A 144179-nucleotide genomic window follows, 5' to 3' on the forward strand; every position below is an offset into this window, starting at 1 on the left:
CAGTAAGTAAACTAAGTAGATACACGCTCGAAAGGGAAAACAAGAGTATTGAGGTACTTACGGTATACTCATGATTATAGACTGCACTACACGAGATATCTTGTTGTGATCGAAGTATTCAGCGATGCGAATTAGATATCGGACATGAAAGATTTTAAGTCCATAAGTGGATATGTATTCACTTTGGGAAGTACATTCATTTCATGGAAATCTTCTAAGTAAACCATAATAACCAGATCCACGATGGAGTTAGAGTTTGTAGCTCTTAACAAATGTGGAGAAGAGGCTGAATAGTTATAACAATTCTTAGAAGATGTTCCTAGATGACCGAAACCTATGTCGACAATTTACATATATTGGGATAGTTAATCGGTAATTGGTCGGACACAGAGCCATGTAAGCATTCTTGCTTTTAATAATCGCAGTGGAGTCATGACAAATTCTCTCGAGAGATCACTTTTGTGAGAAAGAAGCGGGGTTGCTTCAAAGAAAATTGGAGGTACAATTCTTAGCACTTCTCACATAGTCAGGCATGTTGCCAAGAATGAACACACTCATGAGACTTGAGCTATATCAAAGAGTGTTCTGGGTGAGATATGTCCATACTTACACAAACGACAGAATAGTTCAAAGATATCGTGTCTACTGATCAGCTAGTATCTTCGTATCATATACACGACTCAACTGTCGAATCACATACCTTATTTTCATTCATGTGGAGGATTTTTGGAAAAATGTGAATGGAAACACGACTTGTGGGTTATTAGTCCTACATTGGAAGTTGTAGCATTAAGGCCGGAATAAAATACAGGAGGGGGGGTGTGAATCCAAGGTCCGGATTGCACTAACCCAAAAGATTCTTGTGTGAACGCGATTGCACGCAGTGGACCGCGGTCGGGGCACAATGTGTCCGCATGAATCAATCAATGTTTGTCATAATTCTCTTTTGAATACTTTGCTTTGTTTTGCATGCACATGCTTTGCATGCCATGTGTATTTTGCTTCTACACATGCCTTGCATGCATGCATGCCAGTTATTGTGATGCATGTTTGAAAGTTGCTCGGTCATGGTTGAGAGCTTCTTATAAATAAGTTGGTACAAAACAAGCAATGGAGAATAAGAGAAAAAAAAGATAGAAAGAATTCTGTGAAGAATTCTAATCGAAGGAAAAATAAAAGAGAATTCCATCAGATTCCCTCATTTCTTCCTCGTTCGTTCTGTCATGCAATTCTTCGCTCAACAGACACCCATGATAGCATTTAGGTATATGCTCAGTTCGCCATGACAACCTGTGCTATGTTGTGTTCGTGGTCTCACCGTTTTATTTGGGAAACATATGTCCAAGCATGATATCATATCATCGTCGGAGTGGACGAATCTGTTTTAAGGAGACCGCCTCGCTGTAGGACTCGGTGTTTTTGTTGCTCGAGCGACGCTTCTCACCCAACTCGGACTTCGTCTATGGGTTTGTTCGACGTCCTTCTCGAGCCTTTGGCATCAGCTTCATCGACTTGGCACTCGAAGCACTCGTCGACTCGGCAACTTGGCGAATCGGCGAATTGATGACTCGATAAATTCTCGCAGCTCCAGACGAAGTCGCCGATTGGCCTACTCGGCCAGGCTGACAACTTGAGATAATCAGCTGAAGCCATCTTGACAGATAAGAAATCCCTATCCCTCCGGCAGATTGTGGATAAAGATCCAACACTATAAAAGCTTTGCCTTTCACAAGGCTTTGGTTAGCGTCTTGTGCCCTTGCATGGATTGCTTGGAGAGAGACTCAAGACGATGGTATCACAAATGAGGGGACGAGGGGAGAATGCTCAGGAACGGGTAATGTGTCTGAGAGAAAAAAGATTTAAATAATTTTAAGTGACCCAACAACTTCATTAATCCAACAAACATGACTGAATTGGTTTATCCGAGCATAAACTTGGTTTAGCCCTAAACTAATTAAAATATGTCCAAATCAAGCTTAGTTTATGCTCCCTTGACCCTAAACACTACACCTACCAATGCATTCAACTAAATCTAATTTGACATCAAACCGATCTCCAAAAGCTACATTATAGATTCAGTTTAGTTCAATTAGTTGCCAAACTCAAAATCTAATTATAATAAAAAAAATTAAATAGGATAGAAATTCCATATATACTGCACACAACTTATAGTTGTTTTCCCAAATCTAGCATATCTTACATCCTTTTCCTCAATTCTAACATAAACACCTACGATTTATGCTAGAATCTAGCATTGTTAACTTTTTATTTATCTGTTGTTAAAACATTGATGTGGTATTTGCATGACATCATGCCAACTCAATAAATGCTGACGTGGATGCCAGAATGTATTAATGATGACAGTTGGTGCAGTAAGAAAGATGATGATGTTGTTGCACGTTAGCAGCCGATCATCAACCAAAAAGATGATTGCTGCCATTAAATAATAGATTTATGCTAGCATGCACTTTAGCATTTTGCTGAGTTGGCACGATACCATGTTAGCATTTTAATAACAGATGGATGGAAAATTAATGGGTGCTAGTTCTTAATATGTCTTGTGGATGTTATGCTAGTTTTGAAAAAAAAATGAAAAAAATGTGTTAGATTTGAAAAAATTCTAAAAGCGGTGCTACATTAATGTTTAAAGTTACAATTTATGATACAATAATTTTTCCTTGATTACAGGGCAAGAGTCATAGGATCAATTGAACCACTTAATTGCTTTGGTATGGAGATTAAAATTTTGACCTTGTACCAGCCATGTTTAATAAAGTTTGTGCTTCCCCCAAAGTGGTTAATTCAAATGTTTTTTTGTTGTCTAGAAGACTTTGTTTAGTTTTTCCTTTATTTGCAATGTGCATCTTGCAAACAGTATCCCTTTTCTTGTTGACGTGCACAAATGGTTAACTCAACTTTGTTGTGAGTTAGTTGAAGATCTCTTTGGTTTCCCATTTGTCTAACCACCTGTCCATATCAACCACCAATTGTGTATCTAAATCAAAGTCTGAAAGAATATCTGCCAAATACCGATCAAATACTTCTTATCTGATATATGGTTTCCAAATAATAAGTGATTATGCTCTATATCTTTTCTATTTAATGCAAAAAGCTTTGATGGATATGGCTAACTGTGGTTTCTGTTCTTTCTAGTATGTCTTATCATCCTTGCTTGGATATTCGTTGTTGCTTCATTGATTCATATTCTTCTGCAGGCATCATGACACCGAGATGTAAAGTAATGTCACACATATTCATATGTGATTTATTGATCTTTATTTATTTAGGTATGGCCACTTTTGTTCATGATTTATAGACTCCTTAAGTTGCTTTTGCCATACAACATTGATATACTCTTATGTATTATCTATTTGTCAAGCAATAGATTAGTTTGACTAGCATATTCGTTCTGCTTTCTCCTCTTCATTGCTCTGTGTTTCATGAAGTTGAATGGACAGTAAATGTTTTTTTTTATTATTCTAGTTTTTGCAAATTATTCTGGATGTTGCTAGAAACCAAATGTGTACACTTGATCTATATTTGGATTGTTTGAATGAGTTCCATGTGCAAATTTAATCAGATTTATTTCTTTAATTTGGGAAGAACTTTTCCTTTTTAAAGGAGAGCATCTAGAGATATGGTTGTCCCATTCCTCTCTTCATAGTTATAACAACTGAACTGGAAATCAAAGCAGAGAAAATGTGGGTCATCTGTTCATTGGTAGATCTTGACTAGCTAATTGGTCAGATGCCCAATTACTTGGTCTAGTTTCATATTTATCACATCCATTTACGATAAAAATACATCAAAAACCTCAACAACAACAATCACTAAGTAGGGTCGGATATATGGATCCTCCTACGTTATTGGGTTCAATATCCTATTATATCCTCATCTATATTTAAATGAATTTTATCCAAAACCCAAAACCTACTTATGAAAAATTATAATTATACATAAACTAATGTAATAAAAATTAATTTACTAGCATAGAGGAATAAGTATTGATATAAAAAATAAAACAACCAATTTACAATCATATTTTAAAGAGGATGCTATGGTTTTTATAGGTGTACTTATCATTGAGGTCAGTTACTCTAGAATGGGCTTATTACGCACGTTGCAATTTTTTATTCATGGTTCAATTAATTTACTATGGACAGTAGCATACAAATTAACATATTTGATATTGCTTGCACAGATATTTTATTTTAAACCACAAGAATTTTAACTTTTTGTCCGATGACCTGTGGTGCGCCTCTGCGCTGACAAATGATTTGTAATACTCACTTGTGGCAGTATCGACCTTATTAACGGTGTCTTCTAGTGGCGATGATTATTTACACTGTGAAAGTATCATGAGAAACTGGGTCGATTCTTCCATGGAAACAGAAGTCCATACAGATGAGCTGATACTAAAGGATCTATTGTTTTTTCTGCATGTTCCAAGAACTGGGGGCCGAACATACTTCCATTGGTGAGTATTTTTGTTGTTGATGTGTATCAAGTCAGATCACATATATCTTTCTTCAGCTGAGTTGGTTTGCTGGTTATGAAATCAATTACTGGCAGCCTTTTGAGAAAGCTTTACACGAGTCCTCAGAAGTGTCCATTTTCCTATGACAAATTACGATTGGATCCAAGGTGATTTTTGGTTTTCATTGGCTATCATGTTTAGTTTTTATTCTATATTCGTGACTTGAAGTCTGCAGCAAAAATGTTATTATGATGCTTTTGCCACTGTATGCAACTTGCTGTCCTCTGTTTAATCAGTGAGCCTTATAGTTTGATTTAGAATTGGTACAAGTGTTGCTTCTGTGGCCAAAGGAGAAATGAAACTGCATAAAAACTAGGCAGAAAAATTAGTCCAGCTTGTGTAAAAGTTATCGTTCTTACACGTTTCTCCTGAATTATTTTATACTGAAATTTAATTCATTAATTTATATATTTGTTTTACTTTTTCAACATTCTCAAAGCAAAGGTAGCCGGCAATTGGATGGTAGGCCAAGCATGTATATATTGTGAGTTATTCATTGTGGTATTATCATGTGCAGTAGTGGTTAACACATTTACACTACAGAAGTTATGACAAACAAATGATAATTTTGGAAGAAGAGTTTGTCACCATGTTAGTGCTGCATTAACTGTTATATTGATTTTTATTAAATTTGATGCAATGAAAAAAACTGGAAAAACTGAGTAACAAGTGTAAGATAAATTCTTTATTTTACAATTAGATTTTCTGTTTATTTTGAAGTTTCTTTAGAGTTATTCAGTATTCTAGAAGTTATCGCCTAAGACAAGGGAAACCGTATCCTTGGTTCAAAATTTTGCTTAGACCCCTGTTGTCTCTTTATCTAATGCCTTTCCAAGTTCTCTTATGCTTTACCAAGTATTGATAGCATTAGAATAATAATATGGCTTAGATGCACGTTGTTGCTTTTGCTAATACATAAGTTTTCTTTGTGCACTGGGCTAGCACTCAACCTTTGTATAAATAAAAAAAAAAACAGATTTATATTATTACTCTTATGTGATACTTGACACTTATAAGTTGAATTTGGTGGTCTAGCAAACCAAATTGCAGATTGATGGTTTCCCATGATGACTATAGCTTGATATCTAAATTACCAAAGCATAAAACGTCAGTTGTAACAATTTTAAGGCATCCAATTGATCGTGTGTTCAGCACATATGAAACCTCTGTCGAAGTTGCAGCTGAATTTCTTGTGCATCCAAATTTAACTTCAACAACCCAAATGTTTAGACGGATTGGACTGGATATCTGGCCATGGAAGTATTTAGTTCCTTGGATGAGGCAGGACTTATTTGTAAGGGTATGCTTTTCTTCTCTGTGCTGCCTGCTGTATATTATTTGTTTGTTTATGATCTTCACTTTCTTGTGTTGCATTGATTCTCTTCTTTCTTCTTATTGTTTTTTATTTTCTTTTATATTGAAACGTGCTCTACTCTTATTTTCTTATTAAAACACACCTTGAACACTTCTTCGCGCTATATATTCTATTTTATAATTTCCATCCCAAATGTTTCAAGGGTTGGATTTCAAAATCAATTTATGCACTGTTTTAAAATATGGTTTCCACAATAATGTTACCATAAAAGTAACATAATTGATAAGTAAACACATAATGACAATAAAATACATCATATTTTATGTTGTAATGAAGAAAACTTAAAAGGTATAAAATATAACAAAATAAAAAATTCATTTCATATAAGCACATTGCAAAAATAACAATATATCATAATAAACAACGTCTCATGCTAAAATATCAAAACATAAATAATTAGTGTCATACAACAATTAAGAGTATAACATTCAAGTCTACTCCTCTAGTAGGAGAAAATTATAAAAGAAGAAATCCTAATCAAATTCCTCATCATCGCCACTCTCTACATAGTATCCCTTTAAATCAATGGTTTCTTCATCGATCTTGTTGAGGGACCAACTAGCCTAAAGCCCCCCTTTGTCTTAGAAAGCTCATTAGCTCATAATGCATTTGCAACTATATCTTTTGTGAAGCCTCAGAACTAATTGCTCTTTTAAATCTCCATTTATCTATTCTTAAAAACACTTTTTACTTAAGGGATTTCTTGCCCATTCATTTTTATGATTCTTTACTTGTGCATTAAGCTTCAAAATCTCGAGCTGTGGCGGAGTTTCAAGTTTCAATTTTTGATTGAAACGATGTTGTGTTGGTATCATACCAATGTTTTGACGTATGGTGCCAGATCAGAATTGGTGGGAGCAGGAATGAGGTGAAAAATAGAATGATAGACTTGGGGATGAGATTCATTGATCAATCTGAGACGTGGGCTCCTTCCACGCCACATTCCTAATCCCAAATCCCATGCTATGAGCTTATAATTCACACCTTCTCTCTCCTAGCCCAGAGTGGAGAATCAAACCCTTGCCTAGGCCTCTGCTTCCCTACCAGAGGAGCTTGGCCTAAAATGGACCTCTCGCTTCATTCACTTAAGATGTGCATGTGCCGACCAGCCTGCCATAGAAAAGTAAGTAGCCCATCGTAGACAAGTAAGCAGTCTGCCGAGCTAGAACACAACTATGTGCGTAGCTTTGGAATGCGTCCCATCTGAAATGGTACAGTATGACGCAATACAATTTATATTGAAGTGTTTTGTAGCATGCCAAGGGGCAATGAATGACAGTATAACATGATACTCATCGACATAACTAAGGCAACAATACAAAATGATTGACACGATGCATGATAGATTATTGAGTAGTATTGAGTTTTGGTAATTTATTGGAATGATATGTTTTGATCGTGTTGCTTGACACAATATGAGGTTTCAAACCATGATTTCCATTAAATTCGACATAGATTTATTCTTTATCTTCTTTACTAGTATATTCTTTTTCTTTGTACGAAGAAATATTCGTTTAATGATTGACAATTTATGTATAACAAAAAATATTCAAGATATAAACAATTTGCGTTTGTTAAGGTCATTGTTCAACTTACCCTTTCAAATGCACTCCAATTCCTCTCACACTAAGAGGAGTATGAGGGGAGCTATATGTTACGTTAAGAATCTTGATAACCATCATTTGCAAATGGTCAATACCCAATCCACACATTGAACTCCAATGCTCTATCACATTAAGGGGTCAACAATATTAGTAGAATCTAGAACTTATTCAGAATGATTGTGTTATTCGACAATACTTGCGCTGAAATCTTCATTTTTCTTATATTTTTTGATTCAAAACTAATTGCTTTCCAAAGAGTTGGATGCATCATTCTATGCCAACAATTCCACACTATCATATTATCTTTAAATGGTAGAATTGGGAAAGAAATGCCCCTATAGAAGTACAAGTGAGTATATTATTCATGATAGAAAATCATAAGGATTGCAATTTCTTTTTTTTCATTGCAAATTTTTATAAATGCCCAAGCAAATTTGAGGATCATGTTCTCTTCAGATAAGTGAATGCAATGCTCTGAAAGTTAATTAAAGGTAAGAGTGTGGACAAAATGACCTTTTCAAGAATGCAGAGTTTTTCTTACAGACATGTGAATCCCATTGTCAAATATACAAATGGGAAAATAGATAATGCTCTTAATATTATTGTTTATTAACTCAATCCCACATACTAATGTGGATTATATACTCATTTGAGTAGGGAGTTTCTTTCCTTATCCTTCCTTCTAAGCTAATGTGATGTGTGGAATTCAAGGCATATGAAGAGTCAACCAACCTTTTTGAAAGGCAATTAGCTATGAGTGAAAGTTCAAACAATAATGAAAATTTTAGCCCTTGTGTCAGTAAATTAATATTATTATTTTCAAATTCTACTAATATTGTCTATTACTTAAATTGATAGCACAAAGGGTGTTTATTGTTTTGATCATGTACTCTTCATTCCTAAAAAATGACAATTAGGATTCTTAACCTAACATGTAGCTCCTTTGGGTGTGACACAAATAGGAGTGCATTTAAAAAGATAAGTTGAACCTTGACAACCTCAAATTGTCTATATGGTAATATTTTTGTTGGATATAAATTAGTTACTAGTAGACGGTTATTTCCTATAGATTCATACAAAGAAAAGGAATAAACTTGTGACATCCCTAGTTTTTTTTCTTCTCTTTTTTTTTTCATTTAATTTATACATATATATAGTTGCGGATTTCACTTGCACATACTTCCATAATGGATTCTCAATTCAACTAAGATACATAGACAACTTTTAAAACATAAATTACTAGCGACCTGCAGTTCAAAATTTTTTCTTCAATGGATACACCTAACTAATGCGAAAACTAAACTGGAAGGTCTTTGAGTTATACTGTCATTGTCCCAAGCTGGCTCACTAGTTATTGCCTCCTGCCTCATTCGTCTCAATTCCTTAAAAAAGGCTATAATCTGTGACTCGAGAGACTCGGCATATTCAAAACCGTGTTATGCAATAGGTAGCGCCCATAATCTAGTGTATTAAGGGATATCCAGGCTAGGTAACTTAGGACCTACATACTGACATATTATGGAAGCATATGCGTCAACATACACATACGAGCATAAACATACGCATATGCATGTAAATAGACTAAATATGAAATAGACATAATTATGAGCATGTATATATAAGCATAGACATAAGCATACTTGCATGACATAAACGTACATACTAAGGATGAGCAGAAACATAAGTATAAGCATGTAAATAAACTAAGCATGTAAATAAACATAATCATGAGCATGTACATAAGCATGTACATAAGCATAGACATAAGCATACTTGCATAACATAAATGTACATGCTATGGATATCATACATAAGCATGTACATACTAAGGATGAGCAGAAACATAAGTATAAGCATGTAAATAAACTAAGCATAAAATAAACATAATCATGAGCATGTACATAAGCATGTACATAAGCATAGACATAAGCATACTTGCATAACATAAATGTACATGCTATGTACTTGCATAACATACATGTACATAAGTTTCCCGTAAACGGATTCCTCTGGGGTCTTTTCCCTCATTGTATTCTCATTAAGTAATTTTCATTATCAGAAGCATGATTACGGTTATAGCTTATCAACCTAAGAATCTGAAACTTACCTATGCTACATGGTTATCAAACATCATCACCGTTATAGTATGTTGAACCTAAAGAACTGAACTTTACATATACTTGCAAGGTTATCAAACATGATTATTTTCCTAGCATGTTAAGCCCTAAAGATCCAAAAACTAATCTATAGCATGTGATATCAAACAAACTAGCATATCAACACATCATTTCAATGGTCCTACTACACGAAACATAGAGATCCCCAAATATTTTTACAGTATTTAAATGACCCTAAATTCTAATAAAACATCTTAAAATGTTCGATATACCTTAACCACGAGTTCCCTAATTTTAGTGGTCATTGTATGCACAATAAAGTGAATAAACTACATGAAATATTAAAACCACGCACAATGATCCGATTTCATGAATTGACAAGAATCCTAAACGTTTTCACCAGTAATTAAATGGCATTAAATTCAGATTAACTCACCAAAAATGTTCTCCATACCTTCACCACAAATTCCCTAATTTTATGGGTCATTGTATGCATCAAAAGAATGAAGAAACTACATGAAATATTAAAACTACAACCAATGGTCCGATTTCATGAGGTATGAAGAATCCTAATGTTTTCACCGGTAATTAAATGACATTAAATTCAGATTAATTCACCAAAAATGTTCTCCATACCTTCACCATAAGTTCCCTAATTTTAAGGGTCATTGTATGCATCAAAAGAATGAAGAAACTATATGAAATGCTAAAACTGCAAACAGTGGTATGATTTCATGAGGTATGAAGAATCCTAACGTTTTCACCGGTAATTAAATGATAATTCACCAAAAATGTTCTCCATACCTTCACCACGAGTTCCTTAATTTTAAGGGCCATTGTATGCATCAAAAGAATGAAAAAACTGCATGAAATGTTAAAACTACAAACAATGGTCCGATTTCTTGAGGTATGAAGAATCCTAGCATTTTCTCCAGTAATTAAATGGCATTAAATTCAGATTAATTCACCAAAAATGTTCTCCATACCTTCACCACGAGTTCCCTAATTTTAAGGGTCATTGTATGCATTAAAAGAATGGAGAAACTACATGAAATGTTAAAACTACAAACAATGGTTTGATTTCATGAAGTATGATGTATCCTAATGTTTTCACCATTAGTTAAATGGTGTTAAATTCAGTTTAATTTACCTAAACGTTCTCTATACATGTCCCTTAATTTTACATATTATAAGAAAGATTTAAAGCACCTAGAAGACAAAGAACATGCACAACTTGTAAAGTAGAAGCATGATGGACAACCTTTAAAATTTAGTGAGGAAACTATCCCTTCAAGAAATCCGAAATCCTCAATTCATGCAAACCATTTGAAGCTTAGAACAGGAACATAAACTAGGGAATCATTCTTAAAACAAACAGCCATAAAAATCAATCTATAAACCCGAAGTTCACTAATTATAGCAACTAACTACAACATAATGCAAGTAGGGAGCATGCCTTCAATCTTTAGCTACTAACTCCCTCTTCTTGTTTCCCTTGGGGCTCTAGAACCGGTGGAGAACAATGGGGAGGAGAGGAGCTCCTTAGGGCCGGCGGCACATCAAGGGGATGGAGCTTTTGGAGGTAGGGGTTTTAAAGAGATGGAGCTTAGGACTTTGTCTAAATTTTATCCACTAAGTCATATAACTTTTATTATACTAAGTCATAAAAATTTATTTTCATATGTTATATAAATTTTTATCTACATACTAAGTCTTATAACTTTATATAAAAATTTATTCACCTGGGTTATATAAATTTTTATATATTTAATAAGTCATTTATATAAAAATTTATTCACATAGGTTATATAAATTTTTATACATTTACTAAGTCATATAAATTTTATATAAAAATTTATATACATAGGTTATATAAATAATAAGTCTTTATAAATTTTTATATATTTATCTCCTACTATTTTCTTAATATAATTGATTAATCCAAATCCCATAATTGTAGGCTAACTTAATTAATTTAAATCTATCTACATTAATAAATTTTTAATTAAATTGAATGAATCCTCTTAATTAACCATTGGTTTTCGGATACTACAAAACTACTTGTAAAGAAGATGAATGATCCTATTTGTCTAATTTAATGCAAATTTAAAGAATTACAAAATGAAAAGGAAAGACAGCCGCTGGAGTCAAAAGTCATAGAGAATGGATGAATGGAGATTTAAAAGAGGATTAAACTATTTGTGAATGAAGATGAATTAGTTCCTAGACCAGGCTTGACATGGGATCTAGTTGCAGAAGCCTTATAAGCTAATGAGATTTTTCATGGAAGGGGGAGCTCTAGGCTAGTAGTCCCTCAACAAGTGGAGAAATTAATGAAAAAACAGTTGATCCTGAGTAGAGCTGTCAGATGGGCTAACCCATGGTAAGACGGGTTGGCCCGTGGCAGGCCAATCATTTGGCGAGACAGGGCGGGCCGACCCATCAACTTGGCGGGTTGGCAAATTTCCAACCCAACTCAATCCAAGGCGGGTTACGGGTTTGGCTGGCCAGCCCGCGGGCCCATCAATTATTTTTTTAAAAAAATAAAAAAATATTTCATATCTTCAACGTTTTACTTCGAAAAGATTTCATCAATCAAATGTATCTATGCATTTTAAATATAAATGGACACAAATAAGTACTTATGTGGGATGAAAAGTACTATTTTTATTTTAAAATTATAACAAAGAAAGATAATAAATTGGCATAAAACTTAGTTTACATGTGTTTCTCAACCCGCGGGTCAACCTAAGCCCATCGCGGGCCGACCCTCGCGGGCCTAGGCGGGTCGGCCCACGGCGGGCTTGGGTTGATAAAATTTCAATCCAATCCGCTTAAATTGTTTGGCGGGGCAGGTCAACCCAACAGGTCAACCCAAATTGACGGCTCTAATCCTGAGGAAGAAAGTGTGAGTGATGATGATGAAAAAATTAATGACTTTTACAAGAGCGGACTTGACTTGACTTTGATGAACTTATTTGATTATACCATAACACTAGTTGTCCATATTTTAATATGCTAATTATGAACTTGGTTGTTATGACATATTGTTTTGCATTTTCTTTCAATGTGCCTATATGGATCTATGATTTTATGTTTTATTGTCTTTTATACATTTATGTTTTCTTCATTGCAATATGATATATGATGTGGTTTGGTGTTGTTAGGTGTTTTTTTATCAATTATGACTTGACTTGTTTACTCGATCGTAAATTTGTTTTGATTATTTAGTACACTTTGTTAGATATGTATGTTAGCAATTTTTATTGAGAATGTATATCTAATTTAATTTAATAGTTTTTTAATGTGACCACCTAGGCTCCCCCTATTGCCTGAGTGCTAGGTAGTGGTCTGTTCACCTACTGCTTAAGCTGTCTTTTTAAACCTTGCCTCTAATTGTTGGGTATGCCTTGATATCTAATTTGATATGATTATTCAGCCTTTAAAGTTATGGAGATAGCATCCAGTAAATTACCTTATCTCTCTTTCACATCTTTCTCCCACCTCTACATATTTATTGAATCCTTTGATCTTTTGACTCGCCCTACATTTTCACCATGTTGTCTTTATCAGTCATAATCCTATTAAATGCTATAACCTGAGACATCCTTATTGATATGGAAAATTAGTTAAAACAGTCAGCCAGTGGAGAAAATTCAAATTGACCACCAAAACCTAGATCTGATAGTTACATTATAGGTTGTTTCACCAATGACATTGAAAAATCATGAATCTGCCAGATAATAATTGAATTACTAATTAGCTTTATGGAAGTTTTGCTTTCTCATTCTTTTTTGTTTGATATATTTATCTCACCACTTTATTCTCAATGTTTTGTGCAGAGGCATGCTAGAGAACTTGGAAGACTTAGAAAGACTGAGGAGACGAATAATCCATATGACATGGAAGAGATGGTCATGCCCTTACAAGAGTTCATTAATGACCCAATAGCTCATGAGATTATTCACAACGGAGCAACTTTTCAGGTGCCATAGTACATTGTTGCTAGTAGCATTATGATATTTAGTTATGATTCTTTCGTTGTTTACTTGAGTTAATACTGAATGTCTAAAAGCCAACAATACCTGTCTGCTCTTGCAAAATTAATGTTCATGTGCTCTTTCTTTATTCTTAACAGATTACAAGTTTAAATATTAATTCACGCTATTAAATTGGCTTTGACATGAAGGTTCCTGTGCCAAGCCAAACAAACAAACAAAAAAAAGAGGATATGCTACTGGTGCATTTGATGTTTGGCTGAACTCTTTCATTGTTTCTTGTGTTAACAGTGAATGCTTCATGGCTAACACAACTAAAAAGGCCAACATGTGTATTTTTACTTGTGAAAAATGTGTCCTCATGTTCATTTTCTTCATACCATCTACTGACCCAAATAAGTTGGTCATAGGCTTGTAATGACAATCGAGGATGATGATCATTACCTTTATTTTTAAATGATATTTTTTACTCATTTAGTTTGTGTTTTTTAGTTGTCTTTGGACATCTTGTATTGGCATCAGTAACATTCAATGTAAATATCATTTGCGTTTCAACCCTCCTATGACCATGAAGGTGCTATGGTGATCTTATCCTACTTTTATCCTGTGATGTAGTTTCCACTTTTTGTTGCTTAAGTACTTCTTCATTCTGTGTTTATGTTTGCTTTCAATTCCCATTTTGTTAATCGATTGTGCTCCATATTTCTTTATAAGGTTACTTTTGTGGCCACTTCCAGTTCCAAGCAAATTACTTCCATGAGACTTATCACATGACTGTACAAGTTATATGGAGCATATCTGTTAATACTGCAATTCCTTATGACAGGTAGCAGGATTAACAAACAACTCATATTTAGAAGAATCGCATGATGTCCGCAATTGTCTTAGGAAGCACCCTGAATTTGGCCATTATGTTCTTGAGGTTGCTAAGGTGCATTTTGGAAAGGACTGATGCCATTGTCTTACAACTGCTTCATATCAATATTTGTTTTAAGTAGTAATTACAGCATTCTAATGGTACAGCATAGGTTGGATCATATGTTATATGTTGGTCTTACTGAAGAGCACAAGAAGTCTGCTAATATGTTCGCTGAATTGGTTGGAGCACAAGTTATTTCCCAGTCTGAAGCCTGGAGCTCTACTGAGCAGGAAACAACCAACAAAACTGGTACATTATAGAATTAATTCATGCTGTTACATTCAGAATCGAACAGTCATATTTACCTATGACAATTATTTAAATTTGTTGTATATTATAGATTACTGTTATCATTTCCCTCCCTTGCTTTTTGTCCTTTCCCTCGATATCACTAACAGAGCTGTTGTCATAGAGTGCCTTGTTCATCCCCAACCTTTTCAGCCTTAGGAAACAGATCCTAAAATCAACAAGCAAAATATTGCATGTAAATAGTTGGAAACTTGTAGCAACAATAAGGATCAATGGGCATTGAATAAACTCCAGTTCAACTCACCCCAGATTAAGTTTTGAGGCATGACAGAAATGAAAGCTTAGATTGTAGATCATGTTGACTAATGTCTTACTAGTATACCGCTGACTCAGTTGTAAGATCTTGCATATCATGCTAAAGTGGGCCTGAAAATTAATGAAAAATGTGGAGCATCTCTTATGTAGGTATCTTCTCTGCAGAACCTAGCTATTCTTCTTTCTATTCTGCTGCTGCACTAAACCAGGATGAGGTAGTTCAAAATAGAATTATTTTATGCATATTATTCTATCAATAATGTACTAAACTGCTCCACATTTATGATAGGGTATTGCTGGCTATCTAAATATAACCGAGCTCCTTTCACCACATGATGAACCAGGAAGAGAAAATGTATTACCTCTTAATATGTAATTTAACTAATTAGTTCTCGTCCTTTTATTGTTCATCTATGAATTTATAGCCTATTGTTATATTCTTCCAGTAAATAGTATCCTCTAATCCTTCTTAAAATGCATTCTATATTCTTCTAAATCAAGCATTTCTTCGCCATTTATAGATGACTGTTGGAAAGTTGATAGAGGCATATGAAAAATGCAATTCCAATTTATGGAAATTTCAAACAACCCGACGCAAAATGTCTCTGAAAAGGATTTCTTCTGTGAAATTTTCAAAGAAGGTATATGACGAGATAGTAGGAAGTCATGAAATAGAATAGTATGTTTCTTTAGCTTCTTTGTTAATCTTATTATTTGTTGCACGTTCTGGGTGAGTTAACAAATTGGATGAAAATTATTGGTTTGGTTAAATTTGTTTCACCTCATTTACCTCTTATTTACTTAATCTTGTGACATCTAGTTATTATGTCAGAAATGTGCTTGATGTAGCATTAGTGGGATGAAGGTAAATCTGTGTGCTACAGGCGATGAACCTAACAGGATAGTGGGCCTCGATTAACAGTCTCACAAGAGAAGGAATAGTTATTAGAAACTGGAATTGATGAAACCAGAAGAGTTGGAGTCTCTTTTATAGGCCTAACTGTAGCTCTGTCTTCTGTTACTAGGTGTAAAGTACACTAGAACATTATTCACTTTATTTTTTAAAACCAATTATTTAAATTAATCCATTATCATTTGCATCATGCTAGTTTTGCTGCCATCTCTTTGGTTGTGTTTTCCAAATGTACAAAGCAGTTGCATTGCCGTCTTTGTTCTGACCTTCCAAGTACAAGGTTTCTTCATTATATCTTTCTTGGTTGTCCTTTCTATGAGAGGAATTGTTATATCTTTTGTCTTTGCTATGGTCTCCAAGGAATCAAATTTCTTTGTCATCTTCTTCTTGAGGCATCCCTTCCACCTAATAGGAATCGTCCCATCATATATGCCGATTAATCAATCAAGGAATCCTGTTAATTTAATTTGTCATCAGATATAGGTAGTTTGTTTCCTAATTTAAGTCTAATTCCATGTTCGTGATTATTGTATTGGTTGAGTTAGATTAGAATGGATAAGATCCAATCAATTTAAAGCAAATTCTGGACACATCTTCGACACGATGACGAGTGGCTGCACTGCTGTTAGTAGAGATGCAAGCAGTGGTGATGGAAACATAAGTAGTTGGAGTTGCAAGTGGTTGCTGCTCTGCATGACATGATAACAAGTGCACTGGAGGGAGGGAGGGAGGTGAGTGGCGTGAAGGCAAGCAGTGTGGGAATTACGATCGAGAGAAAATGGGCATACAATAATAACAACAATCAAGTCTTATGCTACTAGGTGAGGTCGGCTATATGGGTATTTGTACATTATTAGGCTATATCCCCTACTATGTCATCATCTATATATAAATAAATTTTATCCTATTGTTGTAAAACCTATTAAAATATGGGCATAGGGATTAAAAAAAAACCTATTAATAGGTATTAGATAAAAAAAAGAAGCAACTAATATACATATCAGATTAATATTAGGGGAGATAAGATAAAATTTTATTTGAATGATTGGTTTATTTAATGGATTAAAATATAATTTGAGGATGTTATTTAAGGGTTGTAAGAAATAGTAATTAAATGTAGGAATTAATGGATCGAAAAGTTAAAACAAAAGTAATTACAATTTTGTAGGAATTATACTAACCAAGTCCATTGTTGATGGCGCCACAATGAATTTATTGGACTTAATTTATCAATTATTGTTTGAATCAGCTCTGTAAAGTAGAGCATGGTGATAGAATGGTGCCTAGAAACCTTGTTTCAGAATCTTCTTTTCCTAATTTAGCAAAGTTCTATTATGGGTATCCTAAGTTCAGTGTAGGTTTTGTTGATGCATTTTATCCATCTCCACACTGGAGTGATGAAGTCCAAGTGAAGTTCTCTTTTACTTTAATTGTCTCTTCTTAGTAGACTGTCTGAACATTTAACTATTTTTGAAATTCCAAGTTACTTTCATATCTCGAGATAATTTCACTATATCAGAGGGTGGTTGTCTCATAAAGTTATTCATCAGATTGTATACATGTTTGGTTTTCTTCTTGCTTTTGGCTAATTCTTCACTCCAGTTTAAGGATGGGATTAAAGTTCCACAGAGCTAAACATGCAAGGAAATTGTATTTTCAGGCACGCCGTTCTGTTCCTGCTTCGATTCTTGATCAAATACAATATCTGAACAGTCTTGATGTGGAACTTTACAAACATGCTCAAGATATATTCAGGCGGCAGGAGAAACATGTCATGCAAAATGATGACAAGGGAAACCTGAAGGCCCAAGAGGTTAGTCAGTCGCATTGAACCTGTAGGTCAACATCTGATGGTCAAAATCTATATTCGATATCTTATGTTTGCAGGAACTGCAGACATCAGGATGTGGCAGCTTATTTAGTTGCTTGCCATGGAAGATTTTATCGATCATTGCATTTCTTGCTGTTATTGTTCTTGCGATTCTAGTAACAAAACGCAGGAGAGCGGGTAAATTGAAGATGTGATTTGAAGAACGGAAAGTGGATTTTTTTTTTTTTTTTTGTATGATTGGAGAATGTTTTGACCAAAAAAAGGGCATGCCCTACCTGTGTTGTGTTGTTGTCTCTCCAACTGGTCTGGTCCACTTGGATCGACTTTGCCAATTGTACTGTCTCCCATGGCACATGCAACTAGAATTTCAGATTTTCTTAAACTACGTTTGGATGAGTGTAATGTAATCTAGCTTGTAATGTAATCAAATTTATAATGTAATGTAATCTTGATTACATTACTATGTTTATTAATGTAATGTATGTAATTTTTGATTACAAGATATTTACATTATTTTGTTTGGTATCCATTATTTTTTATAAGAAGTGTAATTCGTATTATTATAAAATGATAAAAATATCATGCTACCTCTACTGATGGCTGTTGTACCTCTACCAGAGCTTGCGGCAACCAACGGTCGCTACCGTTGGCCTCCTTCGCCGATTGTCGGTTGTCGGTTGCCGGCAGTCGGCGGTTGTCGGTGGCAGCGACGGCCGATGACCGACGACCGACGGTCGACGGCGGTGGACGGTAGCGACTGCGGTGGCCTATGTAATCTGGACTATGTTACAAAAGATAGTGAAGTTTTATAATCTGGATTAAGGATATATATAGCAAACATATAACAAATATTGACTGCAGGAGAACAGTTTACTACGAATGGTCCCGTGGGCAGTCAGGGTAAATGACTAGTCATTGTCTGCGAGAGAATACTCTACCACGGATGGTCCCATGGGATGACAGGATGAGGTAGCTATCTGGCTCCCCTATCACTGATTGCGGAAGAACACTCTACTAAGGATGGTCTCATGGGCAGTCAAGGTATATTAGTAGTCACTGTCTACGGAAGAACGCTCTACGATGGATGGTCCCATGGACATACAGGGTATATATCAATGGTCACTAATGACTCTCTCAACGATGCATGAGAGACAATGATCAACAAGATATACTTACGATCCTTGATAATTCTCTCAACCGCAAATGGGAGACAATGGTTGACAGGATATGCCAACGGTTGTTGACGATTCTCTCAACTATGGATGGGAGACAATGATCGACGGGATATAACAACTAAGGGTCTAATAGGATACTCGAGGTACTATACTATGGTATAATCTTACTAATATATAGGCATGAGCCTATATAACAAGTAAGGGTCTACTAGGATACTTGGTACCCTATACTACAATATAATCTTACTAATATAGAGACAGAAAACAAACAATTAGGTCCCCAAGTTACTAGTCACCTAGTATTAATATCTCAACCAATTCCATGGCATCATCACACATATAATTAACAACGGTGTTAGGATCAAGTAATCCTAGGGGTTGATCCGAAGGGAAAAATCTAGAGGAATATGCTATCCCTCTGATAGGGAGTAATCTCGATCAAGTATAGATCAACACTATCTCACTAATATATATGTCCTCACAATTATACAACTATACTACATGTAATATCAATATCCTATAGGCACGAGCATAAGTATATAACCATACTATAATAAAAATGCACGAACATAGGCCTATAACTAGACTATGGTCGGATAATATCATGCATATATATAAACCCAATCATGAATAATAACAAAATTGCATAGCTATCAATAATAATCAAAGTATAAGGACAAATAATAAGGTATCAAACTTAGGGGCAATATATAACAGATTTAAGATAAGCAAGTAATTGCGACCTAATCAAATATAGCAATGATCAATCATGCACTATAATTAAAACTATCAAAAAGATAAGCAGGAGCTACCCACCTCAGTTGTAGAATCATCGTAACCATCCTCAAATCAGAGAACAAGTCTCGTGCTCGAATCCTATAAGGTACATCATACAAAATAAAACTAAATGCCAATATAATTCTAATAACCATAAATAATAAAACCATTTATTCCCCCTTTAGCATTCGTCTATTTTTTTGTTTCACATTATAGTAAACTCTTTGGTCAATCAATATCAATCAATTATTGTACTATGATTTAATTAGTCAATAATTAACTCAGTAATTAAATCACTTAAATGAATTACTCATCTATATAAGACAACTCAATAATTAGCCCATTAATCAATTTCCTCAAATCCTAATTATCTTAATTAATCATGTGATAAATTCATACCTTAATTAATCACCCAATTAATTGGCCAACTAAACTCTAGTTAGTTAATAACCTGTTAATTAATCAAAACATGGAAACATTTAATCCCCAATAGATCCTATGTTAATAAAAGCATAATCTTAATTCAACTAGTATTTCTGTTACCATGGGTTCCGATGGTCGGCAGTGCCATTGGCGGCGGCGAGAGCAACACAGGCGCGGGAGAAACCCGCCCCGCAAGTCATCATGGCTTTAAACTCCTCGAACTAATGAGGCTGTCATCGTCGCAGTCGATCCTGCTGAGGCCCCTGAAGAGCTCTTCCGCAGAGATGATGTTGTTTCGGTCGAGATCGAAGATGGCGATGGCGAAGGCGAGGCGGAGGTCCCCGACGGGGCATTGATCTCCACGAAGTCCTCCACGAAGATGAGCCCGTCCCCGTTGGCCGTTGGAGTTAGCCTCGACCATCATTCGGTGGAGCTCCTCCTCGGAATGCGGGTGGCAGAGGCTCGCGAGCAATGCGGCGAACTCCTCAAACAAGATCTTGTCATCGCCATTGGAGTCGAACTTGTTGAAGACGCGCTCGAGGTCACCGGAAACGGATAGCGACGTCGGCCGTCCACGAGCAGCGGACGTCGTCGGGTCGGGAGCACGGCGGCGCCGCATTGCGAGCACGAGGAAGGGAACGCAAGCTTCGGTTTTTAATTAACAAACTTAGGTTTTGATAAACAAACCCTAAACTTATATATCTAATCAACTCCCAGGTATTTTTAAACAGATTTTTTCTTATCCATTTATGTCTCTTAACACCTAAAAAGATTGTTTTAAAATTAAAAAAAAATTCAATAAATTTCATAAACTCATACAAATCTATTTTCTGATAAATTATCTGATTAATATATTTATTTCTCTTAAAATAATTTAATTATGTCATATTTGAATTATATTTAATTCTTTATTATATATATATATATATATTTATATTAATTACAGGAGGAAAGGTGTTCGAGGATGCCGAAGAGGGGACAGCAATTCAGCTCAGCGGTGTTATTATTAATAATATTATTATTATTATTATTATTTATTTATTTATTTATTTACTTTGGCCAAAAATGAAAAAGACATCGAATTTAATCCTATTTTTTCAAAAAAAAAAAAATCAAAATAATACTTCATCAATAATTTTCAATTGAAAATACTTCCATGTACTCCTCATAATTATTTTAACCCTACTTTTAAACAGGATGTATAATTAAAAAAAATACTGGGCTCTCAATAATCCACATGAACAATTCATGATTTATCACGACGATTAATGAAAATTTTTTATAATATCAAATCAATCATCTAGGAAAAATTTTTATAGTATACAATCAATCATCCCAGATTCAATATTATCAGATTTATCAATTTTTTATAACTATTTTAATCTCACGGGACTTAATACAATAGTAAATGAACGTACTAACGAATTTCCCCGGGCATTCGATTTTCATGTAGCATAAATAAATGCATATAGCATTCGAATGACTAATGATGTTAGATAGTCATTATGGTCCATCTGTGTTTCTCGGAGTTAATATAATTTTAATTAAAGCTATTCCAAAATAACTCAACCTGGTACAAAGCAACTCTTAATTAGCGGTACTTAAGATTGTGCTACTTTATTTTTAAAAAAAAATTAATGAAAAGCACACCATTTAAAAGCAAAAAAAAAAGGAAAAAAACAAAATGAAAAGAAACAAAAAACACTCATCTTGCTGGCACAATGCACGCGATTAAACTTTCGCCGGAGCAAATTAATTACGGACGATCCAATCCGCCTCAAGCCAGTTCGTTGTTGGCACTGGTCGGTCCCGGGTCATGGTGTTGTAGTAGAATATTTGAAATGTCTTTCAGATATTCATAGTTCAAATCCCAAGTACGATGTATTTATAAGAATTTTTTCTCTAAATGAGGGGCATAATCAAAAGATGTTGGGCTTCTGTGCTGACCGTCACGTGCACTTTCTGATTTACCTTGGTGGCTAGTGGAAAACTTCCATAGGACTGGCCCGTTCACACAGGGATAGTCAATGAAATTAATTGAGATTATCATTTTTTTCTTATTGTTGGTGCTGGTCGCCGCAAGAATACTCCAACCCATGTATCAACTTATTGTAGGTCTATAGAATTTGATGAGGTGACAATCATGATAAAAATAAGAGTTTCGTGGAGATCGAATAAAAATAAATAAATCTAGTACTTATCCAATAAATCTATAAATATATATCTTTTTCCGAAGAATGAAGTAAGTTGAGTTTTTTTTATTTTATTCTCCTCCTCTTTCCTGTAGAGATTCTCCTCCTCTTCCATATTTTTTTCGTCCATAATTTCTTTTATTTTTCTCCAGTAATTCTTTTTCCAACAAAATGGTATTAGAGTCATATCTAATGGAGATATGGTTCTCTTCCAAATTCCGGTACTCAAGGCGAGTAATTATAATAATTGAAGTATCAAAATAAAGGCGCTTATTAGAGCTCATGATGTTTGGGAGATTATAGAAAAAGGATATGTTGAGACGCATGATGACTCGACACTATCTTCGACTGAAAAAGATAGTCTGAGAGATTTAAAAAAAAAAACAAGAAAACTCTTCCTCATTTATCAAGCTTTAGATGAAGATAATTTTGAGAAAATCTCAAGTGCTACTTCGGCCAAGCAAGTATGAGAAAAGCTCTAAGTCTCATATCGAGGAGAAAAAAAAAGTAAAAAATGTTCTACTTTAAACATTAAGAAGTCAATTTAATGCTCTTCATATAGAGGAAGGCGAATTGATATCCGATTACTTTTCTAGAGTCTTTATCATTTCCAATCAACTAAAGAGAAATGGTGAGAAACTAGAAGAAGTAACTATCAGTGAGAAAATTCTTTGATCACTAGATTCAAAATTTGATAGCATTACAACCATCATCGAAGAGACCAAAGATCTACAAGACATGACGATGGAGCAACTCCTGAGTTCATTACAATCCCATGAAGAAAAGAAGATAAATAAAAAAATTACTCAACAACTCCTAAAGACGACTCTTCAACCGATAAAGAAAGATGAAAGCTTCAATAACAAAAGAAGTCAACGTGGAATAGGTCGTGGATATGGATGAGGCTGTCCTAATGAGAAAGGATGAGTTTCCAACAACAAAATGAAAGAGGAGAACATTCAACAAGAGAATGTGGAAGAGGATATATAAACTCGAGGTATGATAAATCTCAAGTTAAATGCTACAATTGTGACAAATTTCGGCATTATGCTAAAGAATGTAAATTGCCCAAGAACAAAGTATATGAAAAAGTAAACTATATGAAAGAAAGGAAAGAAGAAGATGACACCCTACTGCTAGCATATAAAGATAATGAAAGATGCGAAAATACAATCTAGTATCTTGATATTAGTGCAAGCAACAATATGTGTGGGAAAAAGAGCAAGTTCATAGATCTTGATGAATCAGTTGGTGGTAACATATATTTCGGAGATAAATCAAAGACTGATCGAGGTGAAAGGCAAAGGTAACATTCTCATCTGTTTGAAGAATGGAAAACATGAATTTATCTCAAATGTTTTCTTTGTGCCAAATATGAAGAGTAACATTTTAAGCTTAGGACAACTCTTGGAAAAAGGATATGATATTCATCTAAAAGATAATATGCTTATCCTGAAAGATGATTGATCTCGTCTGAAAGCCGAGTCGGATGAAGGTGGTCGCGGTGTCGCCGGTGTTGACGGAAAGTTGTTGGGTCTCCTGGATGACCTGGCAACCTGCCGAAAGGCTCCCATGAGCGGATGACGGCAGGAGGGATGAAGCTGCTAATCCTGCACACACTCAGACGAGCCCCCCTCCACATTAGAAGCCAGAAACTAGGGAAAAAGTCCCCGGGTCAGGCCCTCTGACGCTCAAGTCAGGTACTTTTTCTCTAGAAGTACAGAGAAATGACGAAAAGTAAAGACGGGTAGGAAAAGTGACGAGTGAGCGTACCTGCGTAAGGGATAAAGCATCCATTTTTATACTGCAACGAATGCTTATGGAATCTGACAGGTGTCAGGGAATGTTGGGTGTCATGCTTTTTCTGGCGATGGATGACACGTGACCTCTTCTTATAGGTTTAGGAAGGAATGAGGGTGATGTGAGCACCCGACCATTGATATATTCTCTGATAGGCAATGATTATTCCTTGACAGGTGATTACGATTCCTTGGCATGCTTGTCGTGTAGCGGCCGACCTCCTTATTCCGTTGCTCCTGTATTGGCTCCTCATACTTTCTAATCCTGACCTGTGGACGCATACCCGTAGCTATCCTGTGTTTACTGCTTCACGCATCCGGACTTGTGTATGTTTGTCGTATATGTTTTTCCCGCTCTGTTAACCCTAGCCCGGGTCCTCATAGTTTAGGTCGCTAGTCCTGATCTGTAGAAGTCCACCTATTCTTCTCGACCTACCATACGCTCGAGGTCCCGACCTGTATCCGCCAGTCTGCTTCCGCGTATCCTGAATTCCGACCTGTACTCCTCGGTCTGCTTCTGCTTATCCTGGATTTCGACCTGCATGCATCAGTCTGCTTCCGCTTATCCTGGATCCTGACCTGTATGCCTCGGTCTGCATCTGTTTGTCCTGAGTCTCGACCTGTATGCCTTAGTCTGCATTTGCTTGTCCTGAGTCCCGACCTGTATACTTCAGTCCGCATCTGCTTGTCCTAAGTCCTGATCTGTATGCCTCGGTCCGCCTCTGCTTATCCCGAATCCTGACCTATACGCTTTTGATCCATGTATCTGGTGGCACAAGGTTATAAGTATCGACCTGTATCCTTGGTTGGCAAGATCCCGACCTATACGCTTTTCTATGTATCCAGTGTCGCACGGCTATATGTCCCGACCTGTATCCTTGGTTAGCAAAATCTTGACCTGTACACTTTTCCATGTATCCGGTGCCGCAAGGCTATAAGTCTCGACCTGTATCCTTGGTTGACACGTCACCTAAGGCCGGCGACATCAAGATTGGCTTCAACCATCTTGTGGTCGGCGGGTTGCAAGGAAGAAAGAAGAACAAGAGGTGGTATTCCTAGCTTTGATCCCTTGGTGGCCGAAAGTCTTAGAAGAAAGAAGGACTTGGGTGATTTTTGCGTCTTGGTAGATCGTCGCCCACACAACATCCAAGAGGAGGAGAGGAATACAGTAGAAGATCAAGAGGTCTTTAAGTTACAAAGAAAGGTATAACTAGTTAATTGTTTTCGTTGTGTACTAGTTTATTTTTCGTTTGTATGGATCCTGAAGTACCAACACAAGAGGCTAGCGATCTTGTGCTTTGATTGAGGCCTCTGTAGTTTAACCTAGGGTTTACTATAAGGAGTTTAAATATTCAATTTTTTTGAAAGGCTTTGACTAGGAAGTGGTGGATGATCCCATACCCAAGAAGGTCGAGTGCCTCGCCAACGACCTAGAAGCCAATCCTTAAAATAGATATTTAATCAACTTCTGTAATATGGTTTAACTTCTGATGGGCACATGGGTTGAACTTGGATTAATAATGTTATGTTTCGTTTGCAATCCAAGTTTAACTTCTGAAAAGCACATGGGTTGTTAGGAAAAGTTCTGTGCTTGTACAAATTTTTGTACAAGGGAAACAGAACAGAATTCTGAGTAATGCCAACAATTGGTCTCAGAGCTAGTTTTCTACCTGTGTGTTTGGTTTTCAGTTAAATTATGCACTTTTCATACATAAATTTAGGCAGGATAATAGTAGGATGTGCAAATAGATTAATTCTGTGGTTGCAAGCATCCTAGTTCCAACTATTATGGTCCTATTGTGTTTGTGTGTGATTTGGACCCTCGGGCATGTCGAGGGCATTTTATGTGTATGCATGATTATAATTATTAAATTCAGCAGGAGCTGTATTAGTTTTAGGATTTTACATTCTGTTCGATCTAGATTACATGTACATTCCCTTGTGGAATATAGGATCGATAAATGTAAAATTTTATTTTTGTCGCGGATCGTATCCTTGCGAGACATTGTGCTATTTGAGGACCAGAGGCGCAGTGGAAAAGGAAGTAAGATAGACACGATGACATGACCCATTGGCAGCGGCTAGGGTTGATGGCACACGGAGGACAACTATGGATGAGGTCATAGTAGCTGAAAAATTATTTTTCATATTTATTGCCTTTTATGTTGTTTATATGTGCTGTGTGTGTGCATGTTAAAATTCCTCGTTTTAAATAACTAAGTGGGAGAGAAATTATTTAAATTTCACGGTCTCCATTACTGGTTTGTAAGTGATGCATTCAAGATTGCGCATTGGCTTTGAGTGCCTTCCTCCACATCGGATGAGTTTGTTTGTAGATTACTAGATCAAACTCCCTTTTTGGATGATTATAGGAAATTATTTAGGTTTGTGTGATCTTCTTCATCTGAAGGGGCACAATCCTATTTAATGGGTCAAGTATCAAGTAATGGTATACACTTAGGCGCATTTAATAGTATCCTTCCCATCGGAGTTATTGCTATTATTTGTGTGATCGAAAAAAATCAACTATTAATTTTATTTATCATAAAATTAGGTTGACAAGATAATAAAATTAAAGGGTAATACCCCCTCTTACAAATGTTTGAATTTGTATACGTCCACACTATCATGACATACAAAATTCACGGTGTTTTGAAGTGTTGGTGAATTTAAATGATATTGTTTGAGAAATCAATATTATTTTAAATTCTAAAGTTTTGACCAAATATTTTGTGATTCTTAGGATTTCAAATGGCTTTCAATCCTCTTGCTGTTATATTGAAAGAAAACAAACTTACTGGTTTCAATTACATTGATTGGAAACAAAACTTGGACATTGTCTTAACTGCTGAAGGTTACAAGTTCATACTTTTTGAGATCTATCCAAGCCTGCCTAATAGCGATTCTTGTGGAGAGGAGATTGAGTATCATAAGAAATGGGTCAAGACAAATGAGATGACGTGGTGTTACATTTTAGCTTCTATGTCAAATGTGCTGCAACATCAACATCTGATCATGCCTACTACTTATGACTGTTGGACCCCGTGGTAGTTTTGATGTGATCAACCAAGTTGGTTAGGTCCTGCGTTGTATTTGATCCCTGTGTCTGAGTGTGCAGGAGCTTAGGAGTGCAGGAAGTCGAGCGGAAGACGCAGCTAGCGAGAAAGACGGCACGGGAAGGGAGCCGACGAGCTCGGTGCGTCCGAAGGACGAGAGAGCTGCGGAAGAGTACTCCGGTGGGCGTGAAGAGTGTGCGCGGCGTTCGAGGGACGTTAAGCCGGGACGGAAGGCTGTTCGAGGAAGGCCGGAAATTGGGTTCGGGTGAGCCCTATTTCGGTTGGTCACAATCACCCAAAAGCTCGGAGCATCGGAAGTCGCAACAAGCTGGAAACGAAGTCAAAGGAGCTGAGCTACCAGCTTGGAGGCGCCTCCAACCTGACTGGAGGTGCCTCCAGCTTGAAGGCGCCTTCAACCAGGTTGAAGGCGCCTTCAACCAGGTTGGAGGCGCCTTCAACCAGTCAAAGTGACCGTTCTACGCGCGGATAAAGTTTTATCCGCTGACTCCCATGGAGGCGCCTTGGACCCTCATTGGAGGCACCTTGGAGCCTCGGGATAGGATTTCCAGGACCTATATAAAGGCCCCTGGAGCTAGGAATTCAACAACAACTCAAGCATTCAATCTGTAGTGTTTCCTAGCAATAGTTCTGAGCTTTTGAAAGTGTAAAAGGCTTCTCCGCCTTCAGCAAAGAAGATTTTTTTACTGCGCTTTTTCTACTGCCCTGGATTAACAACCTCCTTGGTTGTAACCAGGTTAATTCTTCTGTGTCTTTCTTTTACTGTTTTATTTAACTATTGCACTAATTGAGTTGAAAGTACGAGGAGGGTATATTTATTTTTTTTAGGAGCAATTCACCCCTCTCTTGTCGGCCTCCGCTGCACCAACAAGTGGTATCAGAGCCTGATTGCCTCAGAAGGACTAACCGCCAACTGAAGCACTACGATCAAGACGATGGCCGGAGCGAACATCCATCCCCCGAAGTTCGACGGAGACTTCGCGATGTGGAAGCGTAAAATGGAGGTATTTTTTAAAACCGAATTTGACATTCTTTTAATAATGAAATATGACTATGCAGTTCCGAAAGATAAGGAGGAAAATACCTGGACGAAAAAGGAGCAAGCAGATTTCGTCGCCAACGGAAAGGCTGAGTTCCACCTACTCAGCGTTCTACCGCCGCAGGAAGTAAATCAGATCGGAATTTACAACTCCGCGAAAGATCTCTGGGAAAAATTCCTGGAGCTTCACGAAGGTACTTCCGAAGCGAAGCTGGCGAAGCGCGATATCCTCCAGAACCAGTTGACAAACCTCCGGATGAACCAAGGCGAGAAGGTAGCGCAACTCCAAGCGAGAATCAAGGAGCTGATAAAGCAACTAACGAACCTTGGAGAAGAGGTAACCAACCGGGACTCTATCCGGTACGCACTCAACGCCTTCCCTAGAACTCCAGAGTGGACTTCCTTAGTAGATGCATATTACATCTCTAAGGACCTCGAGGTAAGTACTTTAGAACAGTTATTTTCCACTTTCGAACTTCACGAATCTCGAGTTTCATAACCCAATGGAGTAAAGAAGACCAGTCAGACCATAGCTCTAAAGGCAAAAGTAAACTGTTCTGACTCCGAAGCCTCAGTCGACGAATCCGAAGCGGCACTACTGGTAAGATGCTTCAATAAGTTTTTCAGTTCTAATAAATTTAAATCGCAGAGGCATCATCGAAAGAAGAGGACGGTTCACTGCTACAATTGCAACGAAGAGGGGCACATCAAAGATGACTGCCCAAAACTAAAGAGAAAGAAGAAAGAAAGAGAAAAGTCAAAATACAAGAAGCTAGCTCGACCCAAACACAACCTAAAGGCCACGTGGGATGACTCATCGTCCTCCGAATCCAAAGTCGAAGAATTCTCGGGATTAGCACTGATGGTCGACCATCAGCTAGAAGAAACGTCTAGCTTAGAAATGAGCATAGATGAAGGGGGAGCAACCTCAGAAGAAGAAAGCACTAATGAAGGGAAAGCGTCACCAGATCAGGTAAGTAAAGTATGCAACCTAACCCCAAATCAATCCTTTAGATTTATTAAAGCTCTTTCTAGAGAATTAGATAACTTAGAAAAAGAAAATGAAAATTTGAAATCAGAAAATGAAAATTTAAAATTAGAAATTAAAAAATTGAAAAATGATGCATGCTTAAAGAAATTTCCAAAGTCAAAAATTAGAATTTATGGTAAATTAAATTGGTATATAAGGAAGCATCAAGGACAACTTAGGAAAATACCAAGAAACTATGTACCCCCTAGATTTTTGAATAATCCTGTAGGAAGGAACCTCTATTGGGTTCCAAAATATGTACTTAATTAATCTTTCAAAAATTAAAAGCTTACAGTGAGAAAATTAAACATTGAAATTCTTTATGGAAGCTTTGTCTAAGGAAGTGGTTATTGCTCCAATAACCAAGAAGACCTAGTGCCTCGTCACGACCTGGAAGTTAAAATATTGAAAGAAAATGTTTAATTAACTTTCTGAAAAAATATTAAACTAGAATTAAATAATGCTTTAAAAGTTTTTAAATCTTTTTAAAATTCTAAAAAGTCAGATTGTGAAAATTCAAAATTTTAAATTTGACTTAGAAATTTTTTTGGAAAAAAAATCATTTTGACTTAGAAATTTTTTGAAAAATTCATTTTGACTTAGAAATTTTTTGAAAAATTTATTTTGACTTAGAAATTTTTTGAAAAATTCATATTGACTTAGAAATTTTTTTATGAAAATTCAAAAATTTGACTTAGAAATTTTTTTTGAAAAAATTCGTTTTGACTTAATTTTGACTTAGAAGATTTTTTTTTAAAACTAAAAAAATTTAAATTTGACTTAGAATTTTTTTACTTAGAAAATTTTTTCTGAAAATTTTAAAATTTGACTTAGAAATTTTTTGGGAAAAATTCATTTTGACTTAGAAATTTTTTAGAAAATTCATATTGACGTAGAAATTTTTTTTTGAAAATTCAAAAATTTGACTTAGAATTTTTTTTGGAAAAATTCATTTTGACTTAGAATTTTTTTAAAATTCTATACATTTCACTTAACTTAAGTTATTTTTTTTCATATTTTCTTAACCCCATTTTTGCTGTGATCAAAGGGGGAGAGAAAGGTACAAGTTCAAGGGGGAGTTAAACAAGGGGGAGATAAAATTTTAAATGTTTACTTATTGCAAATTTTTTAAAAGGTGTTGCAATTTTATTTATTGCAAAATTGTACTTAACCTGTTATTCTAGTAATTTACCTTTAAAATTACTATTTATGTCTATGTTATCCCTAACTTGAACTTGGGATGATGCACATCAAAAAGGGGGAGATTGTTGGACCCCGTGGTAGTTTTGATGTGATCAACTAAGTTGGTTAGGTCCTGCATTGTATTTAATCCCTGTGTCTGAGTGTGCAGGAGATTAGGAGCGCAGGAAGTCGAGCGGAAGACACAGCTAGCGAGAAGGACGGCACGGGAAGGGAGCCGACGGGCTCGGTGCGTCCGAAGGACGAGAGAGCTGCGGAAGAGTACTCCGATGGGCGTGAAGAGCGTGCACGGCGTTCGAGGGACGTTAAGCCGGGACGGAAGGCTGCTCGAGGAAGGTCGGAAATTGAGTTCGGGTGAGCCCTATTTCGGTTGGCCACAATCACCCAAAAGATCGGAGCATCGGAAGTCGCAACAAGCTGGAAACGAAGTCAAAGGAGCTGAGCTGCCAGCTTGAAGGCCCCTTCAACCAGGTTGAAGGCCCCTTCAACCAGGTTGAAGGCGCCTTCAGCCAGGTTAGAGGCGCCTTCAGCCAGGTTGGAGGCGCCTTCAACCAGTCAAAGTGACTGTTCTGCGCGCGGATAAAGTTTTATCCGCTGACTCCCATGGAGGCGCCTTGGACCCTCGTTGGAGGCGCCTTGGAGCCTCGGGATAGGATTTCCAGGACCTATATAAAGGCCCCTGGAGCTAGGAATTCAACAACAACTCAAATATTCAATCTGTAGTGTTTCCTAGCAATAGTTCTGAGCTTTTGAAAGTGTAAAAGGCTTCTCCACCTTCAGCAAAGGAGATTTTTTTACTGCGCTTTTTCTACTGCCCTAGATTAACAACCTCCTTGGTTGTAACCAGGTTAATTCTTCTGTGTCTTTCTTTTACTATTTTATTTAACTATTGCACTAATTGAGTTGAAAGTACGAGGAGGGTATATTTATTTTTTTTAGGAGCAATTCACTCCCCTCTTGCCGGCCTCCGCTATGCCAACAATGACATGATGCGCAATCTTAAGGAACTCTTCGTACACCAGAATCGGGCTGTTAGGAAGGAGGCTATGAGAACCTTGATGATGACCACCATGACTGAGGGAACACCCGTAAGAGATCATATCCTCAAAATGATGGCTCTTTTGAATGAGATAGAAGTCCTTGGAGTAGAAATCGATGGGGAAACCTAGGTCGATATCATTCTCCAAACGCTGCTTAAAAGTTTTAAGTAGTTCCGCCTGAACTACAACATGAACAAAAGGCTTTATTCGTTGGCGGAACTTCTGACAGAACTTCAAGCAGCAGAGGGGCTATTTCGTCAAAGTTCTCAAATTCACATTGCTGAAAATATTTTTGCTTCTAAGCCGAAAGGTGGAAAGAAGAAAAAGAAACAAGTTGGTTCAGCAAAGAAAGTAAATCGATATCTAGGGACTGGGCCGCATGCAGGTGTGAAGAAGCCGAAGGGCAAGTGCTTCACATGCAAACAGTCTGGACATTGGAAAGTGGACTATCCTTGCAGAAAGGAGAACAATAAAGGTATATCTTATTCTCTAGTGGTTGAAACATGTTTAGTGGTGTTATCTACCGGTACCTGGTGTGTAGATACGGGAGCCACTGATCATATCTATAATTCATTGCAGGGGTTCCAGAAAACCCGACGACTATATGAAGGAGAAATCACCGTCTACATGGGCAATGCTACGAGAGTGACGGCTGTTGTAGTGGGAGATGCTTTATTATCTTTCAATAGGAATAACATTTTGATTTTGAGAAATTGTCTTTACGTACCATCTTTTAGGAAGAATTTGATTCAGTTTCTTAACTATTTATGGATGAATATTCTGTTTCTTTTGATGACAAAGTAGTTGTCAAGAAAAATAGAGTAGTTATCTGTTCTGGTACATTAGTTAGCAATTTATATATTCTAAATCCAATAACTTCCACGATATAACAAATGGAAATTAATAACACATCTTCTAATTCTAATAAGAGAAAGTAACCTTTGGAAATAAACCAAGCATATCTTTTGCATCTAAGACTTGGTCATATTAACTTGAGTAGGATTCAAAGGCTAATAGCCGATGGACCTTTGGGTTTATTAGTGGTGGAAAATTTTCCAACCTGCGAATCTTGCTTGGAAGGAAAAATGACCAAGAGACCTTTTAACGCCAAGAGATATAGAGCCAAAGATGTGTTGGAATTGGTTCATTCTGATTTGTGTGAACCTATGCTATCCAGGTAAGAGGTGGTTTCGAATATTTTGTCTCTTTTATAGATGACTATTTGAGATACGGGTACATTTACTTGATGCGTCGCAAGTCTGAGTGCTTTGATAAGTTCAAAGAATACAAGGCTGATGTGGAGAAACATCATGGTAAAGGTATCAAGACACTACGGTCTGATCGTAATGGCGAGTACCTCTTAGGTGAGTTTAGGAGTTACTTATCAGAGGTCGAGATTCAATCTCCAATGTCTGCACCTGATACACCCCAACAGAATGGTGTGGCAGAATGAAGGAATATGACTCTTATGGAAATGGTTAGATCAATGATGAGTTATTCAGAATTACCAAATTTGTTTTGGGGATATGCTTTGGAAATGACAGTGTACATTCTAAACTTGGTACCTTCTAAATCAGTAACCTCTACTCCCACAGAATTGTGGAATGAGCGTAAGCCTAGTCTGAAACATATTCAGATTTGGGGTAGTCCAGCATATGTGCTGAAGGGAGATGCTGATAAGTTGGAATCGTGTATAGAAGTTTGCTTATTTGTGGGTCATCCTAAAGGAACGAAAGGTGATTTATTTTATAGTCCTAAATATCAGAAGGTCATTGTTAGCACCAATGCCGATTTTTAGAAGAGGACTATACCACAAGCCCATGAGTAAAATTATTCTTGAGGAAATAAGAGAAGACACGCCTACTTTAGTACCAACGGTATAAGATGAGATACCACAAGAAACTGCAACACGTGTCACAAATGATGCATAATTACAAATAGTGTCTCGTCGTAGTGAGAGGGTTGTTAGACAACCTGATAGATTCATATTTTTGGGATAATCTTTAGACTTGATCCCTGGTGAACATGAACCTGATCCCTAGACATATGATGAAACGCTCCAAGATAAAGATGCAGCATCTTGGCAAAGTGCAATGAACTCTGAAATAGAATCTATGTACTTTAATTAGGTCTGAGAGCTTATAGAACCACCAAATGATGTAAAAGTCATTGGATGTACCTTTTCTGCATGGAGTACCTTTATCTAAAGAGATGTCTCCTAAAACATTAAAGGAAATAGAGGACATGAAGGTAGTTTCTTATGCTTCAGTTGTAGGAAGCCTAATGTATACGATGCTATGTACGAGACCGGATATCTATTTTACCGTAGGCATGGTTAGCAGATATCAAAGTAACCCAGGACAAGGACATTGGACTGCCGTAAAGTATATATTGAAGTACCTGAAAAGGACTAGAGATTATATGCTAGTTTACCAAACAAATGTTTTGCTCCCTGTGGGTTACACCGATTCGCACTTCCAATCAGATAGGGACAATAATAAGTCGACCTCAGGGTATGTGTTTACTTTGGGAGGTAGAGCCATAGCATAGAGGAGTGTTAAGTAGAAATACGTTTTGGACTCCACCATAGAAGTTGAGTATATGGCAGCCTCTGAGGTAGCCAAAGAAGCTGTATGGTTCAAAAATTTCTTGGTGGACTTAGATGTGATTCCTGATTTATCCAAAATTATCATAATTTATTGTGATAATAGTGGTGCAGTAGCAAACTCGAAGGAACCACGAGCCCATAAAGTAAGTAAACACATTGAGTGCAAGTACCACCTAATACGAGACATCTTAAAGCGAGGAGAAGTTGTTGTCGCTAAGATTATATCAGAAGATAACATGGCAGATCCTTTTACTAAGGCCCTTCCGGCGAGAGCTTTTGATGGGCATGCTGAGGGGATGGGGATAAGATGTATGACAGTATATATGGCAGCATAGTCTTTTAGTATAAGTGGGAGATTATTAGAATGTATACTAAAAGCCTAGCTTTTTGTATAAATATTTATTTTGAAATGAGAATCACATTGGTCAAATGTCTGCATTTAGTTAAATGTAGTTGTCTATTTAATTTATATTGTAGATAACATGGTGTGTGGTGTCACACAAAAGATTATGTTATCAGTTCCTTATAAATTATAAATAGAAGTTCACAACCAAGATGGATTGGGACAAACCATTGGAATGGTTGTAGTGTAATTTAGTACTAATTTATCTTGACTATAAAATTACACTAGTACACTATGTGTATAGAGCATGACCATTTGAGATTGTTCCTTTTATACTGACTACATAAAAGAACATAACCTCTGTTATTATGGATGTGTGTACTCTTAATCTCGATATAATAACAAGTACATGTACTTAGTATTTATTTGTTTAATTTACCAAAGGGTGAGATTTATTCGTTAAATTAATAGGCCTGATAAGTTGGAAATAATATTATTTATATGATGTGTTGTTGATTATAGAAGGAAATTGTGCCCTATTTATTAGGATGATGATGTCCCCTTGAGGAACTCATAAGGATTGTCATGTAAACCCTGTAGGTGGACTTAGTTCCGACATGACAATGAAGTTGAGTGGTACTACTCTTGGAGCTAGATGTTAATTAAGTGAGTTGTCAGTAACTCATTTAATTAATGGACATTCGATATCTTAAACACAGGGAGATTAACACACTCATGATAAGAATGAGCCCATAATGCAATATGGGATTTGTGCGGTAGTTTAATAATAACTCTTTAGTGGTATGAGTTTTTATTGATGAACTTGAGTTAGGTGTTCAGGTAGAACACAAGAAGCTCAAGATCATCAGGAGGCCAAAACCAATTCCTCCTCTAGATCCCTTGTAGCCTCTATGTATAAAGCCTCGCATCCACCCAAGTCATCCTTATGGCCGGCCACATCCTTGCTTGGTGCCCAAGCAAGGGGCCGGCCGCCCCTTGCTTGGTGCCCAAGCAAGGGGCCAACCAAGATGGGTTTAAAAGTGGATTTTTAATTTTTTTAAATATTTCTTTTTGTAGTCATCTACAATGTTTTAAAAGAGAGATTTTAAATTTTAAAAACTTTCCTTTTTTGAAGCCATCTACAATGGTTTAAAAGAGAGATTTTATTTTTGTTAAAACTTTCCTTTTTTGTAACCATGATTTAAAAGAGAGGTTTTAATTTTAAAAATCTTTCCTTTTTGTAGCTATCTATAATGTTTAAAAGAGGGATTTTTAATTTTTAAAACTTTTCTTTTGTATCCATCCACAATAAGAAATTTAAAAGAGAGATTTTAATTGTTGTTAAAATCTTTCCTTTTTAGTCATTACCAAGGATTATAAAAGAGGATAGATGGTGTCTTAGAGGAAATAATCATCTACTCAATTTCTATTCCTCTTCTATTCTCCTTGTGGTCGGCCCCCTCATATTCTTATTCTCTCCTTGCTTTCTCACCTAAGGTCGACGACATCAAGAGGCTTCAACCATCTTGTGGCCGGCGGGTTGTAAGGAAGAAAGAATAACAAGAGGTGGTGTTCCTAGCTTTGATCCCTTGGTGGCCAAAAGTCTTTGAAGAAAGAAGGACTTGGGTGGTTTTTACATCTTGGTATATCGTCACTCACACGACATCCAAGAGGAGGAGAGTAATACAGCAGAAGATCAAGAGGTCTTTAAGCTACAAAGAAAGGTATAACTAGTTAATTGTTTCCGCTGTATACTAGTTTATTTTTTGTTTGTATGGATCCTGAAGTACCAACACAAGAGGCTAGCGATCTTGTGCTTTGATTGAGGTCTCTGTAGTTTAACCTAGGGTTTACTATAAGAAGTTTAAATATTCAATTTCTTTGAAAGGCTTTAACTAGAAAGTGGTGGATGATCTCATACCCAAAAAGACCGAGTGTCTCGCCAACGACCTGGAAGTCAATCCTTGAAATAGATATTTAATTAACTTCTTTAATATGGTTTAACTTCTGATGAACACATGGATTAAACTTGGATTAATAATCTAAGTTTCGTTTGCAATCCAAGTTTAACTTCTGAAAAGCACATGGGTTGTTAGGAAAAGTTCTATGCTTGTACAAATTTTTGTTATGGGGAAATAGAATGGAATTCCGAGTAACGCCAATAGTTGCATGATGTTATTGAATTTCCCATAGATTTTGTTACGTTCCAATAGATATATCAAAACCCTACCTTTTTTTATATCCCTCTTATCTATAGAAGTCCTACATTTCCATTGGATTTCTCTTGCGACTTTCCTCTCTTCCCTTTTGGTCCTTTTCCAACTTGAAGTCAATTTGAAGAAGTGATAAGGGGGTGAAATTGTGATGCACAGTAACTATTTTTTGGTAAAAAATATTTTCTTTTGAACTTTTTAGAGAAAAGTTGTTTTATTTCATTACCTTAAAGATTAAACACAACAACTCGTTATTCTTTTTTCCAGTGTATTATTAAATTTGGTTTTTTTAATGAGAGTTTTTTTTATTAAATTAATGACTCAATCAACACATTGCGCTATTTTTACTAGAAGTGAGTCATTCGTTAATTATTATTAATTATTGCTTGATAAAGAAATCAAAGAATGCAAAGATTTAGTGGTAGGATTTTCTTTTAGAGAGAATGCAAGTTTACTCTAAAAGAATGAATAAGATAGTGATTTAGGAAAGAGAAGGGGAATAGTAATAATTATTATTATTATTTAAAAATAGATTTAACTTTGAAATATATTACGAGGTCTTTTATTATAGAATGATTGTATACTGATTAAATCATTGTTATTTTTTCTCTTGTTTATAAAAATGCGTCTAAAAGAATGTTAGAGTCAAATTTCAAAATATCATTATATTAGAATTGCAAGATATAAATCAAATTTTTAGGGCCTTCCGTGCCTCTATTTTGACCATGTCGATGTAGCATTTTCAGGCGGTCAGCTGCTCCCCTTTTACTATGCTAACTTGATTTTCTACTAGAAATTTTATTTTCTTGTGAAAGGTGGAAATAGTTGCGCAAAATTCGTAGAGGGTCGGCCTCCCTAATATGACATTGTAAGCGAAGGGTGCGTCTACTAAGATGAATGTGCATCTCCGAGTCCTAACCAAAGGTTCAGTCCCTAGAGATATTCCTAGTCCAGCAATAATCCTCGATCAGCCATGAGCTGATCGGATGTCTATCTGCGGGGCTTAGCTCCCCATTTCAGCAAGACTCTCACTACAACAACAATACTGATCGGCCCCGAGCCGATCGGACTCTCCTCCAAAAGCAACATTGTCAGAAAATTGTAACTACCTATGAGAAGCGCGACTACCATCTCAGAATATTCTCCCTGGTCTGACACCAATAGGCAATGGAACCTTCCTCCACCTATGGTAATCCGTCATATGTCCCCTGATGCCCGCATTCTCTAACAAAACTGTAATGCCTCATTAATGTGGAGATTATAAGAGACATTATAAAAGAGAGGTTCCTCTCCGTTGGTCAAGTACGCTCACGCTCATATTCATACTCATGCTCACTCCCGCGCATACACACGCTTACACAGCCACATTCTCACTGTTCTTCTTCTTCTTCCTTCCACAATTGTTCTGACTTGAGCGTCGGAGTGTTTGCTCCAGGGACTCCCCTCCTTAGTTCTCACTCTAATGTTTCATTTGCTCTCTATGTGTCTTGTGAAGAAGCCAGCCGTAGAGACCCTCGGTGCTCCCTTTCTTCAGCCGAAAGTCTTCGCACGGTCAACCTCAAAGCCACCTCTCCAATGCATCATCTTCCCCGATTTCGGATAGGATCAATGTAACGACCCGGCCCTCTTGGCCCATTTGGCAGCCCATTTGGCGACCCTCGGGTCGTCGACCGTCGACCCTTATGTTGTCGGCCCATTTGGCGACCTCTCATGTCATCGACCGACGACCCTTGGCTGTGCCGTTACTCACTAGGACTTTCCACCCCTGACAGTGGATTTTTGCCTCCCCCAGGATTCGAACTCTAAACCTCCAGGCTTAAGTTTGGCGACCCTCGGGTCGTCGACCGTCGACCCTTATGTCATCGGCCCATTTGACGACCTCTCATGTCGTCGACCGACGACTCTTTGGCCGTGCCGTTACTCACTAGGACTTTCCACCCCTAGCAGTGGATTTTTGCCTCCCCCAGGATTCATAAACTCTAATACTTAAGCCTGGAGGTTTAGAGTTCGAATCCTGAGGGAGGCAAAAATCCACTGTCAGGGGTGGAAAGTCCTAGTGAGTAACGGCACAGCCAAGGGTCGTCAGTCGACGACATGAGAGGTGGCCAAATGAGCCGACGACATAAGGATCGACGGTCGATGATCCAAGGGTCGTCAAATGGGCCGCCAAATGGGCCAAGAGGGCCGGGTCGTTACAATTAATAATAATTATTATTATTATTATTATTATTGTGTGAGTAGAAATTTTATAATTTATATTTTGTGATATAAAAATATAAATATTATTGTAATAAAAATGATAATTCTCATTTGGGATCTGAAACCTATATGATCTAGAAACAAAATAAATCACGAGTTTTACACACATTGATATATATATATATATATATATATAATTTTTTAAAATATATTTTTTAAATTATTAATTATGTAACATAAAATTTTATTTTTTTATTATAAGATCTTACGATTCTATCCAATTCGATCCGATTTTAATCACAAATTGATGTATGATTAGATCAATTTGAAGGCGTTTGAAATGTCAAAAGAGTGGAGGAGAATACCTACAGAAGATTCCCTCGTCGTTTGTGATCAATCATTTCAGCAAGAAGCAGTGAAATGTATCGCAGGCTCTCTCCAATCTCCATCTCTGGCAATGAAAGAAGCAAGTGAGAGAGCACATGTGGAGTAACAGTTGCCTACAGTTCATATCAGGCATGATGATGCATTCAGTAATTACAAAAGCTTGAGACATCTGTTTGGAATCCCAAAACGTATGTCATGCGATGCGATGGACATATGACATTTCTTACAGATATAATGATCAGAGTCCAATCTTAAGAATTAATGCGTCGTATTCATTCCATCATGCGTTTTTTACTTAGATATCTATATTTAACTTTCTCTATATTCATGGAACTGATTCTAAGAAAATTCATGGAACTGATTATAAGGAAGTTATTGATGTGACAGTTCCATATATTTTTGAGGCATCTGTTTGGATCTCTACCAAATTCCGTCCGTCTTCTATTTTTATTTCTTTTTTCTCTTAATGACATGAGACATCGCTAGTTTGTTGTCATAGCAAAGGTGGCAGGTATTTGTTGACAAAGTTTGTAGACTCTTGAGCAGTTCTTAATTAGTTAGCTAGGGTTTCGAAAAGCATGGAATGGATAGTTTCATGGAAGCATGAGGTTATTTTTCTTCGATGAAGGTGAAAGAATTGGGTGCCTTTAGGCCACCACATAGCAACGAGATAAATTAACAAATTGCATTCTTTATCTTGAGACTGCAATATTTATTATCATTTATATTTAAATAAATTTTATCATATCTTTTATTATATTATTTTTAAATTTATTCCTCAATTAATATCATAGTCTCTCACATCACCTAATTAGAAGCTTTATCGATTGCCTAAGTATATATCCGTATTGTCTTAAATATGTCTCTTAAAGTTTCCCTTCAAAATATATAACCACAACTTTCTTTTTAATATTCTTATTTAATATTCAATTCATTCTCATATATCAGTATATCCACCTTAATATCCTCATTTTTACAACTCTCATTCACTCATATGCTCTATTTATAACACAATATTCAATTTCATATACATAATAGGTCTAACTAGCATTTTATTATAATTTTCCTTTAAGATTTAGAGATAGCTTATGTTCACAAAGGTTACTAAACACTCTCCTTTATTTTAACCATCCTATTCATATCCCATGTAAATTTCTATGAACCTCTCTGTCTTCTTATAAAAATGAAGCTAGATATACTTAAAGCTTTCAATTACAAATAACTCGTCATGTCTTAATAGTTGTCTTGTTATATTTATTACTATTAAACTTAAATTTCATATATTTTAGCTTTATTCTATTAAGCCTAAATATTTTTTTTTCCAATTCTAGTATTTCTCTTCATATAGTAGTTACTTTTTCATGTCTCATCAACTAAAATAATATCACGTGCAACACTACAAATAACATGCATCATACTAATGTACCTTTTTTAATAGACGATCCCGTCCGAAAGTTGGGATGTTAAGTAGGCCGGTGACATGGCGAGAGGATGCATTGACTAGAAGAAGTAGAAGACCCCGAAGCTGGAAACGAGCTCCTGCGCACACCATAGAGATAGATGAGGGGAACGTTAAAGACAAAACCAGGGAGAGTGTCCCTAGTTTGGTCCTCTGACGTTCAAGTCAGAACTCCGAGGAAGAAGAAGAAGCAGAAAGGAAAGATTAGAGCGTGGTGTTGGACCCCGTGGTTGTTTTGATGTGATCAACCAAGTTAGGTTAGGTATTGTTTATTTTTTATCCCCGCGTCTAAGTGTGTAGGAGCTTAGGAGCACAGGAAGTCGAGCGGAAGACGCAGCTAGGGAGAAGGACAACACGGGAAAGGAGCAGACGGGTTCAGTGCATCTGAAGGATGAAAAAGCTGCGAAAGAGTACACCGGTGGATGAGAAGAACGTGCGTGACGTTCGAGGGATGAGAGGCCGGGGCAGAAGCCTGCTTGAGGAGAAGGCCAAAAATTAGATTCGGGTGAGCCATATTTCGGTTGGCCGCGATCACCCAAACAATCGAAACTTTGGAAGCTAAAGTGAAGACGAAGAAGTACTGGAAAAGCAGCTAGAGGCGCTCTCAACAGTCATTAAGGTGCCTCCGCGCGCCCTCATCAACTTGAGGTTGCCCTCAACAACATTGAGGGTGCCCTCAACAACATTGAGGGTGCCTTAAATAGCATTGAGGGCGCCCTCAATGTCCTTGGGAGCGCCCTCAACTGGGTCAACATTGTTGTTTGCGAGCAGATAAAGTTTTATTCGCTCATCCCCTTAGAGGCGCCCTCAACCTCTTTGGAGACGCCTTCAGGACTTAAGATAGGATTTCCAAGAGCTATATAAAGGCCCCTAGAGATAGGAATTATTCATTCAACTCTGTATTCAATTTTCTAACAACTCTTGAGCTCTTTAAGTATGTAAAAGATTTCTCTGCCTTCAGAGAAGGAGATTCATAGTGCGTTGTTCAATCGTCTTGGATTAACAACTATTTTGGTTGTAACCAACTTAAATTGTTGAGTTCATTTCTTTCTTTTATGTTATTTATTTTAATTTATTGTTGCTATTTTAGACTTGAAAGAACGAGGAAGATTTTTTTTATTTACATGTAATTCATCTTTCTCCTTTTATCGACCTCGTTGTACCAACGTTAATATTTTAAAATGAGTATAGAATTGAAAAGGAAAGGAAATCTTTTAGTATCCCTTATGATATATAAAATAATCCTCCTTTCCTTTCTTTAAGTGTTCGAACACAGTTCAAATTGTCCTTCTCTTTATTCACACTCCCCTTCCTTTATCAAACCTTATCACCTCTGGCCGCACTTCCTCCCTAACAGACACTTGCCTCCCCTTGCCGCACTTCCTCACAAACAGACCCTAATTCTTCGCTGATTGGCGGCGACGAAGCGGCGGCAGTGGCCAATTGCAGGTATCAGAACGTTTGTCTTTGTTTTTCTTTTATAAGTTTTTTTAGCTTTGACTCCTCCCATCAGACTGTGGCTGCTTGATTGTTATTGTTCTGATTCTTTATATTCATGCGTCCAAGAAAATCTTGCTGCTAACCTGCTATATGTTGGAAAAATGGGAATGAAAACACAGATTTGTGGGTTCTTAGTCCCGCATCGAAAATTGTGACTTTAAGACTGGTCTAAAATACAGAGGGGTGCGAATTTAGAACAACTGAATCAAAGGGTTTTTGTGTGAACGTGATTATACGTAGCGGATCCTGATTGAGGGTCAGGCCACGAGATAAGATCTTCTGGACCATTATTCAATGAATGTTTGTTCTAATACACGACTCTACGTGTCCCATGCATTTGCTTTGCTTTGCATGCCACGTGTATTTGCTTCTACATGTGCCTTGCTTGCATGTTTGAAAGTTGTTCTATCATGGATAGGAGCTTCTTATAAATAAACTTGTACAGACCAAGCAACGAAGACTAAGAGGGAAAAAACTAAAATAGAAGGTAAAGAAAAAGAGAATTTCACTAGATTCTCTCATTTCTTCCTCGTTCATTCTGTGGTGAAATTTTTCACTTGGTAGATATCCATTATAGCATTTAGATATATGTACAATTCGCCACGACAACATGTGTTAGGTTGTGTTCATGGTCTCGTTGTTTTATTTTGGAAAATAGATGTCCAATCGTAATTTCATAGCATCGCCATAGGGGGCGAATCTATTTTTAGGAGACTGTCTCGTTACAGGACGGGACGTCTTTATTCTCGGGTGATGCCCCTTACGCAACTCGGACTCAGGTTCCAGATTTGGTCGACGTTTGTCTCAAGCCTTCGGCATCAGCTTTATCGACTCAACACTCGAAGCACTCACCGACTTGGTAACTTGGCAAATCGACAACTCGACAAATTCCCACTCCCACTTGGACTGGGGCAGCTCAGGCGAAGTCGATGATCGACCAACTTAGTTAGGCCGACAACTTGAGATAATCAGTTCAAGTCATCTTGACTTATAAGAAATCCCTATCCCTTCGGCAGATTGTGGATAAAGATCCAACAATCTTAAAATAGATTCATTCTATTGAGATGGCGGCAGAAGATGTTGAGATGCAATAGACTCAACATGTGTCGCCCTCCTTCGCCCCGATTGGAAATGTTCCAATCAATTATAAGAAAAGCTAGAGAAGTTCACTAAGTTGAACTTCAATCGGTAGCAACAGAAGATGTTCTCGACTATGCTGAACCTAGCACGGATCTTGACCGAGGTGTTGGTCTGGGTCGGTCGATTGGAGAGGGTTGAGTTACCTGAAACACTAAAATAAACCTTTCTCGATCCTTGGACTCAGATTAGTGATGCAATTAAAAAACAAAAATAGCAACTTAAATAAAATCAGTAAAAGGCCAAGAATTACTTGGTTACAACGTAGATGGTTGTTAATCCAAGGCAGTAGAAAGATGATTAAGAATCTCCTTCACTGAAGACAGAGAAGCCTTTTACACACACTGAAAGCTCAGAAAAAACTAGGAAAGTTAATACACAAATTGTTATCTATTTCCTAGGTCCAGGGGTCTTTTTATAGCCCCTGAAAAATCTTATCCGTAGCTTGAGAGCGCCTCTAGCAAGGCGCAGCGGATAAGACTTTATCCACTGCGAATGACTATTTTGACTGGCCGAAGGTGCCTTCCATACTTATGGAGGGCGCCCTCCAGCATGGAAGGCGCCTTCCGCCTGAAGGTGGTGGAGGTGCGAGAGCACCTTGAAGGCGCCTTCAACCCTTGTTGAGGGCGCCTCCAGCAGTCTTTACAATCTCTCTCTGCTCTGCTACTGTTCCGATCACCTAGGTGATTGCGGCCAACCGAAATAGGGATCACCCAAACCTAATTTCTGACCTTCTCCTCGAGCAGGCTTCCGCTCCGACTTTTCATCCTTCGAACGTCGTGCATGTCCTTCTCGTCCATCGTTGTACTCTTCCGCAACATCTCATCTCTCGGACACACCGAGCCCGTCAACTCTCTCCTATAGCCGCGTCTTCTGCTCGACTTCCTGTGCTCCTAAGCTCCTGCACACTTAGACACAGGGATCAAAACATAACAAGACCTAACCTAACTTGGTCGATCACACCAAAAATAACCTTGGGGTTCCAATAATCTTCCCATTTTTTTGATGTGAGCAGTCCAAGTTAAGTTAGGGTAAACCAACCATCAAGTAGAGATAATAAAATTGCAATACCAAGTAAAGATAATAAAATTGTAAATATACATGAAAGTGTTAAAAGATTGTTGACTTTAAATTTAACTACTACCTCCCCTTAGACTTAACCTTCCCTTCTCCCCCGTTGATCACATAAAAAATTAGGGTAAACAAAAAATCTAAGGGCAAAGAAAAAAATATAAGGAAAGCTTAATTTCTAAGTAACTTGTAAGTAAAAAGAAATTTTTAAGTAAAATTTACAACATAAAAAAAATTCTAAGTGAAATTTGCAAGCCAAGAAGAAAAAATAAATGTTAAACCATTGACAACTAATGCTTTAATTAACTATTTCATGTTTATCAGTTTATCAATTAAATATTCAATTCAGTAAATGCCTTCCAGGCTGTGGTAAAATACTAAGCCTTCTTGGTTATTAGATTATCAATCACTTCTAGACAAAGTCGCTTAAAGAATTCAAATATTTAATCTTCTATCTGAAAGCTCTAAATCCAATTTTACTTTGAATTTATACAAGTTTTTAGAACCCAATATAGGTTGCTTCCTACAGGATTAATCAAGAATTTTGGAGGTACGTAACTTTTGGGTATTTTTTTATAATTTGACCCCTGTGAAATCTAAGGTACTAGCTTAATCTTTTAAAATTTTGAGTTTAAACAGTTGAACATGTATGATTTTTCAAGTTTTCAACTTATGTCCTCAATTTATCATTTTCAATTTTTAATTTTTCAAAATCTTCTAACAGACAAAATTTGGTTAAAATTATTTTTAATTCTTTGTTTTCTTTTTCAAGTTTGCAACAATCTTTAGTTAATAATTTCACAAATTTAAACAATTTATTAGGTGGAAGAGATCGTACCTGACTTACCTTGTCGACCTCGTTGTCCGTAGCTCCTTCTGAACTGCTGCTTTCTTCTGTTGATGCTCTCCCTTCATCGATGCTTTCGATGCTCATTTCGGATGAGCTATCTTCTTGATGACTTGCCATCAACGCAAGTCCGGAAAAGGCTTCAACCTCTGATTCGGACGACGTTTCGTCCCACGTCGCCTTTAGGGTCTTGTATTTGTTCTTTTGGACGGGCTTCTTGTTCTTGCCTTTGTCCTTTTCGTTGATCTTTAACTTAGGATAGTTGTCTTTAACGTACCCTTCTTCATTGCAGCGGTAGCATCTGATTATTCTTCTTTTTCAACCTTGCGGATGGTTAGATTTTCTAGATTTAAGTAATTTCTTAAACTGTTTTACAATCATTACCGTTTCGTTGTCGTCGAGAGACGATTCTGAATCTTGTTCGTCCATCTTTGCATTAAGGGCAATGTTGTGCTTCAGCTCCATCTTCGGATCTGCACATCTCGTTTTGTGGACTTCAAATGTTGAAAATAACTCTTCTAAGGTAACAGATTCTAGATCCTTAGAGATATAATACGCATCTACTAATGATGCTCATTCCTTATTTCTAGGGAATGTGTTAAGTGTGTACCTTAGCGAATCTTAGTTGCTTACCTTTTCTCCGAGATTCTAAAGTCTGGTGATGAGCTCCTTAATCCGCGAGTGAAGGTGTGCAACGATTTCGTCTTCTTCTAATCGAAGGTTGGTGATTTGGTTGTGAAGTAGGTCCCGTCTTACAAGTTTCGCCTCTGAGGTTCCTTCGTGTTGTCACACCCCAAGTAGTCTCTGCCAGAAAAAATTTCGGTAACATCACCCTGTACGGGTGACAATCTTAGACATGCATACATACAAAATATACATCAGTCACATACGGCTGAAATATATACACAACCATGCAATTTATACTCAGCCCACTTGGCTGGAACAAAATATTCACAACTACGCAGTTATATATATATTAAACAGCCCACTCGGATGTACATAAACAAAAAACATAGTAGAAACGATAGAAAACCATTACAAACCAAAAACGAGACTGCTAGCCGGCTAGGCTTACACCACACAACAAAACAACAAAACCACCAAATACACTAAATACCAAATACAAGTAAAGCGTAAAACGAAACTCGAAGTGGTCTTTGGATGTGACGTAGGACCTGCAGACAGGATATTTTAAGCGACTCCACATACCTCTAGCTGGTATCTGAAAAAAAATATATCAACGGGGTAAGTCCAAGAACCCAGTGGATACCAGATAGACATACATAATAAGATATAACTAACAGTAATAATCATGTGGTACAGTTTCCTGAACAAAGTAAGAAATGCAGGCTAAAAAGGGCTGAAAAAACTGTACTCACCAGAACCTCCTATCTGAATATATGGGTCACCAGACCAAATACAAAATGTCACCTGTATGTATGTCAATCATATGCAACCAAACAAATGCAGCATACAATATGCAACAAACACAAGCAATAAATGCAATCATGCAAAATGATGCAAAATGACATGTGTCACTCCTGACGCCAGTCAGCCATCTCACATGAGATGGTGAGACCGAGTGGGTAGGGCTATGACAATTGTGCACTCTGCCGTCACTGCTCCTGAGTGACCGAGTGGATAGGATATTGTCGGAGTACACCTATCCTCCTATTCCAAGCAGAGTGGGGGAGCGCAATGCTCTCATCTTCCTGAGACAGTCTAAAGGAGGGATCCTTGACGTGCTACCACGCTACGCCACGCTACCCATGAGTGAACCAACGGAGCACTGACAGAGCAAATTGCACACACTTGCCTGATGTACCACTAATCCATGAGTGGTTGTGTGTGAAGATCATGTAACTGGCGATGTGCTCAATAATAATAAAACCGACAATCGCACAACATGCAATCATGCAAGATGGTGCATGACACTAAGCATGTAAATCCTAACCATAATCACCTCCACATAATATGTACCAAACAGGAAAATAAATCATACTATGACCTAGGTATCATAGATCTAAGTACGCATGCCAGATAATAAAATCTAGAAAAAAAACTAGTCCTATACTTAGTGAAGCCTAGTGTGTCACTTCCTCTAGGAACTAAGGTACACATGACAATAATCAAGAGATATAAACATGGATACATAATAGATAAAATTATAGGCATACTACAAGAATCAAATAGTGACATACCAAAGCAGATGCAAGCATAATTATTGCTACTAGCTATATAACATTATGCATATCTAAAATGACTATATCAAAGAGATAAGTTAGAAGTACCTGCCTCAAAAGAAGATCGTGACCAGAAATCCTACGTTGAGGCCCTCGTCTCGAATCAATGTCCTGCATATCACATAATATATTTAGTTAACTACATATGAATTAATTAGCTAGATAAAATCCCTAATCTAATTAGGGAAAACCCTAATCGAAATAATTAACCTAATTCATTAATCCAATTAGGTTTAACTCAATCCATGATTTCCTTCACTTCAATCCTACTCATGAGTTAATCAATTTAATCATAGTTATCTTCTAAGATCAATACATATTCAATTCATCCACGACAAATCAATGATCCTAACATCAACCATGCATCCAACAAAATCTGATAAACATTTATATCCACCCAAGCAACAGATCATTAACTAAATAGAATTAGAACTCCTAACCATTCCATAACTAGAATTAAATCTAGTTCGTATTCGAAATTACCTCCACAACTTACTCAATTCCAAAGTGATCAGCTCATAATCGAAGGACTCATTGCCGGAACACGATGACCAGAGCCATGGATCGCCGGTGAAAAATGCTGGTCGAAGCTACAAACACTGGCAATTAACAAACATAACCCTCTAAACAAAAATAGAAACCAGCTTGCTACAAAGATCTCTACCAATCTGATACTTACCCCGAATCCAGATCTGTAGCCACATAGTGAAAGATTTCAGAACTACCGTGATGCTGATCCAGCAAAGAGGAGGGTGACAATGATGCCCATTCCTTATTTCTAGGGAATGCGTTAAGTGTGTACCTTAACGAATCTCAGTTGCTTACCTTTTCTTCGAGATTTGATAGTCCGATGATAAGCTCCTTAATTCGCGAGTGAAGTTGTGCAACGATTTCGTCTTCTTCTAATCGAAGGTTGGTGATTTGGTTGCGAAGTAGGTCTTATCTTGTAAGTTTCGCCTCCGAGGTTTCTTCGTGTAGTTCCAGGAATTTTTCCCAGAGCTCCTTGGCAAACTTGTAAGCACCATTCCAGTTGACTTCTTGTGACAGTAGAACACTAAGCAGATGAAACTCTGCATTGTCGTTTGCTACGAAGTCGGCTTGTTTCTTCTTCGTCCATTGATACTTTTCCTTGCCTTCGGGTGCTTTAAAACCAAATTGCATTATTAAAAATAATTCAAAGTTAATTTTAAAGAATACCTTCATTTTCTTTTTCCAGCTCGCGAATTCTCCCTTGAATTTTGGTGGTTAGATGCTTGGTCTGACTATCTCATTTGCTTCATTCGGCAATTAGTCCTCCTGAAGCTGTTAGGCTTTAATACTACTTGTTGGTCCGGGTCGGCTGACTGGAGAGGGTTGAGTTGTCTGAAACACTAAAATAAACCTTTCTCAATCATTGGACTCAGATTAGTAATGCAATTAAAAAACAGAAATAACAACTTAAATAAAATCAGTAAAAGGCCAAGAATTAGTTGGTTACAACCTACATGGCTGTTAATTCAAGGCAGTAGAAAGCTCACTAAGAATCTCCTTCATTGAAGGCAGAGAAGCCTTTTACACACACTGAAAGCTCAGAAAAGACTAGGAAAGTAAATATACAAATTGTTATCTATTTCTTAGGTCTAGGAGTCTTTTTATAGCCCCTGGAAAATCTTATCCGTAGCTTCAGGGTGCCTCCAGCAAAGCGCAATGGATAAGACTTTATCCACTGCGAACGACTATTTTGACTGACCGAAGGCGCCTTCCATACTCATGGAGGGCGCCTTCCATGCTTATGGAGGGCGCCTTCGGCCTGAAGGTGGTGGAGGTGCGGGTGCGCCTTAGAGGCGCCTTCAACCCTTGTTGAGGGCGCCTCCAGCAGTCTTTACAACCTCTCTTTGCTCCGCTGCTGCTCTGATCGCCTGGGTGATTGCGGCCAACCGAAATAGGGCTCACCCAAACTCAATTTCTGGTCTTCTCCTCGAGCAGGCTTATGCTCCGGTTTCTTGTCCCTCGAACGTCACGCATGTCTTTCTCGTCCACCAGTGTACTCTTTCGCTACATCTCGTCCCTCGGATGCACCTAGCCCGTTGGCTCTCTCCTGTGTCGTCCTTCTCGCTAGCTGTGTCTTCCGCTCGACTTTCTGTGCTCCTAAACTCTTGTACACTTAGACATAGGGATCATAACATAAAAGGACCTAACCTAACTTGGTTGATCACACCAAAAATAACCTTGGGGTTCCAACACGAGGAACTTCCCAAGTTTGCTGAGGGTGTAAGTGATATGAAAATCATCACTATAGTGGACAAATGGAACCAATTTGAATTCCTATGTCGAAACTATATCCTTAATTATCTTGCCGATTCATGGATAAGAAATATAAATTGGAGGATGCTAGGGCCAAAAAGCTCATTGTTGGACGCTTTCTAAACTACAATATGCTTGACTCTAAATCGGTGATCAGTTAAGTCCAGGAGCTTCAAGTGATCTTGCAGGAGACTCACTCAGAAGACATGATATTGAGTGAAACCTTCCACGTGACAACAATCATTGAGAAGTTGCTTTACGGTTAGAAAGACTTCAAAAATTACCTAAAGCATAAATGAAAGGAGATGAATGTGAAAGAACTCATTATTAGACTTCACATTGAGGAAGACAACAAGAGTTCAGAGAAAACGGTTCTCTTAGGCTACTGGGAAAGTCCACGTAGTTGAGCATGGTCAAATCTTGAAACGGAAGAACCCCAAATCTTCTAAGATGACACCTAGAGGAGCTAGTTTCAAGAAAAAATTCTCTAGGAAGTGCTAGTGATCAAGTTGTCACAAAGCTTAGGAATACAAAAAGCCAAAGAAGAAGCAGGAGGCCAACCTGAATAAGGAACCAAACATGGACCTCTGTGCTATTGTCTCTGAAGTGAACCTGATAGGTTTCAATCCGCGATAATGGTAGATCGATACTGATGCCACCAGACAGGTCTACTGCAGTAAGGAATTGCTCCACAAGTCTGAAGAAGTCAAAGATGGGGATAAGTTGTTCATGGGGAATTTAACAACTTCAGACATAATGGGCCAAGGGAAAGTGGTGTTGAAGATAATATCAGGCAAGGAGCTGACTCTGAACAAAGTGTTGTATGTTCTAGAGATTCGAAAGAATTTAGTATTTGGATTGCTTCTCAGCAAGTATGGGTTCCAGATTGTGTTTGAGTCAGACAGGGTTGTGTTGTCCAAACATAGAATGTTTATAGGAAGAGACTATGCAAATAATGAGTTGTTTAAGCTCAATGTAATGTCCATTCGGCCTAAGATAAAGTTGAAAACTCTTCTATGTATTTGCTCGAGTCCTTCAGTTTGTGGTATGGCAGACTAGGACATGTTAACTATGATGTATTGCGTATATTAGTTAACATGCAAAGCATACCTACATTTCACCTTAATCCGAAACACAAGTGTAAGATTTGTGTTGAAGCAAAAATGACAAGGTCATCCTTTCAATATGTTGAAAAAAGTACTAAACCACTCGGCCTAACTCACATTGACTTGTGCAACCTTAAAAGTACACTGATACGTGGTAGGAATAAGTACTTTATCACTTTTATAGATGATCACAAAAAATATGGTTGTGTATTTTCTCTAAAATAAAGATGAAGCTATAGAGAAATTTATCTATAAAAATGAAGTTGAAAATCAACTTAATAAGAAAATTAAAGTGGTTAGAAGTGACCAAGGTGGTGAATATATATCACTGTTCGCTGAGTTGTGTGCTAAACACGGGATCAGACACGAAACAACAGCTCCCTATTGTAGGACCGTTGGGCCGGCTAGAAGGGGGATTGAATAGCCCTGCAAAAAATCAAAACAAAACAACCCTTCTCGAACTCTTAAACTAACACTTGCATAAAATTAACTTAAACAAGAAAAAACAAGAAAAGGAAGAGGCACCGGATTTGACTTGGTTACAACCGGGGTGGTTGTTAATCCAAGAAAGATGATCGCACTATCAATCTCCTTCAGGCGGAGAAGTCTCTTACAACGTTGAAGCTCAGGAAACAGAAGCTAACTACAGAGAGCGTACAAGTGTTTGAAAGAAATGCTTGAGTTCTGAATTGATTATGAGCTTCTGGACCAAGGCTATATTTATAGCCTTGGTCGGGGCGCCTGGAAGGGTTCCGGGCGCCCTGGGGGGATAAAACTTATCCCCCAACGTTCAGATCGAGTCAAAACTCGATCTGGTCAATTTTGCTTCTCCGGGCGCCCCGGAGGGCTCCGGGCGGCCTGGACTGTTTCGAGCGCCCCGGACTGTTCCGGGCGCCCCGGAGGGCTCCGGGCGCCCCGGAGCCCAAAGTCGACAGTTGTTGACTTTTTCGTCCGGGACTTCTTCTCTGGTTCAGTCCTGCCTCGGTCCGGTTCTTTTCCTTCGGATCCGCTCGCTTGGGTGATCTCTGCCATCCGGAAAAGGGCTCACCCGAACCCAACTTCCGGTCTTCTCGAGCAGCCTTCCGCTCTGGCTTCTCGTCTCTCGGAATCGCTGCGTGTTTCCTTCTCGTCCACCAGCGTACTCATCCGCAGTCTTCGTCCCTCGGTCGCACCCCGTGCCGACCTTCTCGCTAGCCGCGTCTCTTGCTCCCCGAGCAATCTTCGGCTCCGGCTTTCGTCCCTCGGAACCACTGCACGCTTCCTTCTCGTCCACCGGGGTACTCTTCCGCAGCACCTCGTCCCTCGGACTGTTGTCCTTCTCGCTAGCTGCGTCTTCCGCTCGACTACCTGTGTTCCTAAGCTCCTGTACACTTAGACACAAGGTTAGAAACACACAGGACCTAACTTAACTTGTTGATCATACCAAAACAACTTTGGGGTTCCAACACCTATTCTCCTCAGCAAAATGGTATTGTTGAGCGAAAGAATCATACTCTAAAAGAGATGATGAATGCTCTTCTGTTGAGTTCTGGACTATTAGAGCAAATGTTGGGGGAAGCTGTGCTAACGGCTAATTACCTTTTAAATAAAGTGTCCCGAAAGAAAATAGAAAAAACCACCCTTATAAGTTGTGGACCGAAAGACAATCATCCTACAAATATTTGTGAGTGTGGGAGTGTCTTGCCAAAGTGTTAGTTCTTAATCCAAAGAGAATTAAGATAGGACTAAGCAGTGCCTACAGATTCCTTGTGTTTGAATCTCACCTTTTAAATTATATGCCTCCAAAAAAATAGAAAAAAGCCCTTATGAGCTGTGGACTAGCAGACAATCATTCTACAAATACTTGTGAGTGTGGGGGTGTACCTTGTCAAAGTGTTGATTCCTAATCCGAAACGGATTAAGATAGGATCAAAGACTATTGATTGCATAGTTCTTGGATATGCTCATAATAATAGTGTCTACAGGTTCCTTGTGTTTGAATCTCAAATATCGGATACCCAAGAACTCGATTATTGAATCGAGAAATACCTTTTCTTCGAACATGTATTTCCATATAAGACCCGAAAGGAAACGAGTTCTTCCAAACTGGCATTGAAACCATAAGAAAAAGAAGCTGATAAACCTGTTGAGGTTGAGCTCAAACGAAGCAAAAGATCTCGAGCGGAAAAATTCTTTAGAACGTATTTTATCACTTTCATTTGGAAAGTGATCCCTAAAGTTATTTAGAAGCAATCCTGAGGGACCTCAATAGAAAGAGTCAATTGTATATGAAATTGACTCTATCTTGCACAACCACACTTGGGAATTTGTGGCTCTTTCTCTTGGAAATAAACCACTTGGTTGCAAATGGATATTCAAGAAGAAAATTAAACAAGATGACATGATTGATAAGTACAAGACTAGATTGTAATTAAAGATTAATGACAAGATGATAAGTATAAGGCTTGACTAATCACCAATTTGGAGTCAACCATCTAGAACAAGAAGACCTTGATTACTTTGATACGTATTCTTCGGTATTGAGAATAACTTCCATCAGAGTATTATTTGTTGGATCGAGATGCGTTAGGGGGGTGAATAGCGCTCGTGGCTTTCACTTGTTTCAGATTAAAACGTATCGGAATAACGCAGCGGAAATAGTAAAGGAAAGCAACACACGAACACAAGTTATTTACTTAGTTCGGAGCCTTGGGTGACTCCTACTCCAAGGCCTACGATCGTTGATCGCTTTCGGTGGGCAGCAACTATAATGTCAGAATTTTGGTACAGTAAAGAATTACAATAAAGTGAACTGAAATAAACTATACCGACAACACTAAGTGAAAAACTGTAGCTTCAGGTCGTCGGGAACTTGTCGTAGCTTAGCTGGGTCGTTTCTTGAGCAGCACATGAAGGAAGAACACTTTGCAATTGATGATCAAAACCTGCTGCTCGAAACCTCCTTTTATACACTGCTTGAGGCGCCTCAAACACCATCCAAGGCGCCTCCAGCATGCCGAGTCAGCCGCGTGGATCAACGCTGAAAACTTCTCCTCTAATCTACTTGAAGGTGCCTCCATGCTAGTCCAAGGCGCCTCCAATCTGCGGTCCAAGGCGCCTCCAGCTCAGTCCGAGGCGCCTCCTGCTCTGCCGCGTACAGGCTCTATCCTTTGCATCCGAGGCGCCTCCAAGCTCTATGGAGGCGCCTCGGATACTGTTCATCTGAGGCTTAAGGTCGATCCTTCGTACCTGCAAGATACGTTAGTCCAAAAGACACCCTGCAACACAAAGTTAGCACATAATATCATAAATATAAAGTTTGACAGTCGTCGGACTGTCCGGGTCTGACTTCGGATTTCCGACCGGAAATCCTAGGTCGACCCGACGCCTACTATTCCCTCTTCCGGGGAATGCGTCCTCACCTACTCCCTTCAGAAGAGATTACCTGATGCCAGTCCGGTCCTCTAGACCGACTGGATTTTCTGCTTAGGGTTACCACTCTCTAGGACCTAGGGTTACTGCCCCTAGGGTTTTTCTCTACCTAGGGTTACCACTCCCTAAGACCTAAGGTTACCCCTCTTAGGATTTTCCTCCACCTAGGGTTGCCGCCCCCTAGGACCTAAGGTTACCCCCCTTAGGATTTTCCTCCACCTAGGTTTATCACCCCCTACGACCTAGGGTTACCACCCCCTAGGGTTTTCACCTTGCCTAACCGCAGCTAGGACTTTTACCTAAGAACACTTAGGACTTCCCTACACTCTCCATCAGACATGTTAAATCACAAATAAGCTTAACTTTGATTCTTTTGCCATTATCAAAACTTGGGTTCGATCGTCGGATGTTTCCCGCACCAACAATCTCCCCCTTTTTGATTATGACAACTTAAATTCAAAGTTAAGTAAAATAGATGCATAAACGATTTTCAAAGTTTAATTAAGAAATATAAACAAGCTTAAGTGAATAAATTCAAGTGCAAACATAACTTAAGCTAAAACATACTTAAACTTTTAACAATGTAAGACTCCCCCTTAATAAGAGTTCTTTTTAATTTAAATTTTGTATTTTGAATTTTTCCCTACTCTCTCTCTTTGCCATATATCAAAATAAGCAAGGGAATTACAAGGAATAGTGATCAATGACCTTAGCTTGTTTTTAACTTTTCAAAAAATATTTAGAAAGGATAAAGGCTTTAACAATTTAGCTTTTAGGAGTTAATATTATTGTAAAACTTTTTAGCTAAATGAAACTTTTAACTTTTAATATTCTTGATTAAGTTTGAAAAATGACTTTAGCCAAAAATTATTTTGTCTTTGAAAAGTAGCTCAGCTAAATTCAAAGAAATATTGAAAAGGTGGGTAAGCTTGTAAAATGCTTAATTTGAACGACTTTGTTAAAAAAATATTTTCTTAAATCTTAAAGCCTTAAAAGACATTGTCTTTATTTCGAAAAGCTTTTTGAACAAAAATTTAAAAACCTTTGAAATATACTTACTTAAAAGAGAAAGAAAAAGTATTTAGCTAAATTTTGAAAGAGGTTAAAAGATTACTTAGGAGGCGTTTGGTTAAATGATGGGAATGACTATGGGTATGAGTTTGATAATAGGGTGGAATAAGAATAGGAATGGAAATGAAACCCATAAGTTATATGGGTTTGGTTGATTCCCATAAATCTGGTAATCATTCCCAAAATGTGATTCCCAAACCCACAATCCAAACACTATCTTTTACTATCATTCCATTCCCTCATTCCCAAAACCATCAACCAAACACCCCCTTAGTGTAGAAAGCTTTTTGTAAAAAGAATTGAAGTTGGAAAATACTTAGCAAAGAAAACACTTCCAAACATTTAGTTAAATTTGGAAATCTTTTTTTTTTTTGAAAAAGCTAAAAAATACTTAGCTAAATTGCTAGATAAGGTTAATTTGAAAACAATATTTGGTAAAGTGATTTGAAACAGACTAAGTTTTAAAAGGCTGTTGAGAAAAAAATAAGCTTATAAAGTTGCAACTAAGGCCATTTTCACATAAGTTCAAGAAGTCCTAAAGTCCAAGCATGAGTAACTTAAAAATTAATCACGTAATCCTCTTGACCGCATGTCTAACCCTTTAGCTACTAGCTGATTACCTAGGGGGTAACAGCTTTCACTTGGTTAGTCAAGTTAAGTCAATTGATCCACTAGGTCTGGATAACTTAACTTGATTAATGTAATGTTGGTTTTAACACCCAGACTTACTGCGATGCACAAGCATTCTGAAGTCTAGGCTGTACCCTATGCATCTCACGTCATTCTAAGTTTCTTTCAAACACAAGCAAGTTAAGCCTAGAGTGTTTGTGAGATACTCTGGCTAAAACTAGAGGAACATGATTTCTAAGGTTAGTGCCTAGGCTAAGTCCAAATTTTGAAAGTCTAATAAAATTGAGATTTTGAAAATATTTTTTTTTCTAAAATTTTGAAGGATGCAAGAACCAAGCATAAGGTCTATTCTACTAAGCACATTCCTATTTGTCTTCTAAGTGCACTGAACTCAAGTTCAGGTAAGGGATTTGTGAATATGTCAGCTAGGTTTGATTTGGGCTCAACATAGTTAAGTACAATATCACCCATAGCTGCGTGATCTCTTACAAAATGGTATTTTACTTCTATATGTTTAGTTCTTGAGTGGTGAATTGAGTTTTTGGTTAGATTAATTGAACTTATGTTGTCAATTGAAATTTTAGTGTTTTGATATTTTAATTGGTAGTCTTTTAAGGTATGCATCATCCATAATAGTTGAGATGCACATTCTCTTAGGGTTATGTACTCAACTTCAATGGTTGAAAGGGCAACACAATGTTGCTTTCTGCTTGACCAACTTACTAGGCACTGACCTAGAAATTGACAGCTACCACTTGTGCTTTTTCTATCTAGCTTGCACTCGGCATAATCTGAGTCAGAATAGCTAGTTAGATCAAGAGTGCAAGTCCTAGGGTACCATAGTCCTACATTTAGGGTTCCCTTAATATATCTAAGTATTCTTTTAACATGAGTTAAGTGTGACTCTTTTGCGCAAGATTGATATCTTGCGCACATACCTACAGCAAAAAGAATGACTGGTTGACTTGCAGTTAGGTACAGTAGACTTTCTATCGCACTTCAATAGTATTTCAAGTCTACTGGTTTTCCTTCTAAGTGTGAATCAATTTTAATGTTGGTAGCCATTGGTGTATTAATAATTTTTGAGTTTTCCATTCCAAATTTTTTAATTAACTCCTTAGCATATTTTGTTTGAAAAATATAAATTCCATCTTTTGTTTGCTTAATTTGTAATCCTAAGAAGAAATTAAGTTCCCTACAAGACTCATTTCAAATTCATTTTCCATTAGTTTTGTAAATTCTTTTAGAAATTTTGAGTTGATTGACCCAAATATTATACCGTCTATATAAATTTGTGCAATAAAAATGTCATTTTCTAAGATTTTTACAAAAAGAGTTGGATCTATTTGACCCTGGTGAAACACTTTTGATATTAAATAGTTAGATAAACGCTCATACCAAGCCCTAGGTGCTTGTTTTAGTCCGTACAAGGCCCTTTTTTAGTCTAAGGACATGGGTTGGATGTTCTATGTCTTCAAATCCTGGGGGTTGACTAATATACACTTCTTCTTTAATAAATCCATTTAGGAAAGCGGACTTTGCATCCATTTGATAGAGCTTGAATCCTTTATGTGCTGCATACGCCAGCAACATCCTAATTGATTCAAATCTGGCTATAGGGGCGTAGGTTTCATCATAGTCTAACCCTTTTACTTGGTTGAACCCTTTGGGTACTAATCTTGCTTTATTTCTAACTATTTCACCCTGATAATTTAATTTGTTCCTGAAAACCCATTTTGTGTCAATTATTGTCTTGTTAATGGGTCTAGATACTAGTTCCCAGAGTTGGTTTCTTTCAAATTGGGTCAATTCTTCTTGCATTGCTAAGGTCCAGTTTGGGCTTGGTAGGGCTTCATCTACAGTTTTTGGTTCAATTTTAGAAATCAGGGCTATTTGGCTTAGGTTCCTGTAAGATTACCTACTTCTGACTCCTAGAGTTGGATCACCTAAAATTTGGTCAGATGGGTGATTGGTGATTGTTCTTGTTGGTCTTACATTTGGGTTAGGAATTAGTTCTTCAAATTCATTAGGTTCAGGTTGAATTCTGTCATCATCTTCTGTATTTCTTGCGTTAACATTTTCTGTATTTTCATTTCTTATATCGGGTAGTTTATTTTCTTCATCAAATATTACATTCATTGTTTCTTCAACTTTTAGGGTATTTTTGTTGTAAACTCTATATGCCCTACTGGTTGTTGAGTACCCTAAAAATATTCCTGGGGTTGTTTTTGATGAAAATTTCCCTAAGTAGTCTTTAGTGTTTAAGATGAATACTTTACACCCGAAGACTTTTAAATAGTTTAAATTAGGAATTTTATTATAGTATATTTCATAGGGTGTTTTATTCTGAAATTTGTTAATTAAAATCCTATTTTGTATATAACAGGCTGTGTTAATTGCTTTATCCCATAATTGGTTGGATAATTTGTATTCGTTTAACATGATTCTAGCGGCTTCTTGTAGGGTTCTATTTTTACGTTCTACTAGACCATTTTGTTGGGGGTTCTAGGACAAGAATATTCATGTTGATATCCATTAGTTTCACAAAATTCAATAAACTTATGATTTTCAAATTCTCCCCCATGGTCAGTTCTTATTTTTTTTATTTGTGTGTCTTTTTCATTTTCTTTTAATTTACAGAAAATTTTGAACACTTCAAAAGTTTCGTCTTTAATTTTTATGAATTTTACCCAAGTAAATCTTGAGTAGTCATTGATTATTACTAAGCAATATTGGTTTTGCTTAGTGACGTGGCTCCGTGTGAATCAAACAAGTCAAGGTGAAGGAGCTCAAGTATTGAAGTAGTTCTGTTTATATTGGTTAGCTTATGTTTGACTTGGTTTGTTTACCTTGTTGACAAGCATCACAAGTTGAATTTTCAATAAATTTTAATTTGGGCAGTCCTCTAACTAGACTATTTTGACTCATTTTTGAAATGAATCTAGTATGAGTGTGACCCAGTCTCTTGTGTCACAACTCAGTTTCCTCTTGTTGTGTTAGGAAACACTTTATTGAGGACGTTGGAAGGTTAATTATGTAAACATTATTTCTCCTAATGCCCTTAAATATGATTTCAGGGTTATTGACATTTTTAACTATACACCCAGACTTGGTAAAATTCACTGAGTAGCCACTATCACACAATTGACTGATGTTGAGTAAGTTAAAGTTACAATTTTCAACTAATAATACTTTTCGTATAATGAAATCGGAGCTGAGTTGTAACGACCACCCTTCTTACTACTACTATTACTCCCTAAGGTGACCGTTACTTAACTATTAACTCTACTTAACCGGTGTGATCGAAACCACGAGGAATCCCTACCGAAAAATTTCGACAGAGTCTCCCCTGTACCGGTGACCATAAACATCAATACATGCAAAATAAACCATCATCCACATGCGGCTGGTATATATACTTCACAACCACGGAGTAATAAGACACAACAACTTAAATAATAAACTATTCTAGCAATAGCAAATGAATAAAGCTCCAATAGTGGAAAACAACCAAACTAACAATGCGGAATAGACTCAATTAGTAGCATAAGGAAACAACTCTTTAAAAATCTCAACTTCTCTAATAACATTAAAGAAGGACTCTAAACAACTTCTTAACCAAATCCCGAGGCTTCCATAGTCCTTGCATCACACACCATCCGCGCCACCTTGTCGCCTTCCTTTGCTAAATCTTTTCCTTTCCTGTATCTGCAGTAAGAGGAAATGCAATCTATAAGCAAAATGCTTAGTAAGCGCTATCTAACTCACAAAATCTCAATATGCATGTACATATATTTATAACATGATCTAACTGATTACTTACTGAAGACTACTCATGCTCATTTACTAGTAAAAGAATCAAACAGGCTGAAATGCTAAACATGTAAAGCTACTCATGCTCAGAAAATAGCAAAGAACAGTAAGCTAATCTAAACAACATGCTAGCATAAAAGAAAACTCATCTTGCTGATTTTAAAACAAAGTGAAACTTATTTCATTTGTTCTAAACTTATTCTTTATTTCACTTGTTTAAAACTTATTCTTTAATACTTTATACTTAGGTAAAGCTTGTTTTACTTGTTCAAAAACTTATACTTATAATACTTCAAAATAGTAATCAACTTCTCTTGGGCCCAGGCTTAGTACCATCTTATGCGCGTTCCCTAATAGGTTGGAGTAGCGAGCCACCAATCCTAAAAGAGCAGACGTTGGTCTACCAGGGCCAAGACCTTGGAATTGGACACCTAGATTTGTTTAACGACAACCTTGCGAAGTCGGGTACTAGCCTCTTCTTAAAAGTAAAATACTTATAATTTTAATTACTTCTTCTTTAAATGCCTTGACATTTTAATAGACACCTTATGTGCCAAAATCCCTAAAGTCTTGACTTTGGGATCTACTTAAGGCCTTGGCCTTTTCTTTCTTTTCTTTATCTTTCTTATACTTGTTCAAGTAAAATACTTCTAATAAAAGAACGCTTCTTACAAAACTGAATCTGAATGCTTTAATAAATTTGCACAGAAATGCTTATTAACACTACACTGAAATGCTCAATAAAACTGCACTGAAGTGTTTAACAAAATTGCACTATAATCTTACACAATCTGCACTATAAGCTTACAAAAATCTGCACTATGAATGTAATTCTGCATATAAGCTTAATCGAAAATCTGTATTCAAGCTTAAATAGAAATCTGTATACATAACTAACAAAAATCTGCACTACTTTATGCTAATCAAAATTCTGCACTTGCTAATAGAAAAAGGCAAAACTAATTCTGCACTATAACTTTTAAAGCAAACCTATGTAATCTTATTCAAAGCTTACCCCTTCACAAAGATCTCTAAAACAACTAAAAGAAGAAGACCAATCTAATCAGGAAGCAAGGAAAAACAAGCTAAATCCCAGCTACTGGGATAAGATCTTGTTTTTATTGGTTCTAAGCTTATACTTTATTTTCTTCCTTTGTAATTCACAGCAACAAGTTTAAAGAAACAATCCTCAACTTCTCACAAAGGTGTGATCCAATTCAATCCATAAAGTATCGTATCAATCTTAACTTACTTAGACCTCTTTAATTGTCAAATATCCAACCACCCTTGACTTGATTGATAAGTATTTAATTAATCTTAACCTACTTGACAAACAATATCAACTTAACTTAAGCATATTGTTGGAATATTAAAGCTACTTAGTTGGCCTCGACTGCTTGGTATAGTTGCACCAAAAATCTCCATAACATCATTTGGTCAACCTCAACCACTTATGGCATGATTGCACTCAATTAAGTCAACTTGGGTAAAAACAGTTAGAGCTTAAGGTAAATCATGTTTAGGAATATGATGGACTTAAAGCTATGCATACCAGAAGCAATGAATTCATATTAAAATAAAACATATGTCATGCTTAAAGAATTCGAAAATCTGCACTTACTAGGTCTACACTTCTAAGCTGTTTCCAACAAGGCAAAGCATGAGGAAAGGATGCTGCTACTATCAGAAATTTCCACATAAAGATAGCAACATACTAGGACATACACTTAACAAACCTATACCTTTTAAATTACTTCTAGCAAAACAGAGCATAAGGAAGAGGTAATCACTGTTGCTATCAAAAGTTAACCCATGATATACTAAAGCATGCACTCCGTAGGGCTACAGATTATGATTCGTTTCCAGCAAAGCAAGGCATAAGGTAAGAATACTATCACTATAAAAGAAAGTGATTCATAAAGATGATGGAATGCTTGAACCTGCTGGAATTTAAAACTTGGGTAAAGCTTGCACTTTCGTAGAGTAGAAGAGGTCTTTAAGCATATTACTACGTGATCTAAACTGGATTACCACCATGAGCTCAAACCGAAAACTAGGGTTTGAAATCTAACTCCACCTCAATCCATGTGAAAACTCACTCCAATGAATCCAAAACTACACAAGATTAACTCGCGGTATAATAACAAAATAATTCCAACAATTAAATACTACTTCACTTTAGAAGTCCACAACTATCAAATGGTATAGAATATCAAGCATGCTGTCCGGACTTTTCTCTATCTATATTCATATATGGCATAGGGTACTTAGTGAATATGAAATCTGTTCGTGCATAATAGAGTGTAGGCTATATTTCTAATTGTTCCATATTTCCACATCTCCTAAGCAGAATACGCTTCACAAATCTATCTAACTGGTTACCAATCAAAAACCCAAAACTGGTACAATCTAAGCATCATGCTCGGAAACCAAAGAGGAGCAATCAAATCTCGGAACCACTCTAGGGTTTTCAACAAGCTCCGGAAAAACAAGAAACAAAATCCAAAACCTCAATTGTTCTGTTAAGCAGCGCATTGACAGATTTTCTGTTAAGCACGTGCTATTAAAAGGTGATTTCTATGTGCCACGGCAAGGAAACCAAAGAAGGAATTTCTACTGTAAACAATTTGCTACTGGAAACCTAAAATCCTAATTGTTCTTCATGCTCATTGCTTAGAACAACAAATTCCGAACTGCACAGCAACTCACGGCAGCAATATAAATTCCTTGCTCCCTACTTCATGCTTTGGAAAATAAACCATATGCCTAACTAAACATCCTGATCAAATCCGAAGCAAGCAACTCACGGCAAAAACTCTAAACCGACAATCATCACAGAAAAATTCGAAAACAAAGGGGATAGGAATCCGGAACTATCCTACTGCAGGTGAGCAGCGACTTAGCTCTTGTTCTTGGACTTACAGCCGAAGAGGAGGACTTTCTAGGGTTCGGAGGACTCGAGTTTTCCGGCTCCTCTTCGTGCTCACAGCTTCTCCTTGACAGGGAAGCCTCTATTCTGTGAAGAGCTCCCGAAACTTGCCCTTCGCCGGCCGCCGAAGACAAGCCCTAACTTGGCTTCGTTTTCGCCCGAGAGAATCGCCGTCACACGCCAAAGAGAGGAGAGGAGGGAAATTAGGGCTCGGGGAAAACTTTCCCCTCTTTTTGTAACTAGGGTTTTTATTATCAACTATTGCTTAAGAATATTTCACTCCTTCCTAAATTAGCAAAGCCCGCTGGCGCAGTTGCTTGGCTGCGTTTTGCTTAAGGCCCAACTCGCGAGTTCGAATCTAAACCATTTTTTATTTAAAAATTTTCGGAAACAAATTAGGAAGTTTTAATTTTGTATTTAAAACTTTCCTTGTTTGGAGGGGATTAAGGTGGCCGGTCATTAGAGGTTTAATAAGGAGATTTTAATTAAATTTTCCTTCTTAAACAATGGCAAGGAATATAAGGAAGTTTTTATTTATAAAACTTTCCTTATTTGCCAAGACCAAGGAATATAAAAGAGAGGGTAAAGGTGTCTCACCTAAGAACATATGATCTATTATTCCTCTATCTTTTCTTCCTTGGTGTGGCCGACCCTATTCCTCTTCTTCTTTCTTCTTCTTGTGGCCGAACCTCATCATCTCTTGGAGCTCTTGTGGTGGCCGGATTTTGCTTGGAGAAGGAGAGAAAGGAGGCTTTGTTTCTAGCATCCCTTGGAGCTTGGTGGTGGTGGCCGAACCTCATCCTTTCTTGGAGTTATTGTGGTGGCCGAATCTTGCTTGGAGAAGAAGGTAGCTTGTGTTGGTTAGTCCTAAGAAAACGTACCGGTTCCACTGTACAAAAATTTTTTGTACAAGTGTCGAACCTTTCCTTAAATAACCTATTGTGTTCTTTAGAAGTTAAATTAGAAATCGCAGACGGAACTTAACATCATTGATTCCAAGTTTAACTTATCTGTTCTTAATGGTTTAGATTTGAATCGCAAGCGGAACTTAACACTATTGATTCAAATCTACCTAAGTTATTAATTCTATAAATATTAATTTCCAAAATTGGCTTCCAGGACTACATGGCGAGGCACATGACCTTCTTGGATATGAGAGCAACCACCACCGCCTAGGCAAAGCCTTTTAAGGAAAGCTAATATTTATTTCCTTAAATAACTCTAGGTTAACCAAAAAGAACAATCGAATCACAAATTCGAAAAAGAAGAAAACACAAACTCAAAAAAAAAAACTATTTCGAAAACTCTAAAATCATATGCCTCTTGTGTTTGGTATTTCCATAAATAACTATACAAAGAAAACTAGTATGATGCGGAAAACAATTACTAGTTATACCTTTTTTTGTAAGCAAAAATAACCTCTTGATCTTCTACCGTATTCCTCTTCTAACCTCGGACGTTGTGTGGGCAACGATCTTCCGAGATGAGAACCACCAAGCACCTTCTTCTTCCTTGCAAGATTCGGCCACCACAAGACTTCAAGAGAGGATGAGGTTCGACCACTACCACCAAGCTCCAAGGGATGCTAGAGACTAGGCTTCCTTTCTCTCCTTCTTCTCCTTGCTTGATCCGACCACCAAAGCAACTCCACCAACAAGGAAGATTCGGCCACAATAAGGATTGGAGAGAAAAGAGGAGGGGTCGGCCACACCAAGGAAGAAAAGAGAGGAAGAAAAGAATAGAGTCGTTCACATGAAGACACCTCTACCTCTTCTTTTATAATTCTTGGTCTTGGGAAATAAGGAAATTTTAATAAAAACTTCCTTAATTCTTTTGCCATGAAAAGGAAAATTTATTTTAATTAAAAAATAATTTTCTTCTCATTAAAATAATGGCCGGCCACTAATCTCCAAAATAAGGAAAGTTTTAATTAACACAAGAATTAAAACTTCCTAATTTATCTCCGAAAATTTATAAAAATTTCTCCAATAAATTTTCCCTTCATGGTGGATTATAAAAAGGAAATTTTATAAATTAAAATATTTCTTTTAAACATGTGGATGATTTCCAAAAAGGAAAGTTATCTCTAAAAATTAAAATCTCCTTTCAATCTACAAATAAGGAAAGATATCAAATCTTTTCGTAATCTTTTGTAGAAACTTTATAAAAGAGAATATATAATTTTTAAACTCTCTTTTAAATCATGAACATGGTTAAAAAAGGAAAGTTTTCTCAAAATTAAAATCTACCTTTCAATCTACAAATAAGGAAAGATTTCAAATCTTTTCTTAATCTTTTATAGAAAACTATAAAAGGAAAGATTTAAATTTCAAACTCTCTTTTAAAACCATGATATCCACATAAGAAATAATTTTAATAAAAAACTCTTTTTAATATGATGTGGCCGGCCACCTAAGCTTGGGCTCCAAGCTATTGGCCGGCCACCTTAAGGCCAACTTTTAGGCTTGGCCGGCCCTAAGCTTGAGCTTCAAGCTTAGCTTGGCCAGCCCCTATTGGTTGGGTAAGAAGGTGGGTATGTGGTGGATATAAATCTCTATATACAAGAGGCTACGATAGGGACCGAGAGGAGGAATTGGTTTTGGTCTCCCGATGAAATTAAGCTTCCCGTGTTCGCCCCGAACACACAACTTAATTCCATCAATAATAATTCATTCCACTAAAGAACTATTATTGAACTACCGCACCAATGTAGGACCGTTGGGCCGGCTAGAAGGGGGGTTGAATAGCCCTGAAAAATCAAAACGCAAATACCCTTCTCGAACTCTTAAACTAACACTTGCATAAAAATTAACTTAAACAATAAAAAGCAAGAAAAAGAATAGGCACCGGATTTGACTTGGTTACAACCGGGATGGTTGTTAATCCAAGAAAGTTGATCGTACTATCAATATCCTTCAGGCGGAGAAGCCTCTTACAGCAGTGAAAGCACAAAAGACAGAAGCTAAACTAGAACAAAAGCGCACAAGTGTTTGGAATGTAAATTACTGAGTTGATGTTTAATGTGTGGATCAGTAATATATTTATAGTACTGGTCCGGGCGCCTAGAAGGGGTTCCGGGCGCCCCCAGGGGGGATAAAATTTTATCCCCAACGTTCATATTGCGAAAATCGCAATCCTGGTCAAAATCATGGTCCGAGCGCCCGGAAGCATTCCGGGCGCCTCGGACAGCTTCGGGCGCTCGGAAGCATTCCGGGCGCCCCGGACAGCTTCGGGCGCCTGGATTGGTTCCGGGCGCCTCGGAGCAAAAAGTCAACTGTGGTTGACTTTTTGTCCGGGACCATTTCTCTGTTAAGTCCCCGTCTCGGTCCGGGTCTTCTGCTACGGATCCGCTTGATTGGGTGATCTCTGCCATCCGGAATAGGGCTCACCCGAACCCATCTTTCGGTCTTCTCGAGCGTGCTTCCCTTCGGCTTCTCGTCCCTCGGAATTGCCGTGTGTCCCTTCTCGTCCACCAGCGTACTCATCCGTAGACATCGTCCCTCGATCGCACCTCGTGCCGACCTTCACGCTAGCTGCGTCTCTTGCTCCCCGAACAATCTTCCGCTCCGGCTTTCGTACCTCGGAACCATCGCGCGCGCTTCCTTCTCGTCCGCCAGTGTACTCTTCCGCAGCGCCTCGTCCCTCGGACGCACCGCGTGCCGTCCTTCTCGCTAGCTGCGTCTTCCGCTCGAGTACCTGTGCTCCTAAGCTCCTGCACACTTAGACACAAGGTTAAATACACACAGGACCTAACTTAACTTTGTTGATCACACCAAAACAACCTTGGGGTTCCAACAACCAATCCCAAATTACATTTTGGGCTCCTTCTTATTATGAGTGTGTTAGTCTCCCTGTGTTTAAGATGTCTAATGTCCACTAATTAAGTGAGTTACTGACAACTCATTTAATTAATATCTTAGTCCAAGAGTAGTACTACTCAACCTTATCGTCATGTCGGACTAAGTCCACCTGCAGGGTTTAACATGACAATCTTTGTGAGCTCCTCTTGGGGACATTATCAACCTAGATCACTAGGACGTTTCCTTCTATAATCAACAACACACACTATAAGTGATATCATTTCCCAACTTATCGGGCTTATTGATTTATCGAACTAAATCTCACCCATTGTTAAATTAAAGAAATAAATATCAAATATATGTGCTTGTTATTATATTAGGATTAAGAGCACACACTTCCATAATAACTGAGGTCTTTGTTCCTTTATAAAGTCAGTATAAAAGAAATGATCTCTAATGGTCCTACTCAATACACTCTAAGTGTACCAGTGTAATTATATAGTTAAGATAAACTAATACCTAATTACACTACGACCTTCTAATGGTTTGTTCCTTTCCATCTTGGTCGTGAGCTACTGTTTATAATTTATAAGGTACTGATAACATGATCCACTGTGTGTGACACCACACACCATGTTATCTATAATATAAATTAATTGAACATCTACATTTGGTATATACAAATGTAGACACTTGACCAATGTAATTCTTATAAATGTATATACAAAAGCTAGGCTTTTAGTATACACTCCAACAATCTCCCACTTATACTAAAAGACTATGCTGCCATAAATGCTGCCATACATCTGATTCTCAACCCTTCAACATGCTCATCGAAAGCTCTTGCCTTAAGGACCTTAGTGAAAGGGTCTATAGGTCATCACCTGATACAATCTAGGCAGTAACAACTTCTCCTCGTTTATACGATTTCTCTTATTGGGTGGTAGTTGCGCTATATTGTGTTTACTTGCATTATGGACTTATGGTTTCTTCGAGTTTGCTACTGCACCAAATTATTTTGGGCAAACCAGAAATCATATCTAAGTCTATCTTGAAGTATCTGAGCCATACAGCTTTTATGGCTATCTCAGAGGCTGCCATATACTCAGCTTCTATGGTAGAGTCCGAAAAAGCACCTTTGCTTATCACTCTTCCATAGTTATGACTTCACCTCCTAAAGTAAACACAAAACCCCGAGGTCAAATTACTATTGTCCCTATCCGATTCTAAGTCAAAATTCGTGCAACCCACAGGGACCAAATTAACTGCCTTATAAATTAGCATATAATCTCAAGTGCCTCTAAGGTACTTCAATATATGCTTTACTGCAGTCCAATGTCCTTGTCCAGGGTTACTTTGATATCTGCTTAACTATGCACTAGGTAAAACAGATATCCGATCTTGTGTATAGCATACATTAAGCTTTTCAACAGCCGAAGCATAAGGAACTTGCTTTTATGTCCTTTTTCTCCTTTGATATCTTCGGAGATATCTCTTTAGATAAAGTCGCTCTATGTCTAAAAGATAGAAAAACCTTTCTTGGAGTTTTGCATGCTAAAACGAGCTCATTGTATGAAGCTTGGGATAAACACAACATTCTTTTCCTTGCGATCCTTGATCCCAAGAATATGTGCTCACTCTCCTAAGTCCTTCATAGCAAATTGCTTGGACAACCATACCCTTACTTCCGATAACACCTTGATATTGTTTCCAACTATCAAAAATGTCATCTAGGTATAGTACAAGAAATACCACCACGTTTCCATCACACTTCTTATATACACAAGACTTATCCAGTAACTAAATCCATAAGACTGGATTACTTTATTATACGGAATGAACCAAGACTTTGAAGCTTTACTTCAGTCCATAGACCGATTGAGCTTAAATACAAGATGCTCTTTGCTCTTTGCAATGAACCCTTCTGGTTGTTTTATATGGATATTTTCTTCAAGACTTCCATTAAGAAAAGCTGTCTTGACATCCACTTACCAAATCTCATAGTCCATATAGATAAAAGAATTCGAATAGACTTAAGCATGACTACCAGCGAAAAAGTTTCCTTTTTCAACAAGCCTTGCTTTGAAAGTTTCCACCTTCCTATCTATCCTTCTTTTCCTATTGTAGACCTATTTACACCAAATGGATTTTACACCATTTGGTGGTTCTATAAGTTCCCAGATTTTATTAGAATACATATATTCTAATTCTGCATTCATTGCTCTTTACAAAGATGTTGTATCTTTATCTTGGAGTGCTTTGTCATATATCTGTGAATCAGGTTCATGTTCACAAGGGATCAGCTCCAAAGACTCTACCAAAACATGAATCTCTTAGGTTGCTTAACAACCCTCCCACTACGATGAGGCACTTTCTATAACTGTGTATCATTTGTGATACGTGTTGCAGTTTCTTGTGATATTTTATCTTGTACAGTTGGTACTAGATTAGACATGTCCTTTATTATTTCCTTAAGAACAAATTTACTTATGGGCTCATGGTTTATTACATAGTCCTTTTCTAAAAATCGGTCATTGATACTAATAATGACCTTATGATTTTTAAGACTATAAACCTACTTTCATTTCTCTAGGATAACCTACAAACAAGTGAATTCCTATCCAACTTATCATTGTCTCTCTTCAGCATATGTGTTGGACTACCCGATTGCTTTAAAATAAGCTTACGCCTATTCAGCAATTCTATATGAGTAGAGAGTTCTGACTTTGGAAGGTACTATGTTCACTTCCGTTTCAGAGTATATCCTTAAAATGAATTTGGTAATTTTCTGAATAACTCATCATCAATCTACTCATTTCCTTAAGAGTCTTATACCTTCTACTACACCATTCTGTTGGGGTGTACCAGGTGTAGTTAGTTGGGATTAAATCCCGACTTCTGATAAGTGACTCCTAAACTATCCTAAGAGGTACTTGTTACTACGATTTCACCACAGTATCTTGATACTTTTACTTTGACGTTACTCCACATCAGCCTAGTATTCTTTGAACTAATCAAAGTACTAAGACTTTTGGCGAGTCAAGTAAATGTATCCTTATCTCGAATAGTTGTCTATAAAAGAGACGAAATATTCGATACTACCTCTTGTCTGGATAGTCATAGGATCACACAAATCAGAATGAACCAATTCCAACATATTTTTGGCTCCATACCCCTTAGACTTAAAAGCTTCTTAGTTATTTTTCCTTCCATGTAAGTTGGAAAGATTTCCACTACCAATGAACCCAAGAGTTCATTGGTTATTATCCTTTGAATCCTACTCAAGTTAATATAACCTAGCCTTAGATGCCAAAGATATAATTGGTTTATTTCCGAAGGTTGCTTTCTCTTAAAGTTAGAAGATGTGTTATTTAATTTCCATTTATTGCATTATGGGAGTTATTGGATTTATAAATTGTCATCTAACGTTTCCAGAATAGATATCTTTCCTATTTTCTCGATAACAACTTTGTTATCAAAATAGACACAATATTTATTCTTTAAATAGTTTAGAAACTGAAATAAATTTCTTTCTAAACTTGGTACTTAAAAGTAATTTCTTAAAATCCATGTTTTATTCCTATCAAAGGATAAACATCTCCCACTGCAACAGTTGCTACTTTTACAGCAATGCCCATGTGGACGGTGATTTATATAGTTGTCGGATTTTCTGGAACCCCTACAATGAATTGCAGACATAATCAGTGGTTCCTGTATCTACACACCAGGTATCAGTAGATAACACCACTAAATATGTTTCAACAACTAACAAAATACACCGTTATTGTTCTCAGTTCTGAGAGGACAGTTTACCTTAATGTCCAAGTTTTCCAATCATTACAATTGGGACTACTAAGTCTATTCTATAGTATAACAACTAGGGGATTGACTAACATTTGAAATCCTAAGAATCACAAAAAATATTTGGTCAAGACCAACATCTCAAAAATCCCTGTGAATTTTATATGTCACGTTAGTGTGGACGTATACAAATTCTAAAAGGAGATTTTATCCATTAATTTTATTATCTTGTCAACCTATGACAAATAAAATTAATGGTTGGCCTGTCTTTGATCAAATATTTGGTCAAGACTCTAAATTTAAAATAATATTGATTCCTCAAACAATACTATTTAAATTTACTAACACCTCAAAATACCGTGAGTTTTGCATGTCACGTTAGTGTAGACGTATACAAAATCAACATTTGTAAGAGGAGGGTTTTACCCATTGACTATCTTGTCAATATAACTTTTTGACAAATAAAATTACCTCAAACACCATGAATCTTGTATGCCACGTTAGTGTGGACGTATACAAATTCAAACATTTGTAAGAGGGGTTTATTAATTTTATTTTCTTGCCAATTTAGTTTTATGACAAATCAATAGTTGGTTTCCCTTTGGTCACACAAGTGATAGTAGTGACTCCGTTGGGGAGGATACTATTAAATATGTCTAATTGTACACCATTACTTGATACTAAGTCCATTAAATAGAATTGTGCCCCTTCAGTTGGAGAAGATCATACACATCCTAAATAACTTCCTATAACCATCCATTAAGGAAGTTTGATCTAGTGATCCGCAAACAAACTCATCCGTTGTGGAGGGAGGCACTCAGAGCCAACACGCAAGCTTGTTGCATCACTTACAAACCAGTAATGGAGACCGTGGGATTAATATACTAATCCCTCTCCCACTTAGTTATTTAAGGTGAGGAATTTTAACCTATGCTAGCATATAACACATGCATACACACACATCACATTAAATAAAAGCAATAAACATGGAAATTAATTTTCCAACTATTATGACATTTTCATCACTGTCCTCCGTGTGCTCCAACCCTAGCTGCTGCCATCTTTAGCCACCGCCATCGGGTCGAGTTGTCGCATCTATCTTGCGTCTTATTCCGCTGCGCCTCTGGTCCTCCGATAGCACCACGCCTCGCAAGGATACGATCCGCGACAAATATAGAATTTACATATATCGATCCTATATTCCATAAATGGAATGTACATGTAATCTAGATCGAAAAATAAAATTCTAAAACCTAGGGCTAATACAGCTCCTGCTATATTAGTTACATATAATCATGCACACATAATTAAATGCCCTTGACATGTCCAAGGGTCCAATCACACACAATAAAAATATGCCATAATAGTTGGAGCCTGCAACCACAAAGTTAGCACATCCTACTATTATCCTACCTAAATTATGTATGACATGTGCATAACCTAATTTGAAAACCAAACACACAGAGGCAAACTCTAGCTCTGATATCAATTGTTGGTTAGTCCTAGGAAAACGTACCGGTTCGTACAAAAATTTTTTGTACAAGTGTCGAACCTTTCCTTAAATAACCTATTGTGTTCTTTAGAAGTTAAATTAGAAATCGCAGACGGAACTTAACATCATTGATTCCAAATTTAACTTATCTGTTCTTAATGGTTTAAATTTGAATCGCAAGCGGAACTTAACACTATTGATTCAAATCTACCTAAGTTATTAATTCTATAAATATTAATTTCCAAAATTGGCTTCCAGGACTGCATGGCGAGGCACATGACCTTCTTAGATATGGGAGCAACCACCACCGCCTAGGCAAAGCCTTTTAAGGAAAGCTAATATTTATTTCCTTAAATAACTCTAGGTTAACCAAAAAGAACAATCGAATCACAAATTCGAAAAAGAAGAAAACACAAACTCAAAAAAAAAACTATTTCGAAAACTCTAGAATCATATGCCTCTTGTGTTTGGTATTTCCATAAATAACTATACAAAGAAAACTAGTATGATGCGGAAAACAATTACTAGTTATACCTTTTTTTGTAAGCAAAAATAACCTCTTGATCTTCTACCGTATTCCTCTTCTAACCTCGGACGTTGTGTGGGCAACGATCTTCCGAGATGAGAACCACCAAGCACCTTCTTCTTCCTTGCAAGATTCGGCCATCACAAGACTTCAAGAGAGGATGAGGTTCGACCACTACCACCAAGCTCCAAGGGATGCTAGAGACTAGGCTTCCTTTCTCTCCTTCTTCTCCTTGCTTGATCCGACCACCAAAGCAACTCCACCAACAAAGAAGATTCGGCCACAATAAGGAGAGGAGAGAAAAGAGGAGGGGCCGGCCACACCAAGGAAGAAAAGAATAGAGTCGTTCACATGAAGGCACCTCTACCTCTTCTTTTATAATTCTTGGTCTTGGGAAATAAGGAAATTTTGCCATGAAAAGGAAAATTTATTTTAATTAAAAAATAATTTTCTTCTCATTAAAATAATGGCCGGCCACTAATCTCCAAAATAAGGAAAGTTTTAATTAACACAAAAATTAAAACTTCCTAATTTATCTCCGGAAATTTATAAAAATTTCTCCAATAAATTTTCCCTTCATGGTGGATTATAAAAAGGAAATTTTATAAATTAAAATATTTCTTTTAAACATGTGGATGATTTCCAAAAAGGAAAGTTATCTCTAAAAATTAAAATCTCCTTTCAATCTACAAATAAGGAAAGATATCAAATCTTTTCGTAATCTTTTGTAGAAACTTTATAAAAGAGAATATATAATTTTTAAACTCTCTTTTAAATCATGAACATGGTTAAAAAAGGAAAGTTTTCTCAAAATTAAAATCTACCTTTCAATCTACAAATAAGGAAAGATTTCAAATCTTTTCTTAATCTTTTGTAGAAAACTATAAAAGGAAAGATTTAAATTTCAAACTCTCTTTTAAAACGATGATATCCACATAAGAAATAATTTTAATAAAAAACCCTTTTTAATATGATGTGGCCGGCCACCTAAGCTTGGGCTCCAAGCTATTGGCCGGCCACCTTAAGGCCAACTTTTAGGCTTGGCCGACCCTAAGCTTGAGCTTCAAGCTTAGCTTGGCCGGCCCCTATTGGTTGGGTAAGAAGGTGGGTATGTGGTGGGTATAAATCTCTATATACAAGAGGCTACGATAGGGACCGAGAGGAGGAATTGGTTTTGGTCTCCCGATGAAATTAAGCTTCCCGTGTTCGCCCCTAACACACAACTTAATTCCATCAATAATAATTTATTCTACTAAAGAACTATTATTGAACTACCGCACTAATCCCAAATTACATTTTGGGCTCCTTCTTATTATGAGTGTGTTAGTCTCCCTGTGTTTAAGATGTCGAATGTCCACTAATTAAGTGAGTTACTGACAACTCATTTAATTAATATCTTAGTCCAAGAGTAGTACCACTCAACCTTATCGTCATGTCGGACTAAGTCCACCTGCAGGGTTTAACATGACAATCTTTGTGAGCTCCTCTTGGGGACATTATCAACCTAGATCACTAGGACACAGTTTCCTTCTATAATCAACAACACACACTATAAGTGATATCATTTCCCAACTTATCGGGCTTATTGATTTATCGAACTAAATCTCACCCATTGATAAATTAAAGAAATAAATATCAAATATATGTGCTTGTTATTATATTAGGATTAAGAGCACACACTTCCATAATAACTGAGGTCTTTGTTCCTTTATAAAGTCAGTATAAAAGAAATGATCTCTAATGGTCCTACTCAATACACTCTAAGTGTACCAGTGTAATTATATAGTTAAGATAAACTAATACCTAATTACACTACGACCTTCCAATGGTTTTTTCCTTTCCATCTTGGTCATGAGCTACTGTTTATAATTTATAAGGTACTGATAACATGATCCTCTGTGTGTGACACCACACACCATGTTATCTATAATATAAATTAATTGAACATCTACATTTGGTATATACAAATGTAGACACTTGACCAATGTGCTTCTTATAAATGTATATACAAAAGCTAGGCTTTTAGTATACACTCCAACAGCTTGGGTGGATTCTCGTCTCGGTAGATCGTCGCCCACATGACGTCCGAGATAAGAAGAGGAATACGATAGAAGATCGTGAGGTCTATAAGATATAAAAGGTATAACTAGTTATAAGTTTTCACATCATAACTAGTTCATATTTTTTGTTTAGATCTTGAAATACCAAACACAAGAGGCTAGTGATTCTAGGTTTCGAATTTGTATTTCGATTTGTGTTTCTTTGTTTTTCGATCTTGTGATTCGATTATTTTTTTTTTGTTAAACCTAGGGTTACTATAAGGAAATTAAATATTGAATTTGGTTGAGAGGTTTTGTCGAGGCAGTGGTGGATGTTCCCATACCCAAGAAGGCCAAGTGTCTCGTCATGTTTGACCTGAGAGCCGATCTCTGAAATAAATATTTAATTGAATTTGTAACATGGATAGATTTGGATCAATAATGTTAAACATCGATTGCGAACCAAGTCTAAACCTCTAAGAACAGATAAGTTAAATTTGGAATCAATAATATTAAGTTCTGTTTGCGATTCCGAATTTAATTTCTAAAAAGCACAATATGTTGTTATGAAAGGTTCAGGACTTGTACAAAATTTTTGTATAGGGGAACCGGTACGATATTCCGAGTAGCAACCAATAAGAATTACAATAAAGTGAACTGAAGATAAACTATACCGACAAACACTAAGTGAAAAACTGTAGCTTGGGGTCGTCAGGAACTTGTCGTAGCTTAACCGGGTCGTTTCTTGAGCAGCACAGGAAGGAAGAACACCTTGCAATTGATGATCAAAACCTGCTGCTCAAAACCTCCTTTTATACACTGCTTGAGGCGCCTCAAACTCCATCCAAGGCACCTCCAGCATGCCAAGTCAGCCGCGTGGATCAGCGCTGAAAACTTCTCCTCTGATCCACTTGAAGGTGCCTCCATGCCAGTCCAAGGCGCCTCCAATCTGCGGTCCAAGGCGCCTCCAGCTCAGTCTGAGGCGCCTCCTGCTCTGCCGTGTGTAGGCTCTATCCTTTGCACCCGAGGCGCCTCCAAGCTCCATGGAGGCACTTCGGACACTGTTTATCCGATGCTTAAGGTTGCTCCTTTGTACCTGCAAGATACGTTAGTCCAAAAGACACCCTGTAACACAAAGTTAGCACATAATATCATAAATATAAAGTTTGACAGTCGTCAGAATGTCCGGGTCTGACTTCGGATTTTCGACCGGAAACCCTAGGTCGACCTAACGCCTACTGTTCCCTCTTTCGGGGAACGCGTCCTCACCTACTCCCCTCAGGAGAGATTACCTGATGCCAGTCCGGTCCTCCAGACCGACTGGACTTTCTGCCTAGGGTTACCACCCCCTAAGACCTAGGGTTACCGCCCCCTAGGATTTTTCTCCACCTAGGGTTACCACTCCGTAGGACCTAAGGTTACCCCTCCTTAGGATTTTCCTCCACGTAGGGTTACCGCCCCCTAGGACCTAAGGTTACCCCCCTTAGGATTTTCCTCCACCTAGGGTTACCACCCCTTAGGACCTAGGGTTACCACCCCCTAGGGTTTTCACCTTGCCAAACCGCAACTAGGACTTTTGCCTAAGAACACTTAGGACTTCCCTGCAATCTCCATTAGACATGTTAGATCACAAATAAGTTAACTTTGATTCTTTTGTCATTATCAAAACTTGGGTTCGATCGTCGGATGCTTCCCACACCTACATTGTTGGCTATCACCGCAGGTTGGAAATACATTAAATGGATGTAAATACCACTTTTCTAAATGAGGATTTAGAAGAGGAAATCTACATGGAGCAACCTGAATGGTTTTCTGTGCCAGGGTAGAAAAATAAAGTTTGTATATTAGAAAAGTCGTTATACGGCTTGAAATAAGCTCTAAAATAATGACATAGAAAATTTGATACTGCTATGAAGGAAAGTGGATTTAAAATCAATGAATGTGATAAATGTATATACATGAAAGACATAGGAAATGACTATGTCATGATATGTCTTTATGTAGATGACATACTTATCATTGGGGGTAATGATAAGATAATTAAAGCTACAAAAACTATGTTGAACTTAAGATTTGGCATGAAAAACATGAGCTTAACTGATGTGGTTCTAAGAATTAAAATTCTTAAAATAACAGGACTTTCATTATTGGACAAAGTTCTTGAGAAATTCAACAACGGTAATACTGTGTTGGCATGAATTCCAATAGATATAAGTCAACATTTATCGAAAAATCAATATGAAAATATCTCTCAGATCGAGTACTCTAGGGTGATTAAAAGTTTGATGTAGTTAATGAGTTATACACGACTTGACTTAGCCTACGCAATAAGTATACTGAGTAGATACACACTGGAAAGGGAAAACAAGAATACTGAGGTCCTTACGGTATACTCTTGATTATGGACTGCGCTACACGAGATATCTTGCTGTAATCGAAGGATTCAGCTATGCGAATTGGATATCGGACATGAAAGATTTTAAGTCCATAAGTGGATATGTATTCACTTTGGGAAGTGCATCTATTTCGTGGAAATCTTCTAAGTAAACCGTAATAACCAGATCCACGATAGAGTTAAAGTTTGTAGCTCTTGACAAATGTAGAGAAGAAGCTGAATGGTTATGACAATTCTTAGAAGATGTCCTGGATGGCCAAAATCTATGCCGAAAATTTGCATACATTGCGATAGTCAATCGGTAATTAGCCTGACACAGAGCCATGTAAGCATTCTTGCTTTTAATAATTACAGTGGAGTAATGACAAATTCTCTCGAGAGATCACCTATGTGAGAAAGAAATGGGGCAGCTTTGAAGAGAATTGGAGGTACAATTCTTGGCGCTTCTCACATAACCAGATGTGTTGCCAAGAATAAACACACTTATGAGACTTAAGCTATATCAGAGAGTGTTCTGGGTGAGATTTGTCCATACTTACACAAATGGCAGAGCAGTTCAAAGATATTGCGTCTACTGATCAGCTAGTGAGCAAATAGATTTTTACAAGGGAAGGCTCAAAGGGTAACACCTTCATATCATATACATGACTCAACTGTCGAATACTATCACATACCTTGTTTTCATTCATTTGAGGGATTGTTGGAAAAATGTAAATGGAAACACAACTTGTGGGTTATGTTGGATCGAGACGCACTGGGGGGGGGGGATGACTAGTGCTCGTGGCTTTCACTTTTCGTATTCGAAAATCTTACGAGTAATTGCAGCGGAATAATAAATAGCACACACAGAAAGGACGTCAAGATTTACTTTGTTTGGAGCCTAGGGCAACTCCTACTCCAAGGCCCACGCTTGTTGAGTGTTTACTTTGGGCAACAACTATAATAGCGTAAATGTTTACAAATATGTAATACAAGTAAAGCAGTAATTAACTTATACCGATAACAAAAATGATAAATTTGAAGCTCTTGGTCATCGGGGTGTTGCTACAGCAGTTTTGGATCATCTCTTGAGCAGTGCATGGAAGAATGATCGCTTGGAATGTGTTGTATTGAGCTGCTGGCCGAGACCTCCTTATAAAGGCTATTGAGGGCGCCTTCAAGCCTCTTGAGGGCGCTTCCATCACCGCCGGATCCGCAGCGCAGATAAACTCCGAAGCAGTCTCCGCCTATCCACTTGAGGGCGCCTTCAACCTTCTTGAGGGCACCTTCAATGCCGTCCGAGGTGCCTCAAGCTTCCATGAGGGCGCCTCCAGCTCCGCTGCGCAGACTCCTCAGCCTTGCACTCGAGGCGCCTCCAAGCTCCATGAGGACGCCTCGGGTACTGTTCATCCGAGGCAAGGCTTGCTCCTTTGTCCATGCTAGATATGTTAGTCCCAAAAATACCCTACAAAATAAAGTTAGCGCATAATAATAATATGAATATGAAAGTCTGACAGTCACCGAACTGTCCGGTTCTAACTTCAGATTTCTGACCATAAACCCTTGGTTGAACTGACGCCTACTGTTCCCTCCGCGGGGAACGCGTCCTCACCTACTACACTCAGGAGAGGATACCTGTTGCCAGTCTGGTCTTCCAGACCGACTGGACTTTCTGCCTAGGGTTATCACCCCCTAGGACCTAGGGTTACCACCCCTTAAGGTTTTCCGCCACCTAGGGTTACCTCCCCCTAGGACCTAAGATTACCCCCCTCCCCCCGGGATTTTTCACCACCTAAGGTTACCACCCCCTAGGACCTAAGGTTACCGCCCCTTAGGGTTTTCCTCCACCTAAGGTTACCACCCCCTAGGTCAAAGGTTACCGCCCCTTAGAGTTTTTCACCGCCTAGGGTTACCACCCCCTAGGACATAGGGTTACCACCTCTTAGGACCTAGGGTTACCACCCCTAGGATTTTCCACCTGCCTAACCACAGTTAGGTCTTTCCTGCAAACTCATTCAACCACATTAGATAATAATTAACCTTAACTTTGAATCCTTTGCCATTATCAAAATTTGGGTTCGATCATCGGATGCTTCCTGCACCAACAATCTTCCCCTTTTTGATTATGATAACTAAAATTCAAAGTTAAGCAAAAAGACATAATAAATAAATGCTATAAAGACTTTTAAATAATAGCACAAGCATAAATTTGGTGCAAAGCTCCCCTTTAAAAGAAGCTTAAAAAATTCCCCCTTCTTTGAATTTTCTTTAGACTTTTAAAATTTTTGAATTTTCTTTGAATTTTCTTATACTCTCCCCCTATGAATTTTCTTATACTCTCTCCCTTTGTCATATATCAAAATAAATAAGAAAATAAAGGAAAGTTGAGAGGATGATCATAGGCCTTAGCTAAGAATTTTTCTAATAACTTGCTTTGAGAAATAATTTAGCTTTGAAAACTTAACTTTTCAGTAAGTTTTAAAACACCAAAATTTAGCTATATAAACAAAAACTTAGCTTTAGTAAGATTTTTGAAACCTGAAAGAGTAAAAACTTTTAAATAAGCGGTTGAATTATTTTGAAATACTTTGATAAACACTTAGCATTTTAGAATAAATTTTCTTGTAAAACGTTTAGCTAAGTGAAATCAAAAGTTAAGTATAGCTCTGAACTTAATATGATATTTTGAGAAAGTAAAAAGATTTTAAGAGAAAACCGTTTTCTTAAAAGATATTTTAGAAACTAAGTTTGGAAAGAAGTTTTTAGCTAAGGAAAAGTTTGAAGATATTTTGTGTTAGAAAAATTTAGTTTAAAAAGAGCGAACAAAAAGTATTTGATAAAACTTAGCTCATTTTGTTAGAAAAAAAATTAGTTTAAAAAGAGCGAACGAAAATAAAAGAAAAATTTTAGAGATTCAAAAATTAATTTTACTTAGTGAAATTTGAAAAATACTTAGCTTAAATAGTATCAACTTGTAAAAATTTAACTAAGGCCACTTTCATTTAGAAAAAAAAAATTGACTAAGTCCAAGCATGAATAATCAGTATTCTAAGTCAAATGTTTGACCGTTAGCTACTAACTATTTACCTAGAGGGTAACAACCTTCACTTGGTTAGTCAAGTTAAGTCAGTGATCCAGTTAGATTTGACTAAGTCAGGATAACTTAACTTGATTAATGTAAATCAGGTGTTTATTGCCCAGACTCATGTCGATACACAGACATAAGCATTCTTAAGTCCAGGCAGTACCCTATGCATCTCATACCTCTCTAAGTGTTTTCAAACACATGCAAGTTAATCCTAGTGTGCTTGTGAGATGCTCTGGCTGAAACCAGGGGTACATGATATATAGGGGGTCATTTCCTAGGCTAAACCAGATTTTTGAAAAACTAACAAAAGTTGGAATTTTGAAAAATAATTTTTCCTAGAATTTTAAAATCAATTTAAAAACAAACTGATTTTTTAAAAAAAAACATAGTTTAAAAAAAACAATAAACAGAAATATTTTTTTTATTTTTTTAAAAAGAAATAAGTTCTATTCTACCAAGCACATCCCTATTTGTCTTCTAAGTGCACTGAACTCAAGTTCAGGTAAGGACTTTGTGAATATGTCAGCCAGGTTTGATTTGGACTCAACATAGTTAAACACAACATCACCCTTAGCTACGTGATCCCTTACAAAATGGTGTTTTACTTCTATATGTTTAGTTCTTGAGTGGTGAATTGGGTTCTTGGTTAGATTAATTGAACTTATGTTATCAATTGAAATTTTTGTATTTTGATATTTTAGTTGATAGTTTTTTAGGGTATGCATCATCCATAATAATTGAGATGCACATGCACCTAGGGCTATATACTCAGCTTCAGTGGTAGATAAAACAACACAATGTTGTTTTCTGCTTGACCAACTTACTAGGCACTGACCTAGAAATTGACAGCTGTCACTTGTGCTCTTTCTATCTAATTTGCATCCGGTATAGTCTGAGTCAGAATAGCCAGTTAGATCAAAGGTGCAAGACCTCGGGTACCAGAGTCCTACGTTTAGGGTTCCCTTAATATACCTAAGTATTCTTTTGACGTATGTTAGATGTGACTCTTTTGTAAGATTGGTATCTTGCATACATACCTACTGCAAAAAGAATGTCTGGTCGACTTGCAGTTAGGTACAGTAGACTCCCTATCGCACTTCGATAGTATTTCAAGTGTACTAGTTTTCCTTCTAAGTCTGAGTCAATTTTAATGTTAGTAGCCATTAGTGTATTAATATTTTTTGAATTTTCCATTCCAAATTTCCTAAGTAACTCCTTAGCATATTTAGGTTGAAAGATATAAATTTCATCTTTGGTTTATTTAATTTATAAATCTAAGAAAAAGTTAAGTTCTCCTACTAGACTCATTTCAAATTCATTTTCCATTAATTTGGTAAATTCTTTTAAAAATTTTGTATTGGTTGAGTCAAAAATTATATCGTCTACGTAAATTTAAGCTACAAAAATATTTTTTTCTAAGGTTTTTACAAATAGGGTTGGATCTATTTGACCTTGGTTAAACCTTTTAGTTATTAGATAGTTTGATAGGCGTTCGTACCAAGCCCTAGGTGCTTATTTTAGTCCATATAGGGCCTTTTTTAACCTAAAAACATAGTTTGGATGTTCTAAGTCCTCAAATCCCAGAGGTTGACTTACATATACATCTTCTTTGATAAATCCGTTTAAAAAGACGGATTTTACATCCATTTGGTATAGTTTGAATCCTTTATGTGTTGCATAGGCCAGCAGCATCCTAATATATTCAAGTCTAGCTACAGGGGCATAGGTCTCATCATAGTCTAACCCTTCTACTTGGCTGAACCCTTTAGCTACTAATCTTGCTTTGTTTCTAATTATTTCGCCCTGATCATCTAATTTGTTCCCAAAAACTCATTTAGTATCAATTATGGTTTTGTTAATGGGTTTAGGTACTAGTTCCCAGATCCGGTTTCTTTCAAATTGGGCTAACTCCTCTTGCATTGCTAACGTCTAGTCTGGGTCTGGTAGGGCTTCATCTATAGTTTTGGATTCAATCTTGGAAATAAAGGCTATTTAACTTAGGTTCCTATAAGATGACCTAGTTCTGACTCCTAGAGTTGGGCCACCCAAAATTTGGTCGGATGGGTGATAGGTACTTGCTCTTGTTGGTCTTATATTTGGATCAGTAACTGATTCTTATAATTCACTAGGTTTAGGTTGAATTTCTTCATCATCTTCTATGTTTCTTGAGTTAACATTTTCTGTATTAATATTTTCATTTATTACATTGGGTAAGTTATTTTCTTCATCAAAGATTACATTTATTATTTCTTCAACTTTTAGGGTGTTTTTATTATAAACTCTATATGCCCTACTGGTTGTTGAGTATTCTAAAAATATTCCTGGGGTTGTTTTTTACGTAAATTTCTCTAAGTAGTCTTTGGTATTTAAAATGAACACTTTACACCCAAATACCTTTAAATAGTTTAAGTTAGGAATTTTATTATAATATATTTTATAAGGTGTTTTATTTTCAATTTTATTAGTTAAAATTCTATTTTATATATAGCAGGCAATATTAATTGCCTTGGCCCAGAATTTATTAGATAAATTATATTCATTCAACATGGTCCTAGCGGCTTCTTGTAGGGTTCTATTTTTTCGTTCGACTAGACCATTCTGTTGGGGGGTCCTAGGGCATGAATATTCATGTTTATACCCATTAATTTCACAAAACTCAATAAATTTGTGGTTTTCAAATTCTCCCTTATGGTCACTTCTAATTCTTTTTATCTGAGTGCTTTTTTCATTTTCTATTAATTTACAAAAAGTTTTAAATACCTCGAAGGTTTCATCTTTAGTTTTTAGGAATTTTACCCAAATAAATCTTGAGTAGTCATCGATTATTACTAAGCAATATTGGTTTTTGTTTAGTGACTTAGCCCCATGTGAATCAAACAAGTTTAGATGAAGGGGCTCAAGTATTGAAGTTGTTTTATACAGGTTGGTTAACTTATGGTTTGACTTGGTTTATTTTCCTTACAATTTGAATTTTCAATAAATTTTAATTTGGGAAAACCTCTAACTAAACCATTTTGACTCATTTTTTAGATGAGTCTAGTATGAGTGTGACCCAGTCTCCTGTGCCACAACTCAGTTTTCTCTTGTTGTGTCAATAGACACTTTAGTGAGGAGGTTGGTAGGTCTATCGTATAAATGTTCTTTTTCCTAATTCCCTTAAGTGTGGTTTTAGGATTCTTAATATTCTTAATTATGCACTCAATTTTTGAAAATGTGACTAAGTATCCTGAGTCACACAACTGGCTAATATTGAGTAGATTGAAATCGAATTGTTCAATCAATAAGACTTTTCGAATGTAAAAATCGGAATTTAATTGGATATTATCTATTCCGATTACCTTAAGGGTTCCGTCGTTGCCGAATGCAACAGACTCTAGATTCTTGAGTTTCAGCTTAGTGAATTTCAATCTATTTGCAATCATGTGCCTGGAGCATCCACTATCTAGCATCCATCGATCCAAATTTTTATGTTCCTACATAAAGTATTTGATTCGGGTCAATTTAATGGATTTATAAGATAATTTGACTGAAATCAACTTAATGTTCCATCTCACTCAGTCTAGATGATCAAACATGGTATTCCTATGGGTGATTGTGAGATGGTTTATTAAGTTATTAATTAAGTTAATTAATTTGGTAGTTAAATAATTTGTCAATTTTATTAAGTTAAATAATTTATTAATTTTATTAAGTTAAATATTAAGTCGATTAATTTATTAAGTTAATTATTAAGTTGATTAATTTATTAAGTTGATTAATTTGATTTAGTTAATTATTAAGTTGATTAATTAGATTTAATTAATTATTAAGTTGAATTAGTTTTGATTAAGTTACATTAAGTAGTTTATTAAGTTGATTAATTTATTAAGTTGATTAATTTATTAAGTTAATTATTAAGTTGATTAATTTATTAAGTTAATTATTAAGTTGATTCTTAAGTTTGATTAATTTATTAAGTAGTTTATTAAGTTGATTAATTTATTAAGTTAATTCATTAAGTTGATTAATTTTGATTAGGTTAAATTAAATTAATTAAATTGATTAAGTTAAATTAATTTGGTTAAGTTAGTTAATTTTGATAAAATTCATCCTACATCCATCTCATCCGATTCTAAGTTATCAATCAGGAAATCTTAAGTAGTTTTGTGAGATGGTTATCTTTAATTTAGATTATGTCTAAGGATTAATTTACATTTGAGTTAGACTTAGATTTTCCAATTAGTCAATTAAATACACATTTCAATGATTGGCTCTCAGGCTGTGGCAAGGCACTAGGCCTTCTTGGGTATGTGATTATCCACCACTTCTAGACAGAGCCTTTCAAAGAAATCATATATTTAATTTCCCTTTTGAAACTCCTAGGACTAACTAATCAAGTGTAAATTACGCCTAGGTCCTTAATCTATCCTAGTCTAAGCATGCATATCATAAAAAAAAGAAGAAAAAAAACAATCATCAAACAATTCTAATTGTTAATAAAGATAGTTTTTCTATTGGCTCCCCTAGATCATAGCCTCAATATTGTCTATCAAGATGATGGACTTGATCCTTGGGGACCCAATATTGACCAATTCCAACTTGATTGACCAAGTTGCACTTAGGTATCCATGCTTGGACTACCTTTCTATTTGGTTTGTTAACAAGTGATAGATAAGAACGATATTTTCTTTTAGTTCTAAATCATAGTCCGGATCGATTGTATACGGCCTTTATTTTCCAAGAATCAAGTCAAGATTCTTGGAACTTAGTGTAAACCGTTTCAATGCAATTTTCAAATCCTTGACTTGAATTTTCATGCTGGAATTCTCTTCCTCAAGCTTTTGGACTTGAGTTGAGGTTCTAGTCTGAACAGAGTCAGTCAAGGATTCGGAGTTAGTCACTTCTTTAAGGGTTGTTACCTCCTTTATAAGTGACTTGATTTGAACATTAGATTTAGCTAATTTATGCATCAGATAATTAATTAAATTGTACAACAGAGAAGTACTTACAGAGGGGTGGGGTCATTCGGAAACGGATACGAATCCGTGGCTTCTCTCGAACTCAGCTTCCAATTCGTCCTCACTTCCGGATTCGTTAACTTGGTCCCGGGCCGTCATTGCAAGAAAACTTGTCTGTTCGAGCTCTTCATTATCGGACTTTTCTAAAGAAGACTCGTCCCAAGTCGCCTTCAGAGTCTTTTTCCTTCTTTGTTTCTTCGCATCTTTCTGGTTCGTACAGTTGACTTTGATATGCCCCTTTTGGTTACAGTCATAGCATGTTACTTCAAACTTCACCTTTGAGTTTGGTCGGGCCTCCTTGGACTGGATCACCTTTTTGACGTCCTTCTTGTTGAAGCCCTTCTTTTTGTAGAGCTTTCTCACCAAGTTGACGAGTTCGGCCGTGAGCTCGTCGTTGTCATTGTCATCGTCTGAATCCGGTTTTTCTTCTGACTCCGGTTCGGTTCTGCATCTGGGTTTTGATTCGCGCGCTCTGCTTGTACCTGCAACAAAAGCTATACCCTTCTCAGCCTATCATGCATTAACTTGTTTATGCAATTCAAATTCTACAAATAGTTCGTCTAGTTTAATTAAGGATAGATCCTTAGAAACCTTGTAAGCATCTACCATGGATGCCCACAAGGTGTTCCTCGGAAAGGCATTTAGGGCATACCTTAGAATGTCGCGATTCTCCACTTTCTGTCAGATTGCGTGGAGTTTGTTGAGCAGATCTTGTATCCGGGCATGGAGCTGGCTGACCGTCTCACCTTCTTGCATTTTAATATTGTATAATTTATTTAGCAGTAAGTCACGCTTACTTACCTTCGTATCGGACGTGCCCTCGTGCAACTCGATCAGCTTTTGCCATAATTCTTTGGCGCTGGAGAACAGGCCGACGCGGTTCAGCTCCTCCTTGGTTAGGCAGCACTAAAGAGTGCAGGTTGCTTTGGCGTTTGCTTCTACCTTCTTTATTAGAGCTGCATCCCAGTTCTCACACGAGATTGGTTTCCCAATGTTGTCAGTTGAAAGTTCCAGACCGGTTTTGACGATCATCCAAACTTCAAAGTGAGTTTGAAGGTATGACTCCATTCGACCCTTCTAGTACCAAAGTCCTCTCCGGTGAAGAGCGGAGGTCAGGCTATACTGTAGCCTTCTTGGAAAGCCATAAAATCTTGCGCACAAAGAAAACAAAAAAACTTGTCCCAAGGCTTGATCCTGGATTAGTAGTGCGGTTTAAAAATAACACGCGATCTCGAGTGGTGTTGCACACTTCGAGAAAAGAATTCAATTACGAAAAACTGGATCAGAAGGCAGCAAGAATATCGATTCCGATCGACTCCGAAAAACTGAAAAACACAATGAAAAAAATGTGCTTGACTGGTGGTTGCACCAAATCGAAGCGGCCCCGCTCTGATACAAATTTTTGGATCGAGACGCGCTAGAGGGGGTGAATAGCGCTCGTGACTTTCACTTTTCGTATTCGGAAATCTTACGAGTAATTGCAGCGGAATAATAAATAACACACACAGAAAGGACGCCAAGATTTACTTGGTTCGGAGCCTAGGGCGACTCCTACTCTAAGGTCCACGCTCGTTGAGTATTTACTTTGGGCAACAACTATAATAGCGCAAATGTTTACAAATATGTAATACAAGTAAAGCAGTAATTAACTTATACCGACAACAGAAATGATAAATTTGAAGCTCCTGGTCGTCGGGGTGTTGCTACAACAGTTCTGGATCGTCTCTTGAGCAGTGCACGGAAGAATGATCGCTTGGAATGTGTTGTATTGAGTTGCTGGCCAAGACCTCCTTATAAAGGCTGTTGAGGGCGCCTTCAAGCCTCTTGAGGGTGCCTCCATCATTGCTGGATCCACAGCGCAGATAAGCTCCGAAGCAGTCTTCGCCTATCCACTTGAGGGTGCCTTCAATCTTCTTGAGGGCGCCTTCAATGCCGTCCGAGGCGCCTCAAGCTTCCATGAGGGCGCCTCTAGCTCCGCTGCGCAGACTCCTCAGCCTTACACCCGAGGCGCCTCCAAGCTCCATGAGAGCGCCTCGGGTACTGTTCATTCGAGGCAAAGCTTGCTCCTTTTTCCATGCAAGATATGTTAGTACCAAAAATATCCTACAAAACAAAGTTAACACATAATAATAATATGAATATGAAAGTCAGATAGTCACCGGACTGTCCAGTTCTGACTTCAAATTTCTGACCGGAAATCCTAGGTCGAACCGACACCTACTGTTCCCTCCGCGGGGAACGCATCCTCACCTACTCCACTCAGGAGAACATACCTGTTGCCAGTCCGATCCTCCAGACCGACTGGACTTTCTGCCTAGGGTTATCACCCCCTAGGACCTAGGGTTACCACCCCCTAGGATTTTCCGCCACCTAGGGTTACCTCCCCCTAGGACCTAAGGTTATCCCCTTAGGATTTTCCACCACCTAGGGTTACCATCCCCTAGGACCTAAGGTTGCCGCCCCTTAGAGTTTTCCTCCACCTAAGGTTACCACCCCCTAAGACCTAAGGTTACAACTCCTTAGGGTTTTTCACCACCTAGGATTACCACCCCTAGGACCTGTCCTAGGGTTATCACCCATAGGATTTTCCACCTGCCTAACCGCAGCTAGGACTTTCCTGCAAACTCATTCAACCACATTAGATAATAATTAACCTTAACTTTGAATCCTTTGCCATTATCAAAACTTGGGTTCGATCGTCGGATGCTTCCCGCACCAACAGGTTATTAGTCCTACATTGGAAGTTATGGCATTAAGGTTGGAATAAAATACAAGAGGGGGTGTAAATTCAGGGTCCGAATTATACTAACCCAAAGAATTCTTGTGTGAACGCGATTCCATACAGTGGACCGCGGTCGAGGCATAGTGTGTCCACATGAATCAATCAATGTTTGTCATAATTCTCTTTTGAATACTTTGCTTTGTTTTGCATGCACATGCTTTGCATGCCACATGTATTTGCTTCTACACATCCCTTGCTTGCATGTTTAAAAGTTGCTCGGAAAGTTGCTCGGTCATGGTTGGGAGCTTCTTATATATAAGTTGGCACAGAACAAGCAACGGAGAATAAGAGAAAAAAAGACAGAAATAATTCTGTAAAGAATTCTAATAAAAGGAAAAACAAAAGAGAATTCCATCAGATTCCCTCATTTCTTCCTCGTTCGTTTTGTCGTGTAATTCTTCGCTTAGTAGATACCCATGATAACATTTAGGTACATGTTCAGTTTGCAACGATAACCTGTGCTATGTTGTGTTCGTGGTCTCACCGTTTTATTTGGGAAACATACGTCCAAGCGTGACCTTATATCACTATCGGAGGGTACGAATCTGTTTTATTTGGTATTAGCCTTTTTGCATGTCACGAGGCGCTCCAAATTAATTAAAATTAAAACTCATTAAAATTAAGACAAGTGTCGTAGTAAGGAGTCTCAAGTCGTATTTTTCCAAGGGCAACTAGTATATAAATGTGTGTTGATTCTAGAATTCGATTCAAATCATGCTCTTACATCATCAAGGAGAATTCAATATCAATTTAACTGCAATTTAATTCAAATTCAATGCATCAGTGAAGCAAGGTAAACAAGCAACAAAATCTTCAATGAACAACTAGAATCCAACTTGACAATTAAACTCAAAAACTCAAACAAAACAAGCATTCAACATTCAATCACTTGGTTCTTCTACTAAATATTGTTTTTCATGAACAGATATAGCAATCAAATAAACTCAATTAAGCATTCAACCTTCAAGCACGATTTCAGCCACAACTCATCCAATGACTATATCAAAGGTTTACTAATTTCTTGAATTGAAACTAATACTAACTTACATGAACCAAAATAAAGATTTCAAAACAAACACTAGATTGCAAACTAATTAGTTAGCTACAATTAGTTAGTCACATAAGATTCAGATTACAAACTAAGTTAGTAGCTTAGTGTGGTTGATATTGCAGAAATCTTAAGAAAATCAGAATTGCAAGTCAGAAATCAGATCTGGGTTTTGCAGCAAAGGAATTCATAGAAGGAATTGTAGTAAACTAAAACAAGAAGAAATGATAAGGAAAATTAATCAGATCTGATGATCTGAGCTAGTTTGAGCACAATTCAGAGACAAAAACAAGAAAACTAAAACCCTAACATTCCACAATCCCAAACCCATAACCAAAACTTCTCCACTCTGCTGTAAAACAGATTTGTTCTCGGAAACCTCCCCTCAAACATCCAACGAACTACCAAGCTTCCAACTATCACCAGATGATGCTCATGGCTCTTGGAAACCTCCCCTCAAGCTCCCATCTAACTGATAATCCTATCGACCGAAGAAACAGAGTATGAATATGTGATTTGTCCAAGCTAGATCGACTGATCAGATCGATCCACTTGAGTTGCGGAATGAAGATCGGAAGAAGATCTAAGACTCAAAGAAACCTCCCTCTGAGCTCAGTTGGATAAGAAGATCGCTGATCGAGAAACCTCCCTCTCACAGGATCACGGCAGTGAAACAGATTCAAATTCGCGCCGAGAAACCTCCCTCTAGCACTCTCCGATCTTGGAAGATGGACACTGGCAGCTCAAGTTCGCCGTCGGAGAAGAAATTCTGCTCTCAGATCTGGAATATGGAACGGGAGCTGCGGTCGTCGGAGATGATGAACAGTAGCAATTGTCGCGGAAACGTTGAGCTCAACCTGCACTGTAGCTTCTCGCAGTATTTAAATCCTCCTCAAAACTGATCCAACGGTCCAGAACTCTTGGAGCTTGATCAACGGTGGAAAAGGGCCTAAAATTCGATCCAACAGTACTGATCTTCATCTACGGTCCAGATCTACTCCTCATTAAGTTAAATGAGCTGGATCTTCAACGGGTGGTCCAGATCTGCTTGATCTTCAATGGACGGTCCAAAATACTCCAAGACTTGATCGCTTTGATTAGCCCTTGATTTGAGCCCAAATGTGGTCTGATTTGATCGGGCCCATGACCTTTTTGATGCCTACAAAATAAAAATAAAATATTAGCATCAAATACCATGAAAATAGGCTAATTTGCAATTAGGTCCAAGATCACATACAATTTATGAAATGTAGCGTAAACATGAATTTAAGCTATGAATAGACCATCAAAACCATGCATTATGAATTAAAATAATATAGTAAAATCATGGTTATCACTTATATCACCATCGGAGGGTACGAATCTGTTTTAAGAAGACTGTCTCGCTGCAGGACTCGGTATTTTTATTCCTCGAGCGACTCTTCTCACCCAACTCGGACTCCGTCTATGGGTTTGTTCGACGTTTGTCTCGAGCCTTGGCATCAGCTTCATCGACTTGCATTCGGAGCACTCGCCGACTTGGCAACTTGGCCAATCGACGACTTGATAAATTCCTGCAACTCTAGACGAAGTTGGCGATTGGCCTACTTAGCTAGGCTGACAGCTGAAGCCATCTTGATAGATAAGAAATCCCTATCCCTCCGGTAGATTGTGGATAAAGATCCAACACTAAAAAAGCTTTGCCTTTCGCAAGGCTTTGGTTGGCGTCTTGTGCCCACGCATGGATTGCTTGGAGAGGGACTCAAGATGATGGTGTCGCAAATGAGGGGACGAGGGGAGAATGCTGAGGAATGGGTAATGTGTGTGAGCAAAAAAGATTTAAATAATTTTAAGTGACCCAAAAACTTCATTGACCCAACGAACATGACTGAATTGGTTTATCCCAGCATAAATTTGGTTTAGCCCTAAACTAATTAAAATATGTCCAAATCGAGCTTAGTTTATGCTCGCTTGACCCTAAACACTACACCTACCAATGCATTCAACTAAATCTAATTTGACATCAAATCGATCTCCAAAAGCTAAATTATAGACTCAGTTCAGTTCAATTAGTTGCCAAATTCAAAATCTAATTACAATAAAAAATAAATAAATAGGATAGAAATTCCATATATACCGCACACAACTTATAGTTGCTTTCCCAAATCTAGCATATTTTACATCCTTTTCTCAATTCTAACATAAATACCTACAATTTATGCTAGCATCTAGCATTTGTTAACTTTTTATTTATCTGTTGTTAAAACATTGATGTGGTATTTACATGGCATTATGCCAACTCAATAAATGCTGGCATGGATGCCAGAATGGATTAATGATGACAGTTGGTGCAGCAAGAAAGATGATGATGTTGTTGCGCGCTGGTAGCCGATCATCAACCAAAAGATGATTGCTGCCATTAAATAATAGATTTATGCTAGCACGCACTTTAGCATTTTGCTGAGTTGGCACGATACCATGTTAGCATTTTAATAACAGATGGATGGAAAATTAATGGGTGCTAGTTCTTAATATGTCTGTGGATGTTATGCTAGTTTTGAAAAAAAAAATGGAAAGAATGTGTTAGATTTGAAAAAATTCTAAAAGTTGTGCTACATTAATGTTTAAAGTTACAATTTATGATACAATAATTTTTCCTTGATTACAGGGCAAGAGTCACAGGATCAATTGAACCACTTAATTGCTTTGGTATGGAGATTAAAATTTTGAGCTTGTACCAGCCATATTTAATAAAGTTTGTGCTTCCCCCAAAGTGGTTAATTCAAATGTTTTTTTGTTGCCTAGAAGACTTTGTTTAGTTTTTCCTTTATTTGCACTGTGCATCTTGCAAACAATATCCCTTTTCTTCATGCCATCTAAATTTTCTCATTTCATGAGCTTTTGGATTTTAGAGAACTGCATGTGGCAATTTAAGTGTCATTAGTAACCAGTTGACGTGCACAAATGGTTAACTCAACTTTGCTGTGAGTTAGTTGAAGATCTCTTTGGTTTCCCATTTGTCTAACCACCTGTCCATATCAACCACCAATTGTGTATCTAAATCCAAGTCTGAAAGTGTATCTGCCAAATGCCGATCAAATACTTCTTATCTGATATATGGTTTCAAAATAATAAGTGATTATGCTCTATATCTTTTCTATTAAATGCAAAAAGCTTTGATGGATATGGCTAACTATGGTTTCTGTTCTTTCTAGTCTGTCTTATCATCCTTTCTTGGATATTCGTTGTTGCGTCATTGATTCATATTCTTCTGCAGGCATCATGACACCGAGATGTAAAGTAATGTCACACATATTCATATGTGGTTTATTGATCTTTATTTATTTAGGTATGGTCACTTTTGTTCATGATTTATAGACTCCTTAAGTTGCTTTTACCATACAACATTGATATACTCTTATGTATTATCTATTTGTCAAGCAATAGATTAGTTTGACTAGCATATTCGTTCTGCTATCTCCTCTTCATTGTTCTGTATTTCTTGAAGTTGAATGGACAGTCAATGCTTTTTTTATTATTCTAGTTTTTGCAAATTACTCTGGATGTTGCTGGAAACCAAATGTGTACACTTGATCTATATTTGGATTGTTTGAATGAGTTCCATGTGCAAATTTAATCAGATTTATTTCTTTAGTTTTGGAAGAACTTTTCCTTTTCAAAGGAGAGCACCTAGAGATATGGTTGTTCCATTCCTCTCTTCATAGTTATAACTGAATTGGAAATATCAAACCAGAGAAAATGTGGGTCATCTGTTCATTGGTAGATCTTGACTAACTAATTGGTCAGATGCCCAATTACTTTGTCTAGTTTCATATTTATTACATCCATTTACGATAAAAATATATCAAAAATCTCAACAACAACAACAACAATTAAGTCTTTATTCCATTAAGTAGGTCGGATATATAGATCCTCCTACGTTATTGGGCTCAATACCCTATTATATCCTCATCTATATTTAAATGACTTTTATCCAAAACCCAAAACCTACTTATGAAAAATTATAATTATATATAAACTAATGTAATAAAAATTAATTTACTAGCATACGAGGAATAAGCATTGATATAAAAAATAGAACAACCAATTTACAATCATATTTTAAAGAGGATGCTATGGTTTTTATGGGTGTACTTATCATTGGGGTCAGTTAAATTATGGAAAATAATTATGTTTCCACTACAAATTTAATTATGTGAAATCTCCGGTGAACATTTTTTTCTTTTCAAACCTTATGACAAAATTGACCCAGTTTTCCAAAACTGGTCTGGTCTTATGGTTTTGTGAAAACTAGTCGTTCAAATCATTTGTTTTTTCACATCTGAATTGTCGTGTAACCCAGGTCAAAGAGTTATCTGGTTCCAGTTTTGGTCTGGGTTTTATAACTAAGACTCTACCCCCTTTTCTTTTTAAGCGTCTTCTATATACTCTAGAATGGGCTTATCACGCACGTTGCAAATTTTTATCCATGGTTCAATTAATTTACTATGGACAGTAGCATACAAATTAACATATTTGATATTGCTTGCACAGATATTTTATTTTAAACCACAAGAATTTTAAATTTTTGTCTGATAACCTGTGATGTGCCTCTGCGCTGACAACTGATTTGTAATACTCACTTGTGGCAGTATCGACCTTATTAACGGTGTCTTCTAGTGGCGATGATTATTTACACTGTGAAAGTATCATGAGAAACTGGGTCGATTCTTCCATGGAAACAGAAGTCCATACAGATGAGCTGATACTAAAGGATCTATTGTTTTTTCTGCATGTTCCAAGAACTGGGGGCCGAACATACTTCCACTGGTGAGTATTTTTGTTGTTGATGTGCATCAAGTCAGATCACATATATCTTTCTTCAGCTGAGTTGGTTTGCTGGTTATGAAATCAATTACTGGCAGCCTTTTGAGAAAGCTTTACACGAGTCCTCAGAAGTGTCCACTTTCCTATGACAAATTACGACTCGATCCAAGGTGATTTTTGGTTTTCATTGGCTATCATGTTTAGTTTTTATTCTATATTCGTGACTTGAAGTCTGCAGTAAAAATGTTATTATGATGCTTTTGCCACTGTATGCAACTTGTTGTCCTCTGTTTAATCAGTGAGCCTTATAGTTTGATTTAGAATTGGTACGAGTGTTGCTTCTGTGGCCAAAGGAGAAATGAAACTGCATAAAAACTAGGCAGAAAAATTAGTCCAGCTTGTGTAAAAGTTATTGTTCTTACACGTTTCTCCTGAATTATTTTATACTGAAATTTAATTCATTAATTTATATATTTGTTTTACTTTTTCAACATTCTCAAAGCAAAGGTAGCCGGCAATTGGATGGTAGGCCAAGCATGTATATATTGTGAGTTATTCATTGTGGTATTATCATGTGCATTAGTGGTTATCACATTTACACTACAGAAGTTATGACAAACAAATGATAATTTTGGAAGAAGAGTTTGTCACCATGTTAGTGCTGCATTAACTGTCATATTGATTTTTATTAAATTTGATGCAATGAAAAAAACTGGAAAAACTGAGTAACAAGTGTAAGATAAATTCTTTATTTTACAATTAGATTTTGCTGTTTATTTTGAAGTTTCTTTAGAGTTATTCAGTATTCTAGAAGTTATCGCCTAAGACAAGGGAAACCGTATCCTTGGTTCAAAATCTTGCTTAGACCCCTGTTGTCTCTTTATTTAATGCCTTACCAAGTTCTCTTATGCTTTACCAAGTATTGATAGCATTAGAATAATAATACGGCTTAGATGCACGTTGTTTCTTTTGCTAATACATAAGTTTTCTTTGTGCACTGGGCTAGCACTCAACCTTTGTATAAATAAAAAAGAACAGATTTATATTATTACTCTTATGTGATACTTGACACTTATAAGTTGAATTTGGTGGTCTAGCAAACCAAATTGCAGATTGATGGTTTCCCATGATGACTATAGCTTGATATCTAAATTACCAAAGCACAAAACGTCAGTTGTAACAATTTTAAGGCATCCGATTGATCGTGTGTTCAGCACATATGAATCCTCTGTCGAACTTGCAGCTGAATTTCTTGTGCATCCAAATTTAACTTCAACAACCCAAATGTTTAGACGGATTGTACTGGATATCTGGCCATGGAAGTATTTAGTTCCTTGGATGAGGCAGGACTTATTTGTAAGGGTATGCTTGTCTTCTCTGTGCTGCCTGCTGTATATTATTTGTTTGTTTATGATCTTCACTTTCTTGTGTTACATTGATTCTCTTCTTTCTTGTTTTTACATGTTTTTTATTTTCTTTTATATTGAAACGTTCTCTACTCTTATTTTCTTATTAAAACACACCTTGAACACTTCTTCGCGCTATATATTCTATTTTATAATTTCCATCCCAAATTTTTCAAGGGTTTGATTTCAAAATCAATTTATGCACTTCTTTAAAATATGGTTTCCACAATAATGTTACCATAAAAGTAACATAATTGATAAGTAAACACATAATGACAATAAAATACATCATATTTTATGTTGTAATGAAGAAAACTTAAAAGGTATAAAATATAACAAAATAAAAAATTCATTTCATATAAGCACATTGCAAAAAAATAACAATATATCATAATAAACAACGTCTCATGCTAAAATATCAAAACATAAATAATTAGTGGCATACAACAATTAAGTAAGAGTATAACATTCAAGTCTACTCCTCTAGTAGGAGAAAATTATAAAAGAAGAAATCCTAATCAAATTCCTCATCATCGACACTCTCTACATAGTATCCCTTTAAATCAATGGTTTCTTCATCGATCTTGTTGAGGGACCAACTAGCCTAAAGCTCCCCTTTGTCTTAGAAAGCTCATTAGCTCATAATGCATTTGCAACTATATCTTTTGTGAAGCCTCAGGACTACTTGCTCTTTTAAATCTCCATTTATCTATTCTTAAAAACACTTTTCACTTAAGGGATTTTTTTCCCATTCATTTTTATGATTCTTTACTTGTGCATTAAGCTTCAAAATCTCGAGCTGTGGCGGAGTTTCAAGTTTCAATTTTTGATTGAAACGATGTTGTGTTGGTATCATACCAATGTTTTGACGTATGGTGCCAGATCAGAATTGGTGGGAGTAGGAATGAGGTGAAACATAGAACGATAGACCTGGGGATGAGATTCATTGCTCAATCTGAGACGTGGGCTCCTTCCACGCCGCATTCCCGATCCCAAATCCCATGCTATGAGCTTATAATTCACACCTTCTCTCTCCTAGCCCGGAGTGGAGAATCAAACCCTTGCCTAGGCCTGCTTCCCTGCCAGAGGAGCTTGGCCTAAAATGGACCTCCCGCTTCATTCACTTAAGATGTGCATGTGTCGACCAGCCTGCCATAGAAAAGTAAGTAAGTAGCCCATCGTAGACAAGTAAGCAGTCTGCCGAGCTAGAACACAACTATGTGCGTAGCTTCGGAATGTTTCCCATCTGAAATGGTACAGTATGACGCAAAACAATTTATATTGTAGTGTTTTGTAGCATGCCAAGGGGCGATGAATGACAATATAACATGATACTCATCGACATAACTAAGGCAACAACACAAAATGATTGACACAATGCATGGTAGATTATTGAGTAGTATTGAGTTTTGGTAATTTATTGGAATGATATGTTTTGACCGTGTTGCTTGACACAATATGAGGTTTCAAACCATGATTTCCATTAAATTGGACATAGATTTATTCTTTATCTTCTTTACTAGTCTATTCTTTTTCTTTGTACGAAGAAATATTCGTTTAATGTTGACAATTTATGTATAACAAAAAATATTCAAGATATAAACAATTTGCGTTTGTTAAGGTCATTGTTCAACTTACCCTTTCAAATGCACTCCAATTCCTCTCACACTAAGAGGAGTATGAGGGGAGCTATATGTTAGGTTAAGAATCGTGATAACCATCATTTGCAAGTGGTCAATACCAAATCCACACATTGAATGCCAATGCTCTATCACATTAAGGGGTCAACAATATTAGTAGAATCTAGAACTTATTCAGAATGACTGTGTTATTGGACAATACTTGTGCTGAAATCTTCATTTTTCTTATATTTTTTTATTGAAAAATAATTGCTTTCCAAAGAGTTGGATGCATCATTCTATGCCAACAATTCCACACTATCATATTATCTTTAAATGGTAGAATTGGGAAAGAAATGCCCCTATAGAAGTACAAGTGAGTATATTATTCATGATAGAAAATCATAAGGATTGCAATTTCTTTTTTTTCATTGCAAATTTTTATAAATGCGCAAGCAAATTTGAGGATCATGTTCTCTTCGGATAAGTGAATGCAATGCTCTAAAAGTTAATTAAAAGTAAGAGTGTAGACAAAATGACCTTTTCAAGAATGCAGAGTTTTTCTTACAAACATGTGAATCCCATTGTCAAATATACAAAGGGGAAATTAGATAATGCTCTTAATATTATTGTTTATTAACTCAATCCCTTTTCCTATTATAAAGACTATGGAGATACATACTAATGTGGATTATATACTCGTTTGTGTAGGGAATTTCTTTCCTTATCCTACCTTCTAAGCTAATGTGATGTGTGGAATTCAAGGCATATGAAGAGTCAACCAACCTTTTTGAAAGGCAATTAGCTATGAGTGAAAGTTCAAACAATAATGAAAATTTTAGCCCTTGTGTCAGTAAATTAGTATTATTATTTTCAAATTCTACTAATATTGTCTATTACTTAAATTAATAGCACAAAGGGTGTTTATTGTTTTGATCATGCACTCTTCATTCCTAAAAAATGACAATTAGGATTCTTAACCTAACATGTAGCTCCTTTGGGTGTGACATAAATAGGAGTGCATTTAAAAAGATAAGTTGAACCTTGACAACCTCAAATTGTCTATATGGTAATATTTTTGTTGGATATAAATTAGTTACTAGTAGACGGTTATTTCCTGTAGATTCATACAAAGAAAAGGAATAAACTTGTGACATCCCTAGTTTTTTTTCTTTTATTTTTTTTCATTTAATTTATACATATATATAGTTGCAGCTATCACTTGCACATACTTCCATAATGGATTCTCAATTCAACTAAGATGTAGGACCGTTGGGCCGGCTAGAAGGGGGGGTTGAATAGCCCTGAATAAAACACAACCCTTTCTCGAACAATTAAGCTAACACTTGAAAAATAGATTAAGCAGAAAATAAAGCATAAAAACGAGGCACCGGATTTAACTTGGTTACAACCGGGGAGGTTGTTAATCCAAGGAAGATGATTGCACTAAGAACTCCTTCAGGCGGAGAAGCCTCGTTTACAGCAGTGTAGGCACAAAAAGAAAGAAGCTAATCAAAGCAGTGGAAGCACAAGTGTTGTTACAATTTCTGAACTGATGAAAAGCTTCTGGACCAAGGCTATATTTATAGCCTTGGTCGGGGCGCCTGGAAGGGTTCTGGGCGCCCTGGGGGGATAAAATTTTATCCCCCAACGTTCAGATCGCGTAAATCGCGATCTTGGTCAAAATCAGGGTCCGGGCGCCCCGGAGCCCAAAGTCAACAGCCGTTGACTTTTTCGTCCGGGACCTCTTCTCTGGTTCAGTCCCGCCTCGGTCCGGTTCTTCTCCTCCGGATCCGCTCACTTGGGTGATCTCTGCCATCCGGAAAATGGCTCACCCGAACCCAACTTCCGGTCTTCTCTCGAGCGGGCTTCCTTCCCGGCTTCCCGTCCTTCAAACGTCGTGCACGTTCTTCTCGTCTACCGGTGTACTCTTCCGCGGTCACCTCGGCGTCTCTTACTCCCCGAGCAATCTTCTGCTCCGGCTTTCGTCCCTCGGAACCACCGCGCGCTTCCTTTTCGTCCGCCGGTGTACTCTTCCGCAGCACCTCGTCCCTCGAACTGCCGTCCTTCTCGCTAGCTGCGTCTTCCGCTCGACTACCTGTGTTCCTAAGCTCCTGCACACTTAGACACAAGGTTAGAAACAAACAGGACCTAACTTAACTTGTTGATCACACCAAAACAACCTTGGGGTTCCAACAATCTCCCCCTTTTTGGTGTGATCAACCCAAGTTAAGCTAGGATTAAAATAGACATTAAATAACATTAAGTAAATTAACTTAATTTTCAATTTAAGTGCAAAAAGATAGAAAAGATAAAATCAAATTAAATCTATCTACCTCTCCCTAGACTTATACTTTCCCTTCTCCCCCTTTGATCACAAAAAAAATGGGGTTCCAAGAAAAACAATCTAAGGGTTAAAGACTTAGAAAAGTATTTCTAAAAAAAATTCCTAAGTTTTTAAGAGATTTAGAAAATTTTTCTAAATAATTTAAGCTGAGATTTCTAGTTTCAAGAAAAAGTTCTTAACTTAGGAAAAAATAATTTTTGAGAATATTTCTAAGTATATAAAAAAAATCCAAAAATAATTTGAATTTTAAAAAAATCTTAACTTACATTTTTAAGTATTTTTTTTTAAAAATTGACTGAGGCAAAAAAAATTTCTAAGCAAGTAAATTTCTAATTTGAAATAAAATGTTTTGAATAACCTTTTTCAAGCACTAATTAATTCTTGTATTAATGCTTCATTAGTAAGTTAATTAAACATTTATTTTCAATATTTTGGCTTCCAGGTCATGGCGAGGCACTAGGCCTTCTTGGTTATTGGAACAACAACCACTTCCTTAGACAAAGCCTCATAAAGAAATTCTTTGTTTAATTTTCTCACTTAAAGCGCTAATTTTAATTTTAAAATTAATTTAAGCATGATTTAGGAACCCAATATAGGTTCCAACCTACTGGATTAACTAAAAAGTTTTTAGGAACATATTTTCTTGAAATGTTCCTAATTTGTCCAGGGTGATATTTAAAGTACTAATTTAAATTATTAAATCTTCTAACATTGGTTTTAGATGAACATGCATGGTTTTTCAAGTTATCTACTTGAATTTTCAAATCATCATTTTCAAGTTTCAATTTTTCATTTGCTAGTTTTAATTTATCTAATTCTTCTAAGGGACAAGACTTAGCTAGAATTACTTTTAAATTTTTATTTTTACTTTCTAATTTGCAGCAATCTTTTGTTAAAAGTTTAACAAACTTAAACATTTTATCGGGAGGAAGAGATCGTACCTGACTTACCTTGTCGATCTCGTTGTCCGTTTCTCCCCCTGAGCTGCTGCTTTCTTCCGACGTGTCTCCCCCTTCATCGATGCTCTCGATGCTCATTTCGAAAGAGCTTGAATCGTAGTCGTCGTCTTGATAACTCGCCATCAGTGCGAGTCCGGAGAATGCTTCGACTTTCGATTCAGAGGACGTATCATCCTACGTCGCCTTTAGGGCATTTTGCTTTTGGATAGGCTTCTTACCCTTCTCCTTATCCTTGTTTTTCAGCTTGGGGCAGTTGTCCTTGACGTGCCCTTCTTCGTCGCAGTGGTAGCAGCGGATCATTCTTTTGTTCTTTCCCTACGAATGGTTAGTAGATCTGGATTTACAAAGTTTCTTGAATCTTCTTACCATCATTACCATTTCCTCGTCGTTAAGAGAGGATTCCGACTCTGGTTCGTCTCTTGAATCTTTGAGGGCGACGTTGTTCTTGGGCTCCTTCATTCTTGCACATCTTGACTCATGCACTTCAAATGTTGAAAAGAATTCTTCTAATGAAATCTTTTCTAAATCTTTAGAAATGTAAAATGCATCTACTAATGATGCCCATTTGGTATTTCTAGGAAAGGAATTTAAAGCGTACCTGAGCGAATCTCGCTTGCTTACCTTTTCTCCGAGATTCGAAAGACCGATGATAATTTCTTTTATTCTCGAGTGTAGATGCGCGACTGACTTGTCTTCCCCAAGTCGCAGGCTGGTGAGCTGATTGCGAAGCATATCTCTTCTGGCGAGCTTAGCTTCGGACGTTCCTTCATGCAGCTCGAGGAACTTCTCCCAAAGTTCCTTTGCAGAGTTGTATTTACCGATCCTGTTGACTTCTTGAGGCGGAAGAACGCTTAGCAGATGGTACTCTGCTTTGCCGTTCGCTACGAAGTCGGCCTGCTCCTTTTTTGTCCATTTATCTATTTCCTTGTCCTCTGGAGCTTGAAAGCCAAGTTTCATTGTTAAAAATAATTCAATATCTGTTGTAAGAAATACCTGCATATGTTTTTTCCAAGTGGCGAAATCCCCTTCGAATTTCGGCGGGTGAATGCTTGGTCCGGCCATCTCGTTGCTTTGTTTGGCTCGGAAGGTGTAGGACCGTTGGGCCGGCTAGAAGGGGAGGGGGGGGGTTGAATAGCCCTGAATAAAACACAACCCTTTCTCGAACAATTAAGCTAACACTTGAAAAATAGATTAAGCAGAAAATAAAGCATAAAAACGAGGCACCGGATTTAACTTGGTTACAACCGGGGAGGTTGTTAATCCAAGGAAGATGATTGCACTAAGAACTCCTTCAGGGGGAGAAGCCTCGTTTACAGCAGTGTAGGCACAAAAAGAAAGAAGCTAATCAAAGCAGTGGAAGCACACAAGTGTTGTTACAATTTCTGAACTGATGAAAAGCTTCTGGACCAAGGCTATATTTATAGCCTTGGTCGGGGTGCCTGGAAGGGTTCCGGGCGCCCTGGGGGGATAAAATTTTATCTCCCAACGTTCAGATCGCGTAAATCGCGATCTTGGTCAAAATCAGGGTCCAGGCGCCCCGGAGGGCTCCGAGCGCCCCGGACTGTTCCGGGAGCCCCGGAGCCCAAAGTCAACAACCGTTGACTTTTTCGTCCGTGACCTCTTCTCTGGTTCAGTCCTGCCTCGGTTCGGTTCTTCTCCTCCGGATCCGCTCACTTGGGTGATCTCTGCCATCCGGAAAAGGGCTCACCCGAACCCAACTTCCGGTCTTCTCGAGCGGGCTTCCCTCCGGCTTCTCGTCTCTCGGAATTACCGCGTGTTTCCTTCTCGTCCGCCAGCGTACTCATCCGCAGTCTTAGTCCCTCGGTCGTCGACCTTTTCGCTAGCTGCGTCTCTTGCTCCCCGAGCAATCTTCCGCTCCGGCTTTCGTCCCTCGGAACCACCGCGCGCTTCCTTCTCGTCCGTCTCGTCCCTCGGACTGCCGTCCTTCTCGCTAGCTGCGTCTTCCGCTCGACTACCTGTGTTCCTAAGCTCCTGCATACTTAGACACAAGGTTAGAAACAAACAGGACCTAACTTAACTTGTTGATCACACCAAAACAACCTTGGGGTTCCAACATAAGATACATAGACAACTTTTAAAACATAAATTACTAGCGACCTGCAGTTCAAAATTTTTTCTTCAATGGAAACACCTAACTAATGCAGAAACTAAACTGGAAGGTTTTTGGGTTATACTGCCATTGTCCCAAGCTGGCTCACTAATTATTGCCTCCTGTCTCATTCGTCCCAATTCCTAAAAAAAAAAGGTTATAATCTATGACTCGAGAGACTTGGCATATTCAAAACCGTGTTATGCAATAGGTAGCGCCCATAATCTAGTGTATTAAGGGATATCCATGCTAGGTAACTTAGGACCTACATACTGGCATTAAATTCAGATTAACTCACCAAAAATGTTCTCCATACCTTCACCACAAATTCCCTAATTTTATGGGTCATTGTATGCATCACAAGAATGAAGAAACTACATGAAATATTAAAACTACAACCAATGGTCCGATTTCATGAGGTATGAAGAATCCTAATGTTTTCACCGGTAATTAAATGACATTAAATTCAGATTAATTCACCAAAAATGTTCTCCATACCTTCACCATAAGTTCCCTAATTTTAAGGGTCATTGTATGGATCAAAAGAATGAAGAAACTATATGAAATGCTAAAATTGCAAACAGTGGTATGATTTCATGAGGTATGAAGAATCCTAACGTTTTCACCGGTAATTAAATGACATTAAATTCAGATTAATTCACCAAAAATGTTCTCCATACCTTCACCACGAGTTCCTTAATTTTAAGGGCCATTGTATGCATCAAAAGAATGAAAAAACTGCATGAAATGTTAAAACTACAAACAATGGTCCGATTTCATGAGGTATGAAGAATCCTAACATTTTCACCAGTAATTATATGGCATTAAATTCAGATTTATTCATCAAAAATGTTCTCCATACCTTCACCACGATTTCCCTAATTTTAAGGGTCATTGTATGCATTAAAAGAATGGAGAAACTACATGAAATGTTAAAACTACAAACAATGGTTTGATTTCATGAAGTATGATGTATCCTAATGTTTTCACCATTAGTTAAATGGTGTTAAATTCAGATTAATTTACCTAAACGTTCTCTATACATGCCCCTTAATTTTACATATTATAAGAAAGATTTAAAGCACCTAGAAGACAAAGAACATGCACAACTTGTAAAGTAGAAGCATGATGGACAACCTTTAAAATTTAGTGAGGAAACTATCCCTTCAAGAAATCCGAAATCCTCAATTCATGCAAACCATTTGAAGCTTAGGAAAGGAACATAAACTAGGGAATCATTCTTAAAACAAACAGCCATAAAAATCAATCTATAAACCCGAAGTTCACTAATTATAGTAACTAACTACAACATAATGCAAGTAGGGAACATGCCTTCAATCTTTAGCTACTAACTTCCTCTTCTTGTTTCCCTTGGGGCTCTAGAACCGGTGGAGAACAATGGGGAGGAGAGGAGCTCCTTAGGGTCGGCGGCACATCAAGGGGATGGGGCTTTTGGAGGTAGGGGTTTTAAAGAGATGGAGCTTAGGACTTTGTCTAAATTTTATCCACTAAGTCATATAAATTTTATTATACTAAGTCATAAAAATTTATTTTCATATGTTATATAAATTTTTATCTACATACTAAGTCTTATAACTTTATATAAAAATTTATTCACCTGGGTTATATAAATTTTTATATATTTAATAAGTCATTTATATAAAAATTTATTTGCATAGGTTATATAAATTTTTATACATTTACTAAGTCATATAAATTTTATATAAAAATTTATATACATAGGTTATATAAATAATAAGTCTTTATAAATTTTTATATATTTATGTCCTACTATTTTCTTAATATAATTGATTAATCCAATTCCCATAATTGTAGGCTAACTTAATTAATTTAAATCTATCTACATTAATAAATTATTAATTAAATTGAATGAATCCTCTTAATTAACCATCGGTTTTCAGATACTACAAAACTACTTGTAAAGAAGATGAATGATCCTGTTTGTCTAATTTAATGCAAATTTAAAGAATTACAAAATGAGAAGGAAAGACCGCCGCTAGAGTCAAAAGTCATAGAGAATGGATGAATAGAGATTTAAAAGAGGATTAAACTATTTGCGAATGAAGATGAATTAGTTCCTAGACCAGGCTTGACATGGGATCTAGTTGCAGAAGCCTTATAAGCTAATGAGATTTTTCATGGAAGGGGGAGCTCTAGGCTAGTAGTCCCTCAACAAGTGGAGAAATTAATGAAAAACAGTTGATCCTGAGTAGAGCTGTTAGATTGGCTAACCCGTGATAAGGCGGGTTGGGCCGTGGCGGGCCGACCCATCAACTTGGCGGGTTGGCAAATTTCCAACCCAACCCAATCCAAGGCGGGTTGCGGGTTTGGCGGGCCAACCCACGGGCCCATCAATTATTTTAAAAAAAAATTTAAAAAAAATACTTCATATCTTCAACGTTTTACTTTGAAAAGATTTCATCAATCAAATGTATCCATGCATTTTAAATATAAATGGGCACAAACAAGTACTTATGTGGGATAAAAAATACTATTTTTATTTTAAAATTATAACAAAGAAAGATAATAAATTGGCATAAAACTTAGTTTACATGTGTTTCTCAACCTGCGGGTCAACCTAAGCCCGTCGCGGGCGGACCCTCGCGGGCCTAGGCGGGTCGGCCCACGACGGACTTGGGTTGATAAAATTTCAATCCAACCCGCTTAAATTGTTTGACGGGGCAGGCCAACCTGACAGGTCAACCCAAATTGACACCTCTAATCCTAAGGAAGAAAGTGTGAGTGATGATGATGAAAAAATTAATGACTTTTACAAGAGCGGACTAGACTTGACTTTGATGAACTTATTTGATTATACCATAACACTAGTTGTCCATATTATAAAATGCTAATTATGAACTTGGTTGTTATGACATATTGTTTTGCATTTTCTTTCAATGTGCCTATATGGATCAATGCTTTTAGGTTTTATTGTCTTTTATACATTTATGTTTTCTTCATTGCAATATGATATATGATGTGGTTTGGTGTTGTTACGTGTTTTTTTATCAATTATGACTTGACTTGTTTACTCGATCGTAAATTTGTTTTGATTATTTAGTACACTTTGTTAGATATGTATGTTAGCAATTTTTATTGAGAATGTATATCTAATTTAATTTAATAGTTTTTTAATGTGACCACCTAGGCTCCCCCTATCGCCTGAGTGCTAGGTAGTGGTCTGTTCACCTACTGCTTAAGCTGCCTTTTTAAACCTTGTCTCTAATTGTTGGGTATGCCTTGATATCTAATTTGATATGATTATTCAGCCTTTAAAGTTATGGAGATAGCATCCAGTAAATTACCTCATCTCTCTTTCACATCTTTCTCCCACCTCTACATATTTATTGAATCCTTTGATCTTTTGAATCGCCCTACATTTTCACCATGTTGTCTTTATCAGTCATAATCCTATTAAATGATATAACCTGAGACATCCTTATTGATATGGAAAATTAGTTAAAATAGTCAGCCAGTGGAGAAAATTCAAATTGACCACCAAGACCTAGACCTGATAGTTACATTATAGGTCGTTTCACCAATGACATTGAAAAATCATGAATCTGCCAGATAATAATTGAATTACTAATTAGCTTTATGGAAGTTTTGCTCTCTCATTCTTTTTTGTTTGATGTATTTATCTCACCACTTTATTCTCAATGTTTTGTGCAGAGGCATGCTAGAGAACTTGGAAGACTTAGAAAGATTGAAGAGACGAATAATCCATATGACATGGAAGAGATGGTCATGCCCTTACAAGAGTTCATTAATGACCCAATAGCTCATGAGATCATTCACAACGGAGCAACTTTTCAGGTGCCATAGTACATTGTTGCTAGTAGCATTATGATATTTAGTTATGATTCTTTCGTTGTTTACTTGAGTTAATACTGAATGTCTAAAAGCCAACAATATCTGTCTGCTCATGCAAAATTAATGTTCATGTGCTCTTTCTTTATTCTTAACAGATTACAAGTTTAAATATTAATTCACGCTATTAAATTGGCTTTGACATGAAGGTTCCTGTGCCCAGCCAAACAAACAAACAAAAAAAAGAGGATATGCTGGTGCATTTGATGTTTGGCTGAACTCTTTCATTGTTTCTTGTGTTAACAGTGAATGCTTCATGGCTAACACAACTAAAAAGGCCAACATGTGTATTTTTACTTGTGAAAAATGTGTCCTCATGTTCATTTTCTTCATACCATCTACTGACCCAAATAAGTTGGTCATAGGCTTGTAATGACAATCGAGGATTATGATCATTACCTTTATTTTTAAATGATATTTTTTACTCATTTAGTTTGTGTTTTTTAGTTGTCTTTGGACATCTTGTATTGGCATCAGTAACATTCAATGTAAATATCATTTGTGTTTCAACCCTCCTATGACCATGAAGGTGCTATGGTGATCTTATCCTACTTTTATCCTGTGATGTAGTTTCCACTTTTTGTTGCTTAAGTACTTCTTCATTCTGTGTTTATGTTTGCTTTCAATTCCCATTTTGTTAATCGATTGTGCTCCATATTTCTCTATAAGGTTACTTTTGTGGCCACTTCCATGAGACTTATCACATGACTGTACAAGTTATATGGAGCATATCTGTTGATACTGCAATTTCTTATGACAGGTAGCAGGATTAACAAACAACTCATATTTAGAAGAATTGCATGATGTCCGCAATTGTCTTAGGAAGCACCCTGAATTTGGCCATTATGTTCTTGAGGTTGCTAAGGTGCATTTTGGAAAGGACTGATGCCATTGTCTTACAACTGCTGCATATCAATATTTGTTTTAAGTAGTAATTACAGCATTCTAATGGTACAGCATAGGTTGGATCATATGTTATATGTTGGTCTTACTGAAGAGCACAAGAAGTCTGCTAATATGTTTGCTGAATTGGTTGGAGCACAAGTTATTTCCCAGTCTGAAGCCTGGAGCTCTACTGAGCAGGAAACAACCAACAAAACTGGTACATTATAGAATTAATTCGTGCTGTTACATTCAGAATCGAACAGTCATATTTACCTATGACAGTTATTTAAATTTGTTGTATATTATAGATTACTGTTATCATTTGTGAGAATAATTAACATGCAAGAGAATCTGAATTTTGAAATCCCAAAATAACTACTAATAGGGCAAATTATGTTCAAATCTCCCTTGCTTGTTGTCCTTTCCCTTGATATCACTAACAGAGTTGTTGTCATAGAGTGCCTTGTTCATCCCCAACCTTTAGAGCCTTAGGAAACAGATCCTAAAATCAACATGCAAAATATTGCATGTAAATAGTTGGAAACTTGTAGCAACAATAAGGATCGATGGGCATTGAATAAACTCCAGTTCAACTCACCCCAGATTAAGTTTTGAGGCATGACAGAAATGAAAGCTTAGATTGTAGATCATGTTGACTAATTTCTTACTAGTATACCGCTGACTCAGTCATTAGATCTTGCATATCATGCTAAAGTGGGCCTGAAAATTGATGAAAAATGTGGAGCATCTCTTATGTAGATTTTTTCTCTGCAGAACCTAGCTTTTCTTATTCATATCCTGCTGATGGACTAAAACAGGCTGAGGTAGTTCAAAATAGAATTATTTTATGCATATTATTCTATCAATAATGTACTAAACTGCTCCACATTTATGATAGGGTATTGCTGGCTATCTAAATATAACCGAGATCCTTTCACCACATGATGAACCAGGAAGAGAAAATGTATTACCTCTTAATATGTAATTTGACTAATTACTTCTCGTCCTTTTATTGTTCATCTATGAATTTATAGCCTATTGTTATATTCTTCCAGTAAATAGTATCCTCTAATCCTTCTTAAAATGCATTCTATATTCTTCTAAATCAAGCATTTCTTCGCCATTTATAGATGACTGTTGGAAAGTTGATAGAGGCATATGAAAAATGCAATTCCAATTTACGGAAATTTCAAACAACCCGACACACAATGTCTCTGAAAAGGATTTCTCCTGTGAAATTTTCAAAGAAGGTATATGACGAGATAGTAGGAAGTCATGAAATAGAATAGTATGTTTCTTTAGCTTCTTTGTTAATCTTATTATTTGTTGCACGTTCTGGGTGAGTTAACAAATTTTTTTTTTTATAAATTTGATGAAAATTATTGGTTTGGTTAAATTTGTTTCACCTCATTTACCTCTTATTTACTTAATCTTGTGACATCTAGTTATTATGTCAGAAATGTGCTTGATGTAGCATTAGTGGGATGAAGGTAAATCTGTGTGCTACAGATGATGAACCTAACAGGATAGTGGGCCTCGATTAACAGTCTCACAAGAGAAGGAATAGTTATTAGAAGCTGGAATTGATGAAACCAGAAGAGTTGGAGTCTCTTTTATAGGCCTAACTGTAGCTCTGTCTTCCGTTACTAGGTGTAAAGTACACTAGAACATTATTCACTTTATTTTTTAAAACCAATTATTTAAATTAATCCATTATCATTTGCATCATGCTAGTTTTGCTGCCATCTCTTTGGTTGTGTTTTCCAAATGTACAAAGCAGTTGCATTGCCATCTTTGTTCTGACCTTCCAAGTACAAGGTTTCTTCATCATATCTTTCTTGGTTGTCCTTTCTAATGAGAGGAATTGTTATATCTTTTGTCTTTGCTATGGTCTCCAAGGAATCAAATTTCTTTGTCATCTTCTTCTTGAGGCATCCCTTCCACCTAATAGGAATCGTCCCATCATATATGCCAATTAATCAATCAAGGAATCCTGTTAATTTAATTTGTCATCAGATATAGGTAGTTTGTTTCCTAATTTGAGTCTAATTCCATGTTTGTCATTATTGTATTGGTTGAGTTAGATTAGAATGGATAAGATCCAATCAATTTTAAGCAAGTTCTGGGCACATCTTCGACACGATGACTGCACTTCTGTTAGTAGAGATGCAAGCAGTGGTGACGGAAACATAAGTAGTTGGAGTTGCAAGTGGTTACTGCTCTGCATGACATGATAACAAGTGCACAGGAGGGAGGGAGGGAGGTGAGTGGCGTGAAGGCAAGCAGTGTGGGAATTACGACCGAGAGAAAATGGGCATACAACAATAACAACAATCAAGTCTTATTCTACTAGATGAGGTCGGCTATATGGATCTTTATACGTCATTGGGTTCTACCCCCAAGTTACTTTCATATCTCGAGATAACTTCACTATATCGGAGGGTGGTTGTCTCAGAAAGTTATTCATCAGATTGTATACATGTTTGGTTTTCTTCTTGCTTTTGGCTAATTCTTCACTCTAGTTTAAGGATGGGATTAAAGTTCCTCAGAGCTAAACATGTAAGGAAATTGTATTTTCAGGCACGCCGTTCTGTTCCTGCTTCGATTCTTGATCAAATACAATATCTGAACAGTCTTGATGTGGAACTTTACAAACATGCTCAAGATATATTCAGGCGGCAGGAGAAACATGTCGTGCAAAATGATGACAAGGGAAACCTGAAGGCCCAAGAGGTTCGTCTGTCGCATTGAACCTGTAGTTCAACATTATTTGATGGTCAAAATCTATATTCGATATCTTATGTTTGCAGGAACTGCAGACATCAGGATGTGGCAGCTTATTTAGTTGCTTGCCATGGAAGATTTTATCGATCATTGCATTTCTTGCTGTTATTGTTCTTGCGATTCTAGTAACAAAACGCAGGAGAGCGGGTAAATTGAAGATGTTTTGACCAAAAAACGGGCATGCCCTACCTGTGTTGTGTTGTTGCCTCTCCAACTGGTCTGGTCCACTTGGATCGACTTGGCCAATTGTACTGTCTCCCATGGCACATGAAACTAGAATTTCAGATTTTCTTATGCTACGTTTAGTTGAGTGTAATGTAATTTAATTTGTAATATAATTAAATTTATAATGTAATATAATCTTAATTATATTGCTATGTTTGGTAATGTAATGTATGTAATTTTTGATTACAAGGATGATTGTATTCTTTTGTTTAGTGTCCATTATTTTTTATAAGGAATGTAATTTGTATTATTATAAAATGATAAAAATATCCTGCGATCTCTACCGACGGTCGTCGCACCTCTACCGAAGCTTGTGGCCTCTATCGACGGTTGTCGCACTTCTACCGGAGCTTGTGGCAACTAACGATCGTCGTCGTTAGCCTCCTCCGTCGATTGCCTGTGGCGACGGCGGCGACCGACGACAGTGGGTGACAGTGACCGTGGTGGACTAGGGGTATATTCGGTATTTAAATTTTGGTTAAACGATGACCTCGTAATATAATCAGATTATATAGTATTTATTTTGTAATCCAGATTATAAAATTTTACTACCTTTTGTAATCTAGATTATATTATATTATAAATTTAAAATTAAATCAAATAAAATAATCGATCTTGTAATATAATCCTGATTATATTATAAAATAGATTACACTTCATCAAACGTAATTTAGTCTTAATTTAATTCATGAAGAATACTTTATTTATTTATTTTGATATTTTGCTTATTTTATAACGGTCACTCCGTGCAAAAATATTTCAGTTTTTTTTAATAATTTAGATATTTAATTTTTATAATTCAATTAATTCTGAAGATGATTGATTAATTTTTATAATTCAATTAATTTTAAGCCTTCGTTATTTAGGAATATGTTCCACTTGCATCATAGTAACAAATCGTTGATTACTATGTTTTTAACCAAAAAAAATTATAGAAATTTGTTTTCGACAAAATAAATGCACACTTTTCTCGAGGATCATTGATGAGAATTTTTAGTAAATCTTTCTTAGCATTCGTTCTTAGGTTCTGAGGTTATACTTATCCATTAAATCAGACTATATTTTGTAATGATAATATAATAAATATGATATTGAATCAATTTAAGTCAATATAAAATATCAATGTAATATAATAATATTAAGTCACAAATGACAATATGTATATGTATGTATGTAACACACTCAAAAATCCAAAACAAGAAGAAATAAACTATACACATAAACAATGGAAAAAAATAAAACTAAGCAACTCAACATAAATCTAACTTGAGCGGGACTGACAGCCAAGACCTCTGAGCGACACACATCCTCTATCTGCGAACTTGGAGAATCAAAGAAAAAATAACGGATAATGAGTATAAAATACTCAATGGGTAGAAGAAGGTAGTGCACGAATAATATATTGACAGGAGATCAAAGGATGCAGTCTCAGGTAAAATACTTACTAACCAACGTAGGTGTCCCACCATAATCACCAGCTAACCAAAAGTATAATCAATAACATAACACTTCACTAATCTGCTCAACCAAATATAACCAACAAATCAAGAGTACATACAGTACATTTAAACATGCACGAACAAATACATGATCGACATATAGCAGACATAACAAATACTAACTGTAGAAGAACGGTTTACTACAGATCCCGTGGGCAGTCAAGGTAAATGACTAGTCACTGTTCGCGGGAGAACGCTCTACCACGGATGATCCCGTGAGATTACTTGATGAGGTAGATATCTGGCTCCCCTATCATTGATTGCGGGAAAACACTCTACTACGGATGGTCTCGTGGGCAGTCAAGGTATATTAGTAGTTACTGTCTATGGAAGAACACTCTACCATGGATGGTCCCGTGGGCATACAGGGTATATATCAAGGGTCACTAATAACTCTCTCAACCATGCATGGGAGATAATGGTCGACAAGATATACTTATGGTCCCTGATGATTCTCTCAACCATAAATGAGAGACAATGGTTGACAAGATATGCCAACGGTTACTGACGACTCTCTCAACCATAGATGGGAGACAATGATCGACAAGATGCAACAACAAAGGGTCTAATAGGATACTTTAGGTACTATACTATGGTATAATCATACTAATGTATAGGCATGAGCCTATATAACAAGTAAGAATCTACTATGATACTCGATACCCCATACAACGATATAATCTTACTAATATAAAGGTAGAAAACAAACAATTAGGTCCCCAAGTTATTAGTCGCCTAGTATTAATATCTCAATCAATTCCATGGTATCATCACACATATAATAAACAACGGGGTTAGGATCAAGTAATGCTAGGGGTTGATCCGAAGGGGAAAAACCTAGAGGAATATGCTATCCCTTTGTTAAGGAATGATTTCCATCAAGTATAGGTTAACACTATCTCACTAATATATATGTCTATCAATACCCTGTAGGCACGAGCATAAGTATATAACCATACTATAATAGAAATGCACGAACATAAGCCTACAACTAGACTATGATCAGATAATATCATGCATATATATAAACTCAATCATGAGTAATAACAAGACTGCATAGCTATCAATAATAGATCAAAGTATAAACACAAATAATAAGGTATTAAACTTAGGGGCAATATAGAACAGATTTAAGATAAATGAGTAATTGTGACCTAATCAAACATAGCAATGATTAATCATGCACTATAATCAAAGCTATCAAAAAAAATAAGTAGAATCTATCTACCTCAACTATAGAATCATCGTAACCGTCCTCAAATCAGAGAGCAAGCCTCATGCTCGAATACTATAAGTACATGATATAAAATAAAACTTAGTACCAATATAATTGTAATAACCATAAATAGTAAAACCATTTATTTCCCCCTTGAGCATTCGTCTATATTTTTTATTCACATTATAGTAAATTCTTTGGTCAATCAACATCAATCAATTATTGTACTATGATTTAATTAGTCAATAATTAACTCAATAATTAAATCACTTAAATGAATTAATCATCTATACTAGTGTGATCGTGCACACGCGTTGCGTGTGTAATATAATAATATATAAATTATTTGAGCCCCAACAATAAACTATTGTAATGAGTTTCCATATGAAAAAAATTATTTTAATTTAATATTATGCTTATCTTATCTTAGTAAAAGAAACTAAGAAAAGTATATTTTTTTTAACATCGTCGGCTTAAAATATTTATAGAAACTTCTTTGATTATAGTGTTATCAATTCTAAGATGTGGGACTAAAGAGAACTTTATTTTTTTATATAAAACAACCAGAGAAAATTAATGATGAGAAAAATTCATAATAATACGTCGTAGCTGAGTCTCGAACTCTAGATCACTGATTGTTTCGCTTGTGGAATTACTAATAAACCTTGGAATTATTTTTAGTGTGAATAGAAAAAAGGACAGTAACGTAAATTCATTTTAGGTTTCACCAAAGTTAGTTAGTAAAGGGGAGGGATTTTTAATAAAATAGTAAGATAAGACAACTCAATAATTAGCCCATTAATCAATTTCCTCAAATCCTAATTATCTTAATTAATCATGTGATAAATTCATACCTTAATTAATCACCCAATTAATTGGCCAACGTAACTAAACTAGTTAGTTAATAACCTGTTAATTAATCAAAACATGGCAACATCTAATCCCCAATAGATCCAATGTTAATGAAAGCATAATCTTAATTCAACTAGTATCTCCACGAACTCCTCCACGTAGATGAACCCGTCCCCGTTGGAGTTAGCCTCGATCATCATTCGGCAGAGCTCCTCCTCGGAGGGCGGGTGGCAGAGGCTCGCGAGCAACGCGGCGAGCTCCTCAGACAAGATCTTGTCGTCGCCATTGGAATCAAACTTGTTGAAGACGCGCTCGAGGTCACCGGAAGCGGATGAGGAGGAGGAAGAGGAAGGAGTAAACGGGTGACGTCGGCCGTCCACGAGCAGCGGACGTCATCGGGTTGGGAGCTCGGCGGCGCCGGATTGCGAGCACGAGGAAGGGAACGCAAGCTTCAGTTTTTAATTAACAAATTTAGGTTTTAAAAAATATTCATGATTTATATTATCGGATTTATCATTTTTTTTATAACTATTTTAATCTCACAGGACTTAATACGATGGTAAATGAGCGAACTAACGAATTTCCCCAGGCATTCGATTTTCATGTAGCATAAATAAATGCATATAGCATTCGAGTCATGAACTTTCATGTAGCATAAATAAATGCATATATCATTCGAATCATTCATGACGTTGGATCGTCCTTATGATCCATATGTGTTTCTCGGAGTTAATATAATTTTAATTAAAGCTATTCCAAAATAACTCTACCTTGTACAAAGCAACTCTTAATTAGCGGTACGTAATAAGATTGTGCTATTTTATTTTTATTTTTTAAAAGAAACTTTAATGAAAAGCACACTATTTTAAAAAAAAAATGCCAAAAAATGAAAAGGAAAAAAAACACTCATTTTGCTGGTGCATCCACGTGATTGAACTTGTCGCCGGAGCAAATTAATTACGTACGATCCAATCCGCCTCACGCCATTTCGTTGTTGGCGCTGGTCGCCGCAAAATACTCCAACCATATGTATCAACTTATCGTAGGTTTTGTTGGAAATAAACTTTATTTGTGAAGATAGAATAATGAGATGATAATGATAATTTTTTATGAGAGTTTGTAAGAGGATAGAATTTGATGAGGTGATGATCATAATAAAAATAAGAGTTTCATGGAGATTGAATAAAAAAAATCTAATGTTTATTCAATAAACCTATAAATATGTATCTTAATTTTTTTATTGAATGAAGCGAGTTGAGTTTTTTGTTTTATTCTTCTCCTCTTCTATATTTTTTTTCTTCCATAGTTTCTTTTATTTCTTCTCTAATAATTCTTTTTCCAACAAACAGGTATCAAAGTCATATCTAATGGAGGTATGATTTTCTTTCAAGTTCCCGTACTAAAGGCGAGTAATTATGATAATTGGAGTATCAAGATAAAGGCGCTTCTTGGAGTTCATAATATTTGGGAGATTATAGAAAAAAGGCTACGTTGAACCACGTGATGACTCGACGCTATCTTCGACTGAAAAAGATAGTATATGTGAGAGATTTAAGAAAGAGAGACAAGAAGACTCTTCCTCATTTACCAAGCTTTAGATATGATGATTTTGAGAAAATTCATTCAAGTGTTACTTTGGCCAAGCAAGCATGGGAAAAGCTTCAAGTCTCATATCAAGGAGAAGAAAAGGTAAAAAAAGGCACGACTTCAAACATTAAGAAGTCAATTTGATGCTCTTCGTATGAAGGAAGGCGAATTGGTATCCAATTACTTTTCTAGAGTCTCTACTATTTCCAATCAACTAAAGAGAAATTGTGAGAAACTAGAAGAAGTAACTATCATCGAGAAAATTCTTCGACCACTGGATTTAAAATTTAATAGCATTACTGTTAGAGTATATACTAAAAGCCTAGCTTTTGGTATAAACATTTATCTAGAAATAAGAATCACATTGCTCAAATGTCTACATTTATGATAAATGTAGTTGTTCAATTAATTTATATTGTAGATAACATGGTGTGTGGTGTCACACACAGAAGATCATGTTATCAGTACCTTATAAATTATAAACAGTAGCTCACGACCATAATGGAAAGGAACAAACCATTGGAAGGTCGTAGTGTAATTAGGTATTAGTTTATCTTAACTATATAATTACACTAGTACACTTAGAGTGTATTGAGTAGGACCATTAGAGGTCGTTTCTTTTATACTGACTTTATAAAGAAACAAAGACCTCAGTTATTATGGAAGTGTGTGCTCTTAATCCTAATATAATAACAAGCACATATATTTGATATTTATTTCTTTAATTTATCAATGGGTGAGATTTAGTTCGATGAATCAATAAGCCCGATAAGTTGGGAAATGATATCACTTATAGTGTGTTGTTGATTATAGAAGGAAACTCGTCCTAGTGATCTAGGTTGAGAATGTCCCCAAGAGGAGCTCATAAGGATTGTCATGTTAAACCCCGCAGTGGACTTAGTCCGACATGACGATGAAGTTGAGTGGTACTACTCTTGAGCTAGATATTAATTAAGTGAGTTGTCAGTAACTTACTTAATTAGTGGACATTTGTTATCTTAAACACAGGAGACTAACACACTCATAATAAGAAGGAGCCCAAAATGTAATTTGGGATTGGTGCGGTAGTTCAATAATAGTTCTTTAGTGGAATGAATTATTATTGATGAAATTAAGTTGTGTGTTCGGGGCGAACACGGGATGCTTAATTTCATCGGGAGACCAAACCAATTCCTCCTCTCGGTCCCTATCGTAGCCTCTAGTATATAGAGATTTATACCCACCCATACCCACCTTCTTACCCATCCAATGGGGTCGGCCAAGCTAGCTTGGAACCCAAGCTAGGCCCGGCCAAGTCCAAGTGGATAAGAAGTTGGTGGCCAAAGCTTGGGTCCCAAGCTTAGGTGGCCGCCACTAGAATATTAAAAGGATTTTTATTAAAATTATTTCTTATGTGGATATCATGATTTTAAAGAGAGTTTAAAATTAAAATTTCCTTTTATAACTTTCTACAAAAGATTAAGAGAAGAGATTAATCTCTTTCCTTATTTGTAGATTAAAAGGATGGTTTTAATTTTTGGTAAAAACTTTCCTTATTTGTAAATCATCTACATGTTTAAAAGAGAGTTTAAAATTTGAAATCTTTCCTTATTTGTTGATTAAAGGAGGATTTTAAATTTTAAGAAAACTTTCCTTTTTAACCATGTTCATGATTTAAAAGAAAGTTTAAAAATTAATAATTCTCTTTTATTAGTTTCTACAAAAGATTGAGATTTGATATCTTTCCTTATTTGTAGATTAAAAGAGATTTTAATTTTTAGAGATAACTTTCTTTTTATCCACATGTTTAAAAGAAAGATTTTAATTTATTAAATTTCCTTTTTATAAACCAATCATGAAGGGATTAAATTATTGAAGAAATTTTATAAATTTCTGGAGACAAATTAGGAAGTTTTAATTAATTAAAACTCTCCTTGTTTGTAGCTTTGGTGTGGCCAGCCATGTAAATTGAGAAAAGGAAAATTGTTTTAATTAAATAAATTTTTCCTTTTCATGGCAAAAGAATTAAGGAAGTTTTTAATTAAATTTCCTTATTTGCCAAGACCAAGGATTATAAAAGAGGGGGTAGAGAAGGCTTCATGGTGAACAACCTCTATTATTTTTCTCCCTCTTTTCCTTGGTGTTGTGGCCGGCCAACCTCTCTTCCTCTCTTCCTCTTGGTGGTGGCCGAACCTTCTATTGGCTTGGGGCTCTTGTGGTGGCCGGATACTACTTGGAGAAGAAGAAGAAGGAGAGAAAGCTTGTATCCCTTGGAGCTTGGTTGGTGTTTTGTTCTTCGTCCTTGGTGAAGCTTCTTTGTGTTGGCCGAACCTAGCTAGGAGGAGAAGAAGGTGCTTGGTGGTTTCTCATCTCGGAAGATCGTTGCCCACACAACGTCCGAGGTTAGAAGAGGAATACGGTAGAAGATCAAGAGGTCTTTCTAAAAGGTATAACTAGTAATTTTTCTTTCCGCATCATGCTAGTTATTTATGGAAATAATACCAAATACAAGAGGCTTACGATTCTAGAATTTCGAATATGTTTTTCGATGTTGTGTTCTTTTGTTTTTCTTTTCCTTGTGATTTGATTGTTCTTTTCGGTTAACCTAAAGTTATTTTAGGAAATTAAATATTAGATTTCTATAAAAGGTTTTGTCTAGTCGGTGGTGGTTGCTCCCATATCCAAGAAGGCCGTGTGCCTCGCCATGTCAGTACTGGGAACCGATTATGGAAATTAATATTTAATGGAATTAATAACTTAAGGTGATTTGGGTCGAACGTGTTAAGTTCCGCAGGAGATCCAAGTCAAAACCTAAAAGAACAAATAGATTAAGTTTTGGATCAAACGTGTTAAGTTCCGCAGGCGATCCAAAATTTAATTTAAAAGAACACATGGTAGCTAGGAAAAGGTTCAGACCTTTGTACAAAATTTTTGCATGGAACCTCTAGGTTTTCCGAGTAGCAACCAACAATTCAGAGCTAGGTTTTGCCTCTGTATTTGGTATTAGTTTAATCATGCACATGTCATACATAATTTAGGCAGGATAATAGTAGGATGTGCTAACTTTGTGGATGCAGGATCCAACTATTATGGCTTATAGTTATTATGTGTGTGATTGGACCCTTGGACATGTCAAGGGCATTTTATTGTATGTGCATGATTGTATTATAAAATACAGCAGGAGCTGTATTTAGTTTTATTAGGATTTTATTTTTGATCTAGATACATGTACATTCCTTTTATGGAATATAGGATCAAAATGTAAAATTCTATTTATGTCGCGGATCGAATCTTGCAAAGCGTGGAACCTTCTGAGGACCAGAGGCGCAGCGGAACTAGGAGCAAGATGGATGCGACAGCTAGACCCGGTGGCGGTGGCCAAATATGGCAGCAGCTTGGGATGACAACACACGGAGGACAACTAGAGATAAAAGCCATAATAGTTGAAAATTAGATTTTCTATTTATTGCTTTTATATTATGCTGTGTGTGCATGTTAGTTTACATATTTAGTAGGCTAGCATAGTTAAAAATTCCTCGTTTATAAATAACTAAGTGGGAGAGGGATTTTTAAATAAATCCCATGGTCTCCATTACTGGTTTGTAAGTGATGCAAACAAGCTTGCGCGTTGGCTCTGAGTGCCTTCCTCCATAACGGATGAGCTTGTTTATGGATCACTAGAACAGACTTCCAATTTTGGATGACTATAGGAAGTTAATTAAGAACGTGTGATCTTCCCCAACGGAAGGGGCATAATCTTATTAATGGACTTAGTGTCAAGTAATGGTATACACTTAGGCATGTCTAATAGTATCCTCCCCATCGGAGTCACTGCTATTATTTGTGTGACCGAAGAAAACCAACTATTAATTTGTCAAATAAAAAGGTTGACAAGATAATAAAATTAAAAACCCCTCTTACAAATGTTTGATTTTGTATACGTCCACACTAACGTGGCATACAAAATTCACGGTGTTTGAGGTAATTTTATTTGTCATAAAGATTTATTGACAAGATAATTAATGGGTAAAACCCTCCTCTTACAAATGTTTAAATTTTGTATACGTCCACACTAACGTGGCATGCAAAATTCACGGTGTTTGAGGTGTTGGTGAATTTAAATAATATTGTTTGAGGAATCAATGTTATTTTAAATTCAAAGAGTTTTGACCAAATATTTGATCAAAGAACAGATCAACTATTAATTTTATTCGTCATAAAGTAAAGTTGACGAGATAATAAAATCTCCTCTTCGATTTTGTATATACAAAATTCATGGAGATTTTAAGGAGTTGATCTTGACCAAATATTTTTGTGATTCTTAGGATGTTTGTCAATCCCTAGTAGTCATACTATAGAAAAAGACTTAGTAGTCCCAATTGTAATGATTGGAAATAGGACTTGGACATTAAGGTAGACTATCTTCTTAGAACTAAGAACAATTTAAGTGTATTTAATTCATTAGTTGAAACATGTCTAGTGGTGTTATCTACCAGAACCTGGAGTGTAGATACAAGATTCCATTAATCATGTCTGCAATTCAGGGTTCCAGGAAACCCGACAACTAAATGAAAGGTAAATCACCGTCCACATGAGCACTACTGTAAAAGTGTTAGTTGTTGCAGTGGGAGATGTTTATCCTTTGATAAGAATAAAATATGGATTTTAAGTAATTGTCTTTACGTACCAAGTTTAGAAAGAACCTGATTTCAGTTTCTAAACTATTATAGATATTGTGTCTATTTTGATAACAAAGATGTTATCAAGAAAAATAAGGAAATTATCTATTCTGGTATGATGTTTGACAATTTATAATCCAATAACTCCCACGATGCAACAAATGGAAATTAGTAACACATCTTCTAATTTTAAGAGAAAGCAACCTTCAGAAAAGAACCAATTATATCTTTGGCATCTAAAAGCTAGGTTATACTTGAGTAGGATTCATTGGTAGCTGATGAACTTTTGGGTTCATTGGTAGTGGAAATCTTTCCAACCTGCGAGTCTTACTTAGAAAGAAAATAACCAAGAAGCTTTTAAGGGGTATGGAGTCAAATATATGTTGAAATTGGTTCATTCTAATTTGTGTGATCCTATGACTATCCAGACAAGAGGTAGTATTGAATATTTTGTCTATTTTATAGACAACTATTCAAGATACAAATAAATTTACTTAATGTGCCGCAAGACTAAGTACTTTGATTAGTTCAAAGAGTATAAGGCTGATGCGGAGAAATGTTAAAGTAAAAGTCACTATGGTAAGATCGTAGTGGCGAGTACCTCTTGGGAGAATTTAGGAGTCACTTATCAGAAGTTGGATTTCAATCCCAACTAACTGCATCTGGTACACCCCAACAGAATGATGTAGTAGAAAGAAGGTATAGGACTCTTATGGAATAATTAGATAGGTGATGAGTTATTCAGAAAATTACCAAATTTATTTTAAGGATATGCTCTGGAAACGGAAGTGAACGTAGTACCTTCCAAAGTCATAACTCTCTACTCATATAGAGTTGCTGAATAGGCGTAAGCCTATTTTGAAGCATATTCAGATTCGGGTAATCCAACACATATGAGAGATAATGATAAGTTAGATAGGAGTTCACTTGTTTGTAAGTTATCCTAGATAAACAAAAGTAGGTTTATAGTCTTAAAAATCAGAAGGTCATTGTTAGCATCAATGACTGTTTTTTAGAAAAGGACTATATAATGAACCACGTGCTCATAAGTAAATTTGTTCTTAAGGAAATAATAAAAGACATGTCTAATCTAGTACCAACTGTACAAGATGAGATATCACAAGGAAAACTGCAACACGTATCACAAATGATACACAATTTAAAAAAATGCCTTGTCGTAGTGGGAGGGTTGTTAAGCAACCTTAAAAGATTCATGTTTTGGGAGAGTTTTTGGACTCGATCCCTGAAGGACATGAACCTGATCTCCGGACATGTGACGAAGCACTCCAAGATAAATATGCAGCATCTTGGCAAAGAGTAATGAATAATAGAATTAGAATATATGTATTCTAATAAAATCTGGAAGCTTGTAAAACCACCAAGTGGTGTAAAAGCCTTTGGGTGTAAAAGGTCTATAATAGGAAAAGAAGGATAGACAGGAAGGTAGAAACTTTCAAGGCAAGGCTTGATGAAAAAAGAAACTTTTTCACTGGTAACCATGCTTAAGTCTATCCGGATTCTTTTATCTATTTGGCAAGTGGATGTCAAAACAACATTCCTTAATGGAAGTCTTGAAGAAAGCATCCATATAAAGCAACCAGAAGGGTTCATTGCAAAGGGCTAAAAGCATCTTGTGTGCAAGCTCAATCAGTCTATGGACTGAGGCAAAGCTTCAAGGTCTTAGAACATCCGGTTTATTAAAGTCTATGAATTTATTTAGTAACTGGATAAGTCTTGTGTATACAAAAGGCGTGATAGAAACGTGGTGGTATTTCTTGTACTATACGTAGATAACATTTTTGGTAGTTGGAAACAATATCAAAATGTTGTCAGAAGTAAGGGTATGGTTGTCCAAACAATTCGATATGAAGGACTTGGGAGAATGTATATATTCTTGAGATCAAAGTAATAAGGGATCGCAAGGAAATAATATTTTACTTATCCCAAGCTTCATACATCGGAAAAATCCTTGCTCGTTTTAAAGCATGCAAAACTCCAAGAAAGGTTTCTTACCTTTTCAGCATGGAGTAACTTTATCTAAAGATATGTCTCTGTAGACATCAAAGGAGATAAAGGAAATAAAGGTAGTTCTTTATGCTTCGGCTGTCGGAAGCCTAATGTATGCTATGCACGAGATCAGAAATCTGTTTTGCCAAGGGCATAGTTAGTAGATATCAAAGTAACCCAGGACAAGGACAGTGGACTGCAGTAAAGCATATATTGAAGTACCTTAGAGGCACTAGAGATTATATGCTAGCTTACAAGGCAGTTAATTTGGTCCTTGTGAGTTGCATGGATTTTGACTTCCAATCGGATAGGGACAATAATAAAGTCAACCTCGGGGTTTTGTGTTTACTTTAGGAGGTAAAGTCATAACTATGGAAGAGTGATAAGCATATGTGTTTTTCTAGACTCCACCATAGAAGTTTAGTATATGGCAAGCCTCTGAGGTAACCATAAAAGCTGAATGACTCAATAACCTCAAGATAGACTTAGATATGATTTCTAGTTTGTCCAAAGATTATTACAATTTATTGTAATAATATTGGTGCAGTAGCAAACTCGAAGAAACCATAAGTCTATAAAGGCAAGTAAACACAATAGAGCGCAAGTACCACCCAATACGAGAAATCGTATAAACGAGGAGAAGTTGTTGCCGCCTAGATTGCATCAGGTGATGACCTATAGATCCTTTCACTAAGGTCCTTAAGGCAAGAGCTTTTGATGGGCATGTTGAAGGGTTGGGAATCAGATGTATGGCAGCAGATATGGCAACTTAGTCTTTTAGTATAAGTGGGAGATTGTTAGAGTGTATACTAAAAGCCTAGCTTTTGGTATAAACATTTATCTAGAAATAAGAATCACATTGCTCAAATGTCTACATTTATGATAAATGTAGTTGTTCAATTAATTTATATTGTAGATAACATGGTGTGTGGTGTCACACACAGAAGATCATGTTATCAGTACCTTATAAATTATAAACAGTAGCTCACGACCATAATGGAAAGGAACAAACCATTGGAAGGTCGTAGTGTAATTAGGTATTAGTTTATCTTAACTATATAATTACACTAGTACACTTAGAGTGTATTGAGTAGGACCATTAGAGGTCGTTTCTTTTATACTGACTTTATAAAGAAACAAAGACCTCAGTTATTATGGAAGTGTGTGCTCTTAATCCTAATATAATAACAAGCACATATATTTGATATTTATTTCTTTAATTTATCAATGGGTGAGATTTAGTTCGATGAATCAATAAGCCCGATAAGTTGGGAAATGATATCACTTATAGTGTGTGTTGTTGATTATAGAAGGAAACTCTATCCTAGTGATCTAGGTTGAGAATGTCCCCAAGAGGAGCTCATAAGGATTGTCATGTTACACCCTGCAGGTGGACTTAGTCCGACATGACGATGAAGTTGAGTGGTACTACTCTTGGAGCTAGATATTAATTAAGTGAGTTGTCAGTAACTTACTTAATTAATGGACATTTGTTATCTTAAACACAGGGAGACTAACACACTCATAATAAGAAGGAGCCCAAAAATGTAATTTGGGATTGGTGCGGTAGTTCAATAATAGTTCTTTAGTGGAATGAATTATTATTGATGAAATTAAGTTGTGTTCGGGGCGAACACGGGATGCTTAATTTCATCGGGAGACCAAAACCAATTCCTCCTCTCGGTCCCTATCGTAGCCTCTAGTATATAGAGATTTATACCCACCGCATACCCACCTTCTTACCCATCCAATGGGGCCGGCCAAGCTAGCTTGGAACCCAAGCTAGGGCCGGCCAAGACCAAGTGGATGAGCCATGTAGGTGGCCGACCAAAGCTTGGGTCCCAAGCTTAGGTGGCCGACCACTAGAATATTTAAAAGGATTTTTATTAAAATTATTTCTTATGTGGATATCATGATTTTAAAAGAGAGTTTAAAATTAAAATTTCCTTTTATAACTTTCTACAAAAGATTAAGAGAAGAGATTAATCTCTTTCCTTATTTGTAGATTAAAAGGATGGTTTTAATTTTGGTAAAAACTTTCCTTATTTGTAAATCATCTACATGTTTAAAGAGAGTTTAAAATTTAAAATCTTTCCTTATTTGTTGATTAAAGGAGGATTTTAAATTTTAAGAAAACTTTCCTTTTAACCATGTTCATGATTTAAAGAAAGTTTAAAAATTAATAATTCTCTTTTATTAGTTTCTACAAAAGATTGAGAAAAGATTTGATATCTTTCCTTATTTGTAGATTAAAAGAGATTTTAATTTTTAGAGATAACTTTCTTTTTATCCACATGTTTAAAAGAAAGATTTTAATTTATTAAATTTCCTTTTTATAAACCAATCATGAAGGGATTAAATTATTGAAGAAATTTTATAAATTTCTGGAGACAAATTAGGAAGTTTTAATTAATTAAAACTCTCCTTGTTTGTAGCTTTGGTGTGGCCGACCATGTAAATTGAGAAAAGGAAAATTGTTTTAATTAAATAAATTTTTCCTTTTCATGGCAAAAGAATTAAGGAAGTTTTTAATTAAATTTCCTTATTTGCCAAGACCAAGGATTATAAAAGAGGGGGTAGAGAAGGCTTCATGGTGAACAACCTCTATTATTTTCTCTCCCTCTTTTCCTTGGTGTTGTGGCCGGCCGACCTCTCTTCCTCTCTTCCTCTTGGTGGTGGCCGAACCTTCTCTATTGGCTTGGAGCTCTTGTGGTGGCCGGATACTACTTGGAGAAGAAGAAGAAGAAGGAGAGAAAGCTTGTATCCCTTGGAGCTTGGTTGGTGTTTTGTTCTTCGTCCTTGGTGAAGCTTCTTTGTGTTGGCCGAACCTAGCTAGGAGGAGAAGAAGGTGCTTGGTGATTTCTCATCTCGGAAGATCGTTGCCCACACAACGTCCGAGGTTAGAAGAGGAATACGGTAGAAGATCAAGAGGTCTTTCTAAAAGGTATAACTAGTAATTTTTCTTTCCGCATCATGCTAGTTATTTATGGAAATAATACCAAATACAAGAGGCTTACGATTCTAGAATTTCGAATATGTTTTTCGATGTTGTGTTCTTTTGTTTTTCTTTTCCTTGTGATTTGATTGTTCTTTTCGGTTAACCTAAAGTTATTTTAGGAAATTAAATATTAGATTTCTATAAAAGGTTTTGTCTAGTCGGTGGTGGTTGCTCCCATATCCAAGAAGGCCGTGTGCCTCGCCATGTCAGTACTGGGAACCGATTATGGAAATTAATATTTAATGGAATTAATAACTTAAGGTGATTTGGGTCGAACGTGTTAAGTTCCGCAGGAGATCCAAGTCAAAACCTAAAAGAACAAATAGATTAAGTTTTGGATCAAACGTGTTAAGTTCCGCAGGCGATCCAAAATTTAATTTAAAAGAACACATGGTAGCTAGGAAAAGGTTCAGACCTTTGTACAAAATTTTTGTACAGTGGAACCTCTAGGTTTTCCGAGTAGCAACCAACAATTACAACCATCATCGAAGAGACCAAGGATCTACAAGCCATAATGACAAAGCAACTTCGGTTCATTACAAGTCCATGAAGAAAAGAAGAAGATAAATGAAAAAATTACTCAATAACTCCTAAAGACGACTCTTCAATCGATAAAGAAAGATGAAAGCTTCAATAACATTAGAAGTCAACGTGGAATAGGTCGTGGATATGGACAAGGTCGTCCTAATGAGTAAAGATGGGTTTCCAACAACAACAATGAAAGAGGAGAACATTCAACAAGAGGATGTAGAAGAGGGTACATAAACTCGATGTATGATTAATCTCAAGTTAAGTGCTACAATTGTGACAAATTTGGACATTATGCTAAAGAATATAAATCACCCAAGAGCAAAGCATATGAAAGAGTAAACTATATGAAAGAAAGGAAAGAAGAAGATGATATCCTACTGCTAGCATATAAAGATAATGAAAGAGGCGAAGATACAATCTGGTATCTCAACATTGGTGCAAGCAACTATATGTGTGGGAAAAGGAATATGTTCGTAAAGCTTGATAAATCAGTTTGTGGTAATGTATCCTTCAGAGATAAATCAAAGATTGAGGTGAAAGGCAAAGGTAATATTCTCATCCGTTTGGAGAATGGAAAACATGAATTTATCTCAAATGTTTTCTTTGTGCCAAATATGAAGAGTAACATTTTGAACTTAGGACAACTCTTGGAAAAAGATATGATATTCATCTAAAAGATAATATGCTTATCTTGAAAGATGATGTTGGTTGCTTAATTGCTAAAGTGTCTATGTCAAGAAATAGAATATTCTTGCTTTATATTCAAAATGATGTTGTTAATTGTCTCAAAGCTTGTTATAAAGGCATCACTTGGCTCTGACATCTTCGATTTAGGTACCTCAATTTTAGAGGACTAGAATTACTTTCAAAGAAGGAGATGGTAAGAGGACTACCCTGCATCAAACATCCTGATCAATTATATGAAACATGACTACGTGGGAAGCAATTTAGAAGAGATTTTCTAAAGGAGTCAAGTTCAAGAGCTCAAAAGCCACTTGAACTTATACACATGGATGTTTGCGACCCGATAAAACCAAGTTCACTTGGTAAGAGTAATTATTTCATTTTTCATAAATGACTTTTCTTGGAAAACTTGGATATACTTCTTAAAGTAAAAAATCGGAGGTCTTCAGCATATTCAAGAAATTTAAAGCTACCGTAGAAAATAAGAGTGGTCTTGAGATCAAAGTTATGCGTTTGGATTGAGGAGGAGAATTTACCTCAAAAGAATTTCAAGAATTTTGTGAAGCCAACAAAATACGAAGACCTTTGACGATTCCAAGATCCCCTCAACAAAATAAAGTGATGGAAAGAAAGAATCGAGTCATCCTTGACATGGCAAGGAGCATTCTCAAAAGCAAGGGGCTACCAAAGGAACTTTGGGCAGAAGTGGTTGCATGTACAGTATATTTATCCAATCGATCACCAACAAGGAGTGTGTGGGGCAAGACACCACAAGAAACATGGAGCGGAAGGAAACCTGGGATTTCTCATCTAAGACTTTTTAGGAGTATAACTCGCATTCATGTGCCTGATGAAGCAAGAAACAAACTGGATAATAAAAGTAAAAAATTTATTTTTATTGGCTATGATACTAACTCAAAAGGGTATAAGTTATACAATCTAGATACTGAGAAGATAATCATTAGCCAGGATGTCATATTTAATGAAGAAGAAGAATGGAATTGGAAATCTCAAAATATAGATTACAACTTCTTCCCATACTTTGAAGAAGAAGATGTGGAGCAAACAAGAGAGGAGCCTACTACTCCACTAGTAACACCAACATCAAGTATTCAAGAAACTTCATCTGTATTAACTTTAAGTGAAAATTCAAGTGAAAGAGTACCACGCTTTAGAAGCTTACAAGAAATTTATGAGGTAACTGAAAATCAAGATAATCTTACTTTATGTTGTCTCTTTGCCGATTGCGAGCCTATAGATTTTCAAGAATGTATAAAGAGCAAAAAGTGGAAAGATGTGATGGATGAAGAAGTTAAAGTGATCAAAAAGAAAGGTACATGGTAATTAACTCTACTTCTTGAAGGGCATAAAACAATCAAGATTTGAGTTGATAACAAGTCTGTAATAGCACTAGCAAAGAATCCAATTTTTCATGATAAAAGCAAGCACATCGATACACGCTATCACTATATCAAAGAGTGCATTACAAGAAAAGATGTACAAGTGGAATACATAAAGTCTCAAGATCAAGTTGCTGATATTTTTACTAAGCCTCTCAAATTTGAAGACTTTATCAAGATGCGATATTTGCTTGGAGTCACAAAATCAAGTTTAAGAGGGGGTGTTGAAAATTAAACTTTATTTTTAGAGATAAAAGTTGTTGATAAAAGTTTATGAAGATAGAATGATGAGGTGACAATTCTTGATGAGAGTTTGTGAGAGGATAGAATTTGATGAGGTGACAATCATGATAAGAATAAGAGTTTCGTGGAGATAGAATAAAAAAAAGTCTAGTACTTATCCAATAAGCCTATAAATATGTACCTTTTTTCAATGAATGAAGCAAGTTGAGTTTTTTGTTTTATTCTTCTCCTCTTCCATGTAGAGATTCTGCTCCTCTTCCACAATTTTTTCTTCCATAATTTCTTTTATTTTTTCTCTAATAATTCTTTTTCCAACATTGACGTCCGCCCACACCGCGTACGCGTCCTCCCCATGGATGGCATCGTCGCCGCCAACATCTTCTCCTCTATGAGTCATAGCGACACCAACAACCTGATCAGCAGGCATATGGCGTTGGTGACCACCACGTTGGTGGCTAGGACGAAGGCGATGCTAGCGAGTTGCATGAACTCGGCGGAGGCACGACTGTCCTTGATGGCGCATGCGAGGCTGACATACTTGGGGTCATCTCCGAAGAAGAGGCAGTTGAGGCACGGCTCGGCCAACACACCGGTGAGGATGCCGCCTAGGGTTCCGCCGACGTAGTGGGTGTGGAAGATTATGAGGGTGTTGTCGATCATTCTGAGGAAGGGGGTGCGCTTGTGGAGGATCATCACGGTGAACCATGGGATGCTACTGAAGAGCACCCCCATTAGGATGCCCACCCAAGGTTGAACCAGTCTTATTCACACTAAAATTCACTCACAATTAATTGATTAATCAGAGACATGCATGTATACTTGAAATTAATGGAGAAGGATGTTATAGTTACCAATGGCAAGGGTGATGTAGATGAGCCCGATGATCATGCCTTGGACAACGCCGATGGCGGAGGGCTTGGTGAACATGACATGTCGAGGAAGAGACACACAAGCATACTAGTCACCGTGCAGAGATGCATGTTCAAAATGGTGATGGGGGCATTGATGTTGGTCGAGTATGGCCCGCTGCCATTGAACCCTGTCCAACCCATCCAAAGCAATCCGACGCCGGTGAGGGTCAACAAAATGATATTAGGCAGAAACCTCTCCTTGGCAATTCTCAGCCCGACCTAATTAAATACATTCATCGAATGATCATGGAATTCAGATATGTACTTACCTAGTAGGTGGCGGTGAGGCCTGCTACGCTGGACGAGATGTAATGCCCAAAAATTCTCAAAACTATTTTAGAATTATTCTATGATTTTTCTGGAACAAGAACGGTCTTCCTCAGCCACAGCAGATTCAGTATGCAGGCCAGCCAGCTCAGTTATATCAGATGCAGGCCGCTCTAGAGGGTCCACATATCAGCCAGGGCAGATTAGAAGCCCCTCCAGCTATGGCGAATGCGAGGATCTACTCACTCACCAGAGAGGATGTAGCCAATGCCTCGACAGTTGTCACAGGTCAGATTAGCATTTTTCAGTATAGTGCTACTGTTCTATTTGATACTGGGGCAACTCATTCATATATAGCCAGGATGTTCTCCGAAAAATTAGAAATACCCCCAGAGGTACTCAGTGGTCAGTTTCTGACGGCACTACCTTCAGGAGAGGTCATGGCATCCACGCACTGGCTCAGAGCAGTGCCAGTCATTATAGCAGACAGGGAACTCTTTTGCGATCTGATCCTGCTAGAAATGACTGACTATGACGTCATCCTTGGAATGGACTTTCTGATCAGATACGGTGCTTCCATAGAGTGCCGTAAACAGAAAGTCGTATTCCAACCCGAAGCAGAAATACAGTTTGAATATCTCGGAGAACCAAAGAGAAAGGCCAAGAAGTTTCTCTCAGCTATGAAAGCACAGAAGCTACTGGATTCAGGGTGTACAAGATTCCTAGCACATGTAGTCAATGCCAGCCAGGACAAGAACCAACAACTAGCAGAGGTTCGAGTCGTATGTGACTACCCAGCAGTTTTCCCTAAAGAGTTACCAGGCTTAGCACCAGACAGGGAGATCGACTTTGAGATAGAGCTCATTCCCGGTACAAATCCTATCTCCAAAGCGCCTTACCGTATGGCTCCAGCAGAACTGAAGGAACTTCAGGAGCAATTACAGGAGCTGCTCGACAAGGGTTTCATACGCCCGAGTCACTCGCCATGGGGAGCGCCTGTATTGTTCGTGAAGAAGAAGGATGAAAGCATGCGACTGTGCATAGACTACAGATCACTGAACCAGGTCACAATCAAGAACAGGTATCCCCTTCCCCGAATCGATGACCTATTCGACCAGCTGAAGGGAGCAGCAGTGTTCTCTAAGATTGACCTCAGATCAGGATATCACCAAGTCAGAGTCAAGGAGGGTGATATACCGAAGACAGCATTCAGGACCAGATACGGACATTACGAGTTCGTAGTCATGCCTTTTGGCGTGACAAATGCTCCAGCTACATTCATGGATCTCATGAACAGAGTATTCAGAGAGTACTTAGATAAGTTTGTTATCGTGTTCATCGATGACATCCTTATCTACTCAGGAACTCAGGAAGAACATTCAGAGCACCTGAAACTAGTATTGCAGACCCTTCAGCAGAACCAGCTTTACGCCAAGTTCACGAAATGTGAATTTTGGCTAGATCAGGTGTCCTTCCTGGGTCACATCATCTCAAAGGATGGTATTATGGTAGATCCCAGCAAGATAGGAGCCGTAAGTAACTGGAAGAGACCTAAGAACGCCAGCGAAATCAGGAGCTTTCTGGGATTAGCAGGATATTACAGAAAGTTTGTAGAGGACTTCTCCAGGATAGCCTCCCCACTGACAACCCTTACCAGAAAGAACAGGAAATTTCAGTGGACAGAGGACTGTGAGAACAGCTTCAGCGAGCTAAAAAGGAGATTGACCAGTGCTCCCATTTTGGCTCTACCAGACAACACCAGCAGCTTTGACATCTATAGTGATGCCTCTAAGTTGGGACTAGGAGCAGTACTGACACAAAATGGCAAGGTGATCGCCTATGCCTCCAGACAACTCAAGGATTATGAGAAGAATTATCCTACTCATGACCTTGAGCTTGCAGCAGTAGTGTTCGCCCTCAAAATTTGGAGACATTACTTATATGGAGCTCAGTGCAGAGTGTATACAGATCATCAGAGTCTGAAGTACTTCTTCACTCAGAAGGATCTGAATATGCGACAGCGCAGATGGTTAGAGCTGGTCAAAGACTACGATATAGACATCCTCTACCATCCAGGGAAAGCAAATAAGGTAGCAGATGCACTTAGCAGGAAGTCCAGTGCTACCTTATTATCTCTAGCAGCCATGTCACCGCCCCTACAGAAGGAGATCGTAGATTTCGGTCTCGAGTTCATCGTGGGACAGCTCTCTACTATGACCTTAGAGTCTACCTTGCTTGGTGATATTCAGTCAGCTCAGGAACAGGACCCTGAAATTCAGAAAATCAAGCAAGGGCTAGCAGAATCAGAGAGTAGAGAATTCAGAGTGTCCGATAGCGGGGTGTTGTATTTTGGTGACAGACTCTGTGTTCCAGATCAGGAGGAGCTACGGAGACAAATTTTAGATGAGGCTCACAGGACTCCCTATGCGATGCATCCAGGTTCCACCAAAATGTATCAAGACCTGAAGAACCGTTTTTGGTGGTCCGGGATGAAGCGAGACATCGCCAGATATGTTAGCATCTGCCTCACCTGTCAGAGGGTCAAGGCAGAACATCAGCGACCAGGAGGAGTTCTGCAGCCTATACAGATTCCAGAATGGAAGTGGGAGGATATCTCCATGGATTTCATAGTGGGACTACCCAGAACCACGAATGGTTTTGACGCCATCTGGGTAATAGTCGACAGGTTGACTAAATCAGCCCACTTTTTAGCTATCAAGATATCCTACTCCATGGAGAAGCTAGCTCAGTTGTATCTTCAGGAGATCGTCAGACTACATGGAGTCCCACGAACCATCATTTCAGACAGAGACAGCAGATTTACATCACACTTCTGGGAGTGTGTACAGTCAGCATTGGGCACGAAGTTAAAGTTCAGCACAGCATTCCATCCTCAGACAGATGGTCAGACAGAGCGAGTAAATCAGGTACTCGAAGATATGCTCCGAGCATGTGCCCTAGATTTCAAAGGAAGTTGGTGCAAATATCTGAGTCTAGCAGAATTTGCATACAACAACAGCTATCAGGCCACTATCGGTATGGCACCTTACGAGGCTCTCTATGGGCGGAGGTGTAGATCTCCAATCTGCTGGTATGAGAGTGGTGAACAGAAAGAACTAGAGCTTCAGACAGATCTAGTAGCAGATACCACAGCAGCTATACAGCAGATCCGCCAGAGGATAGAGACAGCTCAGAGCCGCCAGAAAAGCTATGCTGATACAAGGCGCAGACCCTTAGAGTTTTCAGTTGGGGATTCAGTGTTCCTCAGAGTAGCTCCCATGAAGGGAGTGATGCGTTTTGGGAAGAAGGGCAAGCTTAGTCCCAGATATGTGGGACCATACCTTATTAGCAGAAGAGTGGGCAAGGTAGCATATGAGCTAGAGCTACCCCAGGAAATGTCAGCGGTCCACAACGTATTTCATGTCTCCATGCTGAAGAAGCATACCCCAGATGCCACCCAGGTGATTGAGCCCCCGTCGGTACAGATCCGCGAAGACCTCAGCTATGATAGTCGGCCTATTCAGATAATAGACCGAGCAGTTAAGAAATTGCGGAACAAGGAAGTACCATTAGTCAAAGTCATTTGGCACAGTCACACAGCAGAAGAGGCAACTTGGGAGACAGAAGCCAGCATGAGACAGAAGTACCCAGAATTGTTCTAAGTTCGAGGACGAACTTTTTATAAGGTATGGGGGATTGTAACGCCCGAAAATTCTTAAAACTATTTTAGAATTATTCTATGATTTTTCTGGAATTTTTAGATATTTTTTCGGAATTTTCTGAGTATCGGAAGTAGCAAAAATAATTAGAACCGCAAAATAGCTTAGGCGGGAATCGAACCCGAGACCTATGGTATACGGGATAATGTTAGTAGCCGGTGAACCCAGCAGGACCGTGCTGAAAGAAAGAGGAACCAATTATATTTATATTGGAGTTGGGTTCAATAATCCAACTAATATAAATTAAGAACTTAAGTTGGGTTTGGTTTATTTTAGATTTTGGTTCGGCAACATCCCTCTCCACCGAAACCCTCACGCCACCCTTCTCCTCTTCCTCCTTCTCTCGGCGCCACACCAAGCCAACACTAGGGTTCCATCCCTAGGGTCAAGGGAACATCTTCCGGCGACGACTCCAACACGAAAGAGGTTCTTCTCGGTGAGAGGAACGCGAAGACGTGAGCGGATCGTCGAGAAGGTCATCTACACCGGAATTCTAGCGAATAGAATCGTAAGAAATTACGAACAGGAGGTAAGAAACCCCTCACCTGCAGTATAATAGCTCCGTTTGATTTCCTACGCATTAGTTTTAGCTATATGCAGGTTTTTCGACACTTAGGGTGTGTTTAAACCCTCCTCGAGGATTAGGGATCTAGTCGAGCACCTCTAGACGGGCCGGACACGTTGTTCTCCTTTAGTTGGAGATTCTAGACGTTGTCGGGTGCCTAGAGATGACCTCCCTATTAGAGGAGAGAGTTGGAGCACACCAAGTGTTCGGTAAAATGTTAGTGTAGCTAAATACCACCTCAGTTATGTTTAATAGCTTAGTTAAATGCATTAGAAGCGTTTAAAACAGTAAATCAGTGTATTTTAGCTTATATGGGACTACGGTCCAATAGGTGGGCTCCCATAGTCGCCTCTAGGTTCAGACAACCTAGCTCTAGGTTCAGATAACCTAGAAACAGCAAGTTAGAACAGTTAGCTATATTCAGTATTTTATTTTCAGTGGCACTGTACTGGATCAGATATCCATTGGGTTGGACTCCCACAGTCGTCCCTAGGTTTAGATAACCTAGTTAACCCTACTAAATTCGGGACTTGCAAACCCGGGTCTAGTTAGGGATGCGCGCACAGCATGTACAGTTGTCGGGCCCAAACAGCATGATTATGTATTTTCACTTATTATGAAATAGTTTTCAAAACTCAAAATTAGTTATATTAGTTGAGGTTGATTTCAGTATCAGTTTAGCTTCAGTTTAGCTCTTCCTTGTTTATACCTTATGATAGCTTATGTTCAGCTTATGTTATGCCATGCTTTGTATGATACCATGCCATGCCATGCTTGCATATTCAGTATGTTTTTTTCAAACAGCATGATTTAAAATCATATCTGCATCGTGTGCATGATTTAGTGAGGTAGACGGTTTCTTACTAAGCTTTAAGCTTACAGATTCTACTTTTCCTTATACTGCAGATAAAGGTAAAGGAAAGATAGACTAGCAGTGGAGGCTGGAGGACAATGCAAAGGATGGTGTGTGTGGCAGGAACTGGAATGAAGATCCTAGGGATCTAGTTTTATTTTACTACGCATTAGAACTTGTAGCAAGTATAATTATTAAAGTCTTGTCTCTTTTCCCTTATGCTTCGCATCCTGGTATGGTTAATGGTATGAACTAGTGAACATGCTTAATATTATGTCTTGAATGTTACCCAATGCATGATAGAATAGTTATTAGCATTTGTAGAGTGTTTCACTGATTTTGGCACGAAATCTGCTGAAATCAGAGTTTGCACGGTAGAACCTCGATCGGTCGGTGGACCGATCGGACTGCGAACAACTGTTAGATTCGATCGATCGTGGATCGATCGGAGCTGGAAGCCTCGATCGGTCGGTGAACCGATCAGCGATCTGTTCTGCGAACGAAACTTTCGTTGGTTCACGATCGATCCGTGGATCGATCGTGAATCATGACTCAGCGATCGGTCGACCGATCAGTAAGCCACTGATCGGTCTGACTGACCGATCAGGGACCAGCTGGATCGGTCAGCAGACCGATCCAGCAGCGTACAGAATTACAGCCTAGTTATGGATCGGTCGGTTGAACGATCCGGAGTTTCCTACCGTACCAGTATCAGTAGATCGGTCTGTGGATCGATCCGAAGTTAATAGTTTAGCAAAAATTTAAATTAGATCAGCTTTCCGCACAGTATAGCACAGCATAACTGTAGCGATTCGACCTTACTGCTTAGTAGTAGAAGGCGGGTCGTTTCAGAGTGGTATCAGAGCAGTATTCCATACTTCCTACACACACATCAGCATTGTACCTGCAGCTTCCAAGTAAGGATACCTCTACTCTCTTTATTGTTTCTTGCTTTCTAGTTACAGTTCATGTTTATATGTCTATTGCCTGTTAGTCTGTGCTAGTCTTTTAACATGATATCAGTAGTTATATAACTGCAATTACCTTAGTTATGTTATGTTCTCTATGTCTCTAGAAATGGCACGAGGACGCCCAGCTAGAAGGGCACTAGCTACTGAGCCCCAGCAAGAGGCAGGCAGTTCAGTGCCTCCTCCAGACCTTACAGCACTAGTGGCTCAGTTACAGCAGCAGCTAGCTGAACAGCCACCTTAAAGGCTAATCAGCAGAGTACCCCACAGTCACCCCGGAACCGAATCTGATGACTCGGTAGTCTTAGAAGTTCCACCAGCTCAGACTACAGCACCAGCCCCAGCAGCTGAGCCAAGAAAGGAAGCCTATCCGATCCAGTGGCAGCAAGCCAAAGAACTTCTCGTGCACTAGTGAACCATGGGATGCACAAGCCTGGTTCAAAACACTGGAGAGCACGATGGAGCTTCGGGTGGCCCGAACACGAGAAGGTGAAGTGTGCCTCCTACTGCCTGAGACGCACGCATGTGGTGGGAAAGAATCGAACAGGCGCCCGGTGAACCGAGATGACATGGGTGACTTGAGAAGGAGTTCTTCGAGGAATTCTTTCATATCGGGTTACAAACCGCCACTCCGACGAGTTCACCGAGTTTCGTCAGGGCAACCTATCATTGAGGAAGCCGTGAAGAAATTCAACAGGTTGGCTCGTCTATGCCCGAAGCTAGTCAGAGAGAAGGAACGAATCGGTTGATGCTCAAGATGCCGAGGCCAGAGATAGCAGTGAGCGTGGCTGGTGGCATACATAGGCTACAAACCACGGAGGAGTTAGTGAGCGGTGCCTTGACCACGAGCATTACGAACAGCATAGCAGAAGCAAGTCTCCTCGAGTCCAAAGGCCAAGGAAACTCTCACACTCAAAAGCAGCAAGGCCACAGCTCACTGGAAAAGGAACTCCAACAACAAGCGCAAATCGGGGAGTGACTCAAAGGAGGACCATCTAGCAAGCGACCAGTTATCAAAGTGTGCCACTTGTGGGAAATTCCACCCGGGGTTTATCGCAAGGGCACACGAGGATGCTTTGAATGTGGACAAGAAGGGCACATGGCCAAGCAAAGGTCCGAACAAGACCGGTCTTCCTCGGCCACAGCAGATTCAGTATGCAGGCCCGCCAGCTCGGTTATATCAGATGCAGTCCGCTCTAGAACAGCCAGGGCAGATTAGAAGCCCCTCCAGCTATGGCAAATGCGAGGATCTACTCACTCACCAGAGAGGACGTAGCCAATGCCTCGACAGTTGTCACAGGTCAGATTAGCATTTTTCAGTATAGTGCTACTGTTCTATTTGATACTGGGGCAACCCATTCATATATAGCCAGGATGTTCTCCGAAAAATTAGAAATACCCCCAGAGGTACTCAGTGGTCAGTTTCTGACGGCACTACCTTCATGAGAGGTCATGACATCCACGCACTAGCTCAGAGCAGTGCCAGTCATTATAGCAGACAGGGAACTCTTTTGCGATCTGATCCTGCTAGAAATGACTGACTATGACGTCATCCTTGGAATGGACTTTCTGATCAGATACGGTGCTTCCATAGAGTGCCGTAAACAGAAAGTCGTATTCCAACCCGAAGCAGAAATACAGTTTGAATACCTCGGAGAACCAAAGAGAAAGGCCAAGAAGTTGTTGGTGCAACATCCCTCAGGTCAAGGTTGACCTGGGTGACCAAGCTGAGTCTTGGTTTGAGTTTAGATGTTTGACAATAAGAAATTGATTGAAGAAGAGTCAAGTAGGTCAAGGTTGACCGGATACTTGACAGGGAAGTCCTAGTGAGTGAAGCTAGGTGAAAGTCCTGGTGAGTGAAGCCAGGCAGAAGGAAAACCCTAGTGAGTGAAGCTAGGTGAAAGTCCTGGTGAGTGAAACCAGGTGAAAACCCTAGTGAGTGAAGCTAGGTGAAAGTCCTGGTGAGTGAAGCCAGGCAGAAGGAAAACCCTAGTGAGTGAAACTAGGTGAAAGTCCTGGTGAGTGAAACCAGGTGAAAACCCTAGTGAGTGAAGCTAGGTGAAAGTCCTGGTGAGCCAGGCAGAAGGAAAACCCTAGTGAGTGAAGCTGGGTGAAAGTCCCGGTGAGTGAAGCGGTGAAAGCCCTAGTGAGTGAAGCTAGGCGGATGGAAAACCCTAGTGAGTGAAGCTGGGTGAAAGTCCCGTGAGTGAAGCCGGGCAAGGAAATCCGGATGGATCAAGGATGATCGGACATCGGTGTTGGGAAGACCAAGTAGGTCAAGGAGTGACCGATACTTGGCATGAATAGAAAAGTCTAAGTGGGTCAAAGGTTGACCCGGACACTTGGTGGGAAGTCCTAGCGGTCAAGGAGTGACCGGATGCTGGGCATGATGTACCAACGGTCAAGGTTGACCGGATGTTGGTTTGAGAGGCTTGGAACTTGGTTTTGGGCAAAACCAAGTGTTGGATCGATCAGTGGATCGATCCAGGAGCTGGATCGATCAGTGGATCGATCCAGGCTTTTCCTAAGTGAACAGAGAGCCTCTGGATCGATCCGTGGATCGATCCAGATGTTCCAATCGATCAGTGGATCGATTGGGACGCGGCTGCTTCGCGCGATAAGCGCTGGATCGATCCGTGGATCGATCTAGGCGCTTTTCCAGAGCACAGAGGCGCTCTGGATCGATCCGTGGATCGATCCAAAGCCTCCCCGATCGATTGGGAACATTCGAATCGATCGAGATCCGACCGTTGGCGTCGATAAAGGCCGCAGGCGTTCATTTCCTTCGGCATCTCTTCTCCGATTCACTCCAGATTTCTCGCCAGCTCCTCCACAGCACTCACAAAGCTCAGATCGCCAGTTCTTGAAGGATCTTGGAAGTTTTCCAAGTCAAGAGGCGGATCAAAGCCAAGAAGAGAAGCTAGGGTTAGGGTTTATACTCATTGTAAGCTTGTAAGCTTGTATTTCTTGTTTCCTTTCCCTCTCTTCTTGTATTGAGTCTTGTAGGGCTTCTCCGCCCTTGGTAGTTACCATAAAGGAGAGTTTTATTTAGTGGAGGGTGTGTGTGTTGGTGTGGATCCTTGGATTAGTCACCTCTTGTGAGGTGGATACCAAGTAAACCAACCGTGTTAGCGTTGTGTGATTGTTCTTTGTATTTCCACTGCACATCTTTGAAGGAACAAGCAACGCCGAGCACCGAGCGAACGCGACGAGCTATTCACCCCCCCCCCCTCTAGCTACTTTTGGTCCTAACAAGTGGTATCAGAGCGAGGCCGCTCTTCACCGGAATCATCGCCGGAAGGGTCAAGCATAACAAGAAAAGCTAGAGGGGTGAAGAAGTTGGAGCAAATTCTTCAAGTTCAAGATTTTATCAAGCTCAACTTCAAGATGCAATTCCAAGATGGACTTGGTTTTGACACAAGGGTGGCTCCACCATATTCATCTACAAGCTTCGATTCTTGGAAATCAAGAATCGAAAATTTTCTTATGATGGAGATAGAGCAATGGTTTGCTCTAATGGAAGGCTTCAAGGCTCCAAGAAATTCAAAGGGTAAAGTTCTAAAGAAAAGCAAATGGAGCCCGGAGCAAGTCCAAAGGTGCGAGGCAAATGACAAAGTGACCAAGCTTTTGGTCAATTTATTGCCAAGCACCATTCTTTGCAAAATTGGAGAATTTGAATATGCAAAGGAACTTTGGAGCAAATTGGCTAAGCTTCATGAAGAGATCCCCTCCACTGTACAAGATTATGAAGAATCCGGAGAGGGTGACTCTTTGGAGCAAGATCAAGAGGAGGACTCCAAGGTTGAGAGATGCTCAACCTCCGAAGAAGAAGAAATCCAAGAAGCTTCATCCTCAAGGGAATGCAACGAAGGGAACAAGGAGGGAGCATACTCCTTGTTTCATATTCAAGATGATGAAGCCTCCACCTCTAGGATTGAGGGGGAGCAATCCTTGGTGACGCCGGATCAAGAAGAAGAAGAAGCTTCTACCTCCACGAGTCAAGAAAAATCAAATGGAGGAGAATCAAGATCGGATCAAGAGGAAGCTTCTACCTCCGGATCCAAAGGGAAAGATGCCACCCCTACAAGCAAAGGTATAAATATTTCAATTAAAAATAAAAATCATATTATATGCTTTGAGTGTAGGGAACATGGGCACTACAAGAGCAAGTGCCCTAAATTGGCCAAGAAAAAGGGCCAAGCGGCACAAAAGGGCAAGGCGAAGCCCAAGGAGACCATCCCCGGAACAAAGAAGAGCAAGGAGCACATTGTGTGCTTCTCTTGCAATCAAAAAGGGCATTACCGAAGTCAATGCCCCAAGGGGAAGAAGATGGTCAAGGCTCAAGGAGGCATTCGTCAAGGGGGAGCCTCCAAGGTAAAGAAGAAGGTAACATTTATTGAGCCTACCCCCTTACATTATGGTGAAAAGCATGATAGTTCTAACTTTTATCATTTTAATACAATTTACCATAAGAATAGAAAGCATGAGGGCTTTAAGGAAAAACATGTGGCCCTACATGCCAAAACTACCCAACCTAAGGTTAGGAAGGTAGATAGACACTTGGGCAATAACTCTAAAGATTTTAGATACAAGCCCAAAAACAAATATGCTCATGAATCAAATGAAAAATCTAAAACTAAGGACTTAGTGATAGAAAATCAAGTCTTGAGGTCAAGACTTGATAAAATGGAAAAGACCCTAAAAAGGATGGAAAATATCCTATTAGGGCAAAATGAGCATAACCTAGGTTTAGGGGTACAAAAGCCATCCAATGGCCATAGAGGTTTGGGATACAAACCAAAGGCTAAGAAGGATGTGCCCTCTTACCATAGAGTTTCATATAGTTATGGAACAAACCCTAGGTCTAGTGGTCAAGCCAAAAATACTAGGGAAGTCATCCCTAAGAGTATTTTTGCAATAAATTTGACTAAGACTTCTAAGAAGTCTAAGAAAGTCACAAACAAGGTCACAAGGGAGATTATCCCTAGAGTTGACTTAGAAACTGTGACCAAGGCTTCTAAGAAGCCCAACAAGGTCACTAGGAAGGTATCTAGGGAAGTTATCCCTAGTGAGTACCTAGAGCATCCAAGGAGCACTAATAGGTGTTGGGTTCCTAGGAGCATCCTCTCTACCCCATAGATGGGTTAGAGAGTGTCAACTCCGATTAGAAGGGTAGTTAACCTGACTTTGAGGAAATTGACACTCAAGGAGTATTTTCAAGGTTTTTGTTAGCCTTTGAAAATGAAGTGGATCTTTGTTTACTCCTTGAAAGAGTAAAATGTGCCTAATGGTGGAAGAATTGATTTTAATCTAAAATGGCACAAATTGGGAAAACCTTGAGAAATACCAAGTTGGGATTTTGGTATTCTCTTGGAAATTTAAGGCAATCCGGGCCTTGATTTATGTAATCACTCTTGAGGAAAAATGGAATATGCCAACATTTGAGGACATGTTTATTTTCAATTGGCATACATTAAATCAAGGAAATTAGAAATGCCAATTTAGGCTTTGGCATTCTCTTGTAGCACTTTAGGGCAATCTAGGTTTAAGTTGTAAGTTTAGCTAAGACTTTAAGGATACTTAGATAGTTAATCTAGGTATATTTTATTTATGCTAAATCTTGCCATGATTGTTTGCCCATCATATGCCATGACATCATGTCTAGTTTTGCATTCATGTTTTATTATGAAAAATCCAAAAATACCATGTCATGACATTCATACATCATGTAGTAATAGGATATTTTCTTTTGAAAATTATTTTCTTTTGATGTATGCCATAACATAATCATGCATTAAGTTTAATTCCTTGTAATTAAGGACGAATGGCATTTAACGACACTTATTGACAAGTGACATCCTAGGTGGATGACTAATATTTCTAAAATGCCTAGATAGATATGCATGATCCCTAGATTAGGGCAAAAACCAAAATCTACATCTCACAAAAACTATAAGGTGACTTGTATGTGATTAGTGCACATTAGATACAAGTGAGATGTTAGGATGATGAACAAAGCTCAAGATGTTGATTTAGTGCATTCTTTTGAGTTTTTAGGTTCATCAAAACGCATAGTTATGTGTTTTCCCATCATTGGGAAAGCTAATGTACAAGTCATGTGCATTATGCCCAAGGAACATGATGGGATATTGGTTTTGAAAATGTTTTTAAAATGTTTTTGGAAAACCTTGGTGAAGGCTATCTTTTGATAGTAATCATCATTGAATAGTTAGACACAAACTTGAAGAAAAACACTAAAGTTTTTGCAAGTTTTCAAGTTTGTGTCAATCTTTGAAAATATGATGTATTTTCATAGAAAGCTATTTTTCCATGATTAAGTATGCCCTAAATAATGTCTACACGAAATTTCATGATTTTTTGATTTTTGTAGAATTTTCTAGGGGTTTCTGAAGTTGACTGAAATGGAATTTCAGCAACTATCAGAGCTCCGATCGATCCATGGATCGATTGGAGTGCCCGAATCGATCCGTGGATCGATTCAGAAGGCAAGTCTCCCGCGAGCAGAAGCTCGCTGGATCGATCAGCCGATCGATCAAGGTAGTCTGAATCGATCAGTGGATCGGTTCAGAAAGGTTCAATCGATTGGAACCCAACTCCAATCGATCCAAGTTGCTGATTTTGGCTGGGAAGGCTTGATTTCAGCATCTTTGAACCTCTTTGAGTCTAGGTAACCATTCCAAACCCCTAAAATACATTTGTATACATACAAAGGGTGTTTTCATGTGAAAACAAGGATGGATTGGTTAAGGAAGGCTTCATTGAAGTTTAGGTTGAGGTTTGTTTCAAATTTTGAGTATTTGAACCTCAAAACTTCTAAATTTGGGTTTCCTAAAGGTTTAGGGATTCCAAGTCATTGTTGGTGCAATGACAAAAGTCACCACCATGTCTTTAGGGGGAGGGACTCTTTAAAGACATGAAAAATTACTTTTCATGAACCTTGGAAGGTGGTTAACCTTCTGTAAAGAAAATGCTCATGTATGAGCTTTTGAACTTGAAATGGGGAGTGGATATCCTCATTATTTCAAGTGGGAACTCAAGTGGTTAGATAATGCTCAAGGTTGGGTATTTGTCTACATTGAGGGAGAAGTTAAGGATAAATGAAGGGTATGGGACCTTCTTTATCGTGTTGATCACAACGAATGATGTTGTGAACAATGATGAGTAACTCTTCAGGGGGAGAGTCGTCAACAAATGGATTTGTTGATGTGTACCCAAAATTGGGGCATGGGTTGATGTGTGCCCAAAGATGGGTTGATTGTGCCAATAGGGGGAGAATGAAAGGACCTATGAATGGGTGTAAGTTAGGCTTTCATTACCTAGAGGGAGTGTGCCCTCGTAGGGGGAGAATGAAGAGCTTAATTTATATGTTCATTACCTAGTGGCATGAAGATTGAGGCTATAGGATTAGCCTAACTTACATGTGGTATTGTAAGTGTTATTGTGGTATTGTCAAACATCAAAAAGGGGGAGATTGTTGGTGCAACATCCCTCAGGTCAAGGTTGACCTGGGTGACCAAGCTGAGTCTTGGTTTGAGTTTAGATGTTTGACAATAAGAAATTGATTGAAGAAGAGTCAAGTAGGTCAAGGTTGACCGGATACTTGACAGGGAAGTCCTAGTGAGTGAAGCTAGGTGAAAGTCCTGGTGAGTGAAGCCAGGCAGAAGGAAAACCCTAGTGAGTGAAGCTAGGTGAAAGTCCTGGTGAGTGAAACCGGGAAAACCCTAGTGAGTGAAGCTAGGTGAAAGTCCGGTGAGTGAAGCCGGGAAGGAAAACCCTAGTGAGTGAATCTAGGTGAAAGTCACGGTGAGTGAAACAGGTGAAAACCTAGTGAGTGAAGCTGGGTGAAAGTCCCGTGAGTGAAGCCAGAGGAAAACCCTAGTGAGTGAAGCTGGTGAAAGTCCGGTGAGTGAAGCCGGTGAAAGCCCTAGTGGTGAAGCTAGGCGGATGGAAAACCCTAGTGAGTGAAGCTAGGTGAAAGTCACGGTGAGTGAAGCCGGGCAGGAAAATCCAGATGGATCAAGGATGATCGGACATCCGGTGTTGGGAAGTCCAAGTAGGTCAAGGGTGACCGGATACTTGGCATGAATAGAAAAGTCTAAGTGGGTCAAAGGGATTGACCGGACACTTGGTGGGAAGTCCTAGCGGGTCAAAGGGTGACCAGATGCTAGGCATGATGTACCAACAGGTCAAGGTTGACGGATGTTGGTTTGAGAGGCTTGGAACTTGGTTTGGGCAAAAACCAAGTGTTGGATCGATCGGTGGATCGATCCAAGAGCTGGATCGATCGGTGGATCGATCCGGGCTTCTCTAGCGAACAGAGAGCCTCCGGATCGATCCGTGGATCGATCCAGATGTTCCAATCGATCGCTGGATCGATTGGGGCCTTTGCGATAGCGCGGATCGATCCGTGGATCGATCCGCATTTTTCCGAGCACGGGCGCTCGGATCGATCCGTGGATCGATCAAAGCCTCCCGATCGATTGGGAATATTCGAATCGATCGGGATCCGACCGTTGGCGTCGATAAAGGCCGCATGCGTTCATTTCCTTCGGCATCTCTTCTCCGATTCACTCCAGATTTCTCGCCAGCTCCTCCACAGCACTCACAAAGCTCAGATCGCCAGTTCTTGAAGGATCTTAGAAGTTTTCCAAGTCAAGAGACGGATCAAAGCCAAGAATAGAAGCTAGGGTTAGGGTTTATACTCATTGTAAGCTTGTAAGCTTGTATTTCTTGTTTCCTTTCCCTCTCTTCTTGTATTGAGTCTTGTAGGGCTTCTCCGCCCTTGGTAGTTACCATAAAGGAGAGTTTTATTTAGTGGAGGGTGTGTGTGTTGGTGTGGATCCTTGGATTAGTCACCTCTTGTGAGGTGGATACCAAGTAAACCAACCGTGTTAGCGTTGTGTGATTGTTCTTTGTATTTCCGCTGCACATCTTTGAAGGAACAAGCAACGCCGAGCACCAAGCGAACGCGACGAGCTATTCCCCCCCCCCCCCCCTCTAGCTACTTTTGGTCCTAACATGCCCCACTCGTAAGACTCGACCGACACAATCGGAGGAGAAGGAGAAAATGATCAGGAGAGGGAAGAAATACATCAAATGCTCCAAATGCAAACTAATGGGTCACTGCAAAAGACAATGCCCAGAAAGAAGACCCAAAAATCCAGAGGGAGAAATCAAGGTTAGTACATTTACATTATATGAAAATCCAGTCTTTGCAACACATGATCGCACTAGCTTAACTAATCCTACTTGCTCTAGTATAGATTTCTCTTCAAAATTAGATATACATGCTAATAATGTAATGAATAAAATTAATTCAAATAAAAATAAGAAATTAACTCTTAGAAAAGTAGAAATACAAAAT

The 144179-nt window shown here is 37.6% G+C and overlaps 3 protein-coding genes across 5 annotated transcripts; 2 read left to right on the plus strand and 1 right to left on the minus strand.

Annotated features, from left to right (window-relative positions):
• Positions 1-2708: 2708 nt before the first annotated feature.
• LOC122002809 (protein-tyrosine sulfotransferase-like) lies at positions 2709-18075 on the plus strand. Its single transcript, XM_042558146.1, has 13 exons — positions 2709-2729; positions 3216-3287; positions 4300-4477; positions 4573-4644; positions 5573-5837; positions 13476-13619; positions 14458-14562; positions 14655-14799; positions 15265-15329; positions 15404-15469; positions 15636-15755; positions 17688-17840; positions 17915-18075. Exons 2-13 carry the CDS (start codon positions 3221-3223, stop codon positions 18050-18052), a joined length of 1518 nt encoding a protein of 505 aa, XP_042414080.1. The 5' UTR covers positions 2709-2729; positions 3216-3220; the 3' UTR covers positions 18053-18075.
• Positions 18076-20432: 2357 nt separating this feature from the next.
• On the minus strand, positions 20433-20852 carry LOC121999766 (probable calcium-binding protein CML10). Its single transcript, XM_042554405.1, has one exon. The coding sequence runs from the start codon at positions 20850-20852 to the stop codon at positions 20433-20435; it is 420 nt and encodes a 139-aa protein (XP_042410339.1).
• Positions 20853-42095: 21243 nt separating this feature from the next.
• LOC122002815 (protein-tyrosine sulfotransferase-like) lies at positions 42096-110046 on the plus strand. Of its 3 annotated transcripts, none has more exons than XM_042558160.1 (14): positions 42096-42265; positions 91452-91538; positions 92061-92132; positions 93436-93613; positions 93709-93780; positions 94708-94972; positions 105745-105888; positions 106703-106807; positions 106900-107044; positions 107602-107651; positions 107726-107791; positions 107958-108077; positions 109408-109560; positions 109638-110046. In XM_042558160.1, exons 3-14 carry the CDS (start codon positions 92066-92068, stop codon positions 109776-109778), a joined length of 1506 nt encoding a protein of 501 aa, XP_042414094.1. In that variant the 5' UTR covers positions 42096-42265; positions 91452-91538; positions 92061-92065; the 3' UTR covers positions 109779-110046. The 3 variants fall into 3 exon arrangements, with proteins under 3 accessions (XP_042414094.1, XP_042414091.1, XP_042414093.1); XM_042558157.1 differs by having other exon boundaries at positions 42097-42265; positions 91452-91492; XM_042558159.1 differs by lacking the exon at positions 91452-91538 and having other exon boundaries at positions 42097-42265.
• Positions 110047-144179: the final 34133 nt, after the last annotated feature.

This window comes from Zingiber officinale, chromosome 7A, assembly GCF_018446385.1.
Source record: "Zingiber officinale cultivar Zhangliang chromosome 7A, Zo_v1.1, whole genome shotgun sequence".
Lineage (NCBI taxonomy): Eukaryota > Viridiplantae > Streptophyta > Magnoliopsida > Zingiberales > Zingiberaceae > Zingiber > Zingiber officinale.

Excerpts from the sequence above, each read along its gene's own strand:
- LOC122002815 (XM_042558160.1), top strand. The coding sequence starts at position 92,066 with ATGACACCGAGATGTAAAGTAATGTCACACATATTCATATGTGGTTTA. Across the intron at positions 93,614-93,708 it reads GGCCGAACATACTTCCACTG|CCTTTTGAGAAAGCTTTACA; the intron begins GTGAGTATTTTT and ends AATTACTGGCAG. Across the intron at positions 107,792-107,957 it reads ATGAACCAGGAAGAGAAAAT|ATGACTGTTGGAAAGTTGAT; the intron begins GTATTACCTCTT and ends CGCCATTTATAG.
- LOC121999766 (XM_042554405.1), bottom strand. The coding sequence starts at position 20,852 with ATGCGGCGCCGCCGTGCTCCCGACCCGACGACGTCCGCTGCTCGTGGA.
- LOC122002809 (XM_042558146.1), top strand. The coding sequence starts at position 3,221 with ATGACACCGAGATGTAAAGTAATGTCACACATATTCATATGTGATTTA. Across the intron at positions 3,288-4,299 it reads ATTGATCTTTATTTATTTAG|TATCGACCTTATTAACGGTG; the intron begins GTATGGCCACTT and ends CACTTGTGGCAG. Across the intron at positions 14,563-14,654 it reads ATGTTCTTGAGGTTGCTAAG|CATAGGTTGGATCATATGTT; the intron begins GTGCATTTTGGA and ends CTAATGGTACAG.